This window comes from Hemiscyllium ocellatum, chromosome 28 (genome assembly GCF_020745735.1).
Source record: "Hemiscyllium ocellatum isolate sHemOce1 chromosome 28, sHemOce1.pat.X.cur, whole genome shotgun sequence".
In the NCBI taxonomy this organism is placed as follows: Eukaryota; Metazoa; Chordata; class Chondrichthyes; order Orectolobiformes; family Hemiscylliidae; genus Hemiscyllium; species Hemiscyllium ocellatum.
In genome coordinates, this window is record NC_083428.1 from 6,421,104 (window position 1) to 6,525,705 (window position 104,602).

General features: G+C 45.6%; 1 protein-coding gene and 1 long non-coding RNA gene across 2 annotated transcripts; one reads left to right on the forward strand and one right to left on the reverse strand.

Moving 5' to 3' along the window:
• Window positions 1-20,329: 20,329 nt before the first annotated feature.
• slc5a5 (solute carrier family 5 member 5) lies at window positions 20,330-61,277 on the reverse strand. The gene is made up of 15 exons (XM_060846157.1): window positions 60,617-61,277; window positions 59,471-59,536; window positions 52,604-52,655; window positions 50,628-50,695; window positions 49,413-49,567; window positions 44,653-44,793; window positions 42,382-42,511; window positions 39,323-39,411; window positions 37,847-37,959; window positions 32,396-32,466; window positions 31,509-31,595; window positions 24,968-25,173; window positions 24,307-24,410; window positions 23,669-23,769; window positions 20,330-21,993 (listed from the first exon to the last, which is right to left on the reverse strand). Exons 1-15 carry the CDS (start codon window positions 60,977-60,979, stop codon window positions 21,790-21,792), a joined length of 1,950 nt encoding a protein of 649 aa, XP_060702140.1. The 5' UTR covers window positions 60,980-61,277; the 3' UTR covers window positions 20,330-21,789.
• On the forward strand, window positions 59,462-84,548 carry LOC132828941 (uncharacterized). Its single transcript, XR_009646185.1, has 3 exons — window positions 59,462-59,533; window positions 77,048-77,163; window positions 84,476-84,548. It is a non-coding gene; the product is annotated as an uncharacterized LOC132828941 (long non-coding RNA).
• The last annotated feature ends 20,054 nt before the right edge of the window (window positions 84,549-104,602 follow it).

Below are 104,602 nucleotides of genomic sequence, written 5' to 3' on the forward strand. Positions count from 1 at the left end.
GCAACATGGCAGAGTGAGACTTATTGGAAAGATCTTTCAAAGGGCCAACATAGACATGATGGGCCAAATGGCCTCCTGCTTTGCTGCTGTGAGTGGAGCCACCTTTATAAACGTTGTTTGATTTTGTCTTTCTCTCAGCTTATGTTGGACTCACTCGGGTATCTGCAAACATTCGATAATCGCAGAGTAATAACTGCCAGAGCAGACACCATTATGTGTGGCCACCTGAGCTTCATAATTGAGACGTTACAGGAGGATGACCTTGGTCACCTGCTCTTTGACATTTGAGCTCTGACACTTGACCTCTCAGAGCTCAAGAGCAGCCATTTGACGTTTGCAAAATGAATTGTAGGCAGTCTAGCCATTTAATGAATTTGGAGATTTTTGGGACCACCTCATAATTTGAGGCCAGATTCACCTTTGACCCTGTGTCCTATTGTCTTCCAGATGAAAAATTGGAGCTCCTTTGAATTTCACAAAAACCCAGATGTCTGTTTGGTAATGTGTTCAGTCAGGATCAATATGCATCCTGAATAATCATGAGGTATTACTTAACAATTATTTTCCAATTCTTCTATTCATCCTCGCAAATTGAGAAGAATTCATTATTCGTGAGACTTAACTTGTATTAATCCCTGTGACTGAAGTTTTTTTATTTTTTCATTCACAGAATGAGGGTGTCACTGGCTGGATCAGTATTTATTGTCCAACCCTAATTACCCAGAGGGTAGCTAAGAGTAAACCACATTGCTATGAGCCTGGAGTCACATGTAGACCAGACCGGGTAAGGATGGCTGTTTCCTTCCCTGAAGGACATTAGTGAATCAGATGGATTTTTCCCGATAATTGACTAATAGTTATCATGAGATTCTTAATTCCAGATTTTTATTGAATTCAAATTCCACCATCTGCCATGGTGGGATGTGAACGCAGGTTCCCAGAATATAACCTGGGTGTTTGGATTAACAGGCCTGTGATAATACCAATAAGCTGTTGGCTCCTCCATACTTACTTGAGTCTGTGTTTGAAATTGACTTTGGTGCTGCCTCAGTCAGTATAAATCTGTTTGGTTTAAAAGTCAGCTAAATAAAAAGACAAGCTTGTAACCATGAGATGTCTCAAAGTGTTTTTCAGCCAGATAGGTGCTGTGTATAGGTTAGTTGCTGCTGGAACCAACTTTGAACCCTCTGGGAGATCCACTGCCATATCTCTTTCTTGCTGGTGTCAGTCAAAACTATTGATAGCATTTGGGGATGGATGTCTACACAAACTTTTCAACAGAAAACAGCCTTAATCTTCATGAACAATAAATGTTTGTTACATATTGCTAAGTAGTTAGTTTCATTATAGCAGAGAATACCTGATCATCTCTTGTGAGATAATCAGGATAAGTTTAAGTGCACAATCCAACTTTAGCCACATTGTTTACACTCGGAACAATCACTTTATATTCTCTGGAGAATGAACACAGATCTTTTTGGATACACGGAACTTCGGTTCATTCCTCCCAGGGACAGCTGAGCAGAGTTTGTCTGGTGGTATATAGGAACAGGAGGAGACCATTCAGCCCCTTGAGCCTGTTCTGCCATTCAATGAGATCATGGCTGACCCATGACCTAACTCCATACACCTGCCTTTGCTCCATATTTCTTAATACTCTTGCTAAACAAAAATGTATCTATCTCAGTTTTAAAATTAATGACTGATCTAGCATCAACAAGAATTTCAAACATCTTGTATGTTGAAGTGCTTCCTAACATCTCTCCTAAACGTTCTGGCCCACATTCTCAGACTATGCCCCTAGTTCTAGAATCACTGATCAGTGGGAATAGTTTATCTTTATCACCCTGTCTTTCCCTGTTAATATAATGAAGACATAAAGATAATCTTTTCAGATACAAAATTGTCATGTGACAAATTGGTTCCATTTTTGAAGTTGTAGCCACCCTACCCACTAGCAGCTGCCACCAATCCTCCTTGCCAGTGTTCGATATAAAACCAATCAAACACAAATAAGGATTGACAGTCCCAGAAGGCCACTCTAACTCAAACTAAAAGGGCAAAGAGAACTTGATCTAATACCCCAACCCACCACCATCACTGCCCCAATGTGGGTGTCGCTGGCTGGGCCAACATTTATTACCCATCCCTAGTTGCCCTGGAGAAGGTGGTGGTGAGCTGCTTTCTTGAACTACTGAAGTCCATGTACTGTAGGCACCCCACAACTGTGCTGAGGAGTGAATTCCAGGATTTTGACACGATAGGAATGGTGATATATTTCCAAGTCAGGATGGTGAGTGAAAGGGACCTTGCAGGCTGTGATGTTGGTGAGTATCCCTCAGAAGGTTCCAGGTGCACTGGTAGATATTGTGTGCTCCCTCTCCAAGGACTTTGCCAGAGACATGACCTGCCTCCTCTCTAAAGTTCTTACGGGCTGTGTAGATTTCCAGGTAGGGCAGCAATTTCCAGAGCCGTAAGTTTTTTGTCTTTAACAAAATTCGTTCTGGACTCCACCCTTTAATTTGCACAAGCCCTTGGCTAGACTGAGAGCCTCCACTGGGTATCTTTACAGATTAAGGGCTCAACATCGGTTCCGGTCTCTTATGAGAAGCAGCTGGTTCTGTTACCACTGACTTTAGGACAAAGCTCAGCCCTGAGCCTGATGGGGTGGAATTGGTTGAGAAAGATTCCCCTGGATTGGCTCAACATTTTATGATTGAAAATGGCTGCCTGAGTGAAGTTGTAATTAAATACCCACAGGTTTTTCAGGAGGGTTGAGGGATTATCAAAGGAACCAAGACCACCTTGCATTTTGACCAGGAAGCAATCCCATGATTCTGCAAGGCCTGCCCAGCACCATTTGCCTCATGGGTAAAAGTAGAGACAGAAATCAGGAGGCTGTAAAGGGAAGGAATCGTCAAATCCAGTCCAGTTTGTGGAATGGGCAGCATCAGTCACACTGATTGTGATGTCTGACAGGTTAGTTACCCTTTGGGGGGACTTTAAACAAACGATAAACCACTTCTCGGAGCTGGATAAATAGTCAATCCCTCACACAGAGGGTTTATACAACAAGCCAGCAGGAGGTGCTGTCCTTCACAAAGCTGCACCTGGACCATGTGTAGCTGCAATTTCGATTGGATGAGGATTCCCAGACATGTGCTACATTAATACCCACAAGGGTTTGTACCAATACACAAGACTGCCATTTTGGATGTCATCAGCCTGTGCAAATTTTCAGCGGATGATGGAGAACATTTACAAGTCTACCCCAGGTCACCATTTATCGAGACGGCATGCTAGTAAGTCCAGTAAGGAGCATTTAGAGAACTTGGACATAGTCATTAGACATTTCTCCCAGGTGATCTTAACTCTTAGAAGGAAAAGCGTGTGTTCCAAGTACCGCAAGTGTCGACAAGACCGGTTTACACCTGTTGGAAGATAAGGTGAGGGTGATCAAGGTGCCCCAGCTCCCATGGTTGTACCCGAGTTTCGGGCTTTCCTTGGGCTAGTGAATTATTACAGAGCATTCGCACACATAACCTGGCCTCCATCCTGGCACTTTTACATCCAATCCTAAAGAAGGGTCAGCCTTGGAAACAGTTGCATAGCAAGGCATAGCTTTCAGGGAAGTGAAGAAACAGCGAGCCTCCTCTAAGGTGTTAGCACACTCTGATTCCAGGTGATGTCTGGTATTGACATGTGATACCTCCCCGTACAGCATTGGGGTAACATTAGCCCACAGCTGGCCCAATAATTCTGCAATCACTGATGCTGACCTCCATTAGAACCAGCTGACCAGTTAACTAGATGTTTATTGTGACTAGCTCTGATTTGGATGTTGCTAAGCAATTGAACTGTTCCAAACCAGATGTAGGTGGACCTTCCAGGGTGTGCACTTTCCTGGACACTGGCCTATGAATTCTCTTACACCAATTAAGTCTAGTGGGACTTCTTTCCTGTTTCTAGTCCATGCGCTGGCAGCACCTACAATGGCTTGCTGGCTCAGATCTTGAAGCAAATTTTAACAATTTGACTGAGACTTAGCCGTGTTTTGGGTTTTGCTGTGGGTTGACCTAGAGACTCTCTGGTCAGGATATGCCCCGAGTGAGGCTATGCAATTGTCTTCACTTGAGTGCTGTTCCCCAAGATCAGCTGGACTGATGACGATGTCCACTTCCATCAGAAAACCCTGTAACTCTTATGCTCCACATCCTGCATTTTCCAATGATAAAGCCAGTTGTCGTGCCTGTTTGAAGTCCAGTTGGTGTTTTTGCACAGTTACATTATCAATCCCACATGCCAACAGTCTCTCAGCATCTCATTAAGGGTTAAACCAAAGTCACATGCCTCTGCCAATCACCTCATCAAAAATCCACACACGGATTTCCTTGGTTCCTGATTCACTGAGTAAAAACCATAGTGTCTCAGCATCCGAGGAGGCATGGGGTCATAATATCCTTTAACTAAATCTATCAACTCTTGAAAGGTTCAGTATCTGGTGCCTCAGGGAAAGTTAGGTTGCTAATAACTGTAAAAGCTCAGGGTCTACAAACTGTCAGACTTACTCATTGCTCTTCAGGTCAGGCAGCATCCAAAGAGCAGGAGAATCGACATTTTGGGCATGAGCCCTTCTTCAGGAATCTGAAGATTCCCACCCCCACTCCAGCCTATCACCCTCACCTTGACCTCCTTCCACCTATCACATTTCCAACGCCCCTCCCCTAAGTCCCTCCTCCCTACTTTTTATCTTAGCCTGCTTGGCACACTTTCCTCATTCCTGAAGAAGGGCTCATGCCCGAAACGTCGATTCTCCTGCTGTTTGGATGCTGCCTGACCTGCTGCGCTTTTCCAGCAACACATTTTCAGCTCTGATCTCCAGCATCTGCAGTCCTCACTTTCTCCTCATTACTCTTTAGTGCCATTTACCCAGGAAAAAAAACACATTCTCTCCACATATTGGGCCCAGTTTTCAACAGCAGGATTGAATGAGTTGTTATGAAGGTGTAGAGGTGTACTGTACCTTTAAGAGAGCCGAAGGCCTTAGCAAACACACAGAGTTCTGGAGAATTTACAATGTAACATTTGCTCCAGCAGCCAGCACTGGCTGGGTTGCTATGAGTCAAAAACAAATTCAAATTCAAAGTATGCACCAAGAGACTAAACTCCAATCAAGTTTGAATTTGGTATTTTGACATTATTAAAACCAATGAAATGATCTGATGCTTTGAAGTATCAATATTAAATAAATTGAACAGTTGGAGGAGAACTGCCAAGGCACCAGCATCTGCAGACTGCCTGGGAAAATAGCTCTCTTAAAGGTACCTTTATTGATCAGTGACCTGTAAAACAGAAATCCCTAAGAAGAAGAAAAGGCAGATGAAGATACAAAGAGAAGATTCAACAGCTGGCTGGTTTTTGAAATGTGAATATTTCTGTAAATCTTAATCAGGCATTTTATCGGACTAGAATAGTAGAGGGGAAGGTAAAAGACAAGTTTAGATAAATTAGTTGTAAATAGTTGTCAGTTAATTATTCCCTGTTAGACTTTTAAAAAATGAAAGTTGTTAATTTTTACTTTAAATAGTGATTTTTGGAATAGTTCTTTGCCTCTCGAATTTTAACAGATTACAGCAAGAGTTAAATCATGTCTGTATCGCAGGTTTAAATTAGTAGAGGGGTTTACCCTGTGTTGTAACAGAGTTAAGCTTCGGGAATGTGCTTTATTCTTGATACCACTGAAATAACTCTACAGAAAGGCCAGTATCCCATCACCAGGGATCCAGCTCCCTCAGAGGCAGCTCTCAGGGTGACAGAACCCCTGACACTCCTGTTTTTTTTACCAGGAAGAAAGGAAACACCCAAGTTGTCAATGACAAGCAGTGCCCTTCACATCAAAGGGCAATGCTGTGTGATCAAACAGTGAAGGGGAGGGCAGGGATTAAACCAAAATAGAGTTGGAGGGGGAAATGATGCACTCCACTCCCTGCGGCACCCACCTCTCCCTGAACAACTCCAGGGTGTTGGTGGACACCGCGTGCTCCTTCTCCAGAGACACCCGGGCTCTAACGTAACCGCGGAAGAGGGGCAGACAGTCGGCCCTAACGACCCCCTCCACGGCCCACTGCCTGGACCTGTTTATGGCCAGTTTGGCCAGGCCCAGGAGCAGACCCACGAGGAGGTCTTCAGACCTGCCCTCCCTCCTCCGCACCGGGTGCCTGAAGATCAGGAACGTGGGACTGAAATGCAACCAAAAACAGAGGAGAAGGTTTTTGAGAAAATCAAAAGAGGGAGTGCAAACGCCTACACCCAATATACACATAGTCCACGGACTCCACAGCACCACAGAACAAGCAGTTGGACTGGGAGTCCATGAACCACTGCAGTCTGCGGTTGCAGGGGACTGCTGCATGCAGCACCCTCCACCCCAGATCCCCGAGAGAAAGGGGGAGGACTCCCGCGTAGAGAGCCCTCCACTGGGGATCCCCACCACCCGGTGGTAAATGGGCACGCCAAGGCGTGTCCGGACGGTGGATGAGGGAGAAGAGGTGGACGGTGTGCAGCAGCAGTCGATACAAGGCCCACCTTTTCACCCCCTAAAAGGAACAAAATTAAATTTCGGAGGCGGCTCAGGTTGTGGGGCACAGGCTCCCGCGGCAAGTACGGGACCTTGGGGCCAACGTGAAACTCCGTCCGGGCTGGGGTGAGCGTGGACGGGATCCCACCACACACCTGAGCATCCTCCAACTGGTGCACTACGTCGGGTCCGAGCACCGCCGTTTTAAGGCCTTGGATGGCGGTGGCCAAATACCGGACGTCTACCACTGCCCTGCTCACTATGTCCTTCACAGCATCCAGCCCAGGCCCCCGGCACCCAGCACGTCCCCAACCCTGGTCACCCTCGCCGTCACGGCTCTCCCCTCCAACAGCCACTCGAACCCGCGAGCTGTCAGTCAGGTGTTCCTGATTGGACCATGTTAACAGCCCCAATCAGAGAACTCATATTCTATGAGGTCCCTCTGGCTGACTTTGTTACAATCAGTACATAGGGAAATGGGTGGAAATGACATTGGGGGTGAGCTGCCTTCTGGAATTGTTGCAGTCCACGTGCTGTAGATGGACCTAAGGGAGGGAATTTTGGGATTTTGACCCAGCAACATTGAAGGAACCGTGATATATTTCCAAGTCAGGATGGTGAGCGGCTTGGAGGGGAACTTGCAGAGGGTGGTGTTCCCATGTGTCTGCTGCCTTTGTCCCTCTCGATGGTAGTGGTGATGGGTTTGGAAGGTGCTGTCTGAGAACTGAGAGGGGACAATGTGTGGAAAAGAAAGTGAAAGAGTGATTAATGGGGATCTCTTTCGCAAATAGTGAGGTGAGAAACGGCCGTGCATTGCTATGCCATTGTTGATTCAGTCCTGTCACTGCCCAATGGACACAAACTTCCATTCAGTTTCTGCAATTGGTTCAACAAGTTGGAACGTACTGGCTGAAGATCAATACTCTTTAGTGAAAGGGTGCAGTTATCCTAAATTTAATCAAACCCAAATCCATAAGCTCAGGGTGTAAGTTGTGCAGCTCTTTAACTAACTATCAACTGTTAATCTGAGAAATAACATACATGGATTAGCAATTGAAGTCCTTCCCCTCATTCGCTCTATGGCAGAGTCTCTTTCATGTGAATTCCATTGTACTTTCTTGTGTTTTCCACATGGTGGCAGTGTCACAACCACAATGTCTGGATCTCTCAAGGAAACTTTTGTCAATTCTTTGTGCTCTTCAAGAAATCATCGCCTGAGGCAAATTAAACCTGAACCAGTCCGACCCGCTCTACAATGTCTGTCATCGGTGTTGTCAAAAAATGTTAGATTCATCAGTCGGCTGAAGACGTTCATAAAATCGTGAGGGGACAGGGTGAATAGCCAAGGTCCTTTTCCCAGGATAGGAGAGTCCAAAAGGAGAGATTTAAGGTGAGAGGGGAAAGATTTAAAGGGTCCTATGGAGCAACCTTTTTACACAGAGGGTGGTGCGTGTATGGAACGAGCTGCCAATGGAAGTAGTATGGGTGGCTACAGTTATAACATTTAAAAGATGTTTGGACAGATACATGAATAGGAAAGGTTTGGAGAGTTATGGGTTAAATGCAGGCAAATGGGGCTAGTTTAGTTTGGTCAGCATAGGCAAGTTGGGCCGAAGGGCCTGTTTTAATGCTGAATAACTCTGTGATATGTCAATAATGACCAAACCACAACAATAGCAATCCGAGCAAATTGCATTTATAGACTCACAGAGTCTTAGAGATGTACATCACAGAAACAGACCATTCGGTCCAACTTGACCATGCCAACTAGATATCCGAACCTAATCTACTCCCACCTGCCAGCACATGGCTCATATCCTTCTAGACCCTTCCTATTCATACACCCATCAGATGCCTTTTAAATCCTGTAACTGTACCAGCCTCCACTAACTCCTCTGGCAGCTCATTCCACACCACCCTCTGCGTGAAAGAGTTGCTCCTTAGATTAGATTAGATTAGATTAGATTTACAGTGTGGAAACAGGCCCTTCGGCCCAACAAGTCCACACCGACCCGCCGAAGCGAAACCCACCCATACCTCTACATTTACCCCTTACTTAACACTATGGGCAATTTAGCATGGCCAATTCACCTAACCCGCACATCTTTGGACTGTGGGAGGAAACCGGAGCACCCGGAGGAAACCCACGCTGACACGGGGAGAACGTGCAAACTCCACACAGTCAGTCGCCAGAGTCGGGAATTGAACCCGGGTCTCCGGCGCTGTGAGGCAGCAGTGCTAACCACTGTGCCACCGTGCCGCCCACTACCACCGTGCCGCCCTTCTGACCCTTTTATATCTTTCCCCTTTCACCCACAACCTATGCCCCTGTAGTTCTGGACTCCCCAACCCCAAGGAAAAGACCTTGTCTATTTATCCCATCCATGCCCCTCATGATTTTATAAACCTCTCTAAGGTCACCCCCTCAGCCTCTGATGCTCCAGGGAAAACAGCCCCAGCTTATTCAGCCTCTCAAATCCTCCAACCCTGGCAACATCCTTGTAAATCTTTTCTGAACCCTTTCAAGTTTTACAACATCTTTCCAAAAGGAGGGAGATCAGAATTGCACGCAATATTCCAACAGTGGCCTCACCAATGTCCTGTACAGCCGCAACATGACCTCCCAACTCCTGTACTCAATACTCTGACCAATAAAGGAAAGTGAATCAAACACCTTCTTCACTATCCTATCTGCCTGCGACTCCACTTTCAAGGAGCTATGAACTTATACTCCAAGGTCTCTTTGTTCGCAACACTCCCCAGGACCATACCACTAAGTGTATATATCCTGCTAAGATTTGCTTTTCCAAAATGCAGCACCTCGCATTTATCTGAATTAAACTCCATCTGCCACTTCTCAGCCCATTGGCCCATCTGGTCAAGATCCCTATAAATAGAGTAACAGGTCGCAGAGGTGAATTCACAGGAGCATTCTCACGTAAATACCTCAGTGATACATACCTTCTAATCATAGACAATAAGATTTGTTATTGAAATGGATGGTGTGTGACTTGGTTAAATAGTGTTTCCTTTCCTATTTTCAACATGTCTATATCAGGTAATGAGGAACATTGTAAGATGAAGACTATCTTTTTTGATAGATAAAGACACATAAAGACTTTCTTTTCCGTTCTGTTGACTTATCTCTGGGAGAAAGTGAGGACTGCAGATGCTGGAGATCAGAGCTGAAAATGTGTTGCTGGAAAAGCGCAGCAGGTCAGGCAGCATCCAAGGAACAGGAGATTCGACGTTTCGGGCATGAGCCCTTCTTCAGGAATGAGGGAAGTGTGTCCAGCAGGCTAAGATAAAAGGTAGGGAGGAGGGACTTGGGGGAGGGGCGTTGGAAATGCGATAGGTGGAAGGAGGTCAAGGTGAGGGTGATAGCTGGAGTGGGGGTGGGGCGGAGAGGTCAGGAAGAAGATTGCAGGTTAGGAAGGCGGTGCTGAGTTTGAGCGATTTGACTGAGACAAGGTGGGGGGAAGGGAAATGAGGAAACTGGAGAAATCTGAGTTCATCCCTTGTGGTTGGAGGGTTCCCAGGCAGAAGATGAGGCGCTCCTCCTCCAGCCGTCATGTTGCCATGGTCTGGTGATGGAGGAGTCCAAGGACCTGATGTCCTTGGTGGAGTGGGAGGGGGAGTTGAAGTGTTGAGCCACGGGGTGGTTGGGTTGGTTGGTCCGGGTGTCCCAGAGGTGTTCTCTGAAACGTTCCGCAAGTAGGCGGCCCGTCTCCCCAATATAGAGGAGCCCACATCGGGTGCAGCGGATGCAGTAAATGATGTATGTGGAGGTGCAGGTGAATTTGTGGCGGATATGGAAGGATCCCTTGGGGCCTTGGAGGGAAGTGAGGGGGGAGTTGTGGGCGCAAGTTTTGCATTTCTTGCGGTTGCAGGGGAAGGTGCTGGGAGTGGAGGTTGGGTTGGTGGGGGGTGTGGACCTGACGAGGGAGTCACGGAGGGAGTGGTATTTTCAGAACGCTGATAGGGGAGGGGAGGGAAATATATCCCTGGTGGTGGGGTCCGTTTGGAGGTGGTGGAAATGACAACAGATGATACGATGTATCTGGAGGTTGGTGGGGTGGTAGGTGAGGACCAGTGGGATTCTGTCATGGTGGCGATTGGAGGGGCGGGGCTCAAGGCCGGAGGAACGGGAAGTGGAGGAGATGTGGTGGAGAGCATCGTCGATCACGTCTGGGGGGAAATTGCGGTCTTTGAAGACGGCCTTTCATTGGCTCTCCATTCACCATCCTTTACTGGTTAGTGAAATGGCCTCTGTCTTTATTTTGGCACCATGAGGGGAATCTCTGGGGTTGTACACAGCAGTTTCCTGGAAATTGCTTTCCAGGTTTTGGAGGCCAGTCCTGTATTGTTGATAATCCAAACATGGGGCTGAATTCCATACATTAGAAATGGAAAGGCCTAGGAAAGGGGAACAAGAGGTAGACCATTCATCCCGTCATTCCTGGTTCCCCCATTCAGTATGATCATGGCTGATCATCCATTATCAGCGCATTGGTCCTGATTTCTCCTCATACCTTTTTATTACCTTTAACCCTAAAAACTATATGTATCTCCTTCTCAAAAGTATCTTATGTTTTGACCTGTGGCTGTTCACTGAGTGGCTTGATGTTGGATTCTGAATTGCACAGTCAGGGGTCAAATGGGGGGTCAGAGGTCGAAGCTGACTGGGGAAACAGTCCATCCATTGGAAATCCCCCTCATGGTGCCAAAATAAAGACAGAGGCCATTTCACTAACCAATAAAGGATGGCGAATGGAGAGCCAATCAAAGGCCTCCTAGTTGAAGGTTTTGGTGAAGATTCTGTAGCGAGGAAGGTGGTTGCAATTATTGGTCAGTTCACTGTGTTGGTTGATCTCTCTGCAAATGTTTTGTCCCCCTCCTGGGTGACAGCTTCAGCATTGTGTAGCATTCGGATGAAGAGCTGTTGTTGTGATCGCTCAGAATCTATCCAGTTCTGTCTCTCATGGTGGGTGTTGTATTTCTGTCTTTGTGCTATAGTGTTCTGCATATGGGGTCTATTTTAATGTGTTTGTTTAGAGAACCAATGGATGAATCCCAGGCCACCAGGAATTCCCGAGCTAGTCTTTATTTCGCTTGTCCCAACATCACGGTGTCCCACTGAGTTGCCCCAGCAACCTCGAGAAACATTACATGGGTCAGGCAGGCAGGAAACTCGCCACCAGAACACACCAGCATCAGCTTGCAACAAAACTACAAGACCATTCCTCCCTCATATCAGTACACACTGACAATAAAGGACACTGAGTCAACTGGGACAATGTCAGGGTGCTGGGACAGTTGGAGAGGCTGCAATCGAGGATAAGTGAGAGAGAGGAGGCTTCAGCATGGTGGCATTGTGTCTACCACCGTCTAAACCTTATACTAACAGTGGCTTTCCCAACCATTTTGAGAGGAGGGGACAACGTGAGGGAGTGCCATCACAGTGAGGCGTGTGGCTGATGGGCCTCTCCTGAGCCACTCTTCATCTCAGGCTTCTGGCCTGCTGCTGGGAGACGATGCAGACAATCCAAGCCCCCACCTTCTCCTGCAACCTGTGGAGCTTCAGAAAAAGCCCAATAGCTCCCTTCACTCGGCCTCAGGCAGCCTTTAGTTAGCTTCATTGTCTTCTTGCCATTGCACAGGTCTTACTGAATCCTGGGGTAGTCTTAGGTTGGCATGATGCCAGGGAATTATAGTTTCCAGGAAAGAGGTTGATATAATTCTTAGGGCTAAAGGGATTAAAAGGTATGGTGGGGAAAGAGGGAACAGGGGATGATCAGCCATGATTGTACTGATTAGCACAGCAGGCTTAAAGGGCTGAATGGCCTCCTCCTGCTCCTTTTCTTGATATTTCTATGAGCAGGCACACCAGCCACTGGGAACACCAGTCTGCCTTCAGCTGAAAGTCCTGCCCTTCCATCCAGTCAGAGCAAAAGTAACCGTGAACTAGTTGGATTTTCATATCAACTCAACTAGTTCACACTAATATTCCTTTCGGGAAGGAAACATGCTATCCATACCCAATCTGGGACAACATGTGATTCCATCTCCATGCCAACATGTTGCTCACTAATTTGACCATACCAGCTTTGCTTACTAACGTTCTGAATGATGAGCCATCAACACCTTCACGTTGACTCAGAAAGGTCTACAGCACACGAAAGGCCCTTCGGCCCATTGTGTCCACACCAGTCAAAAACACCCACCTAACTGTTCTTGTCCCATTACTGAGCCCTTGACCTGTAGCCTTGGCATTACCAGTGTACAGCTAAATATTAAATAAATATTGTAAGGGTTTCTGTCTCTCCCAAATGCCTTGAGTTCCAGACTCCACTGTGTTGAGGTGGGCAGTAAATGCCAACATTTCTAGCGATGCCCTGATCCTGAGAATATATTCGGAACAAATCTAGATGGAGACTAGCAAAACTCATTCCACGTACTTTCTTAAAATCCATGTTTTGTCCTCTTGATAATTATAATCACTTCACAGTACATTGATAATTAATTGCATTGACATTAAACGCGATAACCGCTTTTAAATATCACTTCACAGGTCGTACATAATACATTCAGAAAGCTTTTGAAAGTTAATTAACTCATAACAAAAAATAAACTTTTTCCCCTCAGTCATTGTAATTTAACTCCGAAATCTTGAGCAAACTAAAACCAACAATGACTGGAAGCTAATAAATATAACGAGTAGAGGAGACTCGCCTCTCCCAATATAAGAACAAAGTGTACATAAAGGATAGTGCAATGGGACCGGGCAAGGCTCAGGAGCATAGAGGAAATAGAATCTCCAGGTTGAGATGGTTAAATGTACCATCACACATGGGAACACCACCCACCACGCACATGGCAGCTACTCATGTAGACAACGTTGTCTACCTCATACGCTGCGGGAAAGGATACGCCGAGACCATGCAGACATTACAGCAATGGATGAATGGACACCACGCAACAATCGCCAGTCAGGAATGTCCCCTCCCAGTCGGGGAACACTTCAGCAGCCAAGGACATTCAGTCTCCGATCTTCAGGTAAGCGTCCTCCGAGGAGGCCTACACAACAGCGCAGAATCACCGAGCAGAAGCTGATTGCCAACTTCCATACCCCCATGAAGACGGCCTCAACTGCGATCTTGGGTTCATGTCACACTTCAGATCACACTGCCCCCCCCCCCGCCCCCCCCCACCCCCACACTGTCTGTATCTGTAAAATCTTCCTAACTGTTCTGTTTTGACACCATCACCTTGATAACTTGATTTGATCTCTCTCTCATTAATTAGTTTGTATAGTTTGGGTTTACCTGTTACTTTGGTCAGACTCTCGGCGTATGACTCTTATACCTATCAGATTATTCCACATTTGGTTTGTCTCTAGCACCATCTTACTTTTGAATTTTTGTAATTATCGCTTAATTAATCAGATCTTAGGTCATCCCTTCACTTGCTATTCAGCTGTTGACACTTTACTCACATCATCTGATGGTTTTGATCACCTGCAGAGACTTGTTATTCTTTCCTGATGAAGGGCTTTTGCCCAAAATGTCAATTTTCTTGCTCCTCGGATGCTGCCTGACCTGCTGTGCTTTTCCAGCACCACTCTGATCTAAACTTTGGTTTCCAGCATCTGCAGTCTTCACTTTTGCCTTGTTATTCAACCTGTCAACACTCCACTCACACCATTTGTATTTATCTTTTGACACTCTACCTGGAATTATCTTGCCATTACCATTCTGCGTGTAAATTCTGGGCCTGTGTGCTCCCCTTCACTTCACCTGAAAAAGGAGCAGTGCTCCCAAAACTTGTGATTTCAAATAAACCTGTTGGACTGTAACCTGGTTTCATGTGACTTTGTCCAACCCTATCCAACACCGGGCAGCTCCAGATCATAGTTAAATGTAGACAGCTTTCTATGCATCACACCTGCCTTGAACAATACCCCACAACATCAATGGGTACAGTAATGTGAAGTGTTTACTACTAGGCCTATGCCTTCCCTGGCAGATTGTGAGACTGAATTCACGATTTCAACACTTTTCACTGCATCGTCAACATATCCGTGACAATAAATAAATCATTCAGTCAAGATTTATTGTCCAGCTGGCACGTGCAATGTAAGCTTGGCAACTTCCACCTTCTTACAGAGACCCAATGGGTCTTTCAGGGAAAGTAACTTCACCCAATCTGAGCCTTCCCGTGACTCCACATAATCCAGCTTAGAATACGTGACTCATGGGAATCTGTGAGCTTTTGGGTCTGTCACTGCATACCATAGAACACACTGTCCTACCTCTCCTGTTAATGATAGCAACCTTGTAATTGATTACCCATCAGGATTGTTTAACTCTGCATCTAGTTTATTTAAAACAGTTAAACACATTATAAATTATCAAGCAGATCTTCCAACAATCCAATTGATTTCTGTGTGTGCAGATAGGAAACTCAAGGCAGACCTTCAGCCAGGCAGAGTTGCAACACTATATACACACAGCACACATAGAGTCATAGAGATGTACAGCATGGAAACAGACCCTTCAGTCCAACCCGTCCATGCTGACCAGATATCCCAACCCAATCTAGTCCCACCTACCAGCACCCGGCCCATATCCCTCCTAACCCTTCCTATTCATATACCCATCCAAATGCCTCTTAAATGTTGCAATTGTACCAGCCTCCACCACTTCCTCTGGCAGCACATTCCATACACAAACCACACTCTGCATGAAAAAGTTGCCCCTTAGAATCTCTTTTATATTTTTCCTCACTCACCCCTAAACCGATGCCCTCTAGTTCTGGACTCCCCTACCCCAGGGAATAGACTTTGTCTATTTACCCTATCCATGCCCTCCTTGATGGATTGCTTTAAAGGAAGTGTACCCGTATAACACTACTGAGTCTGCCATCTCGGAAAACCTCCTAACTCTCTCTTCAGTCACTTCCTTAAACTCTCCCTCTATAGTTTGGAGTGTTCATTTATTCTATGTGTGATTATATGTGTCTGTTGATGTATCCACACTCACTGTGTTTGATTGCTTAAGCCTGGCTGTGGTCTCAGAGAAAGATAATAAAAGCTGTGAAAGAGCAATAAGCTTGAGGAAGCTGACTGGGTCCACAGCCATGTGATTAACTCCTAACTGCCCCTTGAGGTGTTCTATTAAGCCAAATAGTTCAAGGTCAATTAGGGATGGTTATAATGTGTTGGTCTTGTCAACAACTTAGTGAACAAAGTAATTATGTGTCACTCATCCCTGAGTGAAATATGGCCTGATACATTTCACAATTGCAATTTGGTCACTGAGGTGGTCAGTCACTGAACACGTTCAATCGAGGCTGCCCACGTACTTTTAACAAAATAACATAAGTATAGTAGACAAAAGAAAAGATCAAAAGCTATCTGGGAAGATCTTATAAATAGTACCTAAAAGAAAAGTTGTACCCTTTCTCCAAGAAACAGCCTTTACTGATACTGAACCCAGTGAAGTATCAATCCTACCTTTACACTTTAATATCTTACTGAACTGATCATGTTGCAAGAATTTCCCTTCTGCAACATCTGCTTCTGGTCTCTGGTATCTCTTTCTTTGGGTTGCAAAAGCTCAAATTAATAACCAAGCCAGCAATAATCTCACCAAGTAGCTTGTCTGACCATTTAACTTCATTTGACTTCTTAGAAACTTTACTTTGATGTTACTAAAAAATGAGTGAGTTTCTGAGCCTGATGTAAGACAGGAACTGAAAACTAAAAAGCTATTTCCTTCTACTCAAAACACAAATTCCCAAACAATAAATACTTCCACCAGAAAAAACATTGAAAGGTACCTTTCAGAACTTTTTCCATTTTCTTTTCAAAAACTCCCTCTTGTTATTTGTATTTTACTGTGGTACTAATAATATATTTATCTTAAACTCCCAAAGAATTACATAACAATCATATTTTACTCAAGTCCATGTCGATCACATACATTTATTTTCCTCCATATTTGCTCTTGATAAAACATAATAGCCTCTTCCAGCCAGGTGAATGTTTCTCAAACTGTGTGGCTGTGGCATTAAATGCCAATGAAACAGTAAAACATTTTTATTATGAAATCATTTAAGTTAAAAGATTACAATATATGCAAAAAAAAGTCTCTGCAGAATTTTTGGATGTGTAAGCCTCATATTATTGTACAGCCAATGTCAAATTGACAATGTCAATTTCTCCATCATCAATTTTCCTGTTGTATTATGGAACAGACCAAACCCCCTTCAACTACATCAAGAAGGTAACCGAGACCCTAGCTATTATCTTATTTAAAGGCAAATGTAAGGTCCTGTGTTACAGATGTAATTCAATTAATCAAACTACTCGACGTTGAGCAAAACATTCTTTATTTTTACACTGCAGTTAAAATACAAATAAAACAAAAAGAAAAGAAAAGAATTGGCTTAACTGTAACTCTATCAAAATCTCAACAAATAGAGTATATCTTAACAAATATCGCTCCAATATAGTATATCCCATGAACACACCCTTGGCAAAGGCAAATTCAGTAAAATAGATTGTAATTCTAGCAGCAGGAAGAGAACTTTTAGCTGTTACAGAGAGAGGAGTAGGAAGCTTCCACATCCAGGTTCATGACCCCAGTAACTAAAGAAAGCTAAAACTAAAACTCCTGGCTCTGAGGGAGTGTGACCCCACCCATTCAGGCTGCTTCCATTGTTCCAACTAAGAAAAAGACCCAAGCTGTTTACCTAGCTGGTTTTGAGCAGACCATTCTCTACCTCTGTCTCAACCTTTCTTCGCCAAAAAAACCCATGACAAAATACACCACACAAAGCCATAATATCACCACACCTTAAGAAAAAAAATGAACCATCAATGTACAAATATGGTTTCATTTTTAAAAACCTTTAGCCTTCAGTTATTAGCATGCTACAATGCACACACATGACATTGACTCTCACTACTACAGTCCATTTCAGTCTATTTCTTCCCAGCACTAAACGCCTTTGTCTTCCTTCATCAAAGTCGTGACAATGCATTGGCGATTATATTCTCTCATCCTGCCTTGGAAATAATTTTCAAATTGAATGGCTGCGATAATAAGCTCCACCTAAACAGTCTGGTATTTCTATCCTTAAAATTTTCCAAAAGCTTTAAGAATTTATGATCAGTTTATATAATTGCTTCAGACACATTACTGGCAAAATAAATGTTGAAATATTGCAACATCAACGCCAAACTCAAGATCTCCTTCTCAGTTGTGGAATATTTCTGTTGATGATTATTCAACTTCCTGGAGAAATACCTGATAGGTCTTTCTATCTTCTTGTCATCTTCTTGTAAGAGTACAGCACCAACGTCTGTATCACTCACATCGATAACCACTGTGAATGGCTTTGCGTAATTAGGTGTGGCTAACACTGGGACAGTGGTTAACATAGTTTTCAGCCTCTCAAATGCCTTCTGATATTCCTCCATCCACTGAAACTTTCAGCATTTCTTCAACTTGTCACCCAGTGGGGCAACCACATTGTCAATATTCGGTACAAACTTCTGATAAAAACTACACAGTCCCAGGAATGGTCGTACTTCTCTCTTTGTTGATGATCTGGAAACTTCTCGTGGGGCCATCGGTCCATGTCCAATAACATGGCCCAGGATTGTGTCTTAGATGTGTGTGAACTCACTCTTAGCCCGGTTTATCACCAAGCTCACCTCCCAAAGTGATCAAACAACTCCGGTAAATGCTCCAAATGTTCCTTCCGTGTACGACTAAAAATCCTCAGATCATCTTTGTACGGTATATAATTGGGTAATCCTGAAATGACTTTATTTGTTAGTCTTTGAAATATAGCTGATACATTTATTATGACATGGGGTAAACCCCTTTGCTAATCTGAACCCGACGCACAGAGAAGATCACCTCGCTCTGTCATCTGTTAAATTTCAATAGGCAAAGAACTATCCATGAGGTCACTATTTAAAGTAACAATTAGCAATTTTATTCTTTAAGTTCAACATAGAATATTAAAGCAAACAGCTATTTACAACTCCTTTTCTTAAATCTATCTTTTACCACCCACTCTACAATAATGGTCTGATTGAAAAAAACCCAATTAAGATTTACAAAAAAAAACGTTTCAAAACCATTCAGCTTTGTTGATTGTCCTTTGTAGCTTTTCCTCTGTAAATTCCCTCCAGGTCAGCCTCGATGTTCTGCTGCACAAACTTTTTATAGACAGATATCTTTCAGAGAGCTCTTCAGCTAGCAGTGTATATTTTGTTGGTGTCCTGAGCAGTTCTCCTCATAACTGTTCAAAATGTCTGGTGTTTTGCCCAAAACATTGGATCATTTCATTGGTTTTGAGATTATCAAAATACTGATTTCAAAGATGATTGGAGTTTGGTATCTGGGGCATAATTTAACCTGATTGGCTGAATTTGAATTTGTGTTTGTATCATGGCAACAAAACTCCAGCTATTTGTTTCAATCAAGTGTTACATTGTTATCTTGTTCAGGACACTGTTTGCTTTCAGTCAGTCCTTGTTATCTTCCTCTCTCTCTCTGAAAGATACAGTACACACCGGCACCTTCATATCATTCTTTTCATTTTAAATGGTATGACCTTAATTTGGTAACATCTATTTGGTGTCACAACAGTGGAAGCATCCTTCTCTCTCTCAGATGAAGGTGCCTTCTGGTATCCTCTGAGTAAGACCAGCTTCGAAACATAAGTTGTTTGTCCGACCTTCTCAATAAGTCTTCCAGCTTTGGAATAGCATATGAATCATTTTTTGAAATTGCATTGATTTTGCAATAGTCCACCCACAATCATTGGGACCAGCTGGCTTTGGCACCATTGCTATGGGTCAGCTCCAGTCACTGCAACTCTCTGATTATATCATATTTGAGCATGTGTGCAATATCCTTTTAAACCTGTGCCAACTTTAGAGGGCTGTCTTTTTGTATGTTTTTAAAACTTTTTTCTTTTTTTTCACCCAGGAAAACAAGCACAAAAAACAATAAAGAAAACCAAACATCAGATGTCTTCCCAGACAACCAGAAGGAAAAAAACTCACCTCCTCAACAGAAAGCAACAATATCAGTACACACTGGCTGTATCATAGAATTCCTACAGTGTGGAAACAGGCCTTTCTGCCCAACAACTCCACACTGACCCTCCGAAGAGAAACCCACCCAAACCCACCCCCCTACCCTACTATGCTACATTTGCCCAAGTAATGCACCTAACCTACACATGCTTTAACATTATGGGCAATTTAGCATGGCCAATCCATCTAACTTGCATATCTTTGGACTGTGGGAAGAAAGCTGAAAATGTGTTGCTGGAAAAGTGCAGCAGGTCAGGCAGCATCCAAGGAGCAGGAGATCTGATGTTTCGGGCATGAGCCCTTCTTCAGGAATGGGAAGAAACCAGAGCACCCAGAGGAAACCCACACAAATGCAGAGAGAATGTGCAAACTCCACACAGTCGCCCAAGTGTGGAATCGAACCTGGGTCTCTGGCGCTGTGAGGCAGCAGTGCTAACCACTGAGCCACCGTACCAACCCTTTACAGCCAGCCAGCTCAGAGTCAGTCCTCAGCTGAGAAGATTCTAACATAACATTTTTTTCCTTTTTGTTTTTTATATATCCCCGCATGATTACCTAACAGCGGTAGTGCTTATTTTATTTCCTCCAGCACCCATATTCTGTGTGTGCAGGTGTGAGACACTGAAAAGCAATAAGTGCATAAATCTTTATTCAAATTTCCACCACTAGGAAGAAAGGAAACACCCGAGTGGCCAGTGACAAGCAGAGCCCTACTCAAAAGGCAATTCTGTGTGATCAAACAGTGAAGGGGGTGGGCAGGGATTAAATCAAAATAGAGTCAGAGGGGGAAATAAAACACTCCACACCTCGCGGTGCCTACCTCTCCCTGAAAATCATGGACATAACAGAGGGCGAAGTCTATAAGGATATGGCTCAACTGGAACAGCATTTCCTGCAACTTCATCATTCATGATCAGGTTAGTACTTCCGAGCTTATTCCCAACTATATCCCCATATGTTTGTACTAGAACTTGCAGGTTATTTTGATTTCCAGCTGAAAGATAATTCAATAACTTATCCCATTGTTTAAAAAAACTTCTTCACTGTCCAATTTAATTTGAGAAATCACCAATTCAGTATCATCTGAAATTGGTTCTTCACCCTATGTAGTAACTGTAAAATTTAACATGTCATCCAAATATGTAGTCTCTGAACTCTGACTTACCAAGGTTTCCTTGATTAATTTTAGTGATTCTCTCACCTCATGTCCAAAACCTAATTCAAATAGACTTGAATTGTAGATTCATTAGGTGCATCCCTAATTTCAGAAGTACAATTGGAATTCCTTTATCCCAGTCCTCATGAACATAAGCCTTCAACATGGTCTCTAAAATTTGATGCCACCATTCCAATGCTTCCTGCGATTTTGGATGGCATGCAGTGGACTTGAATTGTTTTGTTCCTAAACTATTAATAATTCGCTTGAACAATTTTGATGTAAATTCTGACCTTTGATCCAATTATACTTCTGTGGGGTAGTCCATGTCTTGTAAAAAAATTGGAGTAACTCCTTTATAATCATTTTAACTGTGATATTGTATAATGGAATGACCTCTGGAAATCTCATAGACACATCCATTATCATTAACAAAGACAGATTCCCACTTTTTGGTTTAGCTAGGGGTCCTATGAAATCAATTAAGTTTCTTGTAAAAGGTTCCTCAGATGCAAGAATGGCTATTAAGGGTGCTGGCTTTACTGCTGCCTGAGGGTTTCCAAATATCTCTCATGTATGACAGATCAGACAAAATTCAACCACATCTTTATGCAGTCCAGACCAATCAAAGTGTTTTGTATTTTGGATTGACCTTTCCTTAGTCCCAAATGACCTCTGACTGGTAATTCATGTGCCACCTGCAGCAACTTCCTTCTATAACCCATTGGCAATACAAGTTGATGAACTTCTGCCCATTTCTCACCTGCCTGGAGAGTTAGAGGTAGTTTTGTTTGGTGATCCAATCACAAGCCGGAACAGAATGGAGACCAGATTTACAAAGTGGAAGGATGTGTTATAAGTCTACAATCAGCAGGCACTGTGAAGTTCACTGATAGCCATGAGTTGCGTTGATCCCCAGTTTGGAGGAACACAGTCTCAGACATAGCTTTCTCTCAGAGGAGGTAAATAACTTTCAACCACGATTGAGGAGCTGTTTTGATCCAGCCTGACGTTCCATTGAGTGGGATCCACGTCCTGGACTGGTGATTGCTCGAGGTCTGATTTTTCTCGGGCTGGAACAGTTGATGCCATTGAGTTTGTCTCTTTCAGAGCAGCCTTGCTGCTTTCCAAATCAGGAAGCTGTGGATAAGGAAACAAGAGGAGTCACAGAGTCAAATAGCACGGAAACAGACTCTTCAGCCCAACACGTCCATGCTGACCAGGTTCCCTAAACTGAACTAGCCCCATTTGCCTGTGATTGACCCATATCTGACGTCATGATATCACTTCCACAATTAAGGAATGGCTGATGTAAGATAAGGAGGCAAAGCCAGAATGCCTTGCATTTTTAAGACACCTTTCATGATCTCTGCACATCCCTGGCCAGCCCACCAATTACTGAAGGCTAGTCACTGCTGGAACACAAGGACAGGCAACAACCTGTGTACAACCAGATCCCACTAACAGCACAGTGGCTAATACTGCTGCCTCTCAGTTCCAGGGACCTGGGTTCGATTCAGTCTGGAGACCTGACCACGACAGGTACTTTACAACCTGAAGGCATCCAATGATCCAGAAATGCAAGTTGTCTTTTTTGTTCAGTGAAGAAGACTACTACAGGACGGGTAGTGAGGTGGTAGCCATAACCGTGTTACTTTTGCACAGCTGTCCTCACCCCCTGCCCCTGCACATCCATACTCAGCAAGCCCTGACACCGTCTACAGCCCTGTCCCCAATACTCTCTGCTCTACGTTGCCTGTATACCTCCTAATGCCCCCAGCCACCACACTCCCATTTCCACACTCGTCACCCCTACAATGCTTTGAGCCCAGAACCCCTCACCCCACACCCTCCACCCACGCATTGATGGTCCTACACTCTCCTTATAACTCCCCCTGTGTCCTACCCTTATACTCTGTACCCCCACCTCCTCCACCCCTGCCCCCACACTCTGTTACAGCTGAGCTCCCACTCCCCACACCAATCCTGCACACCCATCCCCATCCTGCTGTAAGCCCCACCTCCACACACCCTTCCCTCACAACTGCCCCCTCCTCAAAACCACCCTCTATACATACCCACTACCCTAATGCCCTTCCACTCCTGTTGTAGGAAACACGGCAGTCATTTTGTGCACAACAAAATCCCACAAATGTTTTGCGCACAATGTATATCCCACAGCCAATGACCAGTCGCTATCTCAGAATCCCTACAAATCAGATAGAGGCCATTCAGCCCATTGAGTCTGCACTGATCCTCCAAAGAGCATCCCACCCTATCCCCTGTACCCAGATCCCTTCCCTACATCTATCGCCAATAGACACCACAACCGTCCATCCTCACCCCCACAGCTCCCACTGCTACAGCTGGCTCCTGAACCTTCACCCCAACCTCCCACACCCCACGGTTCTCAGGCTGACATACCGTCCCCCTCCCCCACCACAGGCCCACTGCCTCACGATTGCCCCACCTCCACTCCTTCTCCCTCCCCTCTATATGTCAACCGCACATGTCCACTTCTTTATTCCTCAAGCCTCACTGTTGATAAACTGCTCCACGTCTCCAACCTTTCTCTGCTGAGGGTTGAATGGAGTATGGGTTAGATGGGCTGTGGGGGAGACGGGGTGAGTGAAACACATCAACAGCAACAATAAATACTTAACTCAATGATGTTTCCAAAGGCACATTGAGAGCTTTTATAAAATGATGCTAAGTGATATAAGGGGATATTAGATGAGATGCCCAAGGGAACAGGACAGACGCACAGGGCCAATATTGCACTGTATCACATCGACGTGGTATTTGTTAAATTTACCTCCTTCTTGTTCAAGTGTTCTGTCTCTTCAGAAACTGGTTTCTTTTTTGAAAGATCCCACCAGAGTAAACCATTGGCAATATCTTCTCTCTTAGTTGGCCCTAAGAAAAGAGAGAAGGAAAGACAATCTAGTGGCCACACCGTCTCGGTGAAAGGAAGTTGATGGCTTGTGGCGTTAACAATGCCGAGACCCAAGTAATGTTCTGAAGCCTGCCACAGAAGATGGCAAAATTTGAACTGAATAAAAATCTGGAATTAAGTATCTCATGGTGACCCTGAAACCATTGTCGGGAAATTCCCCATAGAGCTCACTCGTGTCCTTCAGGGAAGGAAACGACTGCCTTCACTTGGCCTGGCCTACATGTGACTCCAGACCCAAGGCAATGTAATAGACTCTGGGCAATTAGGGATGGGCAGTAAATGTGGCCTGGCCAGCCATGCCCACATCCCATGAATGAATAAACAAAAAAATCTCCATAAACACAATCTCCATTAGTTCCTTGTCCTTGAGAAGGTGAACTCCCATTGAAGACTACCCCACTCACTTCTGAACAGTCCTTTTTCCAATTTTGTTTTAATGTCTCTGCCACACACCTTTCTGGCCAGGATTCAGCCTGATGTTCAGGACATTTCTTTACCTGATAAATAGCTGACTCCAATACCAACGATCACCGTTATTAATGTTCCCAGGAGACCATAGTAAAGGTAAGATAAGGCATAGAACTGATCCACGATGTTGGACCTGCAAACACAATTGGAGATGTCAATAACTTGACAGTGAACTGTGGTCTCCTACCTCCTGCCTGAGCAGGGACATTTCCACTGGTTAGGGATTCGCGAACTAGGGACATCGTCTGAGAATTAAGGCCAGACCATTCAGGTGAGGTGTTAGGAAGCACTTCTGCACACAAAGGGTGGAAGAGGCTTGGGACTCTCTTCCACAAATGCCAGTAGGTGCTGAATCAGCTGCTAATTTTGTATCTGAGCTGGAAAAGTTTTGTTAAGCAAAAGTATGGGTCAAATGCAGGCATATGGAGTAAGGCCACCATCTGGTTGAATGGTGAAGAAGGCTCGAGGGGCTGAATGGCCTCCTTCTGTTCCTATATCTCTGTCACTGCTTCCAATTCTGGACCTGAATGAAAATGAAGGCCCATTTCTGAATTAGGTCTGAGGTAGTGAGAGAACCAGGAAGGAGAGTAAGATCCGAAGCTGTCAGTGCATGGCTGGGAACACATCCCGAAGATGTGGGCGTTATGGAGAGACTCTTTGACTTTGTGATAGAACAGGGTTCGCTCTCACCTCTTCTTCAGTCCAGACAGCGGCATTTCGTTGTCAACAAACCAAGCACTGCCATTGACTGTAGCGTTGGCACTGTACACAAGATGACAGCTGCCTGTGTTGAATGGCAGGACCCCCATTATCTCAGGGGAGGGTGGGTACAGAATGCCCCCAATGGACACCCAGAGACAAATGGCAAATCCAGCTGCTAAGCCTGAAAATACACCCTGAAAGTAAAGAAAACACAGTGGAATAAATAAATAAATAAGCCAAATGAACTTATTGCACCAACCACTGAAAAAAAGGTGGTGACCAGCAATTTATATTAGGAGAGCTTAAGGGCTGACAGATTAATTTGAATGAATGCTACAATGTAACACATCGCATAGAAACAGGCCATTCAGTCCATCTAGTCCATATTCCCACAGTATGTCATCTCAAACAATCTTCTAATCTGATCTCCCTTAGAAACAGGTGGACCAAGTCACTGGCTATTAAAGGAAGTGTCAGACTGTACCCTGCACTAAGTTATTTGCCCATCTTGGCTACTGTTTTGCAGCTTTGACATGAGCCAGAGTGCCCTGTACCTCCCTGTGGTTTGTTCGTCTACCCACTTTGGAGAAGCCAGAATATCATCATCATGAAGGCCGATCTTTCATTTACATGGAGCCTTTAATGTAAAATTAAACTGTACAGTGCAAAAACGGGCCACAAAGCTCAACCACCTGGTATCTCCTTCAATCTCATTCACCCATCATGTCTTTAACGTCATTGTCCACTTAACACATACTAACATCGATTTGAGCAAAACATGAACTGAAGCTACTGCTGCCACTGCGTTGACAGGATTTAACCTCAGATTAAAACCTAAAGAAAGAGTTCACTGAACAGACAAACAAAAAACAAAACCAGGCCATTTGGCCCTTCGAGCCTGTTCCCCCACGTAATATAACTGTGGCTGATTTGATTTTAATCTTAACTCTACATTCCTGCGAATTCCTGACAGTATTTCATCCCCTCCGTAATCAGGGATCTATTCACTTCCGTCTTAAAAATGTTTGAAGATCGTAAACTTTAGGAACAGAAGTAGGCCATTCAGCCCATCGAGTCTGTTCTGATATTCAGTGAGGTGATCCTCAACTCCACATGCTGGCTTTTCCCCATAACACTTGATTCCCCTTACTGTCTGACTCAGCCTTGAATATGGCTGAAAATGTGTTGCTGGAAAAGCGCAGCAGGTCAGGCAGCATCCAAAGAGCAGAAGAATCGACGTTTCGGGCATGAGCCCTTCTTCAGGAGAAGAAGGGCTCATGGCCGAAACGTCGATTCTCCTGCTCTTTGGATGTTGCCTGACCTGCTGCGCTTTTCCAGCAACACATTTTCAACTCTGATCTCCAGCATCTGCAGTCCTCACTTTCTCCTCAGCCTTGAATATACTTAGTGATTGGTGAACTGGATTGGTTGTTACAATGATCAATGAGAATCACTGTTAGATAACGGGCCCAAAACTGTTCACACTATTCCAGCCATGGTCTGACTAGGTGCCTTGTATAGTTTCAGCAAAACCTCCCTATTTTTACACCAAATTCTCTTTGAAATAAAGGCCAATACTCTATTTGCCTTCCCTATCATCCACTCACGTTGTGTGATTCATGGACAAGAGCTCCTCAGTTCTGTAGCCTATTGCAGTCTTTCTCCATTTAAATAAAGTCCAATTCTGCTATTTTTCCTGTCAAGTTGCATGGCCTCACATTTCCCCAAATTATATTCCATTGACCAAATTTTCACCCACTCACTAAACCTGTTTGTATCCGTCTTAAAATCCTTGTATTATCCTCGCCACTTGTGTTCCCACTTATATTTACGTCAAATTATGTGAACGTTTGGGATCCACTGCCTTTTGAGGAAGAGAATACCAAAGACTGACAACTCTGAAAGAAATTATGTTTTCTCATCAATGTCTCACATGGGAGATCCCTTTTTTCTGAACTATGCACCTTAATTCTAGATTCTCCCACAAGAAGAAACATCCTTTCCATTTCAACCCATTTAAATCCTCTCAGGATCTTATCTGTTTCAATTAAGTCACTTCTAAAGTCGAGAGAATACTGCCCGAGCCTGACTAAACTTTCCACAACAGGCAATCTATTCATTAACACATTAAACTATGACCTACAGAGAAGATGGTAAAAGAGGGGGAGGTGTGGCATTGTTGATCAGGGACAATATTACAGTTATAGAAAGGATGTTTGGGGACTTGTTAACTGAGGTAGTATGGGCTGAGGTTAGAAACAGGAAAGGAGAAGTCACCATGCTGGGAGTTTTCTATAGTCTCCAAATAGTCCCAGAGATGTAGAGGAAAGGATAGCAAAGATGATTCTCAACAGGAGTGAGAGAGGCAGGATAGTTGTCATGGGAGACTTCAACTATCCAAATATTGACTGGGATCATTACAGTACGAGTACTATAGATGGGTCAGTTTTTATCCAGTGTGTGCAGGAGGGCTTCCTGACACAGTATGTAGACAGGCCAACAAGGGGCGAAGCCACTTTAGATTTAGTACTGGGTAACAAGCCTGGCCAGGTGTTAGATTTGGAAGTAGGTGAGCACTTTGGAGACAGCGATCACAATTCTGTCAGGTTTACTTTAGTGATGGAAAGGGATAGGTGTACTCCACCGAGCAAGAGTTACAGCTGGGGAAAGGGAAATTACGATGCAATTAGGAAAGATTTAGGAAGCGTAGAATGGGGAAGGAAACTGCAGAGGATGAGCACATTAAAAATGTGGAGCTTAGTCAAGGAAAAGCTCCTGTGTGTCCTAGATAAGTATGTACCTGTCAGGCAGGGAGGAAGATATAGAACGTGTGAGCCGTGGTTTACTAAGGGAGTGGAATCCCTGGTCAAGAAGAAGAAGGCTTATGTTTGGACAAAATGTGAAAACCAAGTTAGGGCGCTTGAGGGTTACAAGGAAGTCAGAAAAGACCTAAAAAGAGAGCTCAGAAGAGTCAGGAGGGGACATGAGAAGTTGTTGGCGGATAGGATCAGGGTTAACTCTAAGGCTTTCCATAGGTATGTCAGGAATAAAAGAATGATGAGAGTTAAATTAGGGCCAATCAAGGATAATAGTGGGAAGTTGTGTGTGGAGTCAGAGGAGATAGGGGAAGCGCTGAATAAATATCTTTTGACAGTTTTCACTATCGAAAATGAAAATGTTGGCGAGGAAGATACAGAGATACTTGCATCTAGACTAGAAGAGATTGATGTTCACAAGGAAGAGGTATTAGAAATACTGCAGAGTGTGAAAATAGATAAGTCCCCTGGGCCGGATGGGATCTATCCTAGGATCCTCTGGGAAGCAAGGGAAGAGATTGCCGAGCCTTTGGCATTGATCTTCAAATCATCATTGTCTACAGGAATAGTGCCTGAGGACTGGAGGATAGCAAATGTGGTTCCCTTGTTCAAAAAGGGGAGTAGAGACAACCCTGGTAATTACAGACCAGTGAGTCTCACTTCAGTTGTTGGGAAAGTGTTGGAATAGGTTATAAGAGGTAGGATTTATAACCATCTAGAAAAAAATAATCTGATCAGGGACAGTCAGCATGGTTTTGTGAAGGGTAGGTCGTGCCTAACGAATCTTATTGACTTTTTTGACAAAGTGACCAAACAGGTAGATGAGAGTAAACTGGTTGTGGTGTATATGGATTTCAGCAAGGTGTTCGATAAGGTTCCCCACAGTAGGCTATGATACAAAATGCGGAGGAATGGGATTGTGGGAGACATAGCAGTTTGGATCAGTAACTGGCTTGCTGAAAGAAAACAGAGGGTTGTAGTTGATGGAACATGTTCATCTTGGTGTCCAGTTACTAGCGGCGTACTGCAAGGGTCGGTGTTGGGTCCACTGCTGTTTGTCATTTTTATAATGACCTGGATGAGGGCTAAGAAGTGTGGGTTAATAAATTTGCAGATGACACTAAGGTCGGTGGAGTTGTGGATAGTGATGAAGGATGTAGTAGGTTGTAGAGAGACATAGATAGGATGCAGAGCTGGGCTGAGAAGTGGCAAATGGAGTTTAATGTGGACAAGTGTGAGGTGATACACTTTGGGCGGAGTAATCGGAATGCAAAGTACTGGGCTAATGGTAAGATTCTTGGGAGTGCAGATGAGCAGAGAGATCTCGGTGTCCATGTACACAGATCCCTGAAAGTTGCCACCCAGATTGACAGGGTTGTTAAGAAGACACACAGTGTTTTGGCCTTTATTAATAGAGGTATTGAGTTCTGGAACCAGGAGCTGCAGCTGTACAAAGCTGTGGTACGGCCACACTTGGAGTATGGTGTACAGTTCTGGTCACCGCATTATAAGAAGGATGTGGAAGCTTTGGAAAGGGTGCAGAGGAGATTTCCTAGGATGTTGCCTGGTATGGAAGGAATGTCTTACGAGGAAAGGCTGAGGGCCTTGAGGCTGTTCTCGTTAGAGAGAAGAAGGTTGAGAGGTGACTTAATAGAGACATACAAGATAATCAGAGGGTTAGATTGGGTGGACAGGGAGAGCCTTTTTCCAAGTCTGGGGACGGCAAACATGAGGGGACACAACTTTAAAGTGAGTGGAGATAGGTATAAGACGGATGTCAGAGGTAGTTTCTTTATTCAGACAGTAGTAAGGGTATGGAATGCTTTGCCTGCAATGGGAGTAGATTCGCCAAGTTTAAGTGCATTTAAGTCGTCATTGGACAAGCATATGGACGTACATGGAATAGTGTAGGTGGGATGGGCTTCAGATTAGTATGACAGGGTGGCCCAACATCGAGGGCCTGTACTGCGCTGGAATGTTCTATGTACTTTCAAAAGAATTCCTCCACACGAGCTTGATATGGCTGTTGTATAAGGGTTCTGAAAGAGTTAATGATGAAGTTGTGTTAAGCTCCACCCAACTTGATGATGTCACATGGTCATTACTTGCTGAACAGGGCGGCACGGTGGCTCAGTGGTTAGTATTGCTGCCTCGCAGCACCAGGGTCCCAGGTTCGATTCTAGCCTCAGGCAACTATCTGTGTGGAGTTTGCACATTCTCCCCGTGTTTGCGTGGGTTTCCACCGGGTGGTCCAGTTTCCCCCCTCAATCCAAAGATGTGCAGGTTAGGTGAATTGGCCATGCTAAATTGTCCATAATATTAGGTGCATTAGTCAGAGTGAAATGGGTCTGGGTGGGTTACTCTTTGGAGGGTCGGTGTGGACTTGTTGGGCTGAAAGGCCTGCTTCTACACTGTAGGGAATCTAATCTAACCTAAAACAGATTTGTTGTGTCTGATATCCTGATGGAGGCAGATACACCACTTCTGGTAACTGATGATCTTGAGGAATAATGTCAACCTGGTTAATGCAACTTGTACCAAATTGCTGTCATACAAAAAAAACTGCACCTGGTTATTTCAAACAAGTGCCTCTTCTTGTTAAGATTCACCCTCTCATTCCTGACCACCAAAATTAGATAGGAGCTGAGAGTCAACACAGAAAAGAGCATTGGCTGCACCAGATAATGGATGTAACATTTGTAGAAAACTGGATTGGTAACAGCACTCTACCTCAACAATCCAGCTGCACAATATGGTATGGTGAGTAGTGGCAGGGGTTCGAACTCAGGGTAGATGCCAATCCAATAAGAGGGTGATCTAGTTGATGTATTTGAGATAATTAAGGAAGATAGAGGGGAACACTTCCTTCTATTGCCATGGATCACCCTAATGTTCTGCACCTTATGAAACAAACCTTGACCCTGAGCCACAAACAGAGATACTAGGCCAGGTGAACATGATATCCCTCAAAGAGGCAGGTTTTAAGAAGCACTCTGTGAGTGAAGTGACTGGAATTGGGAGGCTGAGAAGCATAGACATGGCATTCCAGAGTTAAAGATTGAGATAGTTGAAAGCCAATGGCGCACCAATGAAAATTGTGTATGTTCAAAAGGCCGGATTTAAGGAGATGCGGAGATCTCAGAGTGTTGTCAGGCTGCAGGAGATCACAAGCATAGGAGGGGTAAGGCCACAGCGAGATTCAGCAATAAGGATGAGAATTGTAAGATTGCAGGTTGAAATGTAGGTCAGTGTACACTTGGGTGATGGGTGAAAACAATGTGGCATGGAGTAGGTTAGTGACAACAGAGTTCTGAATAAGCTCAGGTTTCTGATTAGATTAGATGAGATTACTTACAGTGTGGAAACAGGTCCTTCGGCCCAACAAGTCCACACCGACCCGCCGAAGCGCAACCCAACCATACCCCTACATTTACCCCTTACCTAACACTACGGGCAATTTAGCATGGCCAATTCACTGTGGGAGGAAATCGGAGTTCCTGGAGGAAACCCACACAGACACGGGGAGAACGTGCAAACTCCACACAGTCAGTCGCCTGGTAATGTGCAAGGTCAGCAGGAAGGAACAAAATGGGGCAGAATCCCATCTAGACTTGCTTCAAGTTCCCTGACCGTGAGTGACTCAAGGGCCACACGTTGATTCTACTGGATGCATGAGCATGTAGGAAAGGCAAATACCCTCAGCCTGGACTTACCACAGTGTTAGCAGGAGGTACAAATATGCCAAGGATGAAGGCTCCCAACAAAGGATTACTGATGACACTCATCACTGTGAAGGAACCCTAGAGCAACATTGAAATAGTTTACATTAAACTACATCCAGAGACCAGGTAGATCATTCTGAATTACTCTCCCTTCCTCCCACCCCAGCCCCAGTGGGACCATCTGTTCTTTCCAGTCTGGCGGTTAGATACACCATTGTTCTGCCATTCTCACATTCCAATCATGTAAGCTGCACTATCAAAACCCTTTCACCCCCCAGCAATCCAGCCCCCACCCCCTACAATGATAGCATAAATGCTGCCCCCTCCATATTTCCCCTCAGCTCTGATGAAGAGCCATCTAGATTGGAAACGTTAGCTCTCTCTCTCTCTCTATACGGATGCTGCCCGACCCGTTGTGATCTCCAGCGTTTGCTGTTTTCAGTACAGATTCCAGCATCTGCAGGAATTTGCTCTGACAGATCATTTTGAATTTGAACGCTGATATTTTGGTATGAAATTGGATTCGTGGCAAAGATTTCGCTTGATGTTTGTTTCCATGGGGTCAAAAGAACGGAGATAAAAGTGTGACCGAACCGATAACCCCCGCTACGTCAGTCTGCCCACTCATAAACTGAGGGATTACCCAGAAATGCTGGTGATCTTGTAAATGTTTCAAGAATGATTTCAATACACAGCCATTACACTGCCTCTTGATTCACCAGTCCCCTGAGCAGGACAGACTGCAGCAAACGAGGTTACACTGACTGTAGAACCATTCAGTCTTGACAATGTGCGCTCCCTATTTCATCCAAATCCCCGAAACTGTCCCATCTTGGATAACAGCAGCAAAGCCATGACCCACCCAGATGTTAACATACCTGCAAGACCCCTCCTCCAAGCAGGGAGGATAATGCGGCAAAAATAATGCAGGCAGAGCCATACAACAGGGCTGTATAAAACAAAGAACAACAATTACAACACAAATAACAACAACTTGTGCGTAAGCATCCCTGCAGTGTTGAAGCAGGCCATTCTGCCCATTGAGTCTATACCAACCCTCTGAAGACCATCCCACCCTGACCCAGTCCTGCATTTCTCATGGCTAACCCATCTAGCCTGCGCACCCCTGGACACTTTAGCATGGCCAATCCACCTAACCTGCACATCTTTGGACTGTGGGAGGAAACCCACACAGACACAGGAAGAATGTGCAAACTCCACACAGACAATCACCCGAGGGTGGAATCGAACCCAGGTCCCTGACGCTGTGAGGCAGCAGTGCTAACCATTGAGCCACCACACTGTCCTACTTGATGTAGTGCCCTTCATGTTCTAACAACATCCTTTACAGGAGCAATGCCAGACCAAACCTTGAGCTTCAGCCACCTCAGGATCAAGAAACGCTTGGTCAAAATATGAGTTTTAAACAGGAGCAGGAAAGAGAAGAGAGACAGAGAGATTGTGCTGTGCATTGGTCGTGGACAGAGCGTGGACTCATCTCAGTCAAGCAGCTGCTTTGTCCCAGATGTTGTACGTGTTGAGAATTGTTGGAGCTGCACCCATCCAGGTAATTCTGAGGGTATTCCATCATTGCTGGCTCATGTCTTGTGGACAGCTTTATAAGGACAGTATGAGTTATTTGCGTTACAATCCTGTGTCTCTGACTGGCTGAGTAACACAGTATCCAATTAATTGGTCTACTTAAGGTTTGCAGAAATGGTAACCTCCATAATGTTGATGGTGGGTGATTTGATGATGGGAAGGGGAGATGTTCACTCTCCATTGTTGCAGGTAGCCTTTGCCTGTGTGGTGTCAGTACCTCTCGTCAGTTATAGAATCATAGAGACATAGAGATGTACAGCGTGAAAACAGACCCTTCGGTCCAACTCGTCCATGCTGACCAGATATCCTAATTAACCTAGTTCCATTTAGCAGCATTTGGCCCCTATCCCTCTAAACCCTTCCTATTCATATACCCATCCAGATGCCTTTTAAATGTTGTAACTGTATTAGACTCCACCACTTCCTCTGGCAGCTCATTCCATACACATATCATGTCTGCGTGAAAGCGTTGCCCCTTACATCCCTTTTAAATCTTTCCCCTCTCACCCTAAATGTATTCTCCTCCAGTTCTGGATTCCCCCACCCCTGAGAAAGACCTTGTCTATTTATCCTATCCATGCCCCTCATTATTTTATAAACCTCTATAAGGTCACCCCTCAGCCTCTGACGCTCCAAGGAAAATAGCCCCAGCCTGTTCAACATCTTTCTATAGCTCAAACCCTCCAACCCTCATGACATCCTTGTAAATTTGTTCCACATCCTTTCAACTTTAACAACATCTTTCCAATAACAGGGAGACCAGAAATGAATGGTGTATTCCACAAGTGGCTTAACCAAGGTCAGGACTCTCATCTTTTCTCAAACTCCTTCATGACGTACTCACCTCATCTCCAAAACTGAGTTCACGCTTGCACCAAAATTTGGTGAAGTTTCTAACTGACTAGTCTTAAAGTGTGTTGATGGCTGGATTAGCAGTGAATACAGGTCACTTGATAACATGGACGATTCCCGCTCTGCGGATGGCTGGGAACATGTTCCTTGTTCGGATTGGAGTTGTCCTAACTTTTGTAGACAGGATATATCAAGAAAATTTTCCAATTTGTTGGGGATCGAATCCATTGGTCACTGATGTCTATGATCTGCAGTCTCAGAAGGAGGCCAGGTAACACTCCTGGGCTGCTAATGATTGAACCTTGACCTTTGCACTCACATGCTGGGCACTGCCGTTGTAGAGAAGGTCATTTGAAATTGAAGCCAACTCCGTGCTGGCATCCCATCATTCATCATAGACTTTACTGAACAAACATCATATTAAGACAGAGATGAATGAGCTGAGGGAAGATGTCCAATGAGATAAGACTCTCCCTGACCTTCAGGATAAACATTGAAAAAAACTCAAGGATGTCAACATGACATTGTATTATTCACCGTGGCCAGCCACATTCCTCAGATAACATTTCTTGGATCCAAAGAAGCTCTTGATCATCTGTTTCACTTGTGCTGATGGCCTGTATTCCTGGCATTAACCAATTATGTCTCCAGCTCTCACTGGGCAGGATTAACAGCACAACTGGCCCAAATGAGTGTTTACACTCACCACAAACCTGCCTGCCAATGATATTCTTCTTTCCCCAAACCACTCATTGCGGTTACAAATTCTGTATTCTCGAAATTCTCTGGGTGAAGCCATTTCAAATGACTTGTGACTGTGTTATATTTTTGGCATGTGGTGCTGATCTCCCATAAATGTCGACATTTTGTCTATTTCTACTCAATCAAACCCCTTCCTAATTTAATGGTCTCTATTAGGTCACCCATTGGCCTTCTCTTTTCTAGAGAAAAGGAGACAAGCCTCTCTTCCGGACACACATTTCTGTCTCATCTTTCTCAATATTTTTACATCCTCTCCAGTGTCTCGACTTCCTCACAGCTCTAAAGTCATAGAGCCGTACAGCACAGAAACAGACCCTTCAGTCCAACTAGTCCATGCCGACAAAAATCCCCAACTAAACCTGTCCCACCTTTTCTTTTGGGGGTAGCAAGATGGCTCAGTGGTTAGCACTGCTGCCTCACAGCGCCAGGGACACAGGTTCGATTCCAGCCTTGGGCGACTGTCTGTGTGGAGTTTGCACATTCTCCCCGTGTCTGCATGGGTTTTCTCCAGGTGCTCCGGTTTCCTCCCACAGTCCAAAGGTGTGCAGGTCAGGTGAATTGGCCATGCTAAGTTGCCCATAGACAGGGGTAAACATAAGGTAGGGGAATGGGTCTGGGTGGGTTACTCTTCGGAGGGTCGATGTGGACTTGTTGGGCTGAAGGGCCTGTTTCCACACTTTAGGGAATCTAATCTAATCTCACCTGCCTATGTTTGGCCCATACCCCTCCAAACCTTTCCTATTCATATACTTATCCAAATGTCTTTTAAAGGGTGTAACTGTACTTACATCTACCACTTCCTCTGGCAGTTCATGCTACATGTGAAATACTCTTTATGTAAAAAAGTTACCCTCAAGCTCTTTTTAAATCTTTCTCCTCTCATCTTAAAAACATACCCTCTACTTTGGCACTCCACCACCCTAGGGAAAAGACCCTAGCTATTCACCTTGTCTATATCACTCATGATTTATAAACCTCCCTAAGATCACCCCTCAACTACTTATTCTCCAATGAAAAAACTCCCAGCCTCTTCTTATAACTCAAACCTTCTATTCCTGGCAACATCCTGGTAAATCTCTTCTGAACCCTCTCCAGTTTAATAATATCCTTCCTATAACTGGACGACCGAAGCTGAACTCAGTACACCAGAAGAGGCCTCACCAAAATCCTGTACAACCTCATCTGGGAATGTAGCACTCGGTTGGAACAGAGCCTCAGGGCTTTGTTTTATTTTGTGGCCTTGCATTCCACTGGGTATGAAGCTGAAACTCGATTTACCAGGGAACGGTGTGTTGTGAGTATTTATGAATACTTTTGGACCCTCTTGAAAGTAGGAAAGCAGTTGTACTGCAACATAAGACATGTTACCACCCCATTGAGTATTGTCCCCATTAAATATTCCCAGGACAGGGACAGCATGGGGTTAGATACAGAGTAAAGCTCCCTCTACACTGACCCCATCAAACACTCCCAGGACAGGGAGACAGAACGGGGTTAGATACAGAGTGAAACTCCCTCTTCACTGTCCCCATCAAATATTCCCAGGGCAGGGACAACATGGGGTTAGATACAGAGTGAAATTCCCTCTACACTGTCCCCATCAAACACTCCCAGGGCAGGGACAGCACGTGGTTGATACAGTGTAAAGCTTCCTCTAAACTGACCCCATCAAACACTCCCAGGACAGGGACAGCATGGGGTTAGATACAGAGTAAATCTCCCTCTACACTGTCCCCATTGAACACTCTCAGGACAAGGACTGTAGTGGGTTAGATACAGAGTAACGCTCCCTAAACACTGTCCCCAATCAAACACTCCCAGGACAGGGACAGCACGGGGTTAGATACAGAGTAAAACTCTCTCTACACTGTCCCCCCCCCATCAAACACTCCCAGGGCAGGGACAGCACAGGGTTACAAACAGAGTGAAGCTCTCTCTACACTGTCCCCATTGAACACTCTCAGGGCAAGGACAGCTCGTGGTTAGATACAGAGTACAGCTACTTCTACACTTTTATTATGAAAGTAAAGCTTCCTTTACTCTTTTAAAATGAATAGATATAGAGTACAGCTTTTTCTACTCATTTAAACTGAAAGTAAAGCTCTCTCCATCAAAACTCCTAGGGCAGGGACAGCATGGGGTTAGATACATTGCCCTCCCTAAATACTCTAGACCGGGTACAGTATGGAATTTAAGGCAGAGTAAAACCCATGTACCCTGTTCCCTCATTTAACCCGTTGACCAATGCCCAGTTTGGGTTCTGCCAGGGCCATTGAGTTCCTGCCTCATTACAGCCTTGGTTCAAACATGGACAAAGAGCTGGATTCCAGAGGGGAAGGAAAGGTGGCAAGTTTTACATCAAGACAGCTGTTTGATTACAGGAGCAAGGAACCCGAGTACAACTGAAGTCAAGGGGCATCGGGGGTGAAAGCTCTCCATTGGTACTTGATATATTGGAAAATGGTTATAGTTGTTGGAAGTCAGCCATCTCAGCTCCAGGACATCTCTGCAGGAGCTCCTCAGGGTAGTGAGGCCAAGCCCAACACTGATGCCCAGTAGCAGCTGCAGCCCGCACCATCTTTGAGCAAACCTTCCAATCCTGCCACTCCTACCATCTAGAAGGAAAAGGGCAGCAGTTCCATGGGAACAGTGCAAGCTGTAAGTTCTCCTCAGCACCATGAGTGATCCTGATATGGAACAAATCAGCTTCCTTCATTGTGGCTGGGTCAAAGTTCTGGAACTCCCTGCTAACCTGCCCTGTGGGTCTACCTGTAACAATGCCCCACCTCTGAAGGGCAATTACAGATGGCCAATAAGGTCTGGCTCAGCCTATGGCACCCATCTCCCATTTGAAAAAATTAATCGAGAGAGTGAAGTGATACAGAGAGAATGCAGGCAAGTGGAGTTGAGGCAGCAGATTAAAGCATATTAAATAGCGAAGTGCAGTCAAGAGTTAACTTGGCCTGTTCCTTCTCTGGTTTCTTGTGTTCTTCAGAAACAGACTGTGTGACACAGTAAAGGAAGATGGAGAATTAGTCTTTGCTAATAATGGTTGGTGCAATCTCGGCTCCTGCGGCTTGGATACGTCATTAATGTGCGGATTAGGTACTTACACAGTCCTTTCGATATTAGAATCAGCTTTTTTTCAGTCAATGTTTTCAGCCTGGGTTTGATGATGTCCTCCACAGTGCATGCAGCCATAGCATTGATACTGGTCGAAACTGTGCTGTAAGATAAATAGCTTTATAAGGTCTGGTCTTAAATCACATTGACATGAAATAACTGATAACACTCTGACCCTTGCATCAGAAACTATGTGCTTAGAACCACACAAGAGCGTAGAACACACTGATATTCCATTGTGGGAATATTGGAAAGCCAGTCCTTCAGCTGAGATGTTAAACTGAGATCCTGACTGCTTGTCAGATGGACACTAAACCTCAGATTCACAAGTAGAAGTTCAAGAAGACATCCTGGTCAACATGCATTCCTCAATCTACAATGACAAAACCATCCTTCATCTCAGGTTAAACCACCACTAGCCCACCCTCTCTAATGAGAGGGTGCTCTATGCTCCTCTGGGACCTTGGGGACTTTACCTTTTATTGTCTAACACAACAGCTTCTGAGCTTCAGTTGAAACGTTATATCACAAGAAGAACAAAGCCTGACAGTTTTAACACAGCTTTCCCAATCTCTGAACATTCAATAATACTGAACATTTTGTGAATAACTGCTTGGTAACTCAAATCCTGAGTTAGTGAAAGATAGATACTCTTTTAGATAAATACAGCAGCCAATATCTACACAACAAGATCCCATAGAAAACAATGCAAAGGCCAATCCGTAGATCTGACATTAATAAGGTAGTTTGAGGAAGAAAATGTTGTTCTGGACGCAGAGAGTCCTCCCAGTTTTCCTGTTGAAAGACTGTCACAGAATCTTTAACGTACACCTGAATGGCCAGGGAACCACAGATATTATTGACCTCCTGTCACATCGTGCTCCCTTGGCACAACATTGAATGTGAACCTCCTTGATTTTAATTTTATTCGTTCTGAGGATGTGGTTATCGTCGGCTAGGCGAGAATTTATTGCCCATCGGTAAATGCCCATGAGGTGGCAGTAGTGAGCTGCCTACTAGAACTGCAATGATGTTCAGGATGGAGTGCCAGAACATTGACTCGATGACACTGAAGGAGGAGAAACAAACTTCCAGCTCAGGAAGGTCAGTGGCTTCACTTACGAGCTCAAATCCTGGGGTGGGATTTGAGTGCGGTGATATCTTTCTAACTCATTGCTGGGAGAGTTGCTAATTCCCTCACAGATTTTATTCACATGGACAAATACAGCAAAATCACGGGGACAATAATCCTGAGCTAATCTTGAAAAGGCGAGAATGAATATCCAGGAATTGTCTGGATTGTCGTCAGATCACTAACGCCACAAAAAAACTGCAGAGGTAAGGATGGAGGTCCACCATCACCCTCTCAGAGCTCTGGCCAAAAGGTACCCACTCTGCCAACTTCACCCATAATGAAGTTCAGGAGAGCCAACTCTTGCGATGCTGAACATAAATCCTTGCAGTACCTCAATGTCCCACTGAATGCAGCAGAAAGGAACAATCCGGGAACTCCAGGATAGTTCTGAAAGATATCCAGCACCATGAAAGGCATCATCTGTGAGTAGAAAGAGCAGCTCAGATAAACCAATCAAGGACACCCAGGTCCCACTGCACATTCTCTTTCTCTTTATTTTAAAATATACTTTATTCATAAGAAATATTTTTATATCCATACATAGCCACTAGAGGAGTTCTTTAAACGTAGAAACAAGCAAACATCAGAGTTTGCTCACTGAGCTGGAAGGTTCATTTCCAGATGTTTCGTCATCATACTAGGTAACATTTTCAGTGGGCCTCAGGCGAAGCACTGTACATGATTCCTATTTTCTATTTATATGTTTGGGTTTCTTTGGGTTGGTGTTGTTATTTCCTGTTCTTTTTCCCGGGGGTGGTAGATGGGGTCTAACTCGATGTGTTTGTTGATAGAGTTCCAGTTGGAATGTCATGCTTCTAGAAATTCTCACGTGTGTCTCTGTTTGGCTTGTCCTAAGATGGATGTGTTGTCCCAGTCAAAGTGGTGTCCTTTCTCACCCGTATGTAAGGATACTAGTGAGAGAGGGTCATGTCATTTTGTGGCTAGTTGGTGTTCATGTATCCTGGTGGCTAGTTTTCTGCCTGTTTGTCCAATGTAGTGTTTGTTGCAGTTCTTGCACAGTATTTTGTAAATGACATTAGTTTTGCTTGGTGTCTGTATAGGGTCTTTCAAGTTCATTAGCTGCAGACCAAATATTGAACTACAGAAGCAATCATCCCAACAACCACTAACGAAGCTGCATCAGAACATTATTTTAACGAGCCAACACACACTGCAGCACAGAGGAACTACGTAGAGTAGCCACCAGGATACATGAACACCAACTAGCCACAAAATAAAATCAGAGACAAGCACGAGAATTTCTAGAGGCATGGCATCCGAACCGGAACTCTGTCAACAAACACATCGAGGTAGACTCCATCTACCATCCCCTGGGAAAAGGAACAGTAAATGACATCACCATAGGAAATGACATCACCACAGGAAATTACAACACCAACACAAAGAAGCCCAAAAATATATATAGAAAGCAGGAATCATGTACAGTGCTTCGCATGAGGCCTACTGAAGATGTTAACTAGGCAGGTGACAAAACATCTGGAAATGAACCTTCCAGTTCAGCGAGCAAACCTACAACCAGAACCTCAGCCTGAGCTACAAACCATCTCAAAACTCACTATCACAGTTTGACAATTCCGATGGTTTTAAACTGCTTTTCTTACTTGTTCGGGATTATGTTTACATATATTTGAGACACGGGGGAGGGCCCAATAACTATACAGACCCCCAAATACCTTCAACTGCAAGATCTCAAACAGTGGCCATTCCCCAATATGCCCTGGCAGCAGCTGCCCAAAGCCGTAGTGTGTCCCACAGCATGTACTCCTGCAGACCTCTCTCAACTTACAGCCACACAGGTAATATCCTACCTCCCTGCTTTTGTTCCCAAACTGGATGCACTCACATAATAGAGCAACTGCCTGTGCATTTACCCACACCCTCAGTATAATGTACCTTCCCATGCACTTACCCACTCCCTCAGTATACTGTACCTTCCCATGCACTTACCCACTCCCTCAGTATACTGCACCTTCCCATGCACTTACCCACTCCCTCAGTATACTGCACCTTCCCATGCATTAACCCACTCCCTCAGTATACTGCACCTGCCCGTGTATTTACCCACTCCCTCAGTATACTGCACCTGTCCGTGTATTTACTTCTCCATCAGCCTGATGCAAACACACTGAAACTTCTCTTCAACCTCCTCACAGTTCACCCTCCCACCAGCTGCAAATTTGAAGGTATTACATTTATTCCTGCCATCTAAATCATCAACATATATTGTGGATTAGCTCTGGTCACTCCCTACCCTTCAGATAAAGCCCGATTTATTCCTCCTGTTTTTCCTTAACTGCCAACCAGTTTCCAACCATCTCAATGCACTATGTTCTTGAATTTTACACAAGAATCTCTTTTGTGATACTTTGTCTAAAACCTTTTGTACCACATCCACTGGCTCTTCCTGATTAATTCTATGAGCTACTTCCTTGAAGAATTCCAGTAGATTTCTCAACCATGACAGCCCTTTTGTAAATCCATGGTGAGTCTTTCCCAAATGCTCAGCTCTAAAGGTTTTGTCATGGACTATTGGGTGGGGACAAAAAAAAACAGCAGATGCTGGAATTCAAAATAGACAGGCAGGAGGCTGGAAGTACACAGCAAGCCAGGCAGCATCAGGAGGTGGAGACGTCGATGTTTCAGGTATAACCCTACACCCAAAACGTCAGCTTCTCCACCTCCCGATGCTGCCTGGCTGGCTGTGTTCTTCCGGCCTCCTGCTTGGTGTGTGTGTGTGTGTGTGTAATACATACGCATGTACTGTATAGAATGCGTACCTGTATGTCTATGTAAGGTATAGACTGTAATAAAGTTCCTTTGCTTTTTGAGTGGCTCACCCTACCTCCTCCATTGGCTTGTATTTCTGGGGTGGAGCAGCACAATATCCATTCAACCCATCATGCTACTGCCAGCCCTCATAAGAAGAAATCGATGAAATGGGACCCTTCCATCATCTCCCCAACTCACACCTTGACCCATGACCAGGGTGGGTTGAGGGAGAGCCTAAAAAATTTGTGTATGCTGCAAATCGGAAACAAAAACAGAAATTGTTGGAAAAGCTCAGCAGGTCTGGCAGCATCTGTGGAGAGAAATCGGAGTTAACCTCTCAGGTCCAGTGATCCTCCCTCAGAACTGTTCAGAGAAAGAGTCACTGGACCGGAAACACTAACTCTGATTTCTTTCCACAGATGATGCCAGACCTGCTGAGCTTTTCCAACAATTTTTGTTCTTGTTTCTGGGGTGAAGGAGGTCTGTGCTGAATGTGGACAGGCTGATGGATAAATACAAGGCCCTCGCTGATGTAAATACGACAGCAATCCTCTTCCCTGCGTAGCCTCCTTCAGCCTTGTCACTGTTGGTTGGACTCACCTGGTCAGGTGCAGTAACGTGTCCAGCTTTAACAGGGTCACATGTCCTGTACAAGGCGAACAGAATGATCCCACAGGCTACTGCACTCGTCACTATCATCCACAGCCCGACTTGGTTCACAAAGATAGCACTGAAACAAACACAAAGCAGGGTCAGCAGTTTCACTGTGTTTCCCATTTCAGGTGCTCTCCACTTCCCTCTCAAGCACGAGGTGACAAATGGAAACCGAATGCCGCACTGTGCGGGAGAGACCGAGTGTTTACCCACTCTCTGCACGCCTTTTCACCCTGAAGCTGTGGAAATGGTTGAAGGAGCAGCGAGCTCTCTCTGAGAGAGAACTGGAGAGAGGCAACCGAGTCGGCCAAGTGCTCCCCGTGTCTTGGAATGGTTCATGGAGCAGAAATGGAGAGTCGTCTTTTGAGTTTCTTAGAAGGATGCCTCCATAATGAGAAAGTGTCCATTACTGACAGTCCCAGCTGGAGTCTGCTCGCTGGAGGTCAGAGGGGTGTTGCCTGACCAGCTGTGCTTTTCCAGCACCACTCTAATCTTGGCCTGGTCTGCTGCTATATCTTAGAGTATGAAGCTGACAGAATAGTAAAGAAACCTAACTTGTGATGCAAAGCTTCTTTGAACACAACTTGTGGAGATGGTGAGGCTGCATGCCTCATGAAAACTTCAATTCGTTTTTTGATAGATTTTTGTTGGGTAAGGGTGTGGGCAACTATCTGATCGACATGAACAGGTACAGTCAAGGAACGGACCAATCATGATCCAATTAAAGAGTGGTGGAAGAGGGGCAGAATGGCCTGGTGCCATCAGCATGTGGACCTGTCTGGCTGTCATCTCCAACTGACCCAGGACGGAACAGCAGCTACATCCCCTTTACTCTGATCCGGCAACAATCCTTCACCCACTGATTGGTACCTGTCAGTGAGGAACTCCCACCGGGACCTTCCCAACGGACTGTGGTGGACTTCCAGGAAAGTCAATCAGAGGAACGGGAAGGAAAATTGCATGTAGAAGGCATCATCTACACAGGGAGGAAGTGAGGACTGCGGATGCTGGAGATCAGAGTCGAAAAGTGGGACGCTAGAAAAGCGCGGCAGGTCAGGTATGATGGGCCAAAGGGCCTTTATCTGTGCTGTACAAGCTCTAGTTTCATTCCTAATGAAGAGCTTATGTTCTACCTGAAATGTCGATTCTCCTGCTCCTTGGATGCTGCCTGACCTGCTGTACTTTTCCAGCACCATAATTTTCGACCCATCATCTACACAAGCCAGAACAAACCTGTCTACAGTGCCGTGGGAACCTCTCCAAATCCTCAATGTCAGGAGAGTTCACAAAAGAAGCAAGGACTTGCATTTACGTAGTGCCTTTCATGATCTCAGAATGACCTGACAGCAGAATGTGACATTGCAGGGCAGGTTCCTTATCACTCTCTCCCAGACTGAGTTGTTCCCCTATTCTTGTGGGGCATATAATTTATTTGTGAGGTCATTAATGTAGTTGCCCAGTGCAGAAGAATGATCGAAATGACTGACCAGCCCCCATGCTCTGCATCACCTGATCATGATAGACCAGCACCGCACTGCAGCTAAATCCCAACATCCAGACTCTCACCACAATGTCAGATATTGACTTCTCATTGCACGGATTGTTCTGAACTTGAGTCAGTTCTCTGAGAGACATCTTTCAACCCACAGGATATTTTTGTGGATGTTTTGAACAGCAGGATTTTAAACACCAATTAGGAACCAAAGATACTTAGCCTCTTCTCTTCAGAACAAGACCTGCTGAAGATGAATGAGTTTGGCACCAGTTTCCCAGGCAATCCCTCACGAACTATCTAATTACTGTGAGCAGAATCGTGTTGGCCTTCCCTTTGATATCATTTTGCACTTTCCTCAGGGCAGCACAGTGGCTCAGTGGTTAGCACTGCTGCCTCGCAGCACCAGGGTCCCAGGCTCGATTCCTGCCTTGGGCTACTGTCTGTGTGGCGTTTGCACATTCTCCCTGTGTCTGCGTGGGTTTCCTCCGGGTGCTCCAGTTTCCTCCCACACTCCAAAGATGTGCAGACCAGGTGAATTGGCCATGCTAAATTGCCCACAGTGTTAGGTGCATTACTCAAGAGGGAAATGGGTCTGGATGGGTTACTCTTCGGAGGGTCAGTGTGGATTGGTTGGGCTGAAGGGCCTGTTTCCACACTGTAGTGAATCTAATCCCCTCTCACACTGTTTACAGATCCCCTCAGCTCATTTCACCCAAACTTACAGTCGGGCCTGAGACTCTGTCTTGCAGGCGATGTAACGCTGGACTTGAGCTTGATTGACTCCATACATGGATAACCACAGTACAGTTCCACCAATAACAAAAGTCCAGAATGTGTAGCGTCTCCTGGGATCTGGGTCAAAACTAAACAGAGAACATTCATCAGTAGACAGTAAGAAGGTCAATCTACAAAGGATGTTATTAAACTAGAAAACATGCAGAAAAGGATTACTTGGATGCTACCCAGACTGGAAAGTTTGAGTTATAAGGAGAGGCTGGGACGTTTTTTTTCGTAGGAGGCCGAGGGGTGACCTTATAGAGGTTTATAAAATCATGAGAGGCACAGATAAAGTAGCTAGCCAACAGTGTTTTCCCACGGTAGGGGAGCCTGAAACTAGAGGGCATAGGTTTACAGTGAGAGGGGAGAGATACAAAAAGGTCCAGGGGGCAATTTTTCGCACAGAAAGTGGTGAGTGTCTGGAACGGATTGCCAGAGGTAGTGGTGAAGGCAAACACAATTTTGTCATTGAAGAAACATTCAGACAGGGACACAGATGGGATATGTATGGAGGGATATGGGCCAAACACAGGCAAATGGAGCCAGAGAAATTGTGAAAACTAGGAAGTACGGACATGTTGGCCCGTATGGCCTGTTTCCAGACTGTGAACCTCTATGACTCTATGACCAGGGCTCTACACCAACAACATCTACCTGGACAATTGCACTGGGTGTTACCTTCCTTCAGTTTTTTGAGCAAAGGGCAGATTTTATCAGGACAGGGCCTCTCTCGGGTCGAATATAATCATTCTCACAATGTGGCCAACTCTGAGTAGGCCAGGATTTATTGCCCATCCCTAATTGCCCTGAGGAAGGGTGTGGTGAGTTAAACTCTGATCCAAATAAAATGAGGAATGGGCCTTGTCAGTGATGCTGATAGTCAAGGAATAAATAAAGAATACTAATGCGTTACAAGTCACACAGACGAAAGCACCTGAATTTCAATTCCTCATCTGTCCTGGGCTAATAGCATCAATTAGCACAGGGCATTGGAGGAAAATAATATTGGCCAGGGCTTCAACTCTTCAGACTCTGAGGAGTGGTATAGTCGGAGATATTAATAACCCATAGACCCAGCTGAAATCTCTGGGAACGTACGTTCAAATCCAACCAAGGCAGCTTCCTGAAATTCAATTCAATTGAACACTAGAGTGACACAATAATTCAATGGTTAACACTGCTGCCTTACAACATCAGGGACCCAGATTCAATTCCACCCTTGGGCCACTGTCTGTGTGGAGTTTGTATGTTCTCCTTGTGCCTGTGTGAGTTTCCTCCAGGTGTTTTGGTTTCCTCCCATAGTCCACAGATGTGAGGGTAAGGTGGATTGGCTATGCTAAATTGCCCACAGCATCCAGGAAATTTCAGGCTCGGTAGATGAGCCATGGGAAATGTAGAGGGGGGGTGGGGGGGGGGGGGGTGGAGGTGTGGGTCTGGGTAGGATGCTCTTTGGATGGTTAGTGTGGACTTAAAGTGCCAGGTAGCCTGGTTCCACACTGAAGGGATTCTAGTCTCAGTGATGGTGACCATGAAATTATCATCAATTGTCACAAAAACTCATCTGGTTCATTCATGTCCTTGAGGGAAGAAAATCTGCCATCCTTACTTACCTGGTCTGACCTACATGTGACTCCTGACCCACAGTAATGTTTTGACTCTTAATTGCTCTCCCTTAGCAAGCTATTCAATTAAAGGGCATTAGAGAATGGACAACAAATCTTGGCCTTTCCAGCGATACCCACATCTCATGAAAAAGAAAAATCAGCGAGGTTGATGCAGAGTAAATTGGGTATCAGGCCAGTGTGGAATTGAATTCAAATATCAAACCTCAAATGAGAAACATTCTGCCAAGATGATTAATGATAACCTGAATTACATGGAAAACCCAACACAAAAATGAGGCCATTCTGCCCAAAGAGGGCTGTGCTGACAGGTGGTAGGTGACATGACACACCTCCTGTTCCATCAGCAACATCTTAGCCTTTCAGCCTCTTTCTTTCTTCTCTTTTCTTTTTCTCATCTAGCTCCCATTCAGAAGCACTATGATCTTCCTCTCAATCACATCGTGTGATTGTAAGGTCCACATCTCACCAGCTCTCTGAGTAATGTCATTTCTCAATATTGTATTTGCACATTGAAATTATTCATTACAGTAAGATTAAGATCTACAGAGTAAGATTAGGGCCAATCAAAAATAGTAATGGGAAATTGTGCATGGAGTCAGAGGAAATAGAGGAAATGCTAAATGAATACTTTTTATCAGTATTCATACTAGAAAAAGACAACGTGGTCGAGGAGAATACTGAGGTACAGGTTACCAGACTAGATGGGATTGTGGTGCAAAAGGAGGAGGCGATTGCAATTCTGGAAAGTGTAAAAATAGATAAGTCCCCTGGGCTAGATGGGATTTATCTTAGGATTCTCTGGGAAGCTAGGGAGGAGATTGCAGAGACTTTGGCTTTGATTTTTATGTCGTCATTGTCTACAGGAATAGTGCCTGGAAGAAGACTGGAAGCTAGCAAATGTTGTTCCCTTGTTCGAGAAGGGGAGGAGAGACAACCCTGGTAATTATAGACCAGTGAGCCTTTACCAGTGGGTAAAGTATTGGAAAAGGTTATAAGAGATAAGGTTTATAATCATCTAGAAAGGAATAAGTTAATTAAGGATTGTCAACACAGATTAGTGATGGCTAGGTCGTGCCTCACAAACCTTATTGAGTTCTAGAGAAGGTGAGCAAACAGGAGGATAAGGGTAAAGCAGTTGATGTGGTGCATATGGACTTCAGTAAGACATTTGATAAGGTTCCCCATGGTAGGCTATTGCACAAAATATGGAGGCATGGGATTGAGGGCGATTTAGTGGTTTGGATCAGAAATTGGCTAGCTGAAAGAAGACAGAGGGTGTTGTTTGATAGGAAATATTTATCCAGGAGTTCAGTTATTAGTGGTGTGCCGCAAGGATCTGTTTGGGTCCACTGTTGTTTGTCATTTTTATAAACGACCTGGATGAGGGCGTAGAAGGATGGGTTAGTAAATTTGCAGATGACACTAAGGTCAGTAGAGTTGTGGATAGTGACGAAGACTGTTGTAGGTTACAGAGAGACATAGATAAGCTGCAGAGCTGGGCTGAGAGGTGGCAAATGGAGTTTAATGTGGAAAAGTGTGAGGTTATTTACTTTGGAATGAGTAACAGGAATGCAGAGTACTGGGCTAATGGTGAGAGTCTTGGTAGTGTAGATGAGCAGAGAGATCTCTGTGTCCATGTACATAGATCACTGAATTTTGCCACCAGGTTGACAGGGTTGTTAAGAAAACATACAATATATTAGCTTTTATTGGTAGAGGGATTGAGTTTCGGAGCCATGAGGTTATGCTGCAGCTGTACAAAACTCTGGTGCAGCCACATTTGGAGTATTGCATACAATTCTGGTCACTGCATTGTAGGAGGAATGTGGAAGCATTGGAAAGGGTGCAGAGGAAATTTACCAGGATGTTGCCTGGTCTGGAGGGAAGTCTTATGAGAAAAGGCTGAGGGACTTGAGGCAGTTTTCGTTAGAGAGAAGAAGGTTGAGATGTGACCTAAGTGAGATGTATAAGATAATCAGAGGGTTAGATAGGGTGGACAGTGAGAGTCTTTTTCCTCAGATGGTGATGGCCAGCACGAGGGGAGATAGCTTTAAATTGAGAGGTGATAGATAAAGGTAGTTTTTTTACTCAGAGAGTAATAAGGATGTGGAAAGACCTGCCTGCATCAGGAGTAGACTCACCAATTTTAAGGGCATTTAAATGGTCATTGGATAAGATTATGGACGAGAATTGAATAGTGTAGTTTAGATGGGCTTCAGATTGGTTCCACAAGTCGACACAACATCGAGGGCCAAAGGGCCTGAACTGTGTTCTAATGTTCTATGTTCTATTATTATTCTGCATTAATCATTTCTAGTTTTGGATTCTTCCAGAATTGGAAACAATCTCTCCTGATCCTCTCCCTCCAACCCATTCATAATTTTAAACATCTTTCCCCTCAGCTTTGAACCTTCTATTTCCACAAGAAGATAAGCTTCAACCACAACAAATTTTAGCCAATTCTTTACTTGTGCCCATGTCCTGTGGTTGGAACAGTGGCTCAGTGGTTAGCACTGCTGCCTCAGAATGCCAGTGATTCCAGCCTCAGGCAACTGTCTGTGTGGAGTTTGCACATTTTCCCCGTGTCTGCCTGGTTTCCTGTGGGTGCTCCGGTTTCCTCCCACAGTCTAAAGATATGCAGGTGAGGTGGGGTTGGCCATGGGAAATGTAGGATTAGGGTTACAGGGTTACATCTGTGTTGGATGCACTTTGGAGGATTGGTGTGGACTTGATGGGCTGAATAGCCTGATTTCACACTGTAAGGATTAATGAGAGCTTCTTTGACCACACCCAGCTCTAATCTTCGATCACGAGCCTGTCATGTGATATTTCACCACTTGGTAGAGGAGCTGGAGACTTTCTAGCGAGGTCACCTTCAAGCAGAGAAAAGAACAAATAGATTCATCAAAGAAAGATATTCAGGAGTGGACCTTGACTGTTGCACCTTCTTCCCCATGTCTGAGCTCTGGGCCACTCAAGGTGCAAGGGAACTGACTCAGCCAGGTTCCGTTACTATGGAGATTTGGGATCTGTTGGGACGCTTGGTGCCCCAGTGATGAACTTCAAAGACAATTTCTTACTCTCCAAAGTTGATCCTGGACCCATTGTATGCAGTTGCCAGAACATCATGGGCTCCTCCAGCCAAATAGGTGCCACGAATCATAATGGCAATGAAGCCAGACATCATGGTGATGATTTGGAAGACGTCAGTCCAGATGACAGCTTTCAAGCCTCCCTGGAAGCACAAGAGTGGAAGGTGTTAAACCCAGGAAAGTGAGGAAGAGTAAGCTCCCCCGCCAAAACCTGTGGTCATTTAGCATCAAGAGAAGTTACTGAAGTGAGAGGCTGAAAGCTTACACAGTACGGATTAAGGTCCTTTGACCCATCATATCTGCGCTGGTCATCAAACATCTATCTATTCCAATCATAATCCAGAACTTAACCTGTAGCCATGGATGCAAAGAGGTTTCAAGTGCTCATCTAAATGCTTAAGTTACTTGAGAGTTACTGCCTCGACCACCCTTTGGGGAAGTGAGTTCCAGAAAACTATCACTTTCTGAATAGAAAACTTTTACCTCAGATCCCCTTTGAATCCCCTGCTCCTTACCCTTCGTAACCAGTTAATCTATCTGTCCCATGGCCTTCAAGGATGTGTGGATATGTCTACCAAGGTGCCTCTGATGCTCTATACTTCCTCAGGACTCACCATTTCCCCCTTTGCCTTGTTAATGCCTCCAGCCTTCACACTTGTCAGGATTAAATTCCATTTGCCACTGTTCAACTTATGGGACCCGCCTGTCTACATTGTCCCATAGTCTAAGGCTTTCCTCCTGTTATTTACCGGTCTTTCCACTGACAGGAGAATCGAAGATCAGAGGACACAGACTTAAAACCACGGGATAAAGAGCTGGAGAGGAATGAAAGGAAAATATATTTTATACAAGGATGTTCAAAAATCTGGACAGTACTTTCTGAAACAGATTCAAGTGTAATTTTCATGAGGGAATTGGAGAAATGCATAAAACAGAAGATTGTGTGGCTGGAGAGAGAGAGAGAAAAACTGTCACTTTATCACCTTTTATCACAGAGAAAGGTTCTAGTTTTGAAACTATTCTATCATGGGTTGAGCAACAGTAATGCAGGTCACTTTACTGACTATCTCAAGTCTCCCTGTCGTTTACTCAATCAACCATTAAGGTGCCAGGTTAAGTTAAAATTGAAAAGTATCGACATGGTAGAAGGTCAGGATTTTTAAAGTAATACTCTGGATTTGGGAGTAAGTGTTCTGTACTAACCACAGTTGTGTAGAATGTGCAGATGATTCCAGTGGATAGCAGAGACGCCCAGATATTAAGACCAGTAACTGAAAGACAATAAGTCACATCAAGATAAAACTATTCCACACACCAACACTGTCCCACCAACACGCTGAGCAGTATCGTGCTGAGAGCCTTTCACATAATGGTCTTCCTTTGCTAGAACTGTTCAGTACAGTTCTGTTTGCTTAAAACAGGAAACAATCATATAAGGGGCGGCATGTGGCTCAGTGGTCAGCACTGCTGCCTCACAGCGCTAGGGACCCAGGTTCGATCCCAGCTTTGGGTGACTCCGGGTGCTCCGGTTTCCTCCCATAGTACAAAGATGTGCAGGTTAGGTGAATTGGCCATACTAAATTTGCCCATAGTGATAGGTGCATTAGTCAGGGTTAAATGTAGGGGGATGGGTTAATCTTCGAAGGGTCAGTGTGGACTTGTTGGGTCAAAGGGCCTGTTTCCATCCTGTAGGGTTTCTAATCTAAAAGTCCATGTCTTGTATTCATAGAGATTGACAGCACAGAAAAAGGCTCTTTAGCTCATCAACAATTCCATGTCTAAGTCGATCTCATGTAAAAATTGACCATCATTGTTTTGCCTTAATTTTTTTTTAGTTTGCCTCATGTTAGGAGTCACTTTGTTTCTGAGGGATCAAAACCAAAAATTTCAGGCTCAAGGTATAAATCCAGGAGATGTTTAGGATGTTGAGATTACAGAGATTGCATATTTCAAATGTAAAATTCACAAGACAAAAACCTGCAAAAGAAAGAATGAGCAAGTGGTTACCGTTTTCACAAATTGCTCACATCTTTATGACTTCTGCTGGAATTTATTGGTTTTAACCTTGGTCCATTGATTACTTAAGAGTTGAAAATCAATGGGTAAGTCTCATTGTACAATAATGACGATTGGCAGTTGAAAGTAAACCTGTGACTTGATGATCATCTTCACTGGCTTTGCAAAGCTAATTGGAGGGTTGGATCGTGGCTATTTTCCATATATCCTTCATGTCCCTGCTCCAGAATCCTAGACCTTGCCAGATAATGGCACTGTGGACTTCCCAACACTCAGGTGGACTAGGACAACTCCAGAGTCGGGCTGGGCAGCAACTGCTCAAGAGCAACTCGTGATGGGGAACGGATATCAACAATCCCATATCCGCAGAAATCATTCAGAGTTTCTTTTCTGATGCCCAGATGGATTTTAGATAATGCTTTCATATTTGTAGAGACAAACAAACTGCAGATGCTGGAGGCTAGGTTGACAAGCTGGAGGCTGGAGGAACATCAGGAGGTGGACAAATCAATGTTTTCTGGCGCAATCCTTCTTCTGGACCTCCATATTTCCATGTTTCCTATCTCAGCGTCTGGTCATCACGTTTGGCGGATGTGGAGTTTGTTTCAACAACAGCTTCCATTTGCATAGCACCTTTAATGTACACCATCCACCCAAGATGCATTGCAGTGGTGTAATCAGGAGGAGAAAAGTGGGTGTTGAAATAATTCTTCAGAGGCTGGCATCCCATCAGCAATCATGTTTTACTCACAAACTGCATAGCCTGTGATCATGAGCACGGCCTTTCACTGAGTCAGGAACTGAGGGTCGCAATATACCCAACATTCATTCTTTTATATCAACCAGGGCTCCCAGACTGGAGCAGATGAACAGGACCCAAGAAGGCAACGCAGATTCTCCGCTGTCGAGCTGGCTGACTCCGTTACAATCACTTCAGACATAAGACCAAGGATGAAAAGTAATCAAAAAGCTGTGCCCAGAAAAATGAAGCCGAGAGGGAGAGGGACATACAGAGGACAGGGCGGTGAGAGTTGGAGGGATTCGGTCGAGGGTAAGTAACCCCCAAGAGTTCAATTTGATTTTTAAAAGGGTTTGAACATCGCACTACAGTTCTCACAGGATTGCAAATTCCACAAAAGAGAAATGAAATGGAGACTACTTGCCTTGGTTTAATATCAGTGCAGGTGCATAAATGACCACCCCAGTGTACAGGACCTGCAGTGTTAGAAAGAACATCAATTGTTAGTTCATAGAGTCACAAGGTCAGGATGGTATTGGTGTTTCAACAGACTCACTGCTGCGAAGGCCTGATGGTAAGAACTTGCAAGGACAGAAGATGGGATGTGATTTGATTTTTTTAGATTCCCTACAGTGTGGAAACAGGCCCTTCGGCCCAACAACTCCACACCGACCCTCCAAAGTGTAGCCCACCCAGACCCATTTCCCTCTGACATGACACTGTGGGCAATTTAGCATGGCCAATTCACCTGACTGTGGGAGGAAACCAGAGCATCCTGAGGAAACCTGCACAGACACGGGGAGAATGCGCAAACTCCACACAGGCAGTCATCCAAGGCTGGAATTGAACCTGGGACCCTGGTGCTGTGAGGCAGCAGTGCTAACCACTCAGCCACCGTATGGTGGCATAATGACCAAATGACCAAATGACTGGATCCAGTGAATCAGGTTAATGTTTCAGTCGATGTAATGGCGTCTGGTGGACATGCCATTCAAATAAATAAAGCTGGAATAAACTATTAGTCAGTGATTATTGTGCAACTACCAGACTGTCTTTCAAAAATATATCTGGATCATTAAAATCCTTTCTGGAAGAAAATCAACCCAACCTGGATGTATTTCCAGATCCTCAGCAAAGACTGCCCCCTGAACATAGAACATAGAAAAATACTGTGCAGTACAGGCCCTTTGGCCCTCGATGTTTCGCCAACCCAAGCCCACCTAATCTACACTAGCCCACTTTCCTCCATATGCCTATCCAATGCCCGTTTAAATGCCCATAAAGAGGGAGAGTCCGCCACTGCTACTGGCAGGGCATTCCATGAACTCACGACTCGCTGAGTAAAGAATCTACCCCTAACATCTGTCCTATACCTACCACCCCTTCATTTAAAGCTATGCCCCCTCGTAATAGCTGACTCCATATGTGGAAAAATGTTCTCATTGTCAACCCTATCTAAACCCCTAATCATCTTGTACACCTCTATCAAGTCACCCCTAAACCTTCTTTTCTCCAATGAAATCCACTTGAGAAGCTGGCTCACCGTGCCTTGCTCAAGGGCACTTCGGGATGGAGTTGCCAGTGCCACCCACGGCCTGTCAATGAATTTCACAATCTGCCTGGGGACAGATTCAAACCCATGGCCTCAGAGCTGAGAAACTGTCCTTGTGAACTATTGAAGTTGATCCCTCTCAGTAGTGTGGTACTGCCTCACAGCACCCAGGTTCGATTCCACCCTCAGGTGACTATTTGTGTGGACAGTGTCTGCGTGGGTTTCCTCCGGCTGCTCCAGTTTCCTCCCACAGTCCAAAGACCTGCAGGTTAAGGTGGATTAGCCATAGTGTCTAGGGATGTGCAGGCTGGGTGGGTTAGCCATGGGAAACACAGGGTTACAGGGATTGATTGGGGGTGGGTCAGGGTGGGATGCTCTTCCGCGGGTTGATGTGGACTCGATGGGCCAAAGGGCCTATTTCCACATTATAGGCAATCTGTGGTCTTTGCAAAATGTACCTCACTCAGTGGACAGAGTCAAGGATATTCTTCTAAAACTTCAATCTTCAAACATCCACTTTTCCACCGACAGGCAGGAGGAAGATGTTCACTTCTGGTCCAGCATCCCAGGGGAGAAGATATGACTGGGAAGGATTTGGGAAGGAAGGGAGATAGGAACTATTCTGTGACACTGTGCATTGCAAAACTTTGTGATTCCACCCTTCTCCCTGTCCATTTGCAGCAGGGCCTAATAACATTCAAGCAAGTGCCAAGTGTTTGCACTTAGAGAATTCAACCATCTCTCCTTGACATTGAGTGGCATCACCATCACTGAACCTCCCCACTGTCAACATCCTGGAGCATACTCTTGACTAAATACTGTAACCAGAAGAAAAGTTTAAGACTGCAGCAAGTAACTCATTCTTTGACATCTCCACCCTCCTACCTGCTCACCTCCCAAAGCCTGCCCACTATCCACAAGGCACAAGAATGATGGACATTCTGCATTAATTTCGATAAGTGCAGTTTGACTGAGGCAAGAGGCTGATCAGAATGCAGGGCAAAACAATCCTCTTAACAGCGACAGTGACATTTAAGTTCAATATGGAAAAAGGATGTGAGGGGTTGCTAGGCGGATGGGTGGAGGTGATAATGCAGTGGGAATGTCACTGGCCTAGTAATCCAGACACCAAATAATGTCTGAAGGCATGGAATGCCACCATGGCAAATGGTGAAATTTGGATCCAATCTGAATTAAAAAGCCAGCCTAATGGTAACCATGTAGCTAATGTCATTTGTATTTTCAAAAAAAAACTATTTGGTTCATTAATGCCATTATGGGAACTATTGTGGTGAAGATGTGGGTGTACTGTACCTAAAAGAGAATTGAAAGCTAGCAGTGACAGCACCAAGTGTTCTCAATAATCTACAATGTAACAGGCACTCCAGCTACTGGGATAGCTCGTGTAGCTGGTTGCCTGGAAATGACAAAACAGATTTGAATTAGGCCAATGAGTTTACTAAACTCTAACCCAGTTTGAATTCAGTATATTGACAATCCTAAAAGCCAATGATACAATCCAATGCTTTGGCGATATAAGACCGGGGAAAATTGAACAGTTGAGAGAACTGCCAAGCCACCTGCATGTAAAAAGACTGGCCGAAAAATGGCTCTCTTAAAGGTACCTTTATCAATCAGTAACCTGCGAAGCAGAATCTCCGAGAAGAAGAATAGAAGGCAGGAATACAGAGAAAGTGGAAAGCTGCCTGGTTTTGAGATAAGAAGTTTTGTTTTGTAAATCTTAATTGGGGGTTTTATTGGATGAGTATTGGGCAGTCTAGTCGTATGATTCTCGCTGGGGCGCAAGAGGTCCCTGGTTCAAATCCAGATGAATCCCCAAACTGTTATGATATGGGGTAAACCCTCCTGCTTATTTAAAACCAGCAACACAAAAAAGATCTATCCCGTGCAGTAATCTGTGAAAATTCGAGAGGTCAAGAGCTATTTAAAGTAAAAATTAACAACTTTTTTATTTCTGAGAGCATAACAGAGAATAATTAACTAACAACTATTTACAACTCCTTCCCCTAACCTATCTTTTACCTCTACAATACTAGTCCAATAAAACTACAAAACAAAACCTCTTCTCTCAAAACCAGGCAGCTTTCCACTTTCTCTGTATTCCTGCCTTCTTTTCTACTTCTCAGGTATTCTGCTTCACAGGTTACCAATCAATAAAGGTATCTTTAAGAGGGCTATTTTTCAGGCAGTCTTTTTACATGCAGGTGGATTGGCAGTTCTCCTCTCAACTGTTCAATTTTCCCTGGTCTTATACCCCAAAGCATTGGATTATGTCATTGGCTTTTAAGATTGTCAGTATACTAAATTCAAACTTGATTGGAGTTTGGTATGTTTTGGGGTATAATTTAAACTGATTGGCTTAATTCAAATCTGTTTTGTCATTTCCAGGCAACCAGCTACACGAGCTATCCCAGTAGCTGGAGTGCCTGTTACATTGTAGCTTAATGAGAACACTTGGTGCTGTCACTGCTAGCTTTTAACTCTCTTAAAGGTACAGTACACCTACATCTTCATAACATTATGATGCAGAGGAGCTAGTTGGTCAGCGATGGACAAAGTTAAAAAATGACACCACACTAGTTTATATTCCAACAGTTTTATTTGGAAATACAAGCTTTCAGAGCGCTGCTCCTCCGTCAGGTAGCTATGGCACAGGATCATAAGACATAGAATTCATAGCAAAAGACCTCAGTGCCATACAACTGAAATGCTACCTGCTGAAGGAGCAACACTTCGAAAGTTAGTGCTTCCAAATAAACCTATTGGACTATAACCTGGTGTTGTGTGATTTTTAATTTTCGGAAACTGTCATCCTTCCCTGGTCTGGCCTAATGGGACTCCAGACCCTGATTCCTGATGAAGGACTTATACCTGAAACATCAATTTGCTGTTCCTTGGAGGTTGCCTGATCTGCTGTGCTTTTCCAGCTCCATACTCTCGACTCCAGACCCACAACAATGTGGCTGACTCTTAACTGCCCTCTGGGTAATTAAGGATGGGTAATAAATGATGGTCCAGACAGTGCCAAGCATATCTCATTAATGAAACAAACACAAACTGGGACCCCAGCTGCTACCCTCATGAATTATTCCCTTCGCCGCTGACGCACAGCGGCAGTCTGTACTATCTACAAGATTTATTGCAGAAACTCACCGAGGCTCCTCTGACAGCACATTCCAAATCCACAACTTTTAACTATCAAGGACGAGGGCAGCAGATAGATGGGAGCATGGACCCTTGCAAACTACGTAGCTTCCTGTCTTAGAACTATTGCCGTTCCTCTGTTGTCAGTGGTAAAAATCCTCGGGCCATTTCATAAGGAGCACATGAGTCTGAAGCATTTCCCGGGGCAACTCAGAACACCTTTCCAAAGGGGTAATTAGGGATGGGCAGTAAATAATGCCTTTGTGTCAAGTCTCTTGAAGAAATATAAAATACATTGCGGTCACTGGTAATCTAAAATAAAAACAGCCTGTCTGGAAAGACCTGCCAGACCTGCTGACTATTTCGAAAATGATCCGTACTTACTTGAAAAGGAATGATTTTTTTGTGAGATTAAATTTTTGTTACTAAGACATTCCAGCGCAGTTTCACCTTCATAGCTTTCTTTGCCACTCCCTGTTTAATGCTGCTGTACAGAAACTGAGCCTGGGATTTGCAATGTGAGGGTGAAGTGTAGGGACAGGCACTTTAATAAACAGGCCCGAGAGTGTGGTGCTGGAAAAGCACGGGTAAAAAATGAGGTCTGCAGATGCTGGAGATCACAGTTGAAAATGTGTTGCTGGTTAAAGCACAGCAGGTTAGGCAGCATCCAAGGAATAGGAAATTCGACGTTTCGGGCATAAGCCCTTCATCCTGATGAAGGGCTTATGCCCGAAACGTCGAATTTCCTATTCCTTGGATGCTGCCTAACCTGCTGTGCTTTAACCAGCAACACATTTTCAACTGCTGGAAAAGCACAGCAGGTCAGGCAGCAACCGAGGAGTAGGAGAATCGATGTTTCAGGCATGAGCCCTTCATCAGGAACGTTAATTCTCCTGCTCCACGGACGCTGCCTGACCTGCTGTGCTTTTCCAGCACCCCACTCTCGGCTCTGACCTCCAGCAACTGCGGTCCTCACTTTCTCCATTTAACAAATAGGACCCATCCCATGATGAGAACTCCTTGTGGGTCAGGACACCCTGAGGGTTCTTCAGCCCATCAATTCCTGGGACGGTGATGCCTTCACTCGCCTCCACCGTCGAAGCTGCCAGCCAATCAGAGGCCACAGCCATGGAGAACAAGAGTGTTGCACACCCCCCTCCCCCCAAATAGTGAATCAGGGCAATGTCAGGTTGGGGCTGTTCAGTGGGTGTTATTTAAGAACATACAATCCTTAACTGGTGGCATGTGCAGATTGTCTGACCATGGGCCCAGAGCCTAAGTCCTGAGGTAATGGGGAGAGGGGAACTATCTCCCCAATGCCAGTGGCTGATCATTTGCCTTTTTGCACCACTTTCATGGCACAGCTCAGGAAGAGGGGACCCCAGTCCCAGAATCAGCACCAATCCCTCCCAGGTCAAGGTGAGCACGGGTTAAATTTATACGGTCGGTTAAAATGCTCTTCACAAATCACAATGCCCTCTCCGGTGATAACTGTGCCCTTTCAGTTGATCATATCCAAGCAAACCTTGTCAGCTGTATTCCTGATGAAGGGCTTTTGCCCGAAATGTTGATTTTCCTGCTCCTCGGATGCTGCCTGACCTGCTGTGCTTTTCCAGCACCGCTCTAATCTAGAATCTGGTTTCCAGCATCTGCAGTCCGTGTTTTTACCTTGTCAGCCTGAGAGCCAAATGCAGCAAGTCAGTCAGCTGAATGGGAGACCAATCAGTCTGTGAGGGAGGCTGTGGGGAACGGGCATAGAACCATTCAACAGAGTTACTCTCAGGGAAGGACTCCCCTCTGTTTGTGATTCCATGGAGTTTTATTCAGATTGTTCCTAATTGACATTCATACTGACCCCATTTGTTTTCAGAGAGCTAGCAGCTAGGGGCTTATCCATTGGCTTAACCCCCATGTACCCCCACCCGCCACCCCAGTTTGGGTACATTGTGTGGTGGTGAGAATGGGAGGGCCTGATGCTGTATGATTCCTGTGGGTGGGTGGGATGAGCAGCTGAACTGGATCAAACAGGTTAAAACAGGAAGAGGACTGGTTATAGAAAGGCAGAGGATCAGTCGTACTACATTATCGCCTTCTGTCTCGCATATACCCTCTTCACCAGCCTGGTGGCTCAGTGGTTAGCATTGCTGCCTCACAGCACCAGGGACCTGGGTTCGATTCCAGCCTCGGGCGACTGTCTGTTTGGAGTTTGCACATTCTTCCTGTGTCTGAATGGGTTTCCTCCGAGCGCTCCGGTTTCCTCCCACAGTTCAAAGATGTGCTGGTTAGCTGGTTTGGCCATGGGAAATGCAGGGTTACAGGTTGGGTTGTGAGCTGTGAGCCTGAGTGGGCTCCTCGTCGGAGGGTTGATGTGAACTCGATGGACTGAATGGCCAACTTAGACACTATAGGGATTGTATGATTCTATTCTAAGATTCAAAGCTTGACTTCATTCAAAGAAAGCATGATGCGATGGGTTGGACTGAGTCCAGATCTTTCTACATCTCAGCTGTAATTCCCGGGGGAGGAATGAAAGCCAGCCACTATTTTAATTAGAAAACATGTTGAAATTCTTACCGTGGCTGCTGTGAACTGGATGGTTCCACACAGTCGAAGGCTTTTGCTGAAACGCAGTTCCAGGTACTGTAAAAGTAAACCATTATGTCCAGAAATTGTCATAAGCTTTTTCTAATGCTATATGGGTGAGGAATCTTGAGCCCTCCCTCCCTCCTGTGTTTGTTGGCTGAGGGGGTGGAGTGTACCATTGTGGCAGGAGGGGGAAGAGGGGCAATTCAAGACCCCACAATTCCCATCTCCCCTCTAAGGCTGGGGGGAGAGGGAGGCGGAAGGGGGGGTTGGATGGAGAAAGGCCCTGGGCTGCCCAACAGGTGAAGTCCATACGGGTCCAATTAGCCCTCACTGAAGGGCCTCATCTTGAAATAACAATCATTCAATAGTTTGAAATGGTATCTCTGGACCTCATTCCACATTGATGGGGAGGATGGGTGTGCTGGTTGTCCATGTGGGAAACTTGACAGACAAGCTCATGTTGGGTCACTTACAGGGCCGTAGGGTACAGGTGCTGTTGGTAGTGGGTGGGCAGAAGGGTGAGGGGACTGCAGTGGTGGTGAGGGGAGGACTGGGACAGAGTGAGGCGCGTGATGAGGTGGCTGCTGAGGAGAGTGGTGAAGGGGGTTGGCGATATGTCGGCGGATATAGTTGGAAGGTGTGGTTTGTGGGCACAGTGGGGGTGTACAGACATGGTGGGGGTGTGGGCATGAAGGTATATAGACACAGAGTGGATTTGGTAGGGGGAGTGGGCATGGTGGGGGTTTGGGCACAGGGACTGTGGATGTGGTGGTGGGGTTGTGGGCACAGTGAAGTCTGTACATCTAGTCCCATTTTGCCAGCACTTGGCCCATATAACTCTAAACCCTTCCTATTCACATACTCATCCAGAAGCCTTTTCAATGCTGAAATTGGACCAGCGTCCACACCTTCCTCTGGCAGCTCATTCCAGACACACACCACCCTCTACGTGAAAAGGTTGCCCTTAGGTCCTGTTTAAATCTTTCCCTGCTCACCCTTTCAAATTCTGGAATAATCTTACATGTTTCACTCAGCTCTCCTCTTATTCTTCACAGGCCCAATCTACTCAACCTCTCCTCAGGGACAGAACGCAAACCATTGCTCCATCCACCAGGCGGTTTCAAACAGGCTTACCTCGTAGGTGCTGGTCAGTCTCAACCGATAGAAAACAGGAAGGAAGAGATAGGCAGTCAGGACAGCGTTCAGCGTCTGGCCCAGGCACATCTGAATAATCTTAGCCCCGTAGCTATATGCTTCAACTGGGACTCCCAGTACCTGCACAGCTGACATGAAGCTGGCTGACAGGGACAGACCCACAGACAGCGCCGACATCTGTCGCCCTCCCGTGAAAAAGTCATCAGCTTTCTTCTGCCGGCCGCTACGCCGAGTGACACGAAATATCCCAATCCCTGTGGAAATCAGGAGCATCCCAGCGAAGAGGACGTAGTCCCAGACTGAAAAGGTAATCCTTGCTGGCTTCATTGCTGCTGCATCCATGATCCACTCTCCAACGAGGGCGTGTGGATTTCAGGAGAATGAAATGTCAAATCCAAGGTAATAACGATGTTGGTGATTCAGGAGTGAAACGTCTAAAGGGTCCACAGACATTGAGGCCAGTTCAGCCTGACACGAGCTGGTCGTTTCTTTCCTCTTTGGAAGTAACCAAGAAATTGCGTGTCCAAATCAGAGACAAATTCAATGTTAATGAAACACAAAACCTTGAGGGAAAGCGACAGCCTTCATCAAACTTCCTATGAAAGTGCTTCTTGTTGTAAGATGAAACAGTGGTTCACTCCAACCTGTCACAGTGCTATCACAGATAAATATATTTCAGTTTTTGTTTCCTTTAACTTGGAAGCTTTGTAAGGAATGCAGTAATTGAAGAATAGCTTGTCATCATGAGGTAGGTGTGTTTATGAAACCGAGCTTGTTGGGCTGTCATTGATGAGTATCTTAAGCAGAACTCACCTTGTTGGACTTTTAACCCTTTGAAAGCAATGAGGAGATGCTTTCTCTTGTCATGGTATAGAAATTCAGCAACAGCATTGCTCCTTAATCAGACCCTTAACCCCTAGTTTAGCTCCACAGTAAAAACTTCACCTGGAAGTTTCTGACGAGTTTGTTTGAAGAGGAAGCTGGGAATGTCCCGGAATGGGTGCTGGCTCACAGTACATTTAACATTTACGCCACTTTTCCCTCAGAGGTTTGCAACTGGTGGCACTCCATTCCCAGTAAATTCCAGCAGAACCTGTCTTGAGGGATAGAAGCTCTGCATTGATGAGCTGCTGACCGATCACCTTCACACTTCTGACGCGGGGTCATCTGCTCACACATGCTCTGTATCCCGCCATTCCTGGCCTGTCTGGGTATCTCTCTAAATACCTCCTAAACCTTGCCGTTGCTTCTCCCACTTCCCTTGGCGGGGCAGGTTCCAGGCTACAACCAGCCTCTGTGTAAAAAACCTGCCTCACACATCTCCTTTCAAGAAGACCACCATTACCCCGGTACCAAAGAAAACCCAGGCAGTGTGCCTCAATGACCACCGCCCAGTGCCTCTGATCTCCGTCAATATGAAGTGCTTCGAGTGGTTGGTCATGGCTCACATCAACTCCAGCCTCCCATCCTGCCTCAATCCCTTGGAATTCCCCCACCATCACAACATGTCCACGGCAGATGCCATCTCCCTGGCACTACACCCAGCCCTGGAACACCTGTATAACAAGGATACCTCCGCCAGGCTCCTGCCTATTGGCTACAGCTCCACCTTCTACACTATAATCTCCAAACTCCGTGACCTCGGTGTCTGCTCCGCCCTCTGCAACTGGATCCTCAGCTTCCTGACCCACAGACCACAATCAGTGAGGATAGACAACACACCCCCTCCACGCCAATCCCCAACTCGGGGCCCAACAAGGCTGCGTTCTCACCCCTTACTATACACATGACCATGTGGCCAAATTTCATCCTAACTCCAACTATAGTTGGCTGATGAGACCAGCATTATAGGTTGGAGATCAAACAATCTCGACACAGAGTACAGGAGAGCGATAGAGTGCTTGGTGGCGCTGTGTAAAGATAACAATCTCTCCCTCAATGCCAGCAAAACAAAAGAGCTGGTCATTGACTTCAGGAGGTGGAGTGGAGGGAACACCCCGTCTGTACCAATGGGGCTGAGGTGGAGATGGTCAAGTGCATGAAGTCTCCAAGAGAGATGGTCACCAACAATTTGTCCTGGTCCACCCACCCTGACGCTGTGCTCAAGAAAGATCAGCAACACCTCCACTTCCTCAGGAGGCAACGGAAATTCAATACGTCTGTAGTATCTCTTACCAATCTTTACAGATGGACCATTAAAAGTATTCTATCTGGATGTCACTCAGCTGAGGACGGCAACTGCTCTGCCCAGGCCCGTAAGAAACTACACAGTGGGAAGTGGGGAGGAAGGGTGAGTAGGTGGAGGGCATGGGGAGGAGAGGGGTCTGTAGGAGATTAGGGATGAGGAGGTGTTGGGGGGAGTTTGTGTGTGGGGGGAGGTGGTGATGAGTGGGATGGTGTGGGTTGTGAACCAGTAGGATGGGATAGGTGATTTGGGGGTGCGGTAGGTCTTTGTGTGGGGAGGTGTGAGTGGTAAATGGAGTTGAGAGAGATGGGTAAGATAATAGGGGTGGACACCAACATATTCAAAGCCACTTAGTGTTGCTCTTCACCTTCTCTGCTGACTTCCCCTCCTGAAAATCCCAAAATAGTCCGTGCTGGTGTTGGACTAGGGTGTGCAAAGTTGAAAAATCACACAACATCAGGTTTTAGTCCAACAGGTTATTCCACAACCACCTGATGAAGGAATGAGGCTCCGAAAGCTTGTGTTTCCAAATAATCCTGTTGGACTATAACCTGGTGTAGTGTGATTTTTAACATTGTCCATGTCCACGCCGACCCACCCCAGACCACAAACACAGGAAGCCGTCTCTGGGTGTGATCAAGCGTCTGGTGCCTGGGGGTTCAGTGAGGGACAAATCCAGCTTGGGTGGGTGCAGTACCAGCCGCAGCCATCACCCTCCCATTGGTGCTGCTGGTCAATGGAGGAGGAGACAGTGAGGAGTGCAGATGTTGGAGATCAGAGTCCACACTGTGGTGCTGGAAAAGCACAGCAGCTCATGCACCATCCGAGGTGCAGGAGTGTCGAAATTTTGGACCTAAGCTCTTCATCAGGAATGAGGCTGGGAGATCAGGGGTGGGGAGCTAACTGGGAGGCGGTTGGGGCTGGGAGAAGGTAGTTGAGAGTGCAACAGGTGGATGGAGTTGGGGGTAAAGGTGTTATGTTGGACAGGAGGGTGGAGTGGATAGGTGGGAAGGAAGATGGACAGGTAGGACAGGCCATGAGGGCAGTGCTGAGCTGGAAGATTGGAACTGGGGTAAGATGGGGGAGGGGAAATGAGGAAACTGGTGAAATCCACATTCATGCCATGGGGTTGGAGGGAATGGGAAACAATCTCTCTATAGCATAGTCATAGAGTCATAGAGACATGCAGCGCGGAAACAGACGTTTCGGTCCAACTCGTCCATGCCGACCAGACATCCTAACCTAATCTAGTCCCATTTGCCAGCACTTGGCCCTTAACCTGTAAATCCTTCCTATTCATATACCCAACTAGGTGCCTTTTAAATGTTATAACTGTACCAGCCTCCACCACATCCTCTGGCAGCTCAGTCCATACACGCATCACCCTTTGTGTAAAACGGTTGCCCTTTAGGTCCCTCTTAAGTCTTTCCCCTCTCACCCTGTCAAATTCTGGAATAATCTTAGATGTTTCACTAAGCTCTCCTCTTATTCTTCCCAGCTCCAAGGGTTACAGGCCCAACCTACTCAACCTCTCCTCAGGGACAGGACGCAAACCATTGCTCCATCCACCAGGCGGTTTCAAACAGGCTTACCTCGTAGGTGCTGGTCAGTCTCAACCGATAGAAAACAGGAAGGAAGAGATAGGCAGTCAGGACAGCGTTCAGCGTCTGGCCCAGGCACATCTGAATAATCTTAGCCCCGTAGCTATATGCTTCAACTGGGACTCCCAGTACCTGCACAGCTGACATGAAGCTGGCTGACAGGGACAGACCCACAGGCAGCGCCGACATCTGTCGCCCTCCCGTGAAAAAGTCATCAGCTTTCTTCTGCCGGCCGCTACGCTGAGTGACACGAAATATCCCAATCCCTGTGGAAATCAGGAGCATCCCAGCGAAGAGGACGTAGTCCCAGACTGAAAAGGTAATCCTTGCTGGCTTCATTGCTGCTGCATCCATGATCCACTCTCCAACGAGGGCGTGTGGATTTCAGGAGAATGAAATGTCAAATCCAAGGTAATAACGATGTTGGTGATTCAGGAGTGAAACGTCTAAAGGGTCCACAGACATTGAGGCCAGTTCAGCCTGACACGAGCTGGTCGTTTCTTTCCTCTTTGGAAGTAACCAAGAAATTGCGTGTCCAAATCAGAGACAAATTCAATGTTAATGAAACACAAAACCTTGAGGGAAAGCGACCGCCTTCATCAAACTTCCTATGAAAGTGCTTCTTGTTGTAAGATGAAACAGTGGTTCACTCCAACCTGTCACAGTGCTATCACAGATAAATATATTTCAGTTTTTGTTTCCTTTAATTTGGAAGTGTCGGAGGGAACGCAGTGAATGCAAAGTAGCATTAAGAAGTAGGCGTGTTTATGAAACCGAGCTTGTTGGGCTGTCAGTGGTGTGTATCTTAAGTAGGACTCACCTTGTTGGACTTTTAAACCTTTGAAAGCAACAAGGAGATGCTTTCTCTTGTCATGGTACAGAAATACAGCAACAGCATTACTCGTTAATCAGACCCTTAACCCCTAGTTTATCTCCACAGTAAAAACTTCACCTGGAGGTTTCTGATCAGTTTGTTTGAAAAGGAAGCTGGGAATTTCCCGGAATGGGTGCTGGCTCACAGTACGTTTAACATTTACGCTACTTTTCCCTCAGAGGTTTGCAGCTGGATATTTCCTGGAGCTGATTCCCAGTAAATTCCATCAAGAACCTGTCTTGAGGGATAGACATTGATGCTTCCCATTGATAAGCTTCTGACCGTTCACCTTCACGGTTCTGACGCGGGGTCATTGATGTGAAACACTGACTTTGATTCTCATTCCACAGAAACTGGCTCAGGATCCATTTTTCAGCATCAAGTAATTGTAGCAGTTGAAATGCTGACTGTTGTTGTCGCTATGACAATGACATATGATATCAGACAGGACAGCACTGGAACAGGCCCTTCCTTCTACCATGTGCGTGCTGACCATAATCATTTTGAACTGATCCCATCTGCTCGCACATGCTCTGTATCTCGCTGTTCCTGGCCTGTCCATGTGTCTCTCTAAATACCTCCTAAACTTGGCTGTTGCTTCTCCCACTTCCCTTGGCGGGGCAGGTTCCAGGCTACAACCAGCCTCTGTGTAAAAAACCTGCCTCACACATCTCCTTTCAAGAAGACCACCATTACCCCGGTACCAAAGAAAACCCAGGCAGTGTGCCTCAATGACCACCGCCCAGTGCCTCTGATCTCCGTCAATATGAAATGCTCCGAGAGGTTGGGCATGGCTCACATCAACTCCAGCCTCCCATCCTGCCTCAATCCCTTGGAATTCCCCCACCATCGCAACATGTCCACGGCAGATGCCATCTCCCCGGCCCTACACTCACCCCGCAACACCTGTATAACAAGGATACCTCCGCCAGGCTCCTGCCTATTGGCTACAGCTCCACCTTCAACACTATAATCCCCAAACTCCGTGACCTCGGTGTCTGCTCCGTCCTCTGCAACTGGATCCTCAGCTTCCTGACCCACAGACCACAATCAGTGAGGATAGACAACAGCACCCCCTCCACGCCAATCCCCAACTCGGGGTCCAACAAGGCTGCGTTCTCACTCCTTACTATACAAATTTCATCCTAACTCCAACTATAGTTGGCTGATGAGACCAGCATTATAGGTTGGAGATCAAACAATCTCGACACAGAGTACAGGAGAGCGATAGAGTGCTTGGTGGCGCTGTGTAAAGATAACAATCTCTCCCTCAATGTCAGCGAAACAAAAGGGTCTGGAGTGGAGGGAACACCCCGTCTGTATTAATGGGGCTGAGGTAGAGATGGTCAAGTGTATGAAGTCCCCAAGAGAGATGATCACCAACAATCTGTCCTGGTCAACCCACCCTGAGGCTCTGTTCAAGAAAGCTCAATAACACCTCCACTTCCTCAGGAGGCAATGGAAATTCAGTATGTCTGTAATGACTCTTACCAATCTTTACAGATGTACCATTAAAAGTATTCTATCTGGATGTCACTCAACTGAGGACAGCAACTGCTCTGCACAGGCCCGTAAGAATTTACAGAGTGGGAAGTGGGGGGGAAGGGTGAGTAGGTGGAGGGCATGGGGTGGAGAGGGGTCTGTAGGAGATTAGGCATGAGGAGGTGTTGGGGGGAGTTTGTGTGTGGGGGGAGGTGGTGATGGGTGGGACGGTGTGGGTTGTGAACCAGTAGGATGGGATAAGTGGTATGTGGGTGTGGTAGGTCAGTGTGTGGGGAGGTGTGGGTGGTAAATGGAGTTGAGAGAGGTGGGTAAGATAATAGGGGTGGGCACCAACATATTCAAAGACACCTAGTTTGCTCTTCACCTTCTCTACTGACGTCCCCTCCTGGAAATCCCAACATAGTCCATGATTCAGAGGTGCTTGTGTTGGACTAGGGTATGCAAAGTTGAAAATCACACACCACCAGTTTCAATCCAACAGGTTATTTCACAACCACCTGATGAAGGAGCAGCGCTCCAAATGCTCGTGTTTCCAAATAAACCTGTTGGACTACATAGAACATAGAACAGAACAGCACAGAACAGGCCCTTCAGCCCACAATATTGTGCCGACCATTGATCCTCATGTGAGGTAAACCTAATGTACAAACCCTCAAATTTCTGTGACCATATGTATGTCCAGCAGTCTCTTAAATATCCCCAACGACCTCGCTTCCACAACTGCTGCTGGCAACGCATTCCATACTCTCACAACTCTCTGTGTAAAGAACCCGCCTCTGACATCCCCTCTATACTTTCCGCCAAACAGCTTAAAACTGTGACCCCTCGTGTTAACAATTTCTGCCCTGGGAAAAAGTTTCTGGCTATCAACTCTATCTATGCCTCTCATTATCTTGTATACCTCAATTAGGTCCCCTCTCTTCTTTTTTCCAATGAAAAAAGTCTGAGCTCAGTCAACCTCTCTTCGTAAGATAAGCCCTCCAGTCCAGGCAGCATCCTGGTAAACCCCCTCTGAACCCTCTCCAAAACATCCACATCTTTCCTATAATAGGGCGACCAGAACTGGACACAGTATTCCAAGTGTGGTCTAACCAAAGTTTTATAGAGCTGCAACAAGATCTCACGGCTCTTAAACTCAATCCCTGTATTAATGAAAGCCAAAACACTATATGCTTCCTTAACAACCCTGTCCATCTGGGTGGCAATTTTGAGGGATCTATGTACCTGCACACCATGATCCCGCTGTTCATCACACTGTCAAGAATCCTATCTTTAATCCTGTATTCAGCTTTCAAGTTCGACCTTCCAAAATGCATCACTTCACATTTATCCAGGTTGAACTCCATCTGCCACCTCTCAGCCCATCTCTGCATCCTGTCAATATCACGTTGCAGCCTACAACAGCCCTCTATACTGTCAACGACACCTCGAACCTTTGTGTTGTCTGCAAACTTGCTAACCCATCCTTCCATCTCCTCATCCAAGTCATTAATAAAAATTACAAGCAGTAGAGGCCCAAGGACAGAGCCCTGTGGAACACCACTCACCACTGACTTCCAGGCAGAATACTTTCCTTCCACTACCACTCGCTGTCTTCTGTCGACCAGCCAATTTTGTATCCAGAAAGCTAAATTTCCCTGTATCCCATTCCTCCTGACCTTCTGAATGAACCTACCATGGGGAACCTTATCAAATGCCTTACTGAAGTTCATATACACCACATCCACCACTTGAACCTCATCGACTTGTCGAGTAACATCCTCAAAGAGCTCAATAAGATTTATGAGGCATGACCTATTCTTCACAAAGCCATGTTGACTGCATTTAATCAAGCCATGCTCTTCCAGATGGTCATAAATCCTATCCCTCAGAATCATTTCTAACATCTTGCAGACGACTGGTGTGAGACTGACTGGTCTGTAATTGCTAGGGAATTTCCCCATTTCCTTTCTTGAAGAGAGGAATTACATTTGCCTCTCTCCAGTCTTCGGGTACGACTCCGATGGAGAGCGAGGATGCAAAGATCTTCGCAAGTGGCAAAGCAATCACATTTCTCGCTTCCCACAAGACCATAAGACATAGGAGTGGAAGTAAGGCCATTCGGCCCATCGAGTCCACTCTGCCATTCAATCATGGCTGATGGGCATTTCAACTCCACTTACCAGAGTTCTCCCCGTAGCCCTTAATTCCTCGAGACAACAAGAATCTATCAATCTCGGCCTTGAAGACATTTAGCGTCCCGGCCTCCACTGCACTCCGTGGCAATGAATTCCACATGCCCACCACTCTCTGGCTGAAGAAATGTCTCCGCATTTCTGTTCTGAATTGACCCCCTCTGATTCTAAGGCTGTGTCCACGGGTCCTAGTCTCCTCGCCTAACTGAAACAATTTCCTAGCATCCACCCTTTCCAAGCCATGTATTATCTTGTACGTCTCTATTAAGTCTCCCCTTAATCTTCTAAACACCAATGAATACAATCCCAGGATCCTCAGCTGTTCCTCATATGTTAGACCTGCCATTCCAGGGATCATCCGTGTGAATCTCCGCTGGACACGTTCCAGTGCCAGTATGTCCTTCCTGAGGTGTGGGGACCAAAACTGGACACAGTACTCCAAATGGGGCCTAACCAGAGTTTTATACAGTCTCAGTAGCACATCTCTGCTTTTATATTCCAACCCTCTTGAGATATGAGACAACACTGCATTCGCTTTCTTAATCACGGACTCAACCTGCACGTTTACCTTCAGAGAATCCTCGACTAGCACTCCCGGATCCCTTTGTACTTTGGCTTTATTAATTTTCTCACCATTTAGAAAGTAGTCTATGCTTTTATTCTTTTTGCCAAAGTGCAAGACCTCGCACTTGCTCACGTTAAATTCCATCAGCCATTTCCGGACCACTCTCCCAACCTGTCTAGATCCTTCTGTAGCCTCCCCACTTCCTCAGTACTACCTGCCCGTCCACCTAACTTCATATCATCGGCAAACTTCGCTAGAATGCCCCCAGTCCCCTCATCCAAATCATTAATATATAATGCGAATAGCTGTGGCCCCAACACTGAACCCTGCGGGACACCGCTTGTCACCAGCTGCCATTCTGAAAAAGAGCCTTTTATCCCAACTCTCTGCCTTCTGTTAGACAGCCAATCCTCAATCCATCCCAGTAGCTCACCTCAAACACCATGGGCCCTCACCTTGCTCAGCAGCCTCCCGCGTGGCACCTTATCAAAGGCCTTTTGAAAGTCTAGATAGACCACATCCACTGGGTTTCCCTGGTCTAACCTACTTGTTACCTCTTCAAAAAATTCCAACAGGTTTGTCAGGCATGACCTCCCCTTACTAAATCCATGTTGACTTGTTCTAATCAGACTCTGCTTTTCCAAGAATTTAGAAACCTCATCCTTAATGATCGATTCTAGAATTTTACCAACAACCGAGGTTAAGCTGATTGGCCTATAATTTTCCATCTTTTGTCTTGATCCTTTCTTGAACAAGGGGGTTACAACAGCCATCTTCCAATCATCCGGGACCTTTCCTGACTCCAGTGACTCTTGAAAGATTCCCAAAGTGGCCGAGGGCAAATCTGGTCTGGCCCCGGCGACTTGTCAATCTTAATGTTTGTCAAAATTTTCAACACATCAGCTTCCTCAATCTCTATCTGTTCCAGCATGCTTACCTGCTCCTCAATGGTTTCATTCACTACAAGGTCCTTTTCTTTCGTAAAGACAGAAGCAAAAAACTCATTTAGGGCTTCTCCTACCTCCTCAGACTCTACACACAAGTTCCCTATGCCATCCCTGATCGGCCCTACCCTTTCTTTGATCATTCTCTTATTCCTCACATATGTGTAAAATGCCTTTGGATTCTCCCTAATCCTTCCTGCCAAGCCTTTTTCGTACCTCCTCCTGGCTCTCCTCAGACCATTTTTGAGCTCCCTCCTCGCTTGCCTGTAATCCTCTAGAGCTGAGCAAGACCCTTGCTTCCTCCACCTTATGTAAGCTGCCTTTTTTCTTTTGATGAGAAGCTCCTTCACTCTTGGTCATCCAAGGCTCCTTTATCTTACTCCTTCTTGCCTGTCTCAGAGGAACACATTTGTGCATCACTCGCAACAACTGTTCCTTAAACAGTCTCCACATGTCTATAGTGCCCTTTCCATGGAACAATTGCTCCCAGTCCATGCTTCCCAATGCACTTCTAATAGTATCATAGTTTCCTTTTCCCCAATTAAATATCCTCCCATTGTGCCTGCTTCTCTCCTTCTCCATAGCGATGTAGAATGTGAGGCAGTTGTGGTCACTTAACATCAAAATGCTCTCCTACCACAAGATCTGTCACCTGCCCCGGCTCATTGCTGAGCACCAAATCCAAAATGGCCTCTCCCCTCGTTGGCCTGTCAATGTACTGAGTTAGAAAACCCTCCTGAACACATCTTACAAAAACAGCTCCTTCCAAACCATTTGCTCAAAGGAGGTTCCAGTCAATACTGGGAAAGTTAAAGTCACCCATTACAACAACTCTACTACATTCACACTTTTCCAAAATATGCCGACCTATGCTTTCTTCCATCTCCCTGCTGCTACTGGGGGGCCTGGAGTAAACCCCTAACGAGGTGACTGCTCCCTTACTGTTCCTAATTTCCACCCATACTGACTCAGTAGGCAGACCCTCCTCGACAATGGTAACTTCTGTAGCTGTGATACTCTCTCTGATTAGTAGTGCAACCCCCCCTCCTCTTTTCCCCCCCCTCCCTATTCTTTTTAAATGCTCTAAACCCTGGAACATCCAGCAACCATTCCTGCCCCTGAGAAACCCATGTCTCTGTTATGGCCACAACATCATAGCACCAGGTACTGATCCATGCTCTTAGCTCATCACTTTTATTCCTGATACTCCTTGCATTAAAGCAAACACACTTTAACTGATCCCTTGGTTCTTTCCCAGGAAATTCCTTCTCACTGGCTAAGCTCCATATTGCTATTGCCTCATCTCCAACTCTCACCACTGGTATATAGCTCAGGTTCCCACCCCCCTGCCGTACTAGTTTAAACCCTCCTGAACCACTTGAGCAAACCTTCCACGCAGGACATTGGTCCCCTTCCAGTTCAGGAGCAACCTGTCCTTCATGTACAGGTCCCATCTTCCCCAGAAGGCATCTCAATTATTTACATATCTGAAGCCCTCCCTCCTACATCAGCTGCGCAGCCATACGTTAAGCTGCGCCTGCTCCCTGTTCCTTGCCTCACTATCTTGTGGCACTGATAGTAAACGCGCGAACACGACTCTGTTTGTCCTGCTCTGCAGCTTCCACCCTAACTCCCTGAAATCACTTTTTATATCCTCGATCCTTTTCCTGGCTATGTCATTGGTGCCAATATGTAATACGATTTCTGGCTGTTTGCCCTCCCCTTATACACCCGATCAGAGATGTCCCAGGCCTTGGCACCAGCGAGGCAACATACCTTCCAGGAATCCCGATCCTGACCACAAAATCTCCTGTCAATTCTCCTAACAATCGAGTCTCCAACCACTAGCGCTTTTCTATTCTGCCCCCTTCCCTTCTGGGCCACAGTGTCAGTGCCAGAGAACTGACCACTTTCCTCTGGTAGGTCATCCCCCCCAGCAGTATCCAAAACAATATACTTATTGCTGAGGGGAATGTCCCCAGGGGATCCCTGCGCTGTCTGTCTGTCCCCTTTCCTCCCCCTGACTGTAACCCATCTATCCTTGTCGTGAGCCTCAGGAGTGACCAACTGCCAGTAACTCCTCTCCATTACCCCCTCAGCCTCCCGAAAAATCCGCAGTTCATCCAGCTCCAGCTCCAATTCCCTAACACAATTTTCAAGGACCTGGAGTTGGGTGCACTTCCCGCAGATGTAGCCAGCGAAGACATGTGTCATGTCACTCACCTGCCACGTTCTGCAGGAGGACTATAACCTGGTTTTGTGTGATTTTTTAACATTGTCCATGTCCACGCCGACCCACCCCAGACCACAAACACAGGAAGCCGTCTCTGGGTGTGATCAAGCATCTGGTGCCTGGGGGTTCAGTGAGGGACAAATCCAGCTTGGGTGGGTGCAGTACCAGCAGCAGCCATCACCCTCCCATTGGTGCTGCTGGTCAATGGAGGAGGAGACAGTGAGGAGTGCAGATGTTGGAGATCAGAGTCCACACTGTGGTGCTGGAAAAGCACAGCAGCTCATGCACCATCCGAGGTGCAGGAGTGTCGAAATTTTGGACATAAGCCCTTCATCAGGAATGAGGCTGGGAGATCAGGGGTGGGGAGCTAAGTGGGTGGGGGTTGGGGCTGGAGAGAAGGTAGTTGAGAGTGCAACAGGTGGATGGAGTTGGGGGTAAAGGTGTTATGTTGGACAGGAGGGTGGAGTGGATAGGTGGGAAGGAAGATGGACAGGTAGGACAGGCCATGAGGGCAGTGCTGAGCTGGAAGATTGGAACTGGGGTAAGATGGGGGAGGGGGAATGAGGAAACTTCTGAAATCCACATTAATGCCATGGGGTTGGAGGGAATGGGAAACAATCTCTCTATAGCATAGTCATAGAGTCATAGAGACATACAGCGCGGAAACAGACGTTTCGGTCCAACTTGTCCATGCCGACCAGACATCATAACCTAATCTAGTCCCATTTGCCAGCACTTGGCCCCTAACCTGTCAATCCTTCCTATTCATATACCCATCTAGGTGCCTTTTAAATGTTATAACTGTACCAGCCTCCACCACATTCTCTGGCAGCTCAGTCTATAGACGCATCACCCTTTGTGTAAAAAGGTTGCCCCTTAGGTCTCTTTTAAGACTTTCCTGTCTCACCCTGTCAAATTCTGGAATAATCTTAGATGTTTCACTAAGCTCTCCTCTTATTCTTCCCAGCTCCAAGGGTTACAGGCCCAACCTACTCAACCTCTCCTCAGGGACAGGACACAAACCATTGCTCCATCCACCAGGCGGTTTCAAACAGGCTTACCTCGTAGGTGCTGGTCAGTCTCAACCGATAGAAAACAGGAAGGAAGAGATAGGCAGTCAGGACAGCGTTCAGCGTCTGGCCCAGGCACATCTGAATAAACTTAGCCCCGTAGCTATATGCTTCAACTGGGACTCCCAGTACCTGCACAGCTGACATGAAGCTGGCTGACAGGGACAGACCCACAGGCAGCGCCGACATCTGTCGCCCTCCCGTGAAAAAGTCATCAGCTTTCTTCTGCCGGCCGCTACGCCGAGTGACACAATATATCCCAATCCCTGTGGAAATCAGGAGCATCCCAGCGAAGAGGACGTAGTCCCAGACTGAAAAGGTAATCCTTGCTGGCTTCATTGCTGCTGCATCCATGATCCACTCTCCAACGAGGGCGTGTGGATTTCAGGAGAATGAAATGTCAAATCCAAGGTAATAACGATGTTGGTGATTCAGGAGTGGAACGTCTAAAGGGTCCACAGACATTGAGGCCAGTTCAGCCTGACACGAGCTGGTCGTTTCTTTCCTCTTTGGAAGTAACCAAGAAATTGCGTGTCCAAATCAGAGACAAATTCAATGTTAATGAAACACAAAACCTTGAGGGAAAGCGACAGCCTTCATCAAGCTTCCTATGAAAGTGCTTCTTGTTGTAAGATGAAACAGTGCTTCACTCCAACCTGTCACAGTGCTATCACAGATAAATATATTTCAGTTTTTGTTTCCTTTAATTTGGAAGCGCAGTGAATGCAAAGTAGCATTAAGAAGTAGGCGTGTTTATGAAACCGAGCTTGTTGGGCTGTCAGTGGTGTGTATCTTAAGTAGGACTCACCTTGTTGGACTTTTAACCCTTTGGAAGCAACAAGGAGATGCTTTCTCTTGTCATGGTACAAAAATTCAGCAACAGCATTGCTCCTTAATCAGACCCTTAACCTCTAGTTTAGCTCCACAGTAAAAACTTCACCTGGAAGTTTCTGATGAGTTTGAAAAGGAAGCTGGGAATGTCCCGGAATGGGTGCTGGCTCACAGTGCGTTTAACATTTACGCTACTTTTCCCTCAGAGGTTTGCAGCTGCATTCTTCCTGGAGCTGATTCTCAGTAAATTCCATCATGAACCTGTCTTGAGGGATAGAAGTTGGTGCTCCTTATTGATAAGCTTCTGACCGTTCACCTTCACGGTTCTGACGCGGGGTCATTGATGTGAAACACTGACTTTGATTCTCATTCCACAGACGCTGGCTCAGGATCCATTTTTCAGCATCCAGTAATTATAGCGTTGAAATGCTGACTGTTGTTGTCGCTATGACAATGACATAGGATATCGGACAGGACAGCACTGGAACAGGCCCTTCGTTCCACCATGTGCGTGCTGACCATAATCATTTTGAACTGATCCCATCTGCTCACACATGCTCTGTATCTCGCTGTTCCTGGCCTGTCTGTGTATCTCTCTAAATGCCTCCTAAACTTGGCTGTTGCTTCTACCACCTCCCTTGGCAGGACAGGTTCCAGGCTCCAACCAGCCTCTGTGTAAAAAACCTGCCTCACACATCTCCTTTCAAGAAGACCACCATTACCCTGGTACCAAAGAAAACCCAGGCAGTGTGCCTCAATGACCACCGCCCAGTGCCTCTGATCTCCGTCAATATGAAGTGCTTGGAGTGGTTGGTCATGGCTCACATCAACTCCAGCCTCCCATCCTGCCTCAATCCCTTGGAATTCCCCCACCATCACAACATGTCCACGGCAGATGCCATCTCCCCGGCCCTACACTCATTCCTGGAACACCTGCATAACAAGCATACCTACGCCAGGCTCCTGCCAATTGACTACAGCTCCACCTTCTACACTATAATCCCCAAACTCCGTGACCTAGCTCTCTGCTCCACTCTTTGCAACTTGATCCCCAACCTCCTGACCGACAGATTGCAATCAGTGAAGATAGACTGGGGCAAGGGTGGAGATGGTCAAGAGCATCAAGTCCCCATGAGTGTTGATCACCAACAATCTGTTCCGATCCACCGACACTGATGCTATGATCAAGAAAGCACAACAATACCTCCACCTCCTTAGGATCCCGAAGAAATTCAGTACGTCTGGAATGACTCTTTCTAATCTTTGCAAGTGCACCACTGAAAGCATCCCATCCGGATGTATCACAGCTTAGTACAGCAACTGCTCTCCCCAGGCCCGTAAGAAACTACAGAGAGTTTTGAACACAAGTCCAGTCCATCACACAAACCAACCTTCCATCCATTGGCTCCGTCTACACTCCTCGCTACCTCAGGATGGCAGCCCCAATGTCATCAAAGACCCCGGTTATAATCTCTTCTAACCTTTTCCATCAGGCAAAAGATACAAAAGCTTAAAAACACGGACCAACAGATTCAAGAACAGTTTCCTCCCCACTGTTATTATATTTAGATTAGAATAGATTACCTACAGTGTGGAAACAGGCCCTTCAGCCCAACAAGTCCACTGCGACCCTCCAAAGAAAAACCCACCCCCCTATATTTACTCCTGACTAATCCACCTAACACTGCAGGCAATTTAGCTTGGCCAATTCACCTGACCCGCACATCTTTGGACTGTGGGAGGAAACCGGAGCACCCGGAGGAAACCCACGCAGACACGGGGAGAACGTGCAAACTCCACACAGTCACCCAAGGCAGGGGTTGAACCCAGGTTCCCGGTGCTGTGAGACAGCAGTGCTAACCACTGAGCCACTGTGCCGCCCTCCATATCTGAATGGATCTCTGAAATCTTTAATTTAATGTTAATTATGATCTTTGCTCACCTTCTCTGTTGCTGTATCATTGTATTCCTCGCTCGGTTCTATCACCCTATGATCTTTGAATGGCATGATCTACCCGTACTGCACACAAAACAATACTTTTCACTGTACTTAGACACATGTGACAATAATAAATCAAGTTGAATCAATTTTCCCTCTCTCACTTGAAACCTGTGTCCCCTAGTATTTGACGTTTACACCTTGAGAAAAAGACTCCAAATATCCATTGCTCTCATAATTTTATCTACATCTTTCAATTTACCCCTCAGCCTCCAGTGCTCTTGCAAAAATAACCCTGGTTTATTCACCATCTCCTTGTAGCTAAGACTCTCCAAATCAAACAGCATGCTGGCATACTCTTTTGCACGCTCCCCAAAGCCTCCACAGCCCCTCTGCATTGTGGCAACAAGAACTGAACAAAATATTACAAAGGTGGCCTCATGCAGATGCAAAAATTGACAGTAACCACCATTTTGTTTTTAAATGGCCAGGTTTCTTTTCCCCTGTTGAACTCAAACGTCACCATCTCCGACTGTGAGATTTAACAGCCCGGCACGAGGAAGAGATCGAGCCCTTGTGGGAAAAGCCCAGCGTGGATCCACTGCAGGTCAGCAATTTGGAATTTTTAATGTTCTTTCTTATTTACTACTTTGTACTGAGAGGAACTGTAATGTTGAAATTTTATTTCTTTATCTTTCTACTCTTTACCTCGGACTTTGTACACATGTACTTTGTACCTGAGGTAGCACTGTGAATGTCAACATTTCACACTTTTCACTGTGTTCCTGTATCCCTGTATGTGTGTGCATGTGATAATAAAACCCAATTCTAATTCTAATTCCAAACCGGTGATGCTGGAGCATTAACCTCAATTCTTGGATTATGACTCCAATGACATTACCACCACCACCACCACCATCAATGACAATACAGCACCTTGATGACATCCCTTTTAGTGCTCTGTTTTTAATATTCAATAAAACATGACATTTCAAATGTTTAATCACAAAAACACTTTGAATTTCAGGAAAGACCAACATTTTCCATAGCCCCATCAAAAATACTTTCTTTGCACACCCTCCAATAATGGTCTCAGTCCAACCTTCCACTTTTATCATGTTTCCCCCAAACATGGTAATTGATGGAAAATTGCACTTTAAAGAATTTTAGGTTTTGTTTTGTTAGAACTTCCAATCTGGGTCAAGATCCAGCCCAGATTCTCCTCTCTCAACATCAGGATCTGAAGTGAATTGGGTTTAAGGCAGCTGCAAACAACTCTGTGCCAACACCAACCTGATTAGATACTTGGCACGGAGTACCATGAAGTTGGCAATCACGTTGAACAAGTCTAAAAAGGACTGTTGTTGTAAGAAACTGAGCTAAAGGAAGGGTTATTGGAATTTTGATGAAAGAGATTTCTTGGATGAGTTCAAGCTGAAGGAATATTTCTTCATTGATTAAAAGTAAGAACGTCATGTTGACCTTTTGGGTTAGATCTGGGAGTATTTTGGCCCAGTGCACTATTTTAAATGAAGAAGCAAATGTTTTTCAGCTCAGATTGATGAGTAATTGTTCTCTTAATTCAAAAGAAGAATAGTCTTTCTTTCATTGTCACTTAGAAATACACTCAGCATACATTTTCAGGATTTCATTCCAAACCAAAAGTATCAGAGTGTCACTGTCCTTTCACCATCCCTCAATCAGACAATCTGCTTCCCTTTATTCTCATTCACAATCAGCAATATTTCCCAATGCTTTGTACAATGTAGGTGATGTTTCTGTTTGCCTGCAATCATTACTGTTACTAACCTTGAGTGCCCTTCCTGATTTATGTACTTCCTGTTATTCTTTTTGTTCATTTTTTTGCTTTGGGCCGGAGGACAGTAATCATTGGAAAGTTCACATGAAGCCCCTTGACATCACCTCCCTCATGACATCACCTGACCCAATAACATCACTATAATAATTGTAATATGGTCTGCCAGGTGGACCTCATAGAATCTCAGTTCCCTGATTGGGGCTGTTAATCTGGTCCAAAAGGGAGCCCTGACTGGTAGATTTAATAGGAGCATCAGGTATTCTACTCAATCTAAGAGTCAGCTCTGAGGGAACTGGGTCAGTGTCATGTACTTAGCATGTGTAAATGAAAGGTGAAGTGGCTTTCATGGAGTCTTTTCAGTAGTGGAGGGAAAAACATTTCCCTGAAGAAATTTGCTTGCAGCAGCCATCTTTGAGTTGGGGTAAGCATTTCTGGTATCAGGGTATTATTTAAGAGGTTTGATCCATTCAATCCCAAAGACTGGGTCCAGTATCTGGAAAGAATGCATTACTTTACTGGATACATGACACTGGGAGGAGACAAAAAAAAACTGAGTAATTCCCCTGACAGCTTGTGGGCCTGCAGCTTTTTCAGTTATTAGGAACCTAACATTCCTGGAGGCACCATATACTAAAACCTTTCAAGTGTTGACAGATTTAGCTAAGGAATATTATGATCTAAAGCCTCCTCTGATTTTGAGACACTATTGGTTTTACTTGGTAATTCAAGAACCAGGGGAATGCCTATTGGTATTTTTGACAAGGTTAAGATGACTGGTGGAGGAATGTAACTGAGATGCTGAGAGACCATTTGGTATGTGGGATTAATGATCTGATCGTGCAAAAGTGCCTACTAGCGGAAGCCCAACAGGACCTGGGACAAGTGCTACAGTTGTCATTAGAAAAGAGACAAAAAAACTGCAGGTGCTGGAATCCAAGGTAGACAGGCAGGAGGCTGGAAGAACCCAGCAAGCCAGGCAGCATCAGGAGGTGGAGGAACCCTGAAGACGGGTTACACCCGAAACGCGGACTTCTCAACTCCCTGATGCTGCCTGGCTTGCTGTGTTCTTCCAGTTTCCTGCCTGTCTACCTTCTCATTACAAAATGCAACAAGTGGCGTTTATGAGTTGCAGGCCATTCTGATTAAAGTGGATATCCTCGCCAGACTAACCAAGCTTGGGTAACACTACTCTTGAGTGAAGGCAATTGCATAGCCTCAGTGTGGATGTATCCTGGACAGAGGATCCAGTTTTTGACTAAATGCAAAATATACTTGTCATTAATTTCACTGACCCCTCGTTCAGACTGGTGCCAAACGAGGCTAAAGAAAGTCACCAATCTGGATGACGGGTCCGTGAAATTAGTGACAAGAACATTTTGCATTTAGTCAAAAACACTATTTGAAGAGCAGAAATGCTATGGCACAAATGTTTGTAGTAATGAAGAGTATGATAGAAACACAATCCAACAATGTTTTTCACAAAGAAATGTGCGTCACAAATTCGAAATAAACTGTGTAGCCAAAAGCAGGATGGATTTGATCCATTGAGCCAAGGAGTCATATGAATTCCTAGTGACCTCAACATGGCCAAAGGCTGCTCCCAAATTACCCAGGCACAGCCGGCGTGTGCTGGCATTGGACCAGAAGCAAGTAACAGCTAAAAATGGACATGAAGCATGTCAGTTTGCAAAATGTCTGAATCAGGGAGTACAGAAGATAACTTGTGGCCCATCACATCTCTACTGTCAACAATAAGCAACTTCAGTCCCACTTTCCTGCAGTAGGCCCATAGCCCTGATTGTCATGACAGTGGAGCTAATTGGCCAATTTGACAAACACTAAGGCTCGCCAGAAGAACCAAAACATGCCAGCTGTGCCTGGGTAATTTCGGAGCAGGTGCCATCAGCCTTTGGCTTCTTTGTGGTCAAAAGCAATTTCTATGATTCCTAGTGTTGATGGATCAAATCCATCCTGCTTTTGGTGATAGTTTATTTTGAACTTGCCGTGCACATTTCTTTGTTGGAATATGTCTCTGTCGTGCTCTTCATTACTATCAACATCTGTGCCACAACATCGCTGCTCTTCGAATCGTGTTTTTGACTAAATGCAAACTATTCTTGTCACTAATTTGAATGTTGTGACAGTGAAGTCATTCGGCCAATTTGACAAACACTGAACATCCCTATAAGAGCCAAACATACTACCAACAGCCAGGCTGACAACTCTGGTATCTCAGTCTCCTCTGCCGGTCCTGGGGCAAAAAGGCCATCCCTCCTCTCACCACCCCATCCACCAGGGCATCCAGCTCCTGTCTGCAGATTGTTGGGGATGGGGGCACAGGTACCCACTTCTCTGTTGCACCCAGGGCAAATGTCTCCAACTGTGTAAGTGAGCTCTGGTCTGATAGCTCTGGACGGGTGCACAATGATCTTTTAAATGTCAGTGGCACCAGGGATCCCAGGATCCTGGCAGTGATGTGTACAGCCAGCGATGGTGTGAGAGAATCTGACTCAATTCAGACAGGTGGGGTGTGGTCGGTAGTTAATGAGGCAAGTTTGGGAGAATAATGTGAGAAAACTCACTAGGCCTCATGGAGAGAACCTGTCCATGAAATCCATGAAATCCAATGAAAAGGACACTTATTAAAGAAAAATCAGCCCAATGTCTAACCTATTATAGTATTGTAACTTATACCTGATCTCATTAACCAGGCCTTGTCTAGGATTAGCGACTCCACTCATTAGACTATTGAGAGGTTTTCCTGTACTACTTTAGGCCAATAGACCCTGTGTGCACAGTTAGAAAGGGAGGATAAGGTCTTAAGACATAAGAATAGAAGCAGACCATTCAGACCATAGAGTCCACTCCACCATGCAATGAGATCACGGCTGATCTGATAATCCTCAACTCCACTTTCCTGCTCTTTCCCCATAATCGTGATTCCCTTCGTGTTTAAAAATTTGTCTATCTCAGCCTTGAACATACTTAATGACCCTACTTAGTACCCAGCCTCGACAACCCCCTGTGGTAACGAATTCCAGAGATTCATTACCCTTCCGGGAGGAAGTGAAGTTTGGAAATCACACAACACCAGGCTTGAGTCCAACAGGTTTATTTGGAAGCACTAGCTTTTGGAACACTGCTCCTTCATCAGGTGGTTGTGGAATGAAACAAAACCTATTCAGCTCTGTCTTCAATATCCCTTATTCTGAGATTATGCTCTTTGGTCTATCCTACCTAATCCTCTAAGAACCTGGAAGATTTCAATAAAATTGCTTCTCATTTGTCTGAACTCCGATGAGTATATTAGGCCTGAACTCAATCTCTCCAGCGAGGTAAAAACAATGACTGCAGATGCTGGAAACCAGATTCTGGATTAGTGGTGCTGGAAGAGCACAGCAGTTCAGGCAGCAGCCAAGGAGCAGTGGAATCGACGTTTCGGGCAAAAGCCCTTCATTTGGAATAAAGGCAGTGAGCCTGAAGCGTGGAGAGATAAGCTAGAGGAGGGTGGGGGTGGGGAGAAAGTAGCATAGAGTACAATGGGTGAGTGGGGGAGGAGATGAAGGTGATAGGTCAGGGAGGAGAGGGTGGAGTGGATAGGTGGAAAAGGAGATAGGCAGATAGGACAAGTCTGGTCAAGTCATGGAGACAGTGCTGAGCTGGAAGTTTGGAACTAGGGTGAGGTGGGGGAATGGGAAATGAGGAAACTGTTGAAGTCCACATCTCTCCAGCGGCAGCTCTCTTCTCAACTACCTGTTGGAAGTGGTTGGTGTTACAAGCTCACACAACAATATAAAGACAGCCAAAGTGTGTTTCGCAGAATCTGCTCAACTCCACAAAAATCTGGCTCCACATCATCGCAGTTGATTGAATCAAAATTCTTTTTATAAAACAGTGCAGAGAATGATTGAAATAGTCAGCAGTTCCAGGTGCACCCATGGTGTGTGAAACAGAATTCATGTTTCAGAGTGATGCCTTTTGATTAGAACTGGAAGAAGCTTGAAAAATAGCAGGTTTCATGCAAAGACGGCGGCAGTGAGAGGGGGAAAAGCAGAAGGTGAGGTTTGTGGTCAGCAGGGATTAAATGGCCAAAGTGATGACTTCAAAAAACCAAAAGCAGATGGTTTGGGGGCAAATAATGAAACAGGCGATCGGGTCTGGATGATAGGATTTGTAGAATTTCTAGCTATTCGATTTTCCTGCTTCTCGGCTGCTGCCTGACCTGCTGTGCTTTTCCAGCGTTATTCTGATCTTTACTCTAATCCTCAGCATCTGCAGTACCCACTTTCGCCTACAGGTTAGGAGGACTGCCCATGGGAAATGTGGGGTTACAGGTATAGGGGGGGCGGGATGGAATGCTGTTTCGACGGTTGATACAGACTCAATGGGCTGAATAGCCTCTTTCCGCACTGAAGGGATTCTAATGAAAGGAACATCATTTATTGTTGAACACCAAAACAGAGCCACTACTCGGGGCTTACATAAACTAGTCCCAGCCCAGGACAGATATATCTACAGTCCCCATCCCTGAGTCTGCTTTATTTTGTTGAGTTAGTCGCTGAAGTCAGCAAACCCTCTGAATCTCCTACTTACTTTTTTCTTTATTTTTCCCTACATCACCTGTGGTGTGTGCTTTTGTGCACCGACTCATAAAGAGGCCTTTGTGTAAAAAACTTTATTTGATGGTTCCACCACCAGGAAAGCAACCATGTGGCCAGTGAATCGGTAACAAATAAAAATCAACAGAGGCGTTGCTTAAGTGAAGGCAGCGAAGGGGGAGGTTAGCGATTAAATCAAAATAGAGTTGGAGGGGGTAATAAACTACCTCCACCCACCATGATGTCAGCTTTATAAATGGCTCAGCTGGTCAGTCGGTGAAGGGTTCTTGCTCTAAATGTTGATTTTTCCTGGTCCTCGGATGCTGCCTGACCTGCTGTGCTTTTCCAACACCACTCTAATCTAAACTCTGGTTTCCAGCATCTGCAATCCTCACTTCTGCCAATTTCCAAGTGGCCTGACCATTGTCTGTTACCAAAGCAACTCCCATTCAATAAGCTCCACAAAGAGTTGGCTTATAGAGCCATAGAATCATAGAGATGTACACCACAGAAACAGTCCAACTCATCCATGCTGACCGGATATCCCAACCTAATCTAGTCCCACCTGCCAGCACCCGGCCATATCCCTCCAAACCTTCCTATTCATATAATCATCCAAATGTCTTTTAAATGTTGTAATTGTAACAGCCTCCACCACTTCCTCTAGCAGCTCATTCCATACACGTACCACCCTCTGCATGAAAGCATTGCCTCTTAGGTCCCTTTGAAATCTATTTCCTCTCACCCAAAGCTTATGCCCATCAGCTCTGGACTTCCACACCCCAGGGGATTAATGATTCCCTGTGAGTCTTGTAGGGGGTTATCACACTTAGATGGACAATAACTTTAGTAGAGAGAAAATTAAACATTACAGTTAGCTGATTAATGTCAGTGCTTTAAGTGTGAAACTTTAGTGTTTGTCCCCATTCACACAGGTTGGAAAAGGTTCATGAGGCTGATCCTGGGTACAGAGTGAGATTTGTATCAGTAGGGGTTGAGTGAATCAGGCCTGTGCTCATTGCAGTTCAAAAGAATGGGAGGTGACATTACTAAACCACACAAGATTCTCAGGTACTTGCCAGGCTAGATTATTCAGGTTGTTTCCCCTTGATGGAAGAACCTAGGATCAGAGGGCATCGTCTTAGAATAAGGGTTTTCACACTTCAGAAACAGGGGGAACAAGGAGGAATTTCTTCTCTCAGGGGAATGAATTTATGGAATTTCTTGCTACGGAGGACTGTCAAGATTGGGTCATTCAGTCTATTCAAATCTGAGGTGCAAAGATTTTTAATTAGTAAAGGGATTAAGTGTTATGGTGATGGAGTTGGGGATTATCAGATGAGCCACAATCTTGTTGAATGATAGAACCCAATCAACAGGCTGAATGGCCTCCTCCTCCTCCTATGTTTTATGCAAAGCTTTGGCAATGTGCTTCACTTTTAAACAATGTTCACGTTCTGCAAGCAGTTGGTTAATTAAATATATCCTTTCATCAATTACAGGACATGAGCAGGAATGGTGTCAGGTGGAGTCCAACATCGATCTTGACAAGTTTCTGGTAGACGATCACTTTTTTGGCAACATGCACAAGAATCTCCAGTAAGATACTGCAGCAAACTCTCCCTTTCATGGTATTTCCAGTTTCCTAACTCTCTCCCACTTTGAGCTGTTGCAATCCAGTTTTCATAGCCCATCTCCTGCACATGCCCGAAATCAGGTCTTTAAATACCTAACATGTCTCTCTGGTAACAGTTAGTGTGCTAAGCTAAATAGGCATCAGGAATTTGTTTCAGGAGGCTCAGATTTGTATTTTTCAAATGGTAAACTTTGTTCTTCTTCTGAGCGTTCATGCTGAGTGGCTAACAAAGGCAAAAATATTAATTAGCGGTATATGTGGAGGTTACAATCAAGTCCCATTATATCGAGTTGGATTAAAGAGTGACTTACTAAATGCATAATTTTGTATTTAAAAAGTGACACAAATTCAGATTGAAGGAATTTATTTTAGTTTGGAAAACAACCTGACAGATTCAAGAATATTGGCTTCTGCAAGGGTGGTGGTGGTTATAAAACTCTGAAATGTTCTTACTGGAACATCCTGGATTGTTTCTTCACTGTGCTGTGACTTGATCTCCGGCCCATAGAAGTAGACTGGAAGTAAAGGCAACGATGAAACAGTGAGATGGTTCCGGAAATGGGAATTTCAGTTATTAGATATAATTAGCCAAAAAAATCAGAAGGGTGAAGGTAAAGAGTTATCGCACTATAGAGCAAAAAAATGGACCATTCGGTCCAATCAGTCCATGCCAACGATAATCCCAATCTGAACTAGTCCCACCTGACTGCGTTAGGAACATATCCCTCCAAGCATTTCTTATCCATGTACTTATCCAAATGTCTGTTAAATGTTGTAACTGTACCCACATAGAATTCTTTGAGGAAGTGACCAAGTTGATAGATGAAGGAAGGGCTGTTGATGTCATATACATGGAGTTTAGTAAGGCATTTGATAAGGTTCCCCATGGTAGACTAATGGAGAAAGTGAACTCACATGGTGTGCAGGGTGTTCTAGCGAGGTGGATAAAGAACTGGTTGAGCAACAGGAGACAGAGAGTAGTAGTTGAAGGGAGTTTCTTGAAATGGAGGAAGGTGACCAGTGGTGGTCCACAGGGGTCAGTGTTGGGGCCACTGTTGTTTGCAATATACATAAATGATCTGGAAGAGGGCACTGTTGGTATGATCAGCAAGTTTGCAGATGACACAAAGATTGGTGGAGGAGCAGAAAGCATAAGGGACTGTCAGAGAATACAGGAGGATATAGATAGACTGGAGAGTTGGGTGGAAAAGTGGCAGATGGTTTTCAATCCAGACGAGTGTGAGGTGATGCATTTAGCTGAAAATGTGTTGCTGGAAAAGCGCAGCAGGTCAGGCAGCATTCAAGGAACAGCAGATTCAATGTTTCGGGCATAAGCCCTTCTTCAGGAATCATGCTTAAACTCGAAATGTTGAATCTCCTGTTCCTTGGATGCTGCCTGACCTGCTGCGCTTTTCCAGCAGCACATTTTCAGCTCTGATCTCCAGCATCTGCAGACCTCACTTTCTCCCCTAGGTGATGCATTTAGGCAATGTGTTGCTGGTCAAAGCACAGCAGGCCAGGCAGCATCTCAGGATCAAAGCACAGCAGGCCAGGCAGCATCTCAGGATCATCAGCTGTGATCTCCAGCATCTGCAGACCTCATTTTTTACTCGATGCATTTAGGCAAGACTAATTCTGGAGTTAAATATACAATGAACGGAAGAGCCTTGGGAAACATTGATGGGCAGAGAGATCTGGGAGTGCAGGTCCATTGTATCCTGAAGGTTGCTGCACAGGTGGATAGAGTGGTCAAGAAGGCATATAGTTTGCTTGCCTTCATTGGACAGGGTATGGAGTATAAGAGCTGGTAGGTCATGTTAACATTGTACAGGACATTGGTTCGGCCACATTTGGAATATTGTGTACAGTTTTGGTCACCACATTACCAAAAGGATGTGGACGCTTTGGAGAGGGTGCAGAGAAGGTTTACGAGGATGTTGCCTGATATAGAAGGTGCTAGCTATGAAGAGAGGTTGAGTAGGTTAGATTTATTTTCATTAGAAAAAAAGGAGATTGAGGGGGGACCTGATTGAGGTTTATAAAATCATGAAGGGTATAGACAGGGTGTATAGAGACAAGCTTTTTCCCAGAGTGAAGGATTCAATAACAAGAGGTCACGCTTTCAAGGTGAGAGGTGGATACACGCGGCAGGTACTTCACACAGAGGGTGGTGGGTGTCTGGAACGCGTTGCCAGCAGAGGTGGTTGAGGCAGGCACGGTAGATTCATTTAAGATGCGTCTGGACAGATGCATGAGTAGGTGGGGAGCAGAGGGATACAGATGCTTAGGAATTGACCGACAGGTTTAGACAGTACATTTGGATCAGCTCAGGCTTGGAGGGCTGAAGGGCCTGTTCCTGGGCTGTAAATTTTCTTTGTTCTTTGTCCTTTGTATCTACTACTTCCTCTGGAAGTTCATTCCATACACGAACCACCTTCTGTATTAAAACAAAATTGCCCCTCATGTCTTTTTAAAGTCTCTCTCCTCTCACCTTGAAAATATGCCCTAATAGAGTTATAGAGTCATAGAGATGTACAGCATGGAAACAGACCCTTCGGTCCAACCCGTCCATGCTGACCAGTTATCCCAACCCAATCTAGTCCCACCTGCCAGCACCAGGCCCTTATCCCTCCAAACCCTTCCTATTCATAAACCCATCCAAATGCCTCTTAAATGTTGCAATTGTACCAGCTTCCACCACATCGTCTGGCAGCTCATTCCATACATGTACCACCCTCTGCGTGAAAAGATTGCCCCTTAAGTCTCTTTTATATCTTTCCCCTCTCACCCTAAACCTATGCCCTCTAGTTCTGGACTCCCCAACCCCAGGGAAAAGACTTTGCTTATTTATCCTATCCATGCCCCTCATAATTTTGTAAACCTCTATAGGGTCACCCCTCAGCCCCTGATGCTCCAGGGAAAACAGCCCCAGCCTGTTCAGCCTCTCCCTGTAGCTCAGATCCTCCAACCCTGGCAACATCCTTGTAAATCTTTTCTGAACCCTTTCAAGTTTCACACCATCTTTCCGATTGGAAGGAGACCAGAATTGCACGCAATATTCCAACAGTGGCCTAACCAATGTCCTGTACAGTTGCAACATGACCTCCCAACTCCTGTACTCAATACTCTGACCAATAGAGGAAAGCATACCAAACACCTTCTTCACTATCCTATCCTATCTACCTGTGACTCCACTTTCAAGGAGCTATGAACCAGCACTCCAAGGCCTCTTTGTTCAGCAACACACCCTAGGACCTTACCATCAAGTGTATAAGTCCTGCTAAGATTTGCTTTCCCAAAATACAGCACTTCGCGTTTATCTGAATTAAACTCCATCTGCCACTTCTCAGCCCATTGGCCCATCTGGTCCAGATCCTGTTGTAATCTGAGGTAACCCTCTTCGCTATCCACTACACCTCCAATTTTGGTGTCATCTGCAAACTTACTAACTGTACCTCTTACGCTTGCATCCAAATCATTTATGTAAATGACAAAAAGTAGAGAGCCCAGCACCGATCCTTGTGGCACTCCACTGTTCACAGGCCTCCAGTCTGAAAAACAACCCTTCACCACCACCCTCTGTCTTCTACCTTTGAGCCAGTTCTGTATCCAAATGGTTAGTTCTCCCTGTATTCCATGAGATCTAACCTTGCTAATCAGTCTCCCATGGGGAACCTTGTCGAACGCCTTACTGAAGTCCATATAGATCACATCTACTGCTCTGCCCTCATCAATCTTTGTTACTTCATCAAAACACTCAATCAAATTTGTGAGACATGATTTCCCACACACAAAGCCATGTTGACTATCCTGAATCAGTCCTTGCCTTTCCAAATATATGTACATCCTGTCCCTCGGGGTTCCCTCCAACAACTTGCCCACCACCGAGGTCAGGCTCACTGGTCTATAATCTTGAAATACCCCACCCTAGGGGAAAAAAACCAGTTGCCATTCACCTTATCTATATCTCTATTATTTTATAAACCTCTGAGGTCATTTCTCAACCTCCTAGGCTGGGAGTTTTTTTTCACTGGAGCATATCAGCCTCTCTTTAAATTCAAACCCTCCATTCCCAGCAACATCCTGGTAAATGTCTTCTGAACCCCCTCCAGCTGAACAGTATCCTTCCTTAACAGGATGATCAGAACTGGAGACAGTACTCCAGAAGAGACCTCACCAATGTCCTGTACAACCTCAGCATGATGTCCTAACTCCTGTACTCAAAGGTCTGAGCAATGAAGGCAGGTGTACTAAAAGAAAATATTGAGACCAGCTTCTTTCATCGAAATATCACAAATGGATTTGGAATTGAAAGATTTACCAGTGATTGAATGGGAAACAATACCCGAATACTATAACTTGAGATAAAGTATTAAAGAGGAAATGGAGACCACCTGAAATACCAGCCAATGAGAAGTGAACAGTGCTTCCTCACATGGTTACAGTCCAACAGGTTTAATTGGAAGCACTAGTTTCTGGGGCGCTGCTCCTTCATCAGGTGGTTGAAGAACCACCTTAGGGAAAAGACAGCTGCCATTCACCTTATCCTTACCTCTGTTATTTTATAAACCTCCTATGAGGTCATTTCTCAACCTCTTGCACTCCAGTGAAAAAAGCTCCCAGTCTATCCGGCCTCTCCTTATAACTGAAACCTTCCATACCCAGCAACATCCTGGTAAATCTCTTCTGAACCCTCTCAAGCTGAATAATATCCTTCTTATAACTGGGTGATCAGAACTAAGAGCAGAGCTCCAAAAGCTAGTGCTTCCAATTAAACCTGTTGGACTATAACCTGTTGTTGTGTGATTTTTAACTTTGTACACCCCAGTCCAACACCGGCCTCTCCAAATCATGACTTGATAGTCCCATCTGTACATTGCTAAAAAAAAAATTGAGTGGCTCAAAAAAAAATTCATTGGTTCATCTTGTTTCCCCCTAATGTGCTCAGTGCTGCAGCCAGGATAGTGGGGTTCAGGAGCACACTCATGAGACCAGGTGGTCAGTACCACAACAGGAAGGGGTTCCATTCCATTCACAATCAAGTGATCTGTGATCACCATGACCACTTACTGGAGGTTGGTGCCCACTACCCTGGCATCCATGGCCATACAGAGTGCATGACTGTCTCTATAACCCTTTTATGAACAGATTATGTACAGATTCCTTTTGAAAACATAAGATAGTGTCCTGAGTATTTTATGTTTATCGCTTTCAACGTGCAAATGCATCACTATAAATAGCTGGTTGAAACCCATCCTGTGGTATTACCTGATTGTGTTTCAGTAAAAGAACACTTCCTTCAAGCCATATTTCAGCCTGAGACCTGACTTGCCCAGTAATTCCATCAGCTAAATTATATCACTTGTGACAACGTCTTATTTACTGAAGACACTCTGCCTGGTCTTATGGTGATCAGGTTGTAGTTTATACTTTGAACATTGACCAGAAAATGTAGCTTTGATAAACTGGGGTCCTTATGTTTCCCTGGAGGATATTCAAAGGTATATTCATAGGCACCTAACAGCATTGCCCAACATTACATCTGAGCTGATGCGATGGGAGGAATTGCCTTGTTTTCCTTGGCAGATGTTGTGATCAGTGACAAATGCTGACTGTAGACATACTCGTGAAGCATTTTCACCGTGATTACCATGGTCAAGCCTCTTTCTCAATGTGTGCATACTTTCATTCTGCATCTGCCAGTGTTCCTGACATCTATGCGATTGGATGTTCGACTCCATTGTACCAACGATGTGATAATACCAGCCCTTCCCCACAGGGGGAGGCATTAGAGATTACAATGAGTGGTCTCGGGGAGTTGTAATATATCTGTCAACAGTAGCTGTTGTTTGATGTTGCAAAGATCTTCGCTGGTGGCATTTACCATGACCATTTCTGATTGTCGTTTTCATCAGGGCATGGAGAGGTGCTGTCAGGGTCACCAGGTTGGGTATGAATTTCCCCCAGTAATTTCTTAGATCTAGAGAAGAATTCATCTCTGTTGTGTTCCTTGGAGTCAGAATCTTTTGACTTCACCCTCTCTTCGACAGGGTGTAATCCATCCTGCTTAACCCTGTTCCAGATGTACTTTATCTTGTTTACCTGGAACACACATTTTGTCCCATTTTGCCAGACTCCAGCCACAGGAGTTGCAGCCGGAAAGGCCACTGCCTGTTGCTGAGGGAAATCACACTCTGCAAGCTCCAAATAGAAATTAATTAGTGATTATCCATGGGCCGTGTAGGAGCTATCACCAAAACATTTATGAAGTACAGCATGTTTAAAGCTGATGTCTCTGATTATATCCATTGGAACATATTGTCCTTGTTGAGCACCACGTGAGACTAAACTGACAGGTAGGTGTTCCAACACAATGCAGCTGTCTGTTCTAGCTATATGTTCTCTGTTTTTGATTAATATTTGAGTTCTGGGCATTTTTTGGTTGAGTTCTGAACCCTCTTCAAAGATCACTTTGTTTGCACAAGGTCAGCTTGTGCAGGTTTGGGCTGATATTCATTGCTTGGCAACTAGTGAGAAATCTTGGCTGGTAGTGCTGCTGTTTGGATTGGCCATGAGGACTTAAAGCAAGAGAAGCTGCCAGAAGTCACGGGTGAGGGAGAGGTCACTTCACTGGAGGACAAGATGACAGCGCTTTCAGGGACTGATGCTCCAACACCCACAGAGTCAGCTGTTGGGTGGGCGGTCTGACCTATGACGATGGTTGTGACTTCAAATCTCCTTCAGGCAGGTACCAGGAAAAAAACATAATACCATGGATGCTGGAAATCAAACACAGAGAATACTGGAGAAACTCATCAGGTCGTTAGTGTCTGTGGAGAAAGAAGCGGAGTTAATGTTTTGAGTCCAGTATGGCTGCTTCTGGAACACAGAACAGATCAGGAGAAGAATCCAGTAGATGGTCTAAGATTATGTTAACACGTAGTCAGGCCCATCCCCTCTCAGGGGCACTGCCCTTGAACTCAAGGGGTGGCACGGTGGCACAGTGGTTAGCACTGCTGTCTCACGCGTCAGGCAACTCTCTGTGTGGAGTTTGCACATTCTCCCTGTGTCTGCGTGGGTTTCCTCCTGGTGCTCCAGTTTCCTCCCACAATTCAAAAATGTGCAGGTTAGGTGAATTGGCCATGCTAAATTTCCCGTAGTGTTAGGTGAAGGGGTAGATGTAGGGGAATGGGTCTGGGTGGGTTGCGCTTCGACGGGTCGGTGTGGACTTGTTGGGCCGAAGGGCCTGTTTCCACACTGTAAGTAATCTAATCTAAGTAATCTAAGAATCAATATGGAGCCAACGCCTTCTTTTACCTCAGTGTGATTAACTCCGTCACCTTCACAAGGATTGACGCAAACCAATTTGGAGAAGGTTGTTATTCAGGGTAACAAAAGTTTGCTTTTGACCTGACTGACTTGTGGTTTATTGACTCAGTGGTCTACAACTCTCCACAAAGCAAAGTCTGTGATGTGTGTCCAGGCCATATCAGTGTCACACATCACTGACCCATTTTCTGAGCTGCAACTGTACTTCTTTCTGAGTACTGCTGAAGCCAAAGATTTTTTTTAGGAGGAATTAAACTGACCCCAAGGAAGTCGTAACCCATTTTTTAGATTAGATTCGATTCCCTACAGTGTGGAAACAGGCTCTTCGGCCCAACCAGTCCACACCGACCCTCCAAAGAGTAACCCACCCAGACCCATTTCCCTCTGACTAATGCACCTATCACTATGGGCAATTTAGGATGGCCAATTCAATTCACCTAACCTGCACATCTTTGGACTGTGGGAGGAAACCGGAGCATCCAGAGGAAACCCACGCAGACATGGGGAGAATGTGCAAACTCAACACAGACAGCCAACCGAGGCTGGAATTGAAGCTGGGACAGTTGGTCCATGCTAACCACTGAGCCACCGTGTCGCTCAGACTGTGGGTCAGATTGTGAGTGGCCAGCTCCCTACGTCTATGTCTCTTGGCCAATTGACTGGAACAGTGACAGAAGGCTACCTGAGCAATTCTTTAATACTAATTCAGGGGTGTGTCTATTCCAATTCAGATGAGAATTGTCCCAGTCCTGGAATACAAGGAGGCAATAAACAGGAAGGCCATGTAAAAGGCAGAGTAAGTATATTTCAATCATGTTACTCTGAGAATTAGAGGGGCTGAGGGGCAGAACAGTAAATTCTCTCCTTACATTGATCAGCATCGTTTCACTTGGAGACAGGAAGGAATGCAGATGCTGGAAGCCAGAGTCAATAGATGTGAAGATGGGAGAGCACCACAGGTCAGACTGCATCCAGAGAGCAGGAAAGTCAATGTTTCGGCCTGAAACATTGACCTTCTTGCTTCTCAGATGCAGCCTGACCTGCTGCGCTTTCCCAGCTTCACGTCCATTGACAGTCCCTTCTCACTGTTTTTGATCAGGTGAATAGGACAGGCCCATTCAATCAGCAAGGGTCATTCCTCCAATGGCAGTGACTTGGAGACAGGAAGGAGTGCAGATGTTGGAAGCCAGAGTCACAGAGACATACAACACAGAAACAGACCCTTCGGTCCAACCTATCCACGCCGACCAGATATCCCAACCCAATCTAGTCCCACCTGCCAGCATCCAGCCCATATCCCTCCAAACCCTTCCTATTCATATACCCATCCAGGTGTCTCTTCGTGCTAGCCATCACCATCTGAGGAAAAAGGCTCTCACTGTCCACCCTATCTAATCTTCTGATCATCTTGTATGTCTCTATTAAGTCACCTCTTAACCTTCTTCCCTCTAACAGTAATAGCCTCACGTCCCACAGCCTTTCCTCATAAGACCTTCCTTCCATACCAGGCAGCATCCTGGTAAATCTCCTTTGCATCCTTTCCAAAGCCTTCACATCGTTCCTATAATGCAGTGACCAGAACTGTATGCAATACTCCCAGAGTTTTGTACAGCTGCAACATGATCTCATGGTTCTAAAATTCAAATCCTCTGCCAACAAAAGCTAACACACCTTACGCCGTCTTAACAACCTTATCAACCTGGGTGGCAACTTTCAGGGATCTGTGCATCTGGACAGAGATCTCTCTGCTCATCTACATTACCAAGAATTTTATCATTAGCCCAGTACACTGTATTCCTGTTACTCTTTCCAACGTGAATCACCTCACACTTTTCCACATTAAAATCCATTTGCTATCTCTCAGCCCAGCTCAGCAGCTTATCTATGTCTCTCTGTATCTGCAACATTATTCCGCACTGACCACAACTCTACTGACTTTAGTATCATCTGCAAATTTACTAACCCATCAATCTAAGTCCTTATAAAAATGACAAACAGCAATGGACCCAAACCAGATCCTTGCAATACACCACTAGTAACTGAACTCCAGGATGAATATTTCCCATCAATCACCATCCTCTGTCTTCTTTCAGCCAGCCAATTTCTGATCCAAACCACTAAATCACCCTCAATCCCTTGCCTCTGTATTTTGTGCAATAGCCTACCATGGGGAACCTTATTAAACACCTTACTGAAATCCATATACATCACATCAATCGCTTTACCCTCATCTATCTGTTTGGTCACCTTCTCAAATAACTCAATAAGGTTTGTGAGGTACAACTTACACTTCAGAAAACCGTGTTGACTATCCCTAATCAAATTATTCCGTTCTGGATGATTATAAATCCTATCTCTTATAACCATTTCCAACGCTTTACCCACAACAGAAGTAAGGCTCACTGGTCTATAATTACCAGAGTTGTCTCTACTCCCCTTCTTGAACAAGGGAACAACATTTGCTATCCTTCAGTCTTCTGGCACTATTCCTGTAGACGATGATGACATAAAGATCAAAGTCAAGGGCTCTGCAATCTTCTCCCCAGCTTCCCAGAGAATCCTAGGATAAATCCCATCCGGCCCAGAAGACTTATCTATTTTCACACTTTCCAGAAGTGCTGACACCTCCTCCTTATGAACCTCAATTCTGTCTAGTCTATTACCTGTATCTCAGTATTCTCCTTGATAGCATTGTCTTTTTCCAGTGTGAATACTGATGAAAAATATTCATTTAGCATTTCCCCTACCTCTTCAGGCTCCACTCACAAGTTCCCGCTACTAAACTTGACTGGCCCTAATCTTACTCTAGCTAATCTGCTATTCCTGACATACCGAGAGAAAGCTTTAGGGCTTTCCTTGATCCTACTGCTAAAGACTTCTTATGTCCCCTCCTGGCTCTTCTTAGCTCTCTTTCGGTCTTTCCTGGCTAACTTGGAACTGTAAAGTGTCCTAACTGAGCCTTCATGCCTGATCTTTACATAAGCCTCCTTCTTCTACTTGACAAGAGATTCAACTTCTTTAGTAAACACGGCTCCCTCACTCAACCACTTCCTCCCTGCCTGGGCAGGGGCATGCAGTAGCTATTCCTTGAACAAGCTCCACATTTCAATTGTGCCCATCACCTGCAGTTTCCTTCACCATCCTATGCATCTTAACTCATGCCTAATTGGATCATAATTGCCTTTCCCCCAGCTATAACTCTTGCCCTGTGGTATATACCTAACCCTTTCCATCGCTAAAGTAAACATAATTGAATTGTGGCCATTATCACCAACGTGATCACCGACCTCCAAATCTAACACCTGGTTTCTTACCCAGTATAAAATCTAATGTGGCCTTGCCCTTGTTGGGCCTGTCGACATACGGTGTCAGAAAACCCTGCTGCACACATTGAACAAACACTGACCCATCTAAAGTACTCAAGCTATTGTATTCCCAGTCAATATTTAGAAAGTTAAAGGCCCTCATAACAACTACCCTCTCACTCTCGCTCCTAACCAGAATCATCTTTGCAATTCTTTCCTCTACATCTCTGGAACTTTTTGGAGGCCAATAGAAAACTCCCGACATGGTGACCTCTCTTTTCCTGTTCCTAACCTCAGGGGGAGGGAGAAACGGTTAATATTTCAACTCTGATATGACTGTTCTTAAGAAAGTTTGCAGAGAAGGGTCACTGGATTGAAAAGTTAACTTTGTTTTCTCTCCACAGATGCTGCCAGACCTGCTGAGTTTCTCCAGCAATTTCTGCTCTGGTTTGCTTCAGAATTCCAGCATCTGCAGTTCTTTGTTTTATTATCAATGATAATTGGCTTATCCCCAGAGCTACAAACATGTAAATTTGGCTGAATGGTGATTAAAACATCGGTTACTACTTTTAATGTGCTTCTAGTTGGTGCTTCAAAGTTGTCCATTGTGAGATGTGAAAAATATTATAAAATAAAACTACCTCTACTCTTTTTCCTTGAGCAGATTTCCATCTGTGAGGAAGGAGTGTTGAGCCCCGATGGCTGTTCTTGAACCTCAGTTTACCCACCCTTCCTAACCCACAACAATGTGCTCCCACAGGCACCCTCCCTCCCGCCCACCACTACGCACCCCATCACCATCTTAGTCCCCCACCATTCACACATGGTAGTGGAGTCTGAGTCAATTTCAAATGCCAAAATGGTTGCAGTGGGAATACGTGCTTGGGAGTCACTGGGCTGGAGTCTTACGACTTATCAAAGTAATTTTTAGTTTGCATTATATTGTGAACATGCACCAATCACATGTTATAAGCTATAGCCCCTCTCTTTCAGAGTTTGTCCATCAATATCTGCCCACATGCACACTTAATAACTAACCTTTCACGCTACACTACCCTGCCATAATTTTTAAGTCACATGATTGACGTTGGCTATAATCCTTACATTTCTGTTGTCCATTTTCCTGACAAGGTAAGGGCCAGCATCTGATTCCCAGGCCTTCATTTACCTTGAGAAGCAGTTGAATAACAGCCTTCTTGAACCGCTGCAGTCTGTTTTATTTGGTTTGATTTATTAGATTAGATTCCCTACAGTGTGGAAACAGGCCCTTCGGCCTAACCAGTCCACACCGACCCTCCAAAGATTAACCCACCCAGACTCATTTCCCTCTGACTAATGCACCTAACACAGTAGACAATTTAATATGGTCAATTCACCTGAACTGCACATCTTCGGATTGTGGGAGGAAACTGGAGCATCCAGAGGAAACCCACGCAGACACTGGCAGAATGTGCAAACTCCACACAGTCACCTGAGGCTGGAATCGAAACCGGGTCCCTAGCACTGAGGTGGCTGTGCTAACCACTGAGTCACCGTGCCGCCCCAATGTATCACATGTACCTAGGTGCAGTGAAAAGTTTTGTTTTGCATGCAGTACATTTCATAAAAAGTGCATTCAGAAAATAGAATAGAATAAGGAATACAGTGTTATGACTATGGAGAAGATGCACAAACAACGAGATCAACATTAGATTGCACCTCTCAAATTTTCATTCAGAACAGTGGGGAAGAAGCTGTTCTTGAATCTTATTTTCATACATGTGTTTAAGCTTTTGTATCTTCTGCTTGATGGAAGAGGTTGGAAGAGATTATACCCGGGGTGGGAGGGGTCTTTGATGACTTTGGGGCTGCCTTTCTGAGACATTCAGAAGAATAGATGGAGTCAATGGATGGAAGGTCGGTTTGCATGATGGACAGCGCTCTATGTTCACAACTCTCCGTAGTTTCTTACGGGCCTGGACAGAGCAGTTGCTGTACCAAGCCATGATACACCCAGATAGAATGCTTTCTATGGTGCATCTGTAAAAATTGGTAAGAGTGATTTCAGACATGCTGAATTTCCTTACCCTCCTGAGGAAGTGAAGACGTTGTTGTACCTTTTTGACTGTTGCATCAACCTTGGGTGAACCAGAACACTATGCTGGGGATCGTCAGTCCTGCAAACTTGACCATCTCCCCCTCAGTCCCATTGATATAGATGAGGTGTACCCTCCCCTCCACTTCCTGAAGTCAATGACCAGCTCTTTTGTTTTGCTGACATTGAGGGAGAGATTATCTTTACACAGCGCCACCAAGCACACTATCTCTTCACTGTACTCTGTCTCGTTATTGTTTGAGTTCTGGTCTACAATGGTAGTGTCATTACTGCTGCAAATGTGTTGCTGGTCAAAGCACAGCAGGTTAGGCAGCATCTCAGGAATAGAGAATTCGACGTTTCGAGCATAAGCCCTTCATCAGCAGTACATTTTTTACTCGAAGATTTTTTACTAGTGTCATTACTGAACTTGTAGTTGGAGCTAGGACCAGTCATGAGTGTACAGGGAGTACACTAAGGGGCTGAGTTCACTGTCTTGTGGGGCGTCATGTTGAGGATTGTCATGGAGGAGGTGTTGTAGCCTATTCTTACTGAGTGCGGTCTGTGGGTCAGGAATTAGAGGATACAGGTGCAGATGGCAGATCAGAGACCGAGGTCACGGAGTTTGGAGATTAGTTTGGTTGAAATTATAGTGTCAAAGAGTGTGGTGCTGGAATGGCACAGCAGGTCAGGGAGCATTCAAGGAGCAGGTGAATCGACGTTTCAGGCATAAGCCCTTCATCAGGAATGAGGCTCATCAGAAATGGGATTATAGTGTTGAAGGTGGAGCTGTAGTCAATAGGCAGGAGCCTGACGTAGGTATCCTTGTTATGCAGATGTTCCTGGGCTGGGTGTAGTGCCAGGGAGATGGCATCTGCCGTGGACATGTTGCGATGGTGGGTGAATTCCAAGGGATTGAGGCAGGATGGGAAGCTGGAGTTGATGTGAGCCATGCTGCAAATGTGTTGCTGGTCAAAGCACAGCAGGCCAGGCAGCATCTCAGGAATAGAGAATTCGACGTTTCGAGCATAAGCCCTTCATCAGGAATAAGAGAGAGAGCCAAGCAGGCTAAGATAAAAGGTAGGGAGGAGGGACTAGGGGGAGGGGCGATGGAGGTGGGATAGGTGGAAGGAGGTCAAGGTGAGGGTGATAGGCCGGAGTGGGGTGGGGGCGGAGAGGTCAGGAAGAGGATTGCAGGTTAGGAGGGCGGTGCTGAGTTGAGGGAACCGACTGAGACATGGTGGGGGGAGGGGAAATGAGGAAACTGGAGAAATCTGAATTCATACCTTGTGGTTGGAGGGTTCCCAGGCAGAAGATGAGGCGCTCCTCCTCCAGCCGTCGTGTTGTTGTGTTCTGCCGGTGGAGGAGTCCAAGGACCTGCATGTCCTCGGTGGAGTGGGAGGGAGAGTTAAAGTGTTGAGCCACGGGGTGATTGGGTTGGTTGGTTCGGGCGGCCCGGAGGTGTTCTCTGAAGCGTTCCGCAAGTAAGCGGCCTGTCTCACCAATATAGAGGAGGCCACATCGGGTGCAGCGGATGCAATAGACGATGTGTGTGGAGGTACAGGTGAACTTGTGGCGGATATGGAAGGATCCCTTGGGGCCTTGGAGGGAAGTGAGTGTGGAGGTGTGGGCGCAAGTTTTACATTTCCTGCGGTTGCAGGGGAAGGTGCCGGGGGTGGAGGTTGGGTTGGTGGGGGGTGTGGATCTGACGAGGGAGTCACGAAGGGAGTGGTCCTTGCGGAACGCTGATAGGGGAGGGGAGGGAAATATATCCTTGGTGGTGGGGTCCGTTTGGAGGTGGCGGAAATGGCGGCGGATGATACGTTGTATGCGGAGGTTGGTGGGGTGGTAGGTGAGAACCAGTGGGGTTCTGTCTTGGTGGCGGTTGGAGGAGCGGGGCTCAAGGGCGGAGGAGCGGGAAGTGGAGGAGATGCGGTGGAGGGCATCGTCGATCACGTCTGGGAGGAATCTGCGGTCCTTGAAGAAGGAGGCCATCTGGGCTGCTCATCAACTTTACTATCGATGACTGTATCGGCGCTGCCTCGTGCTCCCACGAGGAGGTTGAACAGTTCATCAACTTTACTAACAACACGCGGCGAGATATTGAACAATTCTTCCGCCGCCTTCGCCTCCATGCCTACTTTCACAACCAAGACTCCCGCCCACCCTCTGACGACCCCTTCTCCCGCCTCCAACACACCCCATCCACCTGGACACCCCGTGCTGGCCTCCTACCCGCCCTCAACCTCTTTATAGCCAACTTCCGCCGTGACATTAACCGACTCAACCTGTCCACCCCTCTCACCCACTCCAACCTCTCACCCTCAGAACGTGCAGCCCTCCACTCCCTCCGCTCCAATCCCAACCTCACCATCAAACCCGCAGACAAGGGCGGCGCGGTGGTAGTTTGGCGCACTGGCCTGTATACCGCTGAAGCCAAACGCCAGCTCGCGGACGCCTCCTCTTATCGCCCCCTTGACCACGACCCCACCTCCCACCACCAAACCATCATCTCCCAGACCATCCAGGACCTCATCACCTCAGGGGATCTCCCATCCACCGCCTCCAACCTCATAGTCCCATAACCCCGCACCGCCCGTTTCTACCTCCTGCCCAAAATCCACAAACCTGCCTGCCCCGGCCGACCCATTGTCTCAGCCTGCTCCTGCCCCACCGAACTCATCTCCCAATACCTCGACACGGTCCTGTCCCCTTTAGTCCAAGAACTCCCCACCTACGTTCGGGACACCACCCACGCCCTCCACCTCCTCCAGGATTTTCGCTTCCCCAGTCCCCAACGCCTTATTTTCACTATGGACATCCAGTCCCTGTACACCTCCATCCCCCATCACGAAGGACTCAAAGCCCCCCGCTTCTTCCTTTCCCGCCGCACCAACCAGTACCCTTCCACTGACACCCTCCTTCGACTGACTGAACTGGTCCTCACCCTGAATAACTTCTCTTTTCAATCCTCCCACTTCCTCCAAACTAAAGGAGTTGCCATGGGCACCCGCATGGGCCCCAGCTATGCCTGCCTCTTCGTAGGATATGTGGAACAGTCCATCTTCCGCAACTACACTGGCACCACCCCCCACCTTTTCCTCCGCTACATCGATGACTGTATCGGCGCTGCCTCGTGCACCCACGAGGAGGTTGAACAGGAGGTGTAAAACTTGCGCCCACACCTCCACACTCACTTCCCTCCAAGGCCCCAAGGGATCCTTCCATATCCGCCACAAGTTCACCTGTACCTCCACACACATCATCTATTGCATCCGCTGCACCCGATGTGGCCTCCTCTGTATTGGTGAGACAGGCCGCTTACTTGCGGAACGCTTCAGAGAACACCTCCGGGCCGCCCGATCCAACCAACCCAATCACCCCGTGGCTCAACACTTTAACTCTCCCTCCCACTCCACCGAGGACATGCAGGTCCTTGGACTCCTCCACCGGCAGAACACAACAACACGACGGCTGGAGGAGGAGCGCCTCATCTTCCGCCTGGGAACCCTCCAACCACAAGGTATGAATTCAGATTTCTCCAGTTTCCTCATTTCCCCTCCCCCCACCTTGTCTCAGTCGGTTCCCTCAACTCAGCACCGCCCTCCTAACCTGCAATCTCCTTACTGACCTCTCCGCCCCCACCCCACTCCGGCCTATCACCCTCACCTTGACCTCCTTCCACCTATCCCACCTCCATCGCCCCTCCCCCTAGTCCCTCCTCCCTACCTTTTATCTTAGCCTGCTTGGCTCTCTCTCTTATTCCTGATGAAGGGCTTATGCTCGAAATGTCGAATTCTCTATTCCTGAGATGCTGCCTGGCCTGCTGTGCTTTGACCAGCAACACATTTGCAGCTGTGATCTCCAGCATCTGCAGACCTCATTTTTTACTTGATGTGAGCCATGACCAACCTCTCAGAGCACTTCATATTGACGGAGATCAGAGGCACTGGGTGGTGGTCATTGAGACACACTGCCTGGGTTTTCTTTGGTGCCGGGGTAATGGTGGTCTTCTTGAAGCAGGTGGGGATTTCAGATTGAAGGAAGGAAAGGTTAATGATGTTAAATCTTTGAGGTGTTGATACCCAACCATGCTGTTAGGAAAGGAGTTCTGGGATCTTGGCGGAGGCCAATCTAATTCCTGGTCAAGATGGTGAGGGGCTTGGAGAGGGAGAGGATTGGTTCTCTCATGTGTCTGCTATTCTTGTCCTTCTGGATGACAGTGATCATGAGTTGGGAAGGTGCTGTCATCAATGGGGCCTTGGTGAGTTGTTGTAGAGAGCCCTGCAGACGGTCCACACAGCTGCCCCTCTGTGTTGGCGGCGGCAGGTGGCACCAGATCAAGATGGATTGCCAGTCTGCTTGGCATGGAATTTGGTGACACCCTGTCACCAGAATCCGCCAGCTTCTCTGAGGCAGGTTTGAATGGAAAAGAAACCGCAGCCTCAACCTTCCATTTTACATCACCTGGGAACATCAGGCAAGGTTTCCTGAGCAGTGAACAATTAACAGGGGTTTAAGGGGAAATCAGTTAAGCAGCATATTGTTCAGGGCCCAGCAAAAAAACACAGAGAACTCTCCACTCTAACAGGCCGATGCATTGACTGCACACGCCTTTGAAACTGTGACATCTGCGAGGCTTTTTTTTTGGACCAGCAATAACACACACAAAGAAAAAAACCGCATTCGCTTGTAAATTTCCGACTCTGAGCTGTCAGGCTGCTCACTACATCAACTCTGTGCATGACATGCTGGGTTAGCAAGGCCACTGCGTACGCCACAATCTGATGCTTTGTCACTCCTGCACTAGATTGCCAGGAAGCTGAGAGAGGAGGAGGGTACGGGGTGTGGGGGAGGGGGGAGGGATGTTGGTGAAAGAGAGTGGGGGAGGTTAGGAGATGGCTATTTCCCGTCAAGATGATGGCTGGTGTTCAGGAACTGCCTGCCCCAGTGCACATGAGTATGAGCTAACAGACCTTTCACAAAACACACAATGACGGGAAAACTGTGAGCTGTAATTGAAGGATAATGCTTCAGAGTTAAAAGGGCACACACAGAATGACACACACTCATAAGAATTGAGTAAAGGGAAAGTGATATCAAGAAAAAATAAAATCAAGAAAGAAAAATATTAGAGAATTTTTCAGAGAAGTCCAAGTGCTGGTTTTGCTGATAATAATTCCTCTCTGAATTTTAATATCCAGCTAAACTTTTCAATTAAGATTTCAGTTGAAGGACAGCGCTTTGTATCCCATTCATGTTGAAATCCAAAATTTGAAATCAATAAAATCTGGAATCGAGCGCAAATCTAATGGTGACCCTGTAACCAGTGTTGTTTATCAGAAAAACCCATCTGATTCACTAACATCCTGTGGGGAAGGAAATCTGCTGTCCTCGCCTGGCCTGACTGAGACCTGATTCCAGACTAACAGCAATGTGTTTGAATCTTAACTCTCAAGACAATGAGGGATAGACAATAAATAGCCAGTGACACCCATAGCTAATGAAAATGAAACAGTCTCCCTCAGTGTTACATTGACGTATAGGGAAGGAAAGTGATATATGAGGAATGGAGGACTTTTGGAATCACTATAGATCAGAGGAATGTTGGTGGGCGTGTACACTAACCCTCGTGCATAATGTTCCCTAACCCTTCATGTATCGGAAGGGTAGCTAAAGGGGTTAAGACAGCATATGCCTTTCGTAATTTAGGCATTGAATTGAATTTATTGTCATGTGTACAGAGGCACAGTGAAAAGCTTTGTCTTGTGAGCAATACAGGCAGATCACAGGGTTAAGTAGTATAGATAGTAAATAATAGGTAAACAGTGGCAAAAACAAAAACACAGCTACAGGCGAATGTTAAGAGTTTGTGAGTCCATTCAGTATTCTAACAACAGTTGGGTAGAAATTGTTTTGCAACTGGCTGGTGTGTGTGTGTTCAAGCTTCTGTACCTTCTCAAAATCAAACCAATCAAAATTGTGAGCTGAGTGGTTGACAGAAAACCATTGATCCCACGGAAGGATGGAGAACCAGAGGTTACAGACTTAAGGTGATTGGTTAAAGAAAGTCTTCCTTCGTCTTTCAGATCAGAATTGGATAATTATTGGGGAAAAAAAAATAGTTGCTGTTCGCAGGAAACGTCTGGGGAGAGGAATGAGATTACACAGAGAGCTAGTACAGATACTGTGGACTGAATGGTCTCAACAATTGCTGTAACTATTCTGTAATTTGAAATCATGGAGCAGGTCTTGAAGCACGCTGACGAAGATGTGAGAGTGCTAGCCATGGAGTTAAACAGACGAAATCTGTGCAACCACACCTAATGATGGAAGATATTCCCAAGTAGCGTCAGCTTGGTATTTGAACCATTTCAGTTGTAATGATCTCTTCTCATTGTGAACAATAATCTTTCACTGGATGTATTTGAAATTTAAACTCTCCCAACTCTGCTGCCAATTATCTCCATTGATGATGCAAAGGGTTTGATCTTCAACACCGCACGCAGTGAGTGGACCTGGTTTTTAACTAGAACACACTGATAAGGACAAGATTCTGCACAGGATTGATTTGTTGGTGGAAAGGAGTGAATGGAGAGAGGACGATTAGTCAAACTCTGGTTTGACGAATCTCAGTAAAATGTGGAAAAGTTGCGTAAAATTGGGGCCACCGATTTTTAAAATTATTGCGTGGGATGTGGGTATTTCCCACAGAGAGAGACTCACCTACCTCTCCTCCAACTTAGTTTACTGCATGAGGTGCTCCCGGTGTGGTCTTCTCTACTTCAGGGTGACCAAACATAAACTCAGGGCACGTTTCATCGAGCATCTCATCCGGGCCAGCAGTGCCCAACCGGACCCCCCCAGTCATCGCCCAGTTTAATTCCCCTTTCCAACATGACCAACCTTGCTGTCCTCCAATGCCAAAACAAATCTCAGCTCCTAATGGAGGAACAAGACCTTATCTTCTGCCTGGGCACTCTACAGCCTGGAGGACTCAACATTGAGTTCTCCAATTGCAAATAACCTCCCTCCCCATCCCCCAACTCCCTTCCCAGCCCCTCCCCCTCCCTTCCCTTCCATTCCTCTCATCGACCCTTCCTTCCAGCCACCAACCGGATTCATTCCTCCCACTGACCAAACAGGTTGTACCATCTACCTGTCTTCACCTATCCCCACCTCACCACCTTGCCCCACCTCCCCCCTTTTCTGCAGCTCTCCTTACACCCATCCCCAGTCCTGAAGAAGGGTTACACCCGAAACGTTGACTTCTCCACCTCCTGAT

Coding starts and splice junctions, on each gene's coding strand:
- slc5a5 (XM_060846157.1), bottom strand. CDS start 60,979: ATGGATGCAGCAGCAATGAAGCCAGCAAGGATTACCTTTTCAGTCTGG. Junction 44,794..49,412: donor TCCAGGATCAACTTTGGAGA/GTAAGAAATTGT, acceptor TTCTCTGTTTAG/TTTTGACCCAGATCCCAGGA. Junction 31,596..32,395: donor TTGGAGGAGGGGTCTTGCAG/GTATGTTAACAT, acceptor ATGTTGCTCTAG/GGTTCCTTCACAGTGATGAG.